This window comes from Narcine bancroftii, chromosome 13 (assembly GCF_036971445.1).
Source record: "Narcine bancroftii isolate sNarBan1 chromosome 13, sNarBan1.hap1, whole genome shotgun sequence".
Taxonomy (NCBI): Eukaryota; Metazoa; Chordata; class Chondrichthyes; order Torpediniformes; family Narcinidae; genus Narcine; species Narcine bancroftii.
The window spans coordinates 89534348-89675621 of NC_091481.1; positions in this window are offsets into that span (position 1 = coordinate 89534348).

A 141274-nucleotide genomic window follows, 5' to 3' on the forward strand; every position below is an offset into this window, starting at 1 on the left:
CTGCATCTAGTTTCCCACATCTCATTTGCCCCCTCTGATAACCCGCCTCTGATTCCATGCCTCTGATTCCCCGCCTCTGATTCCCCGCCTCTGATTCCCTGCCTCTGATTCCCCGCGTCTGATTCCCTGCCTCAGATTCCCTTCCTCAGATTCCCTGCCTCAGATTCCCTGCCTCTGATTCCCCGCCTCTGATTCCCCGCCTCTTATTCCCCGCCTCTGATTCCCCGCCTCTGATTCCCCGCGTCTGATTCCCTCCCTCAGATTCCCCGGCTCTGATTCCCTGCATTAGATTCCCTGCCTCAGATTCCCTGCCTCTGATTCCCCGCCTCTGATTCCCTGCCTCTGATTCCCCGCCTCTGATTCCTGCCTCAGATTCCCTGCCTCAGATTCCCTGCCTCAGATTCTCTGCCTCTGATTCCCTGCCTTTGATTCCCCACCTCTTATTCCCCGCCTCTGATTCCCAGCCTCTGATTCCCCGCCTCTGATTCCCTGCCTCTGTTTCCCCGCCTCTGATTCCCCGCCTCTGATTCCCCGCCTCAGATTGCCGGCCTCAGATTCCCTGCATCAGATTCCCCGCCTGAGATTCCCCACCTCAGATTCCCCGCCCCAGATTCCCCGCCTCAAATTCCCCGCATCAGATTCCCCGCCTCAGATTCCCCGCCTCAGATTCCCCGCCTCAGATTCCCCGCCTCAGATATCCCGCCTCAGATTCCCCGCCTCCGATTCCCCGCCTCAGATTCCCCGCCTCAGATTCCCCGCCTCAGATTCCCCGCCTCAGATTACCCGCCTCAGATTCCCTGCCTCAGATTCCCCGCCTCAGATTCCCTGCCTCTGATTGCCTGCCTCTGATTCCCTGCCTCTGATTCCCTGCCTCTGATTCCCCGCCTCTTATTCCCCACCTCTGATTCCCCGCCTCTGATTCCCCGCCTCTGATTCCCTGCCTCTGTTTCCCCACCTCTGATTCCCCGCCTCTGATTCCCCGCCTCAGATTCCCCGGCTCTGATTCCCTGCCTCAGATTCCCTGCCTAAGATTCCCTGCCTCAGATTCCCTGCCTAAGATTCCCCGCCTCAGATTTCCCGCCTCAGATTCCCCGCCTCAGATTCCCCGCCTCAGATTCCCCGCCTCAGATTCCAAGCCTCAGATTCCCCGCCTCAGATTCCCCGCCTCAGATTCCCCGCCTCAGATTCCCCGCCTCAGATTCCCCGCCTCTGATACCCCGCCTCTGATTCCCTGCCTCTGATTCCCCGCCTCTGATTCCCTGACTCAGATTCCCTGCCTCAGATTCCCCGCCTCAGAATCCCTGCCTCAGATTCCCCGCCTCAGATTCCCTGCCTCAGATTCCCTGCCTCTGATTCCCCGACTCTGATTCCCCGCCTCTTATTCCCCGCCTCTGATTCCCCGCCTCTGATTCCCCGCCTCTGATTCCCTGCCTCTGATTCCCCGCCTCTGATTCCCTGCCTCAGATTCCCTGCCTCAGATTCCCTGCCTCAGATTCCCTGCCTCTGATTCCCCGACTCTGATACCCCGCCTCTTATTCCCCACCTCTGATTCCCCGCCTCTGATTCCCCGCCTCTGATTCCCTGCCTCTGTTTCCCCACCTCTGATTCCCCGCATCTGATTCCCCGCCTCAGATTCCCCGGCTCTGATTCCCTGCCTCAGATTCCCTGCCTAAGATTCCCCGCCTCAGATACCCTGCCTCAGATTCCCCGCCTCAGATTTCCCGCCTCAGATTCCCCTCCTCAGATTCCCCGCCTCAGATTCCCCACCTCAGATTCCCCGCCTCAGATTCCCCGCCTCAGATTCCCCGCCTCAGATTCCCCGCCTCAGATTCCCCGCCTCAGATTCCCCGCCTGATTCCCCGCCTCAGATTCCCCGTCTCAGATTCCCTGCCTCTGATTCCCTGCCTCTGATTCCCTGCCTCTGATTCCCTGCCTCTGATTCCCTGCCTCTGATTCCCTGCCTCTGATTCCCTGCCTCTGATTCCCTGCCTCTGATTCCGCGCCTCTGATTCCACGCCTCTCTTTCCATATCTCTGATTCCCCGCCTCTAATTCCCTGCCTCTGATACCCTGCCTCTCTTTGCCTGCCTCTATTTCGGTGCCTCTTTCTCTGCATCTAGTTTCCCACATCTCATTTGCCCCCTCTGATAACCCACCTCTGATTCCATGCCTCTGATTCCCCGCCTCTGATTCCCCGCCTCTGATTCCCTGCCTCTGATTCCCCGCGTCTGATTCCTTGCCTCAGATTCCCTTCCTCAGATTCCCTGCCTCAGATTCCCTGCCTCTGATTCCCCGCCTCTGATTCCCCGCCTCTTATTCCCCGCCTCTGATTCCCCGCATCTGATTCCCCGCGTCTGATTCCCTCCCTCAGATTCCCCGGCTCTGATTCCCTGCATTAGATTCCCTGCCTCAGATTCCCTGCCTCTGATTCCCCGCCTCTGATTCCCTGCCTCTGATTCCCCGCCTCTGATTCCTGCCTCAGATTCCCTGCCTCAGATTTCCTGCCACAGATTCTCTGCCTCTGATTCCCTGCCTTTGATTCCCCACCTCTTATTCCCCGCCTCTGATTCCCAGCCTCTGATTCCCCGCCTCTGATTCCCTGCCTCTGTTTCCCCGCCTCTGATTCCCCGCCTCTGATTCCCCACCTCAGATTCCCCGCCTCAGATTCCCTGCATCAGATTTCCCGCCTGAGATTCCCCACCTCAGATTCCCCGCCCCAGATTCCCCGCCTCAAATTCCCCGCATCAGATTCCCCGCCTCTGATTCCCTGCCTCTGATTCCCCACCTCTGATTCCCTGCCTCAGATTCCCTGCCTCAGATTCCCTGCCTCAGATTCCCTGCTTCTGATTCCCCGACTCTGATACCCCGCCTCTTATTCCCCACCTCTGATTCCCCGCCTCTGATTCCCCGCCTCTGATTCCCTGCCTCTGTTTCCCCACCTCTGATTCCCCGCCTCTGATTCCCCGCCTCAGATTCCCCGGCTCTGATTCCCTGCCTCAGATTCCCTGCCTAAGATTCCCCGCCTCAGATACCCTGCCTCAGATTCCCCGCCTCAGATTTCCCGCCTCAGATTCCCCTCCTCAGATTCCCCGCCTCAGATTCCCCGCCTCAGATTCCCCGCCTCAGATTCCCCGCCTCAGTTTCCCCGCCTCAGATTCCCCGCCTCAGATTCCCCGCCTCAGATTCCCCGCCTGATTCCCCGCCTCAGATTCCCCGTCTCAGATTCCCCGCCTCTGATTCCCTGCCTCTGATTCCCTGCCTCTGATTCCCTGCCTCTGATTCCCTGCCTCTGATTCCCTGCCTCTGATTCCGCGCCTCTGATTCCACGCCTCTCTTTCCGTATCTCTGATTCCCCGCCTCTAATTCCCTGCCTCTGATACCCTGCCTCTCTTTGCCTGCCTCTATTTCGGTGCCTCTTTCTCTGCATCTAGTTTCCCACATCTCATTTGCCCCCTCTGATAACCCGCCTCTGATTCCATGCCTCTGATTCCCCGCCTCTGATTCCCCGCCTCTGATTCCCTGCCTCTGATTCCCCGCGTCTGATTCCCTGCCTCAGATTCCCTGCCTCTGATTCCCTGCCTCAGATTCCCTGCCTCTGATTGCCTGCCTCTGATTCCCTGCCTCTGATTCCCTGCCTCTGATTCCCTGCCTCTGATTCTCTGCCTCTGATTCCCTGCCTCTTATTCCCCGCCTCTGATTCCCCGCCTCTGATTCCCCGGCTCTGATTCCCTGCCTCAGATTCCCCGGCTCTGATTCCCTGCATCAGATTCCCTGCCTCAGATTCCCTGCCTCTGATTCCCCGCCTCTGATTCCCTGCCTCTGATTCCCCGCCTCTGATTCCCCGCCTCTGATTCACTGCCTCAGATTCCCTGCCTCAGATTCCCTGCCTCTGATTCCCCGCCTTTGATTCCCCGCCTCTTATTCCCCGCCTCTGATTCCCCGCCTCTCTTTCCGTGTCTCTGATTCCCCGCCTCAGATTCCCTGCCTCAGATACCCTGCCTCTCTTTGCCTGCCTCTATTTCCGTGCCTCTTTCTCTGCATCTAGTTGCCCACATCTGATTTGCCCCCTCTGATTACCCGCCTCTGATTCCCCGCCTCTGATTCCCCGCCTCTTATTCCCCGCCTCTTATTTCCTGCCTCAGATTCCCTGCCTCAGATTCCTTTCCGCAGATTCCCTGCCTCTGTTTCCCCGCCTCTGATTCCCCACGTCTGATTCCCCACCTCAGATTCCCCTGCTCTGATTCCCTGCCTGAGATTCCATGCCTCAGATTCCCCGCCTCAGATTCCCCGCCTCAGATTCCCTGCTTCTGATTACCCGCCTCCCTTTCCGCGCAACTTTCCCGGCCTCCGTTTCCCCACATCTCTTTCCCCGCCTCAGATTCCACGCCTCTGATTCCCCGCCTCTGATTCCCCACCTTTCATTCCCCGCCTCTCTTTCCCTGCCTCTATTTCCGCGCCTCTTCCTCTGCCTCTCTTTCCCCACATCTCTTTTCCTCCCTCTGATTCCCCACCTCTGATTCCCCTCCTCTGATTCCCTGCCTCTGATTTCCTGCCTCTGATTCCCCGCCTCTGATTCCCCACCTCTGATTCCCCTCCTCTGATTCCCTGCCTCTGATTCCCTGCCTCTGATTCCCTGCCTCTGATTCCCTGCCTCTGATTCCGAGCCTCTGATTCACCGCCTCTGTTTCTCTGCCTCTTATTTCCCGGCTCAGATTCGCCGGCTCTGATTCCGCGCCTCTGATTCCACGCTTCTCTTTCCGTGTCTCTGATAGCCCGCCTCTGATTCCCCGCCTCTGATTCCCCGCCTCTGATTCCCCGCCTCAGATTCCCCGGCTCTGATTCCCTGCATCAGATTCCCTGCCTCAGATTCCCTGCCTCTGATTCCCTGCATCAGATTCCCTGCCTCTGATTCCCCGCCTCTGATTCCCAGCTTCTGATTCCCCGCCTCTGATTCCCCGCCTCTCAGATACCCTGCCAATGATTCCCTGCCTCTGATTCCCTGCCTCTGATTCCCTGCCTCTGATTCCGCGCCTCTGATTCCACGCCTCTCTTTCCGTGTCTCTGATTCCGCGCCGCTGATTCCCTGCCTCTGATACCCTGCCTCTCTTTGCCTGCCTATATTTCCGTGCCTCTTTCTCTCAATCTCGTTTACCACATCTCATTTCCCCCCTCTGATAACCCGCCTCTGATTCCCCGCCTCTGATTCCCCACCTCAGATTCCCCGGCTCTGATTCCCTGCCTCAGATTGCCCGCCTCTGATTCCTCGCCTCTGATTCCCCGCCTCTGATTCCCCGCCTCTGATTCCCCTCCTCTGATTCCCTGCCTCTGATTCCCTGCCTCTGAATCCCTGCCTCTGATTCCCTGCCTCTGATTCCGCGCCTCTGATTCCACGCTTCTCTTTCCGTGTCTCTTATTCCACGCCTCTGATTCCCTGCCTCTGATACCCTGCCTCTCATTCCCTGACTCTATTTCCGTGCATCTTTCTCTGCATCTCGTTTCCCACATCTCATTTCCCCCCTCTGATAACCCGCCTCAGATTCCCCGCCTCAGATTCCCCGCCTCAGATTCCCTGCCTCAGATTCCCTGCCTCAGATTCCCTTCATCTTATTCCCTTCATCTCATTCCCTGCCTCTGATTCCCCGCCTCTGATTCCCCGCCTCTGATTCCACACCAATGTTTCACCGCCTCTGTTTGTCTGCCTCTTATTTCCCGGCTCAGATTCGCCGGCTCTGATTCCGCGCCTCTGATTCCACGCTTCTCTTTCCGTGTCTCTGATCGCCCACCTCTGATTCCCCGGCTCTGATTCCCTGCATCAGATTCCCTGCCTCAGATTCCCTGCCTCTGATTCCCCGCCTCTGATTCCCCGCCTCTGATTCCCCACCTCTGATTCCCTGCCTCAGATTCCCTTCATCTGATCCCCTTCATTTGATTCCCTGCGTCTGATTCCCCGCCTCAGATTCCCCGCCTCTGATTCCCCGCCTCTGATTCCCCGCATCTGATTCCCCTCCTCTGATTCCCCGCCTGTGATTTCCGCCTCAGATTCCCTGCCTCTGATTCCCTGCCTCTGATTCCCTGCATCTGATTCCCTGCCTCTGAATCCCCGCCTCCGATTCCGCACCCACGTTTCTCCGCCTCTGTTGCTCTGCCTCTTATTTGCTGGCTCAGATTCGCAGGCTCTGATTCCACACCTCTGATTCCACGCCTCTCTTTCCGTGTCTCTGATTCCCCGACTCTAATTCCCTGCCTCTGATACCCTGCCTCTCTTCCGCTGCCTCTATTTCCGTGCCTCTTTCTCTGCATCTCGTTTCCCACATCTCATTTCCCCCTCTGATAACCCGCCTCAGATTCCCCGCATCAGATTCCCCGCCTCAGATTCCCTGCCTCAGTTTCCCTGCCTCAGATTCCCTTCATCTTATTCCCGTCATCTGATTCCCTGCCTCTGATTCCCCACCTCTGATTCACCGCCTCTAATTCCCTGCCTCTGATTCCCCGCTTCTGATTCCCCGCCTCAGATTCGCCGCCTCTGATTCCCCGCCTCTGATTCGCCGCCTCTGATTCCCCGCCTCTGATTCGCCGCCTCTGATTCCCCGCCTCTGATTCGCCGCCTCTGATTCCCCGCCTCTGATTCCCCACCTCTGATTCCCCACCTCTGATGACCCGCCTCTGATTCCCCGCCTCTGATTCCCCGCCTCTGATTCGCCGCCTCTGATTCCCCGCCTCTGATTCCCCACCTCTGATTCCCCGCCTCTGATGACCCGCCTCTGATTCCCCGCCTCTGATTCCCCGCCTCAGATTCCCCGGCTCTGATTCCCTGCCTCAGATTCCCTGCGACAGATTCCCTGCCTCAGATTCCCAACCTCTGATTCCCCGCCTCTTATTCCCCGCCTCTTATTCCCTGCCTCAGATTCCCCGGCTCTGATTCCCTGCCTCAGATTCCCTGCCTAAAATTCCCTGCCTCTGATTCCCCGCATCTGATTCCCCGCCTCTGATTCCCTGCCTCTGATTCCTCGCATCTGATTCCCTGCCTCTGATTCCCCGCCTCTGATTCCACTCCTCTGATTCCCCGCCTCTGATTCCCCGCCTCAGATTCCCTGCCTCTGATTACCCGCCTCCGTTTCCGCACAACTATCCCGGCCTCCGTTTCCCCACATCTCTTTCCCCGCCTCAGATTCCACGCCTCTGATTCCCCGCCTCTGATTCCCCACCTTTCATAGCCCGCCTCTCTTTCCCTGCCTCTATTTCCGCGCCTCTTCCTCTGCCTCTCTTTCCCCACATCTCTTTTCCTCCCTCTGATTCCACGCCTCTGATTCCCCTCCTCTTATTCCCTGCCTCTGATTCCCTTCCTCTGATTCCCCGCCTCTGATTCCCCGCCTCTGATTCCCCTCCTCTGATTCCCTGCCTCTGATTCCCTGCCTCTGATTCCCCGCCTCTGATTCCCTGCCTCTGATTCCCTGCCTCTGATTCCCTGCCTCTGATTCCACGCCTCTGATTCCACGCCTCTCTTTCCGTGTCTCTGATTCCCCGCCTCTGATTCCCTGCCTCTGATTCCCTGCCTCTGATTCCCTGCCTCTGATTCCCTGCCTCTGATTCCCTGCCACTGATACCCCGCCTCCGATTCCACACCAATGTTTCACCCCCTCTGTTTCTCTGCCTCTTATTTCCCGGCTCAGATTCGCCGGCTCTGATTCCGCGCCTCTGATTCCATGCTTCTCTTTCCGTGTCTCTGATAGCCCGCCTCTGATTCCCCGCCTCTGATTCCCCGCCTCAGATTCCCCGGCTCTGATTCCCTGCATCAGTTTCCCTGCCTCAGATTCCCTGCCTCTGATTCCCTGCATCAGATTCCCTGCCTCTGATTCCCCGCCTCTGATTCCCCACCTCTGATTCCCTGCATCTGATTCCCCGCCTCAGATTCCCCGCCTCTGATACCCCGCCTCTGATTCCCCACCTCTGATTCCCTGCATCTGATTCCCCGCCTCTGATTCCCCGCCTCAGATTCCCCGGCTCTGATTCCCTGCATCAGATTCCCTGCCTCAGATTCCCTGCCTCTGATTCCCTGCATCAGATTCCCTGCCTCTGATTCCCCGCCTCTGATTCCCCGCTTCTGATTCCCCGCCTCTGATTCCCCGCCTCTCAGATTCCCTGCCAATGATTCCCTGCCTCTGATTCCCTGCCTCTGATTCCCTGCCTCTGATTCCGCGCCTCTGATTCCACGCCTCTCTTTCCGTGTCTCTGATTCCGCGCCTCTGATTCCCTGCCTCTGATACCCTGCCTCTCTTTGCCTGCCTCTATTTCCGTGCCTTTTTCTCTGCATCTCGTTTACCACATCTCATTTCCCACCTCTGATAACCCGCCTCTGATTCCCCGCCTCTGATTCCCCGCCTCAGATTCCCCGGCTCTGATTCCCTGCCTCAGATTCCCCACCTCTGATTCCCCGCCTCTGATTCCCCGCCTCTGATTCCCCACCTCTGATTCACCAACTCTGATTCCCCGCCTCTGATTCCCCGCCTCTGATTCCCCGCCTCAGATTCCCCGGCTCTGATTCCCTGCCTCAGATTCCCTGCCTCTGATTCCCCGCCTCTTATTCCCCGCCTCTTATTCCCTGCCTCAGATTCCCCGGCTCTGATTCCCTGCCTCAGATTCCCTGCCTCAAATTCCCTGCCTCTGATTCCCCGCATCTGATTCCCCGCCTCTGATTCCCTGCCTCTGATTCCTCGCATCTGATTCCCCGCCTCTGATTCCCCGCCTCTGATTCCACGCCTCTGATTCCCCGCCTCTGATTCCCCGCATCAGATTCCCCATCTCTTATTCCCTGCCTCAGATTCCCTGCCTCAGATTCCCTGCCTCCCATTCCCCGCCTCGGATTCCACGCCTCTGATTCCCCACCTCTGATTACACGCCTCCCTTTCCGCGCAACTTTCCCGGCCTCCGTTTCCCCACATCTCTTTCCCCGCCTCAGATTCCACGCCTCTGATTCCCCGCCTCTGATTCCCCACCTTTCATTCCCCGCCTCTCTTTCCCTGCCTCTATTTCCGCGCTTCTTTCTCTGCCTCTCTTTCCCCACATCTCTTTTCCTCCCTCTGATTCCCCGCCTCTGATTCCACTCCTCTGATTCCCTGCCTCTGATTCCCTGCCTCTGATTCCCCGCCTCTGATTCTCCGCCTCTGATTCCCCTCCTCTGATTCCCTGCCTCTCATTCCCTGCCTCTGATTCCCTGCCTCTGATTCCCCGCCTCTGATTCCCTGCCTCTGATTCCGCGCCTCTGATTCCACGCCTCTCTTTCCGTGTCTCTGATTCCCCGCCTCTGATTCGGTGCCTCTGATACCCTGCCTCTCATTCCCTGCCTCTATTTCCGTGCATCTTTCTCTCCATCTTGTTTCACACATCTCATTTCCCCCCTCTGATAAACCGCCTCTGATTCCATGCCTGTGATTCCCTGCCTCAGATTCCCCGCCTCAGATTCCCCGACTCAGATTCCCCCTCTGAGATTCCCCGCCTCAGATTCCCTGCCTCAGATTCCCTGCCTCAGATTCCCTGCCTCAGATTCCCTGCATCTGATTCCCCGCCTCTGCTTCCCCACCTCTGATTCCCGCCTCAGATTCCCTGCCTCTGATTCCCTGCCTCTGATTCCCTGCATCTGATTCCCTGCCTCTGAATCCCCGCCTCCGATTCTGCACCAACGTTTCTCCGCCTCTGTTGCTCTGCCTCTTATTTGCTGGCTCAGATTCGCAGGCTCTGATTCCGCACCTCTGATTCCACGCCTCTCTTTCCGTGTCTCTGCCCTGCCTCAGATTCCCTGCCTCAGATTCCCTGCCTCAGATTCCCCGCATCTGATTCCCCGCCTCTGATTCCCCACCTCTGATTCCCTGCCTCCGACTCCCCGCCTCTGATTCCCCGCCTCTGATTCCCCGCCTCTGATTCCCGCCTCTGAATCCCAGCCTCTGAATCCCCACCTCTGATACCCCGCCTCTGTTTCCCCGCCTCGGATTCCCCGCCTCTGATTCCCCGCCTCTGATTTCCCACCTTTCATTCCCCGCCTCTCTTTCCCTGCCTCTATTTCCGCGCCTCTTTCTCTGCCTCTCTTTCCCCACATCTCTTTTCCTCCCTCTGATTCCCCGCCTCTGATTCCCCTCCTCTGATTCCCTGCCTCTGATTCCCTGCCTCTGATTCCCCGCCTCTGATTCCCCGCCTCTGATTCCCCTCCTCTGATTCCCTGCCTCTGATTCCCTGCCTCTGATTCCCTGCCTCTGATTCCCCGCCTCCGATTCCCTGCCTCTGATTCCCTGCCTCTGATTCCCTGCCTCTGATTCCGGGCCTCTGATTCCACGCCTCTCTTTCCGTGTCTCTGATTCCCCGCCTCTGATTCCCTGCCTCTGATACCCTGCCTCTCATTCCCTGCCTCTATTTCCGTGCATCCTTCTCTGCATCTTGTTTCCCACATCTCATTTCCCCCCTCTGATAACCCGCCTCTGATTCCATGCCTGTGATTCCCTGCCTCAGATTCCCCGCTTCAGATTCCCCGACTCAGATTCCCCGCCTCAGATTCCCCGCCTCAGATTCCCTGCCTCAGATTCCCTGCCTCAGATTCCCTGCCTCAGATTCCCTGCCTCATATTCCCTTCATCTGATTCCCTTCATTTGATTCCCTGCGTCTGATTCCCCGCCTCTGATTCCCCGCCTCTGATTCCCCGCCTCTGATTCCCCACCTCTGATTCCCTGCCTCAGATTCCCTGGCTCAGATTCCCTGCTTCAGATTCCCTGCCTCAGATTCCCTGCCACTGATTCCCCGCATCTGATTCCCCGCCTCTGATTCCCCGCTTCTGATTCCCGCCTCTGATTCCCTGCCTCTGATTCCCCGCCTCTGAATCCCCGCCTCTGATTCCTCGCCTCTGATTCCCTGCCTCAGATTCCCCGCTCTGATTCCCTGCCTCAGATTCCCTGCCTCAGATTCCCTGCCTCCGATTCCCCGCCTCTGATACCCAGCCTCTAAATCCACACCTCTGAATCCCCGCCTCTGATTCCCCGCCTCTGTTTCCCCGCCTCTGATTCCCCGCCAATGATTCCCCGCCTCTGATTCCCCGCCTCTGATTCCCCACCTCTGATTGCCTGCCACTGATTGCCCGCCTCTGATTCCCCGCCTCTGATTCCCCGCCTCTAATTCCCCACCTCTGTCTCTATGCCTCCCTTTCGCCTCCGCTTTTTCCCCTACACTCTTTCCGCGCCTATCTTTCCCTCCCTCAATTTCAACAACTCTGTTTGATCTGTTCTGTCTACCTCATTTTCAACACACAAGTTCCAACCACTATGTTTCACCCATCACTTTCCCCGCCTCTATTTCTCCGCCTATGTTTACCCGCCTCTGTTTACCCACCTGTTTCACCGCCTCTGATTCCCCGCCTCTGATTCCCCACCTCTGTCTCGACGCCTCTCTTTCGCCTCCACTCTTTCCCCTCCACTCTTTCCGTGCCTGTCTTTCCCTCCCTCAATTTAAACAACACTGTTTGATCTGTTTTGTGTACCTCATTTTAAACACACAAGTTCCAACCACTATGTTTTGCCCGCCTCTTTCCCCGCCTCTATTTATCCACCTATGTTTACCTGCCTCTGTTTACCCGCCTGTTTCCCCGCCTCTGATTGCCCACCTTTCATTCCCCGCCTTTCTTTCCCTGCCTCTATTTCCGCGCCTCTTTCACTGCCTCTCTTTCCCCACATCTCTTTTCCTCCCGCTGATTCCCCGCCTCTGATTCCCCGCCTCTGATTCCCTGCCTCTGATTCCCCGCCTCTGATTCCCTGCCTCAGATTCCCCGCCTCAGATTCCCTGCCTCAGATTCCCTGCCTCTGATTCCCCGCCTCTGATTCCCCGCCTCTTATTCCCCGCCTCTGATTCCCCGCCTCTGATTCCCCGCCTCTGATTCCCTGCCTCAGATTCCCCGCCTCTGATTCCCCGCCTCTTATTCCCCGCCTCTGATTCCCCGCCTCTGATTCCCTGCCTCAGATTCCCTGCCTCTGATTCCCCGCCTCTGATTCCCTGCCTCTGATTTCCCGCCTCTGATTCCCTGCCTCAGATTCCCTGCCTCAGATGCCCTGCCTCAGATTCCCTGCCTCTGATTCCCCGCCTCTGATTCCCCGCCGCTGATTCCCTGCCTCAGATTCCCTGCCTCTGATTCCCCGCCTCTTATTCCCCACCTCTTATTCCCCGCCTCAGATTCCCCGGCTCTGATTCCCTGCCTCAGATTCCCTGCCTCAAATTCCCTGCCTCTGATTCCCCGCATCTGATTCCCCGCCTCTGATTCCCCGCCTCTGATTCCTCACATCTGATTCCCCGCCTCAGATTCCCCGCCTCAGATTCCACGCCTCTGGTTCCCCGCCTCTGATTCCCCGCCTCAGATTCCCCAGCTCTGATTCCCTGCCTCAGATTCCCTGCCTCAGATTCCCTGCCTCCGATTCCCCGCCTCTGATTCCCCGCCTCTGATTCCCCGCCTCTGATTCCCCGCCTCTGAATCCCAGCTTCTGAATCCCCGCCTCTGATTCCCCGCCTCTTATTCCCTGCCTCAGATTCCCCGGCTCTGATTCCCTGCCTCAGATTCCCTGCCTCAAATTCCCTGCCTCTGATTCCCCGCATCTGATTCCCCGCCTCTGATTCCCTGCCTCTGATTCCTCGCATCTGATTCCCCGCCTCTGATTCCCCGCCTCTGATTCCACGCCTCTGATTCCCCGCCTCTGATTCCCCGCATCAGATTCCCCATCTCTGATTCCCTGCCTCAGATTCCCTGCCTCAGATTCCCTGCCTCCCATTCCCCGCCTCGGATTCCCCGCCTCTGATTCCCCACCTCTGATTACACGCCTCCCTTTCCGCTCAACTTTCCCGGCCTCCGTTTCCCCACATCTCTTTCCCCGCCTCAGATTCCACGCCTCTGATTCCCCGCCTCTGATTCCCCACCTTTCATTCCCCGCCTCTCTTTCCCTGCCTATATTTCTGCGCTTCTTTCTCTGCCTCTCTTTCCCCACATCTCTTTTCCTCCCTCTGATTCCCCGCCTCTGATTCCACTCCTCTGATTCCCTGCCTCTGATTCCCCGCCTCTGATTCCCTGCCTCTCATTCCCTGCCTCTGATTCCCTGCCTCTGATTCCCCGCCTCTGATTCCCTGCCTCTGATTCCCTGCCTCTGATTCCCTGCCTCTGATTCCGCGCCTCTGATTCGGTGCCTCTGATACCCTGCCTCTCATTCCCTGCCTCTATTTCCGTGCATCTTTCTCTGCATCTTGTTTCACACATCTCATTTCCCCCCTCTGATAAACCGCCTCTGATTCCATGCCTGTGATTCCCTGCCTCAGATTCCCCGCCTCAGATTCCCCCTCTCAGATTCCCCGCCTCAGATTCCCTGCCTCAGATTCCCTGCCTCAGATTCCCTGCCTCAGATTCCCCGCATCTGATTCCCCGCCTCTGCTTCCCCACCTCTGATTCCCGCCTCAGATTCCCTGCCTCTGATTCCCTGCCTCTGATTCCCTGCATCTGATTCCCTGCCTCTGAATCCCCGCCTCCGATTCCGCACCAACGTTTCTCCGCCTCTGTTGCTCTGCCTCTTATTTGCTGGCTCAGATTCGCAGGCTCTGATTCCGCACCTCTGATTCCACGCCTCTCTTTCCGTGTCTCTGCCCTGCCTCAGAATCCCTGCCTCAGATTCCCTGCCTCAGATTCCCCGCATCTGATTCCCCGCCTCTGATTCCCCACCTCTGATTCCCTGCCTCCGATTCCCCGCCTCTGATTCCCCGCCTCTGATTCCCCGCCTCTGATTCCCGCCTCTGAATCCCAGCCTCTGAATCCCCACCTCTGATACCCCGCCTCTGTTTCCCCGCCTCGGATTCCCCGCCTCTGATTCCCCGCCTCTGATTTCCCACCTTTCATTCCCCGCCTCTCTTTCCCTGCCTCTATTTCTGCGCCTCTTTCTCTGCCTCTCTTTCCCCACATCTCTTTTCCTCCCTCTGATTCCCCGCCTCTGATTCCCCTCCTCTGATTCCCTGCCTCTGATTCCCTGCCTCTGATTCCCCGCCTCTGATTCCCCGCCTCTGATTCCCCTCCTCTGATTCCCTGCCTCTGATTCCCTGCCTCTGATTCCCTGCCTCTGATTCCCCGCCTCCGATTCCCTGCCTCTGATTCCCTGCCTCTGATTCCCTGCCTCTGATTCTGGGCCTCTGATTCCACGCCTCTCTTTCCGTGTCTCTGATTCCCCGCCTCTGATTCCCTGCATCTGATACCCTGCCTCTCATTCCCTGCCTCTATTTCCGTGCATCCTTCTCTGCATCTTGTTTCCCACATCTCATTTCCCCCCTCTGATAACCCGCCTCTGATTCCATGCCTGTGATTCCCTGCCTCAGATTCCCCGCTTCAGATTCCCCGACTCAGATTCCCCGCCTCAGATTCCCCGCCTCAGATTCCCTGCCTCAGATTCCCTGCCTCAGATTCCCTGCCTCAGATTCCCTGCCTCATATTCCCTTCATCTGATTCCCTTCATTTGATTCCCTGCGTCTGATTCCCCGCGTCTGATTCCCCGCCTCTGATTCCCCGCCTCTGATTCCCCACCTCTGATTCCCTGCCTCAGATTCCCTGGCTCAGATTCCCTGCTTCAGATTCCCTGCCTCAGATTCCCTGCCACTGATTCCCCGCATCTGATTCCCCGCCTCTGATTCCCCGCTTCTGATTCCCGCCTCTGATTCCCTGCCTCTGATTCCCCGCCTCTGAATCCCCGCCTCTGATTCCTCGCCTCTGATTCCCTGCCTCAGATTCCCCGCTCTGATTCCCTGCCTCAGATTCCCCGCCTCTGATTCCCAGCCTCTAAATCCACACCTCTGAATCCCCGCCTCTGATTCCCCGCCTCTGTTTTCCCGCCTCTGATTCCCCGCCTCTGATTCCCCGCCTCTGATTCCACACCTCTGATTCCCCGCCTCTGATTCCAGGCCTCTTATTCCCCGCCTCTGATTCCCCACCTCTGATTGCCTGCCACTGATTGCCCGCCTCTGATTCCCCGCCTCTGATTCCCCGCCTCTAATTCCCCACCTCTGTCTCTATGCCTCTCTTTCGCCTCCGCTTTTTCCCCTACACTCTTTCCGCGCCTATCTTTCCCTCCCTCAATTTCAACAACTCTGTTTGATCTGTTCTGTCTACCTCATTTTCAACACACAAGTTCCAACCACTATGTTTCACCCATCACTTTCCCCGCCTCTATTTCTCCGCCTATGTTTACCTGCCTCTGTTTACCCGCCTGTTTCCCCGCCTCTGATTGCCCACCTTTCATTCCCCGCCTTTCTTTCCCTGCCTCTATTTCCGCGCCTCTTTCACTGCCTCTCTTTCCCCACATCTCTTTTCCTCCCGCTGATTCCCCGCCTCTGATTCCCTGCCTCTGATTCCCTGCCTCTGATTCCCCGCCTCTGATTCCCTGCCTCAGATTCCCTGCCTCAGATTCCCTGCCTCAGATTCCCTGCCTCTGATTCCCCGCCTCTGATTCCCCGCCTCTTATTCCCCGCCTCTGATTCCCCGCCTCTGATTACCCGCCTCTGATTCCCTGCCTCAGATTCCCCGGCTCTGATACCCTTCATCAGCTTCCCTGCCTCAGATTCCCTGCCTCTGATTCCCCGCCTCTGATTCCCTGCCTCTGATTCCCCGCCTCTGATTCCCTGCCTCAGATTCCCTGCCTCAGATTCCCTGCCTCAGATTCCCTGCCTCTGATTCCCCGCCGCTGATTCCCTGCCTCAGATTCCCTGCCTCTGATTCCCCGCCTCTTATTCCCCACCTCTTATTCCCCGCCTCAGATTCCCCGGCTCTGATTCCCTGCCTCAGATTCCCTGCCTCAAATTCCCTGCCTCTGATTCCCCGCATCTGATTCCCCGCCTCTGATTCCCCGCCTCTGATTCCTCGCATCTGATTCCCCGCCTCAGATTCCCCGCCTCAGATTCCACGCCTCTGATTCCCCGCCTCTGATTCCCCGCCTCAGATTCCCCAGCTCTGATTCCCTGCCTCAGATTCCCTGCCTCAGATTCCCTGCCTCCGATTCCCCGCCTCTGATTCCCCGCCTCTGATTCCCCGCCTCTTATTCCCTGCCTCAGATTCCCCGGCTCTGATTCCCTGCCTCAGATTCCCTGCCTCAAATTCCCTGCCTCTGATTCCCCGCATCTGATTCCCCGCCTCTGATTCCCTGCCTCTGATTCCTCGCATCTGATTCCCCGCCTCTGATTCCCCGCCTCTGATTCCACGCCTCTGATTCCCCGCCTCTGATTCCCCGCATCAGATTCCCCATCTCTGATTCCCCGCCTCTGATTCCCCACCTATGATTACACGCCTCCCTTTCCGCGCAACTTTCCCGGCCTCCGTTTCCCCACATCTCTTTCCCCGCCTCAGATTCCACGCCTCTGATTCCCCGCCTCTGATTCCCCACCTTTCATTCCCCGCCTCTCTTTCCCTGCCTCTATTTCTGCGCTTCTTTCTCTGCCTCTCTTTCCCCACATCTCTTTTCCTCCCTCTGATTCCCCGCCTCTGATTCCACTCCTCTGATTCCCTGCCTCTGATTCCCTGCCTCTGATTCCCCGCCTCTGATTCTCCGCCTCTGATTCCCCTCCTCTGATTCCCTGCCTCTCATTCCCTGCCTCTGATTCCCTGCCTCTGATTCCCCGCCTCTGATTCCCTGCCTCTGATTCCCTGCCTCTGATTCCCTGCCTCTGATTCCGCGCCTCTGATTCGGTGCCTCTGATACCCTGCCTCTCATTCCCTGCCTCTATTTCCGTGCATCTTTCTCTGCATCTTGTTTCACACATCTCATTTCCCCCCTCTGATAAACCGCCTCTGATTCCATGCCTGTGATTCCCTGCCTCAGATTCCCCGCCTCAGATTCCCCCTCTCAGATTCCCCGCCTCAGATTCCCTGCCTCAGATTCCCTGCCTCAGATTCCCTGCCTCAGATTCCCCGCATCTGATTCCCCGCCTCTGCTTCCCCACCTCTGATTCCCGCCTCAGATTCCCTGCCTCTGATTCCCTGCCTCTGATTCCCTGCATCTGATTCCCTGCCTCTGAATCCCCGCCTCCGATTCCGCACCAACGTTTCTCCGCCTCTGTTGCTCTGCCTCTTATTTGCTGGCTCAGATTCGCAGGCTCTGATTCCGCACCTCTGATTCCACGCCTCTCTTTCCGTGTCTCTGCCCTGCCTCAGATTCCCTGCCTCAGATTCCCTGCCTCAGATTCCCTGCATCTGATTCCCCGCCTCTGATTCCCCACCTCTGATTCCCTGCCTCCGATTCCCCGCCTCTGATTCCCCGCCTCTGATTCCCCGCCTCTGATTCCCCGCCTCTGATTCCCGCCTCTGAATCCCAGCCTCTGAATCCCCACCTCTGATACCCCGCCTCGGTTTCCCCGCCTCGGATTCCCCGCCTCTGATTCCCCGCCTCTGATTTCCCACCTTTCATTCCCCGCCTCTCTTTCCCTGCCTCTATTTCCGCGCCTCTTTCTCTGCCTCTCTTTCCCCACATCTCTTTTCCTCCCTCTGATTCCCCGCCTCTGATTCCCCTCCTCTGATTCCCTGCCTCTGATTCCCTGCCTCTGATTCCCCGCCTCTGATTCCCCGCCTCTGATTCCCCTCCTCTGATTCCCTGCCTCTGATTCCCTGCCTCTGATTCCCTGCCTCTGATTCCCTGCCTCCGATTCCCTGCCTCTGATTCCCTGCCTCTGATTCCCTGCCTCTGATTCCGGGCCTCTGATTCCACGCCTCTCTTTCCGTGTCTCTGATTCCCCGCCTCTGATTCCCTGCCTCTGATACCCTGCCTCTCATTCCCTGCCTCTATTTCCGTGCATCCTTCTCTGCATCTTGTTTCCCACATCTCATTTCCCCCCTCTGATAACCCGCCTCTGATTCCATGCCTGTGATTCCCTGCCTCAGATTCCCCGCTTCAGATTCCCCGACTCAGATTCCCCGCCTCAGATTCCCCGCCTCAGATTCCCTGCCTCAGATTCCCTGCCTCAGATTCCCTGCCTCAGATTCCCTGCCTCATATTCCCTTCATCTGATTCCCTTCATTTGATTCCCTGCGTCTGATTCCCCGCCTCTGATTCCCCGCCTCTGATTCCCCGCCTCTGATTCCCCACCTCTGATTCCCTGCCTCAGATTCCCTGGCTCAGATTCCCTGCTTCAGATTCCCTGCCTCAGATTCCCTGCCACTGATTCCCCGCATCTGATTCCCCGCCTCTGATTCCCCGCTTCTGATTCCCGCCTCTGATTCCCTGCCTCTGATTCCCCGCCTCTGAATCCCCGCCTCTGATTCCTCGCCTCTGATTCCCTGCCTCAGATTCCCCGCTCTGATTCCCTGCCTCAGATTCCCTGCCTCAGATTCCCTGCCTCCGATTCCCCGCCTCTGATTCCCAGCCTCTAAATCCACACCTCTGAATCCCCGCCTCTGATTCCCCGCCTCTGTTTCCCCGCCTCTGATTCCCCGCCTCTGATTCCCCGCCTCTGATTCCACACCTCTGATTCCCCGCCTCTGATTCCAGGCCTCTTATTCCCCGCCTCTGATTCCCCACCTCTGATTGCCTGCCACTGATTGCCCGCCTCTGATTCCCCGCCTCTGATTCCCCGCCTCTAATTCCCCACCTCTGTCTCTATGCCTCTCTTTCGCCTCCGCTTTTTCCCCTACACTCTTTCCGCGCCTATCTTTCCCTCCCTCAATTTCAACAACTCTGTTTGATCTGTTCTGTCTACCTCATTTTCAACACACAAGTTCCAACCACTATGTTTCACCCATCACTTTCCCCGCCTCTATTTCTCCGCCTATGTTTACCTGCCTCTGTTTACCCGCCTGTTTCCCCGCCTCTGATTGCCCACCTTTCATTCCCCGCCTTTCTTTCCCTGCCTCTATTTCCGCGCCTCTTTCACTGCCTCTCTTTCCCCACATCTCTTTTCCTCCCGCTGATTCCCCGCCTCTGATTCCCTGCCTCTGATTCCCTGCCTCTGATTCCCCGCCTCTGATTCCCTGCCTCAGATTCCCTGCCTCAGATTCCCTGCCTCAGATTCCCTGCCTCTGATTCCCCGCCTCTGATTCCCCGCCTCTTATTCCCCGCCTCTGATTCCCCGCCTCTGATTCCCCGCCTCTGATTCCCTGCCTCAGATTCCCCAGCTCTGATACCCTTCATCAGCTTCCCTGCCTCAGATTCCCTGCCTCTGATTCCCCGCCTCTGATTCCCTGCCTCTGATTCCCCGCCTCTGATTCCCTGCCTCAGATTCCCTGCCTCAGATTCCCTGCCTCAGATTCCCTGCCTCAGATTCCCCGCCTCTGATTCCCCGCCGCTGATTCCCTGCCTCAGATTCCCTGCCTCTGATTCCCCGCCTCTTATTCCCCACCTCTTATTCCCCGCCTCAGATTCCCCGGCTCTGATTCCCTGCCTCAGATTCCCTGCCTCAAATTCCCTGCCTCTGATTCCCCGCATCTGATTCCCCGCCTCTGATTCCCCGCCTCTGATTCCTCGCATCTGATTCCCCGCCTCAGATTCCCCGCCTCAGATTCAACGCCTCTGATTCCCCGCCTCTGATTCCCCGCCTCAGATTCCCCAGCTCTGATTCCCTGCCTCAGATTCCCTGCCTCCGATTCCCCGCCTCTGATTCCCCGCCTCTGATACCCCGCCTCTGATTCCCCGCCTCTGAATCCCAGCTTCTGAATCCCCGCCTCTGATTCCCCGCCTCTTATTCCCTGCCTCAGATTCCCCGGCTCTGATTCCCTGCCTCAGATTCCCTGCCTCAAATTCCCTGCCTCTGATTCCCCGCATCTGATTCCCCGCCTCTGATTCCCTGCCTCTGATTCCTCGCATCTGATTCCCCGCCTCTGATTCCCCGCATCAGATTCCCCATCTCTGATTCCCTGCCTCAGATTCCCTGCCTCAGATTCCCTGCCTCCCATTCCCCGCCTCGGATTCCCCGCCTCTGATTCCCCACCTCTGATTACACGCCTCCCTTTCCGCGCAACTTTCCCGGCCTCCGTTTCCCCACATCTCTTTCCCCGCCTCAGATTCCACGCCTCTGATTCCCCGCCTCTGATTCCCCACCTTTCATTCCCCGCCTCTCTTTCCCTGCCTCTATTTCCGCGCTTCTTTCTCTGCCTCTCTTTCCCCACATCTCTTTTCCTCCCTCTGATTCCCCGCCTCTGATTCCCCGCCTCTGATTCCCCGCCTCTGATTCTCCGCCTCTGATTCCCCTCCTCTGATTCCCTGCCTCTCATTCCCTGCCTCTGATTCCCTGCCTCTGATTCCCCGCCTCTGATTCCCTGCCTCTGATTCCCTGCCTCTGATTCCCTGCCTCTGATTCCGCGCCTCTGATTCCACGCCTCTCTTTCCGTGTCTCTGATTCCCCGCCTCTGATTCGGTGCCTCTGATACCCTGCCTCTCATTCCCTGCCTCTATTTCCGTGCATCTTTCTCTGCATCTTGTTTCACACATCTCATTTCCCCACTCTGATAAACCGCCTCTGATTCCATGCCTGTGATTCCCTGCCTCAGATTCCCCGCCTCAGATTCCCTTTCTCAGATTCCCCGCCTCAGATTCCCTGCCTCAGATTCCCTGCCTCAGATTCCCTGCCTCAGATTCCCCGCATCTGATTCCCCGCCTCTGCTTCCCCACCTCTGATTCCCGCCTCAGATTCCCTGCCTCTGATTCCCTGCCTCTGATTCCCTGCATCTGATTCCCTGCCTCTGAATCCCCGCCTCCGATTCCGCACCCACGTTTCTCCGCCTCTGTTGCTCTGCCTCTTATTTGCTGGCTCAGATTCGCAGGCTCTGATTCCGCACCTCTGATTCCACGCCTCTCTTTCCGTGTCTCTGCCCTGCCTCAGATTCCCTGCCTCAGATTCCCTGCCTCAGATTCCCCGCATCTGATTCCCCGCCTCTGATTCCCCACCTCTGATTCCTTGCCTCCGATTCCCCGCCTCTGATTCCCCGCCTCTGATTCCCCGCCTCTGATTCCCGCCTCTGAATCCCAGCCTCTGAATCCCCGCCTCTGATTCCCCGCCTCTGTTTCCCCGCCTCGGATTCCCCGCCTCTGATTCCCCGCCTCTGATTTCCCACCTTTCATTCCCCGCCTCTCTTTCCCTGCCTCTATTTCCGCGCCTCTTTCTCTGCCTCTCTTTCCCCACATCTCTTTTCCTCCCTCTGATTCCCCGCCTCTGATTCCCCTCCTCTGATTCCCTGCCTCTGATTCCCTGCCTCTGATTCCCCGCCTCTGATTCCCCGCCTCTGATTCCCCTCCTCTGATTCCCTGCCTCTGATTCCCTGCCTCTGATTCCCTGCCTCTGATTCCCCGCCTCCGATTCCCTGCCTCTGAATCCCTGCCTCTGATTCCCTGCCTCTGATTCCGGGCCTCTGATTCCATGCCTCTCTTTCCGTGTCTCTGATTCCCCGCCTCTGATTCCCTGCCTCTGATACCCTGCCTCTCATTCCCTGCCTCTATTTCCGTTGATCCTTCTCTGCATCTTGTTTCCCACATCTCATTTCCCCCCTCTGATAACCCGCCTCTGATTCCATGCCTGTGATTCCCTGCCTCAGATTCCCCGCTTCAGATTCCCCGACTCAGATTCCCCGCCTCAGATTCCCCGCCTCAGATTCCCTGCCTCAGATTCCCTGCCTCAGATTCCCTGCCTCAGATTCCCTGCCTCATATTCCCTTCATCTGATTCCCTTCATTTGATTCCCTGCGTCTGATTCCCCGCCTCTGATTCCCCGCCTCTGATTCCCCGCCTCTGATTCCCCACCTCTGATTCCCTGCCTCAGATTCCCTGGCTCAGATTCCCTGCTTCAGATTCCCTGCCTCAGATTCCCTGCCACTGATTCCCCGCATCTGATTCCCCGCCTCTGATTCCTCGCATCTGATTCCCTGCCTCTGATTCCGGGCCTCTGATTCCACGCCTCTCTTTCCGTGTCTCTGATTCCCCGCCTCTGATTCCCTGCCTCTGATACCCTGCCTCTCATTCCCTGCCTCTATTTCCGTGCATCCTTCTCTGCATCTTGTTTCCCACATCTCATTTCCCCCCTCTGATAACCCGCCTCTGATTCCATGCCTGTGATTCCCTGCCTCAGATTCCCCGCTTCAGATTCCCCGACTCAGATTCCCCGCCTCAGATTCCCCGCCTCAGATTCCCCGCCTCTGATTCCCCACCTCTGATTCCCTGCCTCAGATTCCCTGGCTCAGATTCCCTGCTTCAGATTCCCTGCCTCAGATTCCCTGCCACTGATTCCCCGCATCTGATTCCCCGCCTCTGATTCCCCGCTTCTGATTCCCGCCTCTGATTCCCTGCCTCTGATTCCCCGCCTCTGAATCCCCGCCTCTGATTCCTCGCCTCTGATTCCCTGCCTCAGATTCCCCGCTCTGATTCCCTGCCTCAGATTCCCTGCCTCAGATTCCCTGCCTCCGATTCCCCGCCTCTGATTCCCAGCCTCTAAATCCACACCTCTGAATCCCCGCCTCTGATTCCCCGCCTCTGTTTCCCCGCCTCTGATTCCCCGCCTCTGATTCCCCGCCTCTGATTCCACACCTCTGATTCCCCGCCTCTGATTCCAGGCCTCTTATTCCCCGCCTCTGATTCCCCACCTCTGATTGCCTGCCACTGATTGCCCGCCTCTGATTCCCCGCCTCTGATTCCCCGCCTCTAATTCCCCACCTCTGTCTCTATGCCTCTCTTTCGCCTCCGCTTTTTCCCCTACACTCTTTCCGCGCCTATCTTTCCCTCCCTCAATTTCAACAACTCTGTTTGATCTGTTCTGTCTACCTCATTTTCAACACACAAGTTCCAACCACTATGTTTCACCCATCACTTTCCCCGCCTCTATTTCTCCGCCTATGTTTACCTGCCTCTGTTTACCCGCCTGTTTCCCCGCCTCTGATTGCCCACCTTTCATTCCCCGCCTTTCTTTCCCTGCCTCTATTTCCGCGCCTCTTTCACTGCCTCTCTTTCCCCACATCTCTTTTCCTCCCGCTGATTCCCCGCCTCTGATTCCCTGCCTCTGATTCCCTGCCTCTGATTCCCCGCCTCTGATTCCCTGCCTCAGATTCCCTGCCTCAGATTCCCTGCCTCAGATTCCCTGCCTCTGATTCCCCGCCTCTGATTCCCCGCCTCTTATTCCCCGCCTCTGATTCCCCGCCTCTGATTCCCCGCCTCTGATTCCCTGCCTCAGATTCCCCAGCTCTGATACCCTTCATCAGCTTCCCTGCCTCAGATTCCCTGCCTCTGATTCCCCGCCTCTGATTCCCTGCCTCTGATTCCCCGCCTCTGATTCCCTGCCTCAGATTCCCTGCCTCAGATTCCCTGCCTCAGATTCCCTGCCTCTGATTCCCCGCCTCTGATTCCCCGCCGCTGATTCCCTGCCTCAGATTCCCTGCCTCTGATTCCCCGCCTCTTATTCCCCACCTCTTATTCCCCGCCTCAGATTCCCCGGCTCTGATTCCCTGCCTCAGATTCCCTGCCTCAAATTCCCTGCCTCTGATTCCCCGCATCTGATTCCCCGCCTCTGATTCCCCGCCTCTGATTCCTCGCATCTGATTCCCCGCCTCAGATTCCCCGCCTCAGATTCCACGCCTCTGATTCCCCGCCTCTGATTCCCCGCCTCAGATTCCCCAGCTCTGATTCCCTGCCTCAGATTCCCTGCCTCCGATTCCCCGCCTCTGATTCCCCGCCTCTGATTCCCCGCCTCTGATTCCCCGCCTCTGAATCCCAGCTTCTGAATCCCCGCCTCTGATTCCCCGCCTCTTATTCCCTGCCTCAGATTCCCCGGCTCTGATTCCCTGCCTCAGATTCCCTGCCTCAAATTCCCTGCCTCTGATTCCCCGCATCTGATTCCCCGCCTCTGATTCCCTGCCTCTGATTCCTCGCATCTGATTCCCCGCCTCTGATTCCCCGCATCAGATTCCCCATCTCTGATTCCCTGCCTCTGAATCCCCGCCTCCGATTCCGCACCCACGTTTCTCCGCCTCTGTTGCTCTGCCTCTTATTTGCTGGCTCAGATTCGCAGGCTCTGATTCCGCACCTCTGATTCCACGCCTCTCTTTCCGTGTCTCTGCCCTGCCTCAGATTCCCTGCCTCAGATTCCCTGCCTCAGATTCCCCGCATCTGATTCCCCGCCTCTGATTCCCCACCTCTGATTCCCTGCCTCCGATTCCCCGCCTCTGATTCCCCGCCTCTGATTCCCCGCCTCTGATTCCCGCCTCTGAATCCCAGCCTCTGAATCCCCGCCTCTGATTCCCCGCCTCTGTTTCCCCGCCTCGGATTCCCCGCCTCTGATTCCCCGCCTCTGATTTCCCACCTTTCATTCCCCGCCTCTCTTTCCCTGCCTCTATTTCCGCGCCTCTTTCTCTGCCTCTCTTTCCCCACATCTCTTTTCCTCCCTCTGATTCCCCGCCTCTGATTCCCCTCCTCTGATTCCCTGCCTCTGATTCCCTGCCTCTGATTCCCCGCCTCTGATTCCCCGCCTCTGATTCCCCTCCTCTGATTCCCTGCCTCTGATTCCCTGCCTCTGATTCCCTGCCTCTGATTCCCCGCCTCCGATTCCCTGCCTCTGATTCCCTGCCTCTGATTCCCTGCCTCTGATTCCGGGCCTCTGATTCCATGCCTCTCTTTCCGTGTCTCTGATTCCCCGCCTCTGATTCCCTGCCTCTGATACCCTGCCTCTCATTCCCTGCCTCTATTTCCGTGCATCCTTCTCTGCATCTTGTTTCCCACATCTCATTTCCCCCCTCTGATAACCCGCCTCTGATTCCATGCCTGTGATTCCCTGCCTCAGATTCCCCGCTTCAGATTCCCCGACTCAGATTCCCCGCCTCAGATTCCCCGCCTCAGATTCCCTGCCTCAGATTCCCTGCCTCAGATTCCCTGCCTCAGATTCCCTGCCTCATATTCCCTTCATCTGATTCCCTTCATTTGATTCCCTGCGTCTGATTCCCCGCCTCTGATTCCCCGACTCTGATTCCCCGCCTCTGATTCCCCACCTCTGATTCCCTGCCTCAGATTCCCTGGCTCAGATTCCCTGCTTCAGATTCCCTGCCTCAGATTCCCTGCCACTGATTCCCCGCATCTGATTCCCCGCCTCTGATTCCCCGCTTCTGATTCCCGCCTCTGATTCCCTGCCTCTGATTCCCCGCCTCTGAATCCCCGCCTCTGATTCCTCACCTCTGATTCCCTGCCTCAGATTCCCCGCTCTGATTCCCTGCCTCAGATTCCCTGCCTCAGATTCCCTGCCTCCGATTCCCCGCCTCTGATTCCCCGCCTATGATTCCCCTCCTCTGATTCCCAGCCTCTAAATCCACACCTCTGAATCCCCGCCTCTGATTCCCCGCCTCTGTTTCCCCGCCTCTGATTCCCCGCCTCTGATTCCACGCCTCTGATTCCCCGCCTCTGATTCCCCACCTCTGATTGCCTGCCACTGATTGCCCGCCTCTGATTCCCCGCCTCTGATTCCCCGCCTCTGATTCCCCACCTCTGTCTGTATGCCTCTCTTTCGCCTCCGCTTTTTCCCCTACACTCTTTCCGCGCCTATCTTTCCCTCCCTCAATTTCAACAACTCTGTTTGATCTGTTCTGTCTACCTCATTTTCAACACACAAGTTCCAACCACTATGTTTCACCCATCACTTTCCCCGCCTCTATTTCTCCGCCTATGTTTACCCGCCTCTGTTTACCCACCTGTTTCACCGCCTCTGATTCCCCGCCTCTGATTCACCACCTCTGTCTCGACGCCTCTCTTTCGCCTCCTCTCTTTCCCCTCAACTCTTTCCGTGCCTGTCTTTCCCTCCCTCAATTTAAACAACACTGTTTGATCTGTTTTGTGTACCTCATTTTAAACACACAAGTTCCAACCACTATGTTTTGCCCGCCTCTTTCCCCGCCTCTATTTATCCACCTATGTTTACCTGCCTCTGTTTACCCGCCTGTTTCCCCGCCTCTGATTCCCCACCTTTCATTCCCCGCCTTTCTTTCCCTGCCTCTATTTCCGCGCCTCTTTCACTGCCTCTCTTTCCCCACATCTCTTTTCCTCCCGCTGATTCCCCGCCTCTGATTCCCCGCCTCTGATTCCCTGCCTCTGATTCCCCGCCTCTGATTCCCTGCCTCAGATTCCCTGCCTCAGATTCCCTGCCTCAGATTCCCTGCCTCTGATTCCCCGCCTCTGATTCCCCGCCTCTTATTCCACGCCTCTGATTCCCCGCCTCTGATTCCCCGCCTCTGATTCCCTGCCTCAGATTCCCCGGCTCTGATACCCTTCATCAGCTTCCCTGCCTCAGATTCCCTGCCTCTGATTCCCTGCCTCAGATTCCCTGCCTCTGATTCCCCGCCTCTGATTCCCTGCCTCTGATTCCCCGCCTCTGATTCCTTGCCTCAGATTCCCTGCCTCAGATTCCCTGCCTCAGATTCCCTGCCTCTGATTCCCCGCCTCTGATTCCCCGCCGCTGATTCCCTGCCTCAGATTCCCTGCCTCTGATTCCCCGCCTCTTATTCCCCACCTCTTAATCCCCGCCTCAGATTCCCCGGCTCTGATTCCCTGCCTCAGATTCCCTGCCTCAAATTCCCTGCCTCTGATTCCCCGCATCTCATTCCCCGCCTCTGATTCCCCGCCTCTGATTCCTCGCATCTGATTCCCCGCCTCAGATTCCCCGCCTCAGATTCCACACCTCTGATTCCCCGCCTCTGATTCCCCGCCTCAGATTCCCCAGCTCTGATTCCCTGCCTCAGATTCCCTGCCTCAGATTCCCTGCCTCCGATTCCCCGCCTCTGATTCCCCGCCTCTGATTCCCCGCCTCTGATTCCCCGCCTCTGAATCCCAGCTTCTGAATCCCCGCCTCTGATTCCCCGCCTCTGTTTCCCCGCCTCGGATTCCCCGCCTCTGATTCCCCGCCTCTGATTCCCTGCCTCTGATTACCCGCCTCCGTTTCCGCGCAACTTTCCCGGCCTCCTTTTCCCCACATATCTTTCCCCGCCTCAGACTCCACGCCTCAGATTCCCCGCCTCAGATTCCCCGCCTCAGATTCCCCGCCTCAGATTCCCTGCCTCTGATTGCCTGCCTCTGATTCCCTGCCTCTGATTCCCTGCCTCTGATTCCCCGCCTCTTATTCCCCACCTCTGATTCCCCGCCTCTGATTCCCCGCCTCTGATTCCCTGCCTCTGTTTCCCCACCTCTGATTCCCCGCCTCTGATTCCCCGCCTCAGATTCCCCGGATCTGATTCCCTGCCTCAGATTCCCTGCCTAAGATTCCCTGCCTCAGATTCCCTGCCTAAGATTCCCCGCCTCAGATTTCCTGCCTCAGATTCCCCGCCTCAGATTCCCCGCCTCAGATTCCCCGCTTCAGATTCCCCGCCTCAGATTCCCCGCTTCAGATTCCCCGCCTCAGATTCCCCGCCTCAGATTCCCCGCCTCAGATTCCCCGCCTCAGATTCCCTGCCTCTGATTCCCTGCCTCTGATTCCCTGCCTCTGATTCCCTGCCTCTGATTCCCTGCCTCTGATTCCCTGCCTCTGATTCCGCGCCTCTGATTCCACGCCTCTCTTTCCTTGTCTCTGATACCCCGCCTCTGATTCCCTGCCTCTGATTCCCCGCCTCTGATTCCCTGACTCAGATTCCCTGCCTCAGATTCCCCGCCTCAGATTCCCTGCCTCAGATTCCCCGCCTCAGATTCCCTGCCTCTGATTCCCCGACTCAGATTCCCCGCCTCTTATTCCCTGCCTCAGATTCCCTGCCTCAGATTCCCTGCCTCTGATTCCCCGACTCTGATTCCCCGCCTCTTATTCCCCACCTCTGATTCCCCGCCTCTGATTCCCCGCCTCTGATTCCCTGCCTCTGTTTCCCCACCTCTGATTCCCCGCCTCTGATTCCCCGCCTCAGATTCCCCGGCTCTGATTCCCTGCCTCAGATTCCCTGCCTAAGATTCCCCGCCTCAGATTCCCTGCCTCAGATTCCCCGCCTCAGATTTCCCGCCTCAGATTCCCTGCCTTTGATTCCCCACCTCTTATTCCCCACCTCTGATTCCCAGCCTCTGATTCCCCGCCTCTGATTCCCTGCCTCTGTTTCCCCGCCTCTGATTCCCCGCCTCTGATTGCCTGCCTCTGATTCCCTGCCTCTTATTCCCTGCCTCTGGTTCCCCGCCTCTGATTCCCCGCCTCAGATTCCCTGCCTCAGATTCCCTGCCTCAGATTCCCTGCCTCTGATTCCCTGCCTCAGATTCCCTGCCTCAGATTCCCTGCCTCAGATTCCCTGCCTCTGATTGCCAGCCTCTGTTTCCCTGCCTCTGATTCCCTGCCTCTGATTCCCTGCCTCTGATTCCCTGCCTCTGATTCCCTGCCTCTGATTCGCTGCCTCTGATTCCGCGCCTCTGATTCCACGCCTCTCTTTCCGTATCTCTGATTCCCCGCCTCTAATTCCCTGCCTCTGATACGCTGCCTCTCTTTGCCTGCCTCTATTTCGGTGCCTCTTTCTCTGCATCTAGTTTCCCACATCTCATTTGCCCCCTCTGATAACCCACCTCTGATTCCATGCCTCTGATTCCCCGCCTCTGATTCCCCGCCTCTGATTCCCTGCCTCTGATTCCCCGCCTCTGATTCCCTGCCTCAGATTCCCTGCCTCAGATTCCCCGCCTCAGATTCCCTGCCTCAGATACCCCGCCTCAGATTCCCTGCCTCTGATTCCCCGACTCTGATTCCCCGCCTCTTATTCCCCGCCTCTGATTCCCCGCCTCTGATTCCCTGCCTCTGATACCCTGCCTCTCTTTGCCTGCCTCTATTTCGGTGCCTCTTTCTCTGCATCTAGTTTCCCACATCTAATTTGCCCCCTCTGATAACCCGCCTCTGATTCCATGCCTCTGATTCCCCGCCTCTGATACCCTGCCTCTGATTCCCTGCCTCTGATTCCCCGCCTCTGATTCCCTGACTCAGATTCCCTGCCTCAGATTCCCCGCCTCAGAATCCCTGCCTCAGATTCCCCGCCTCAGATTCCCTGCCTCTGATTCCCCGACTCTGATTCCCCGCCTCTTATTCCCCGCCTCTGAATCCCCGCCTCTGATTCCCCGCCTCTGATTCCCTGCCTCTGATTCCCCACCTCTGATTCCCTGCCTCAGATTCCCTGCCTCAGATTCCCTGCCTCAGATTCCCTGCCTCTGATTCCCCGACTCTGATACCCCGCCTCTTATTCCCCACCTCAGATTCCCCGCCTCTGATTCCCCGCCTCTGATTCCCTGCCTCTGTTTCCCCACCTCTGATTCCCCGCCTCTGATTCCCCGCCTAAGATTCCCCGCCTCAGATTCCCTGCCTCAGATTCCCCGCCTCAGATTTCCCGCCTCAGATTCCCCTCCTCAGATTCCCCGCCTCAGATTCCCCGCCTCAGATTCCCCGCCTCAGTTTCCCCGCCTCAGATTCCCCGTCTCAGATTCCCCGCCTCAGATTCCCTGCCTGATTCCCCGCCTCAGATTCCCCGTCTCAGATTCCCTGCCTCTGATTCCCTGCCTCTGATTCCCTGCTTCTGATTCCCTGCCTCTGATTCCCTGCCTCTGATTCCCTGCCTCTGATTCCCTGCCTCTGATTCCGCGCCTCTGATTCCACGCCTCTCTTTCCGTATCTCTGATTCCCCGCCTCTAATTCCCTGCCTCTGATACCCTGCCTCTCTTTGCCTGCCTCTATTTCGGTGCCTCTTTCTCTGCATCTAGTTTCCCACATCTCATTTGCCCCCTCTGATAACCCGCCTCTGATTCCATGCCTCTGATTCCCCGCCTCTGATTCCCCGCCTCTGATTCCCTGCCTCTGATTCCCCGCGTCTGATTCCCTGCCTCAGATTCCCTTCCTCAGATTCCCTGCCTCAGATTCCCTGCCTCTGATTCCCCGCCTCTGATTCCCCGCCTCTTATTCCCCGCCTCTGATTCCCCGCCTCTGATTCCCCGCGTCTGATTCCCTCCCTCAGATTCCCCGGCTCTGATTCCCTGCATTAGATTCCCTGCCTCAGATTCCCTGCCTCTGATTCCCCGCCTCTGATTCCCTGCCTCTGATTCCCCGCCTCTGATTCCTGCCTCAGATTCCCTGCCTCAGATTCCCTGCCTCAGATTCTCTGCCTCTGATTCCCTGCCTTTGATTCCCCACCTCTTATTCCCCGCCTCTGATTCCCAGCCTCTGATTCCCCGCCTCTGATTCCCTGCCTCTGTTTCCCCGCCTCTGATTCCCCGCCTCTGATTCCCCGCCTCAGATTCCCGGCCTCAGATTCCCTGCATCAGATTCCCCGCCTGAGATTCCCCACCTCAGATTCCCCGCCCCAGATTCCCCGCCTCAAATTCCCCGCATCAGATTCCCCGCCTCAGATTCCCCGCCTCAGATTCCCCGCCTCAGATTCCCCGCCTCAGATATCCCGCCTCAGATTCCCCGCCTCCGATTCCCCGCCTCAGATTCCCCGCCTCAGATTCCCCGCCTCAGATTCCCCGCCTCAGATTACCCGCCTCAGATTCCCTGCCTCAGATTCCCCGCCTCAGATTCCCTGCCTCTGATTGCCTGCCTCTGATTCCCTGCCTCTGATTCCCTGCCTCTGATTCCCCGCCTCTTATTCCCCACCTCTGATTCCCCGCCTCTGATTCCCCGCCTCTGATTCCCTGCCTCTGTTTCCCCACCTCTGATTCCCCGCCTCTGATTCCCCGCCTCAGATTCCCCGGCTCTGATTCCCTGCCTCAGATTCCCTGCCTAAGATTCCCTGCCTCAGATTCCCTGCCTAAGATTCCCCGCCTCAGATTTCCCGCCTCAGATTCCCCGCCTCAGATTCCCCGCCTCAGATTCCCCGCCTCAGATTCCAAGCCTCAGATTCCCCGCCTCAGATTCCCCGCCTCAGATTCCCCGCCTCAGATTCCCCGCCTCAGATTCCCCGCCTCTGATACCCCGCCTCTGATTCCCTGCCTCTGATTCCCCGCCTCTGATTCCCTGACTCAGATTCCCTGCCTCAGATTCCCCGCCTCAGAATCCCTGCCTCAGATTCCCCGCCTCAGATTCCCTGCCTCAGATTCCCTGCCTCTGATTCCCCGACTCTGATTCCCCGCCTCTTATTCCCCGCCTCTGATTCCCCGCCTCTGATTCCCCGCCTCTGATTCCCTGCCTCTGATTCCCCGCCTCTGATTCCCTGCCTCAGATTCCCTGCCTCAGATTCCCTGCCTCAGATTCCCTGCCTCTGATTCCCCGACTCTGATACCCCGCCTCTTATTCCCCACCTCTGATTCCCCGCCTCTGATTCCCCGCCTCTGATTCCCTGCCTCTGTTTCCCCACCTCTGATTCCCCGCATCTGATTCCCCGCCTCAGATTCCCCGGCTCTGATTCCCTGCCTCAGATTCCCTGCCTAAGATTCCCCGCCTCAGATACCCTGCCTCAGATTCCCCGCCTCAGATTTCCCGCCTCAGATTCCCCTCCTCAGATTCCCCGCCTCAGATTCCCCACCTCAGATTCCCCGCCTCAGATTCCCCGCCTCAGATTCCCCGCCTCAGATTCCCCGCCTCAGATTCCCCGCCTCAGATTCCCCGCCTGATTCCCCGCCTCAGATTCCCCGTCTCAGATTCCCTGCCTCTGATTCCCTGCCTCTGATTCCCTGCCTCTGATTCCCTGCCTCTGATTCCCTGCCTCTGATTCCCTGCCTCTGATTCCCTGCCTCTGATTCCGCGCCTCTGATTCCACGCCTCTCTTTCCATATCTCTGATTCCCCGCCTCTAATTCCCTGCCTCTGATACCCTGCCTCTCTTTGCCTGCCTCTATTTCGGTGCCTCTTTCTCTGCATCTAGTTTCCCACATCTCATTTGCCCCCTCTGATAACCCACCTCTGATTCCATGCCTCTGATTCCCCGCCTCTGATTCCCCGCCTCTGATTCCCTGCCTCTGATTCCCCGCGTCTGATTCCTTGCCTCAGATTCCCTTCCTCAGATTCCCTGCCTCAGATTCCCTGCCTCTGATTCCCCGCCTCTGATTCCCCGCCTCTTATTCCCCGCCTCTGATTCCCCGCATCTGATTCCCCGCGTCTGATTCCCTCCCTCAGATTCCCCGGCTCTGATTCCCTGCATTAGATTCCCTGCCTCAGATTCCCTGCCTCTGATTCCCCGCCTCTGATTCCCTGCCTCTGATTCCCCGCCTCTGATTCCTGCCTCAGATTCCCTGCCTCAGATTTCCTGCCACAGATTCTCTGCCTCTGATTCCCTGCCTTTGATTCCCCACCTCTTATTCCCCGCCTCTGATTCCCAGCCTCTGATTCCCCGCCTCTGATTCCCTGCCTCTGTTTCCCCGCCTCTGATTCCCCGCCTCTGATTCCCCACCTCAGATTCCCCGCCTCAGATTCCCTGCATCAGATTTCCCGCCTGAGATTCCCCACCTCAGATTCCCCGCCCCAGATTCCCCGCCTCAAATTCCCCGCATCAGATTCCCCGCCTCTGATTCCCTGCCTCTGATTCCCCACCTCTGATTCCCTGCCTCAGATTCCCTGCCTCAGATTCCCTGCCTCAGATTCCCTGCCTCTGATTCCCCGACTCTGATACCCCGCCTCTTATTCCCCACCTCTGATTCCCCGCCTCTGATTCCCCGCCTCTGATTCCCTGCCTCTGTTTCCCCACCTCTGATTCCCCGCCTCTGATTCCCCGCCTCAGATTCCCCGGCTCTGATTCCCTGCCTCAGATTCCCTGCCTAAGATTCCCCGCCTCAGATACCCTGCCTCAGATTCCCCGCCTCAGATTTCCCGCCTCAGATTCCCCTCCTCAGATTCCCCGCCTCAGATTCCCCGCCTCAGATTCCCCGCCTCAGATTCCCCGCCTCAGATTCCCCGCCTCAGATTCCCCGCCTCAGATTCCCCGCCTCAGATTCCCCGCCTGATTCCCCGCCTCAGATTCCCCGTCTCAGATTCCCCGCCTCTGATTCCCTGCCTCTGATTCCCTGCCTCTGATTCCCTGCCTCTGATTCCCTGCCTCTGATTCCCTGCCTCTGATTCCGCGCCTCTGATTCCACGCCTCTCTTTCCGTATCTCTGATTCCCCGCCTCTAATTCCCTGCCTCTGATACCCTGCCTCTCTTTGCCTGCCTCTATTTCGGTGCCTCTTTCTCTGCATCTAGTTTCCCACATCTCATTTGCCCCCTCTGATAACCCGCCTCTGATTCCATGCCTCTGATTCCCCGCCTCTGATTCCCCGCCTCTGATTCCCTGCCTCTGATTCCCCGCGTCTGATTCCCTGCCTCAGATTCCCTTCCTCAGATTCCCTTCCTCAGATTCCCTGCCTCTGATTCCCCGCCTCTGATTCCCCGCCTCTTATTCCCCGCCTCTGATTCCCCGCATCTGATTCCCCGCGTCTGATTCCCTCCCTCAGATTCCCCGGCTCTGATTCCCTGCATTAGATTCCCTGCCTCAGATTCCCTGCCTCTGATTCCCCGCCTCTGATTCCCTGCCTCTGATTCCCCGCCTCTGAATCCTGCCTCAGATTCCCTGCCTCAGATTTCCTGCCACAGATTCTCTGCCTCTGATTCCCTGCCTTTGATTCCCCACCTCTTATTCCCCGCCTCTGATTCCCAGCCTCTGATTCCCCGCCTCTGATTCCCTGCCTCTGTTTCCCCGCCTCTGATTCCCCGCCTCTGATTCCCCGCCTCAGATTCCCCGCCTCAGATTCCCTGCATCAGATTCCCCGCCTGAGATTCCCCACCTCAGATTCCCCGCCCCAGATTCCCCGCCTCAAATTCCCCGCATCAGATTCCCCGCATCAGATTCCCCGCCTCAGATTCCCCGCCTCAGATTCCCCACCTCAGATTTCCCGCCTCAGATTCCCCGCCTCCGATTCCCCGCCTCAGATTCCCCGCCTCAGATTCCCCGCCTCAGATTCCCCGCCTCTGAATCTTTCCCTCCCTCAATTTCAACAACACTCTTTGATCTGTTTTGTGTACCTCATTTTAAACACACAAGTTCCAACCACTATGTTTTGCCCGCCTCTTTCCCCACTTCTATTTATCCACCTATGTTTACCTGCCACTGTTTACCCGCCTGTTTCCCCGCCTCTGATTCCCCACCTTTCATTCCCCGCCTCTCTTTCCCTGCCTCTATTTCAGCGCCTCTTTCTCTGCCTCTCTATCCCCACATCTCTTTTCCTCCCGCTGATTCCCCGCCTCTGATTCCCTGCCTCAGATTCCCTGCCTCTGATTCCCCGCCTCTGATTCCCCGCCTCTTATTCCCCACCTCTGATTCCCCGCCTCTGATTCCCCGCCTCTGATTCCCTGCCTCTGTTTCCCCGCCTCCGATTCCCCGCCTCTGATTCCCCGCCTCAGATTCCCTGGCTCTGATTCCCTGCCTCAGATTCCCTGCCTCAGATTCCCCGCCTCAGATTCCCTGCATTAGATTCCCTGCCTCAGATTCCCTGCCTCTGATTCCCCGCCTCTGATTCCCTGCCTCTGATTCCCCGCCTCTGATTCCTGCCTCAGATTCCCTGCCTCAGATTCCCTGCCACAGATTCTCTGCCTCTGATTCCCTGCCTTTGATTCCCCACCTCTTATTCCCCGCCTCTGAATCCCAGCCTCTGATTCCCTGCCTCTGATTCCCTGCCTCTGTTTCCCCGCCTCTGATTCCCCGCCTCTGATTCCCCGCCTCAGATTCCCCGCCTCAGATTCCCTGCATCAGATTCCCCGCCTGAGATTCCCCACCTCAGATTCCCCGCCCCAGATTCCCCGCCTCAACTTCCCCGCATCAGATTCCCCGCCTCAGATTCCCCGCCTCAGATTCCCCGCCTCAGATTCCCCGCCTCAGATTTCCCGCCTCAGATTCCCCGCCTCCGATTCCCCGCCTCAGATTCCCCGCCTCAGATTCCCCGCCTCAGATTCCCCGCCTCAGATTCCCCGCCTCAGATTCCCCGCCTCAGATTCCCCGCCTCAGATTCCCTGCCTCTGATTCCCTGCCTCAGATTCCCTGCCTTAGATTCTCTGCCTCTGATTCCCTGCCTTTGATTCCCCACCTCTTATTCCCCGCCTCTGATTCCCAGCCTCTGATTCCCCGCCTCTGATTCCCTGCCTGTGTTTCCCCGCCTCTGATTCCCCGCCTCTGATTCCCCGCCTCAGATTCCCCGCCTCAGATTCCCTGCATCAGATTCCCCGCCTGAGATTCCCCACCTCAGATTCCCCGCCTCAGATTCCCCGCCTCAAATTCCCCGCATCAGATTCCCCGCCTCAGATTCCCCGCATCAGATTCCCCGCCTCAGATTCCCCGCCTCAGATTTCCCGCCTCAGATTCCCCACCTCCGATTCCCCGCCTCAGATTCCCCGCCTCAGATTCCCCGCCTCAGATTCCCCGCCTCAGATTCCCCGCCTCAGATTCCCCGCCTCAGATTCCCCGCCTCAGATTCCCTGCCTCTGATTGCCTGTCTCTGATTCCCTGCCTCTGTTTCCCCGCCTCTGATTCCCCGCCTCTGATTCCCCGCCTCAGATTCCCCGCCTCAGATTCCCTGCCTCAGATTCCCCGCCTGAGATTCCCCGCCTCAGATTCCCCGCCTGAGATTCCCCGCCTCAGATTCCCCGCCTCAGATTCCCCGCCTCAGATTCCCCGCCTCAGATTCCCTGCCTCTGATTGCCTGCCTCTGATTCCCTGCCTCTGATTCCCTGCCTCTGATTCCCCGCCTCTGATTCCCCGCCTCAGATTCCCTGCCTCAGATTCCCTGCCTCAGATTCCCTGCCTCTGATTCCCTGCCTCAGATTCCCTGCCTCAGATTCCCTGCCTCAGATTCCCTTCCTCTGATTGCCTGCCTCTGTTTCCCTGCCTCTGATTCCCTGCCTCTGATTCCCTGCCACTGATTCCCTGCCTCTGATTCCCTGCCTCTGATTCCCTGCCTCTGATTCCGCGCCTCTGATTCCACGCTTCTCTTTCCTTGTCTCTGATTCCCCGCCTCTGAGTCCCTGCCACTGATACCCTGCCTCTCTTTGCCTGCCTCTATTTCCGTGCCTCTTTCACTGCATCTAGTTTCCCACATCTCATTTGCCCCCTCTGATAACCCGCCTCTGATTCCATGCCTCTGATTCACTGCCTCAGATTCCCTGCATCAGATTCCCCGACTCAGATTTACCGCCTCAGATTCCCAGCCTCAGATTCCCTGCCTCAGATTCCCTGCCTCAGATTCCCTGCCTCAGATTCCATTCATCTGATGCCCTTCATCAATTCCCTGCCTCTGATTCCCTGCCTCTGATTCCCCACCTCTGATTCCCCGCCTCAGATTCCCTGGCTCTGATTCTCTGGCTCAGATTCCCTGCCTTAGATTCCCTGCCTCTGATTCCCCGCATCTGATTCCAGGCCTCTTATTCCCCACCTCTGATTCCCCGCCTCTGATTGCCTGCCACTGATTGCCCGCCTCTGATTCCCCGCCACTGATTCCCCGCCTCTGATTCCCCACCTCTGTCTGTATGCCTCTCTTTCGCCTCCGCTTTTTCCCCTCCACTCTTTCCGCGCCTCTCTTTCCCTCCCTCAATTTCAACAACTCTGTTTGATCTGTTCTGTGTACCTCATTTTCAACACACAAGTTCCAACCACTATGTTTCACCCATCTATTTCCCCGCCTCTATTTATCCGCCTATGTTTACCCGCCTCTGTTTACCCACCTGTTTCACCACCTCTGTTTCCCCGCCTCTGATTCCCCACCTCTGTCTCTATGCCTCTCTTTCGCCTCCACTCTTTCCCCTCCACTCTTTCCGTGCCTGTCTTTCCCTCCCTCAATTTCAACAACACTCTTTGATCTGTTTTGTGTACCTCATTTTAAACACACAAGTTCCAACCACTATGTTTTGCCCGCCTCTTTCCCCACTTCTATTTATCCACCTATGTTTACCTGCCACTGTTTACCCGCCTGTTTCCCCGCCTCTGATTCCCCACCTTTCATTCCCCACCTCTCTTTCCCTGCCTCTATTTCAGCGCCTCTTTCTCTGCCTCTCTATCCCCACATCTCTTTTCCTCCCGCTGATTCCCCGCCTCTGATTTCCTGCCTCAGATTCCCTGCCTCTGATTCCCCGCCTCTGATTCCCCGCCTCTTATTCCACACCTCTGATTCCCCGCCTCTGATTCACGGCTCTGATTCCCTGCCTCTGTTTCCCCGCCTCCGATTCCCCGCCTCTGATTCCCCGCCTCAGATTCCCCGGCTCTGATTCCCTGCCTCAGATTCCCTGCCTCAGATTCCCCGCCTCAGATTCCCTGCCTCAGATTCCCCGCCTCAGATTCCCTGCCTCTGATTCCACGACTCTGATTCCCCGCCTCTTATTCCCCACCTCCGAATCCCCGCCCCTGATTCCCCGCCTCTGATTCCCTGCCTCTGATTCCCCACCTCTGATTCCCTGCCTCAGATTCCCTGCCTCAGATTCCCTGCCTCAGATTCCCTGCCTCTGATTCCCCGACTCTGATTCCCCGCCTCTTATTTCCCACCTCTGATTCCCCGTCTCTGATTCCCCGCCTCTGATTCCCTGCCTCTGTTTCCCCACCTCTGATTCCCCGCCTCCGATTCCCCGCCTCAGATTCCCCGCCTCAGATTCCCCGCCTCAGATTCCCTGCCTAAGATTCCCCGCCTCAGATTCCCTGCCTAAGATTCCCCGCCTCAGATTTCCCGCCTCAGATTCCCCTCCTCAGATTCCCCGCCTCAGATTCCCCGCCTCAGATTCCCCGCCTCAGATTCCCCGCCTCAGATTCCCCGCCTCTGATTCCCCGCGTCTGATTCCCTCCCTCAGATTCCCCGGCTCTGATTCCCTCCCTCAGATTCCCTGCCTCAGATTCCCTGCCTCTGATTCCCCACCTCTCATTCCCTGCCTCTGATTCCCCGCCTCTGATTCCTGCCTCAGATTCCCTGCCTCAGATTCCCTGCCTCAGATTCTCTGCCTCTGATTCCCTGCCTTTGATTCCCCACCTCTTATTCCCCGCCTCTGATTCCCAGCCTCTGATTCCCCGCCTCTGATTCCCTGCCTCTGTTTCCCCGCCTCTGATTCCCTGCCTCTGATTCCCCGCCTCAGATTCCCCGCCTCAGATTCCCTGCATCAGATTCCCCGCCTGAGATTCCCCACCTCAGATTCCCCGCCTCAGATTCCCCGCCTCAAATTCCCCGCCTCAGATTCCCCGCCTCAGATTCCCCGCATCAGATTCCCGGCCTCAGATTCCCCGCCTCAGATTTCCCGCCTCAGATTCCCCGCCTCCGATTCCCCGCCTCAGATTCCCCGCCTCAGATTCCCCGCCTCAGATTCCCCGCCTCAGATTCCCCGCCTCAGATTCCCCGCCTCAGATTCCCCGCCTCAGATTCCCTGCCTCTGATTGCCTGCCTCTGATTCCCTGCCTCTGTTTCCCCGCCTCTGATTCCCCGCCTCTGATTTTCCGCCTCAGATTCCCCGCCTCAGATTCCCTGCCTTAGATTCCCCGCCTGAGATTCCCCACCTCAGATTCCCCGCCTGAGATTCCCCGCCTCAGATTCCCCGCCTCAGATTCCCCGCCTCAGATTCCCCGCCTCAGATTCCCTGCCTCTGATTGCCTGCCTCTGATTCCCTGCCTCTGATTCCCTGCCTCTGATTCCCTGCCTCTGATTCCCTGCCTCTGATTCCCTGCCTCTGATTCCCTGCCTCTGATTCCCTGCCTCTGATTCCGCGCCTCTGATTCCACGCCTCTCTTTCCGTATCTCTGATTCCCCGCCTCTAATTCCCTGCCTCTGATACCCTGCCTCTCTTTGCCTGCCTCTATTTCGGTGCCTCTTTCTCTGCATCTAGTTTCCCACATCTCATTTGCCCCCTCTGATAACCCGCCTCTGATTCCATGCCTCTGATTCCCCGCCTCTGATTCCCCGCCTCTGATTCCCTGCCTCTGATTCCCCGCCTCTGATTCCCTGCCTCAGATTCCCTGCCTCAGATTCCCCGCCTCAGATTCCCTGCCTCAGATTCCCCGCATCAGATTCCCTGCCTCTGATTCTCCGACTCTGATTCCCCGCCTCATATTCCCCGCCTCTGATTCCCCGCCTCTGATTCACTTCCTCTGATACCCTGCCTCTCTTTGCCTGCCTCTATTTCGGTGCCTCTTTCTCTGCATCTAGTTTCCCACATCTAATTTGCCCCCTCTGATAACCCGCCTCTGATTCCATGCCTCTGATTCCCCGCCTCTGATACCCCGCCTCTGATTCCCTGCCTCTGATTCCCCGCCTCTGATTCCCTGACTCAGATTCCCTGCCTCAGATACCCCGCCTCAGATTCCCTGCCTCAGATTCCCCGCCTCAGATTCCCTGCCTCTGATTCCCCGACTCTGATTCCCCGCCTCTTATTCCCCGCCTCTGATTCCCCGCCTCTGATTTCCTGCCTCAGATTCCCTGCCTCAGATTCCCTGCCTCAGATTCCATGCCTCTGATTCCCCGACTCTGATTCCCCGCCTCTTATTCCCCACCTCTGATTCCCCGCCTCTGATTCCCCGCCTCTGATTCCCTGCCTCTGTTTCCCCACCTCTGATTCCCCGCCTCTGATTCCCCGCCTCAGATTCCCCGCCTCTGATTCCCCGCCTCTGATTCCCCGCGTCTGATTCCCTCCCTCAGATTCCCCGGCTCTGATTCCCTGCATTAGATTCCCTGCCTCAGATTCCCTGCCTCTGATTCCCCACCTCTGATTCCCTGCCTCTGATTCCCCGCCTCTGATTCCTGCCTCAGATTCCCTGCCTCAGATTCCCTGCCTTAGATTCTCTGCCTCTGATTCCCTGCCTTTGATTCCCCACCTCTTATTCCCCGCCTCTGATTCCCAGCCTCTGAATCCCCGCCTCTGATTCCCTGCCTCTGTTTCCCCGCCTCTGATTCCCCGCCTCTGATTCCCCGCCTCAGATTCCCCGCCTCAGATTCCCTGCATCAGATTCCCCGCCTGAGATTCCCCACCTCAGATTCCCCGCCACAGATTCCCCGCCTCAAATTCCCCGCATCAGATTCCCCGCCTCAGATTCCCCGCATCAGATTCCCCGCCTCAGATTCCCCGCCTCAGATTTCCCGCCTCAGATTCCCCGCCTCCGATTCCCCGCCTCAGATTCCCCGCCTCAGATTCCCCGCCTCAGATTCCCCGCCTCAGATTCCCCGCCTCAGATTCCCCGCCTCAGATTCCCCGCCTCAGATTCCCTGCCTCTGATTGCCTGCCTCTGATTCCCTGCCTCTGTTTCCCCGCCTCTGATTCCCCGCCTCTGATTCCCCGCCTCAGATTCCCCGCCTCAGATTCCCTGCCTCAGATTCCCCGCCTGAGATTCCCCGCCTGAGATTCCCCGCCTGAGATTCCCCGCCTCAGATTCCCCGCCTCAGATTCCCCGCCTCAGATTCCCTGCCTCTGATTGCCTGCCTCTGATTCCCTGCCTCTGATTCCCTGCCTCTGATTCCCCGCCTCTGATTCCCCGCCTCAGATTCCCTGCCTCAGATTCCCTGCCTCAGATTCCCTGCCTCTGATTCCCTGCCTCAGATTCCCTGCCTCAGATTCCCTGCCTCAGATTCCCTTCCTCTGATTGCCTGCCTCTGTTTCCCTGCCTCTGATTCCCTGCCTCTGATTCCCTGCCTCTGATTCCCTGCCTCTGATTCCCTGCCTCTGATTCCCTGCCTCTGATTCCGCGCCTCTGATTCCACGCCTCTCTTTCCTTGTCTCTGATTCCCCGCCTCTGAGTCCCTGCCACTGATACCCTGCCTCTCTTTGCCTGCCTCTATTTCCGTGCCTCTTTCACTGCATCTAGTTTCCCACATCTCATTTGCCCCCTCTGATAACCCGCCTCTGATTCCATGCCTCTGATTCACTGCCTCAGATTCCCTGCATCAGATTCCCCGACTCAGATTTACCGCCTCAGATTCCCCGCCTCAGATTCCCTGCCTCAGATTCCCTGCCTCAGATTCCCTGCCTCAGATTCCCTGCCTCAGATTCCCTTCATCTGATGCCCTTCATCAATTCCCTGTCTCTGATTCCCTGCCTCTGATTCCCCACCTCTGATTCCCCGCCTCAGATTCCCTGGCTCTGATTCTCTGGCTCAGATTCCCTGCCTTAGATTCCCTGCCTCTGATTCCCCGCATCTGATTCCAGGCCTCTTATTCCCCACCTCTGATTCCCCGCCTTTGATTGCCTGCCACTGATTGCCCGCCTCTGATTCCCCGCCTCTGATTCCCCGCCTCTGATTCCCCACCTCTGTCTGTATGCCTCTCTTTCGCCTCCGCTTTTTCCCCTCCACTCTTTCCGCGCCTCTCTTTCCCTCCCTCAATTTCAACAACTCTGTTTGATCTGTTCTGTGTACCTCATTTTCAACACACAAGTTCCAACCACTATGTTTCACCCATCTATTTCCCCGCCTCTATTTATCCGCCTATGTTTACCCGCCTCTGTTTACCCACCTGTTTCACCGCCTCTGATTCCCCGCCTCTGATTCCCCACCTCTGTCTCTACGCCTCTCTTTCGCCTCCACTCTTTCCCCTCCACTCTTTCAGTGCCTGTCTTTCCCTCCCTCAATTTCAACAACACCTTTTGATCTGTTTTGTGTACCTCATTTTAAACACACAAGTTCCAACCACTATGTTTTGCCCGCCTCTTTCCCCGCCTCTATTTATCCACCTATGTTTACCTGCCACTGTTTACCCGCCTGTTTCCCCGCCTCTGATTCCCCACCTTTCATTCCCCGCCTCTCTTTCCCTGCCTCTATTTCCGTGCATCTTTCTCTGCCTCTCTTTCCCCACATCTCTTTACCTCCCGCTGATTCCCCGCCTCTGATACCCCGCCTCTGATTCCCCGCCTCTGATTCCCTGCCTCAGATTCCCTGCCTCAGATTCCCTGCCTCAGATTCCCTGCCTCTGATTCCCTGCCTCTGATTCCCCGCCTCTTATTCCCCGCCTCTGATTCCACGCCTCTGATTCCCTGCATTTGATTCCCTTCCTCTGTTTCCCCGCCTCTGATTCCCCGCCTCTGATTCCCCGCCTCAGATTCCCCAGCTCTGATTCCCTGCCTCAGATTCCCTGCCTCAGATTCCCCGCCTCAGACTCCCTGCCTCAGATTCCCCACCTCAGATTCGATGCCTCTGATTCCCCGACTCTGATTCCCCGCCTCTTATTCCCCACTTCTGATTCCCCGCCTCTGATTCCCCGCCTCAGATTCCTTGCCTCTGTTTCCCCACCTCTGATTCCCCGCCTCTGATTACCCGCCTCAGATTCCCCGGCTCTGATTCCCTACCTCAGATTCCCTGCCTCAGATACCCCGCCTCAGATTCCTTGCCTCAGATTCCCCGCCTCAGATTTCCCGCCTCAGATTCCCCGCCTCAGATTCCCCGCCGCAGATTCCCCGCCTCAGATGCCCCGCCTCAGATTCCCCGCCTCAGATTCCCCGCCTCAGATTCCCCGCCTCAGATTCCCCGCCTCAGATTCCCCGCCTCAGATTCCCCGCCTCAGATTCCCCGCCTCAGATTCCCCGCCTCTGATTCCCCGCCTCTGATTCCCTGCCTCTGATTCCCTGCCTCTGATTCCCTGCCTCTGATTCCCTGCCTCTGATTCCCTGCCTCTGATTCCGCGCCTCTGATTCCACGCCTCTCTTTCCGTATCTCTGATTCCCCGCCTCTAATTCCCTGCCTCTGATACCCTGCCTCTATTTGCCTGCCTCTATTTCCGTGCCTCTTTCTCTGCATCTAGTTTCCCACATGTCATTTGCCCCCTCTGATAACCTGCCTCTGATTCCATGCCTCTGATTCCCCGCCTCTGATTCCCCGCCTCTGATTCGCTGCCTCTGATTCCCCGCCTCTGATTCCCTGCCTCAGATTCCCTGCCTCAGATTCCCTGCCTCAGATACCCTGCCTCTAATTCCCCGCCTCTTATTCCCCGTCTCTGATTCCCCGCCTCTGATTCCCCGCGTCTGATTCCCTCCCTCAGATTCCCCGGCTCTGATTCCCTGCATTAGATTCCCTGCCTCAGATTCCCTGCCTCTGATTCCCCGCCTCTGATTCCCTGCCTCTGATTCCCCACCTCTGATTCCTGCCTCAGATTCCCTGCCTCAGATTCCCTGCCTCAGATTCCCTGCCTCTGATTCACTGCCTTTGATTCCCCGCCTCTTATTCCCCGCCTCAGATTCCCCGCCTCAGATTCCCCGCCTCAGATTCCCCGCCTCAGATTCCCCGTCTCAGATTCCCCGCCTCAGATACCCCGCCTCAGATTCCCCGCCTCAGATTCCCTGCCTCAGATTCCCCGCATCCGATTCCCTGCCTCAGATTCCCTGTCTCAGATTCCCTGCCTCAGATTCCCTTCATCTGATTCCCTTCATCTGATTCCCTGCCTCTGATTCCCCGCCTCTGATTCCCTGCCTCTGATTCCCTGCCTCTGATTCCCTGCCTCTGATTCCCTGCCTCTGATTCCCTGCCTCTGATTCCGCGCCTCTGATTCCACGCCTCTCTTTCCGTATCTCTGATTCCCCGCCTCTAATTCCCTGCCTCTGATACCCTGCCTCTATTTGCCTGCCTCTATTTCCGTGCCTCTTTCTCTGCATCTAGTTTCCCACATGTCATTTGCCCCCTCTGATAACCTGCCTCTGATTCCATGCCTCTGATTCCCCGCCTCTGATTCCCCGCCTCTGATTCCCCGCCTCTGATTCCTGCCTCAGATTCCCTGCCTCAGATTCCCTGCCTCAGATTCTCTGCCTCTGATTCCCTGCCTTTGATTCCCCACCTCTTATTCCCCGCCTCTGAATCCCAGCCTCTGATTCCCCGCCTCTGATTCCCTGCCTCTGTTTCCCCGCCTCTGATTCCCCGCCTCTGATTCCCCGCCTCAGATTCCCCGCCTCAGATTCCCTGCATCAGATTCCCCGCCTGAGATTCCCCACCTCAGATTCCCCGCCCCAGATTCCCCGCCTCAACTTCCTCGCATCAGATTCCCCGCCTCAGATTCCCCGCCTCAGATTCCCCGCCTCAGATTCCCCGCCTCAGATTTCCCGCCTCAGATTCCCCGCCTCCGATTCCCCGCCTCAGATTCCCCGCCTCAGATTCCCCGCCTCAGATTCCCCGCCTCAGATTCCCCACCTCAGATTCCCCGCCTCAGATTCCCCGCCTCAGATTCCCTGCCTCTGATTCCCTGCCTCAGATTCCCTGCCTTAGATTCTCTGCCTCTGATTCCCTGCCTTTGATTCCCCACCTCTTATTCCCCGCCTCTGATTCCCAGCCTCTGATTCCCCGCCTCTGATTCCCTGCCTCTGTTTCCCCGCCTCTGATTCCCCGCCTCTGATTCCCCGCCTCAGATTCCCCGCCTCAGATTCCCTGCATCAGATTCCCCGCCTGAGATTGCCCACCTCAGATTCCCCGCCTCAGATTCCCCGCCTCAAATTCCCCGCATCAGATTCCCCGCCTCAGATTCCCCGCATCAGATTCCCCGCCTCAGATTCCCCGCCTCAGATTTCCCGCCTCAGATTCCCCGCCTCCGATTCCCCACCTCAGATTCCCCGCCTCAGATTCTGCGCCTCTGATTCCACGCCTCTCTTTCCGTATCTCTGATTCCCCGCCTCTGATTCCCTGCCTCTGATTCCCTGCCTCTCTTTGCCTGCCTCTATTTCGGTGCCTCTTTCTCTGCATCTAGTTTCCCACATCTCATTTGCCCCCTCTGATAACCCGCCTCTGATTCCATGCCTCTGATTCCCCGCTTCTGAATCTCCGCCTCTGATTCCCCGCCTCTGATTCCACGCCTCTGATTCCCTGCCTCAGATTCCCTGCCTCAGATTCCCTGCCTCAGATTCCCTGCATCTGATTCCCCGCCCTGATTCCCCGCCTCTTATTCCCCGCCTCTGATTCCCCACCTCTGATTCCCTGCCTCTGATTCCCTGCCTCTGTTTCCCCGCCTCTGATTCCCCGCCTCTGATTCCCCGCCTCAGATTCCCCGGCTCTGATTCCCTGCCTGAGATTCCCTGCCTCAGATTCCCTGCCTATGATTCCATGCCTCTGAGTCCCCGTGTCAGATTCCCCGGCTCTGATTCCTTGCCTGAGATTCCCTGCCTCAGATTCCCCGCCTCAGATTCCCTGCCTCAGATTCCCCACCTCAGATTCCCTGCCTCAGGTTCCCTGCCTCTCTTTGCCTGCCTCTATTTCCGTGCCTCTTTCTCTGCATCTAGTTTCCCACATCTCATTTGCCCCCTCTGATAACCCGCCTCTGATTCCATGCCTCTGATTCCCCGCCTCTGATTCCCCACCTCTGATTCCCCGCCTCTGATTCCCTGCCTCAGATTCCCTGCCTCAGATTCCTTGCCTCAGATTCCCTGCCTCTGTTTCCCCGCCTCTGATTCCCCACGTCTGATTCCCCGCCTCAGATTCACCGGCTCTGATTCCCTGCCTGAGATTCCATGCCTCAGATTCCCCGCCTCAGATTCCCTGCCTCAGATTCCCCGCCTCAGATTCCCCGCCTCAGATTCCCCGCCTCAGATTCCCCGCCTCAGATTCCCCGCCTCAGATTCCCCGCCTCAGATTCCCCGCCTCCGATTCCCCGCCTCAGATTCCCTGCCTCAGTTTCCCTGCCTCAGATTCCCTGCCTCAGATTCCCTTCATCTGATTCCCTTCATCTGATTCCCTGCCTCTGATTCCGTGCCTCTGATTCCCCACCTCTGATTCCCCGCCTCAGATTCCCTGGCTCTGATTCTCTGGCTCAGATTCCCTGGCTCTGATTCCCTGCCTCTGATTCCCTGCATCTGATTCCAGGCCTCTTATTCCCCACCTCTGATTCCCCGCCTCTGATTGCCTGCCACTGATTGCCCACCTCTGATTCCCCACCTCTGATTCCCCGCCTCTGATTCCCCACCTCTGTCTGTATGCCTCTCTTTCGCCTCCGCTTTTTCCCCTCCACTCTTTCCGCGCCTCTCTTTCCCTCCCTCAATTTCAACAACTCTGTTTGATCTGTTCTGTGTACCTCATTTTCAACACACAAATTCCAACCACTATGTTTCACCCATCTCTTTCCACGCCTCTATTTATCCGCCTATGTTTACCCGCCTCTGTTTACCCACCTGTTTCACCGCCTCAGATTCCCCGCCTCAGATTCCCCGCCTCAGATTCCCCGCCTCAGATTCCCCGCCTCAGATTCCCCCCCTCAGATTCCCCGCCTCAGATTCCCCGCCTCAGATTCCCCGCCTCAGATTCTCCGCCTCTGATTCCCCGCCTCTGAATCCCCGCCTCTTATTCCCCGCCTCTGATTCCCCGCCTCTGATTCCCCGCATCTGATTCCCTGCCTCAGATTCCCCGGGCCTGATTCCCTGCATTAGATTCCCTGCCTCAGATTCCCTGCCTCTGATTCCCCGCCTCTGATTCCCTGCCTCTGATTTCCCGCCTCTGATTCCTGCCTCAGATTCCCTGCCTCAGATTCCCTGCCTCAGATTCCCTGCCTCTGATTCCCTGCCTCTGATTCCCTGCCTCTGATTCCCTGCCTCTGATTCCATGCCTCTGATTCCCTGCCTCTGATTCCGCGCCTCTGATTCCACGCCTCTCTTTCCGTATCTCTGATTCCCCGCCTCTGATTCCCTGCCTCTGATACCCTGCCTCTCTTTGCCTGCCTCTATTTCGGTGCCTCTTTCTCTGCATCTAGTTTCCCACATCTCATTTGCCCCCTCTGATAACCCGCCTCTGATTCCATGCCTCTGACTCCCCGCCTCTGATTCCCCGCCTCTGATTCCCCGCCTCTGATTCCCCGCCTCTGATTCCCTGCCTCAGATTCCCTGCCTCAGATTCCCTGCCTCAGATTCCCTGCATCTGATTCCCCGCCTCTGATTCCCCGCCTCTTATTCCCCGCCTCTGATTCCCCGCCTCTGATTCCCTGCCTCTGATCCCCTGCCTCTGCTTCCCCGCCTCTGATTCCCCTCCTCTGATTCCCCGCCTCAGATTCCCCGGCTCTGATTCCCTGCCTGAGATTCCCTGCCTCAGATTCCCTGCCTATGATTCCCTGCCTCTGAGTCCCCGCGTCAGATTCCCCGGCTCTGATTCCCTGCCTGAGATTCCCTGCCTCAGATTCCCCGCCTCAGATTCCCTGCCTCAGATTCCCCGCCTCATATTCCCTGCCTCAGATACCCTGCCTCCCTTTGACTGCCTCTATTTCCGTGCCTCTTTCTCTGCATCTAGTTTCCCACATCTCTTTTCCTCCCGCCTGTTTCCCCGCCTCTGATTGCCCACCTTTCATTCCCCGCCTCTCTTTCCCTGCCTTTATTTCCGCACCTCTTTCTCTGCCTCTCTTTCCCCACATCTCTTTTCCTCCCGCTGATTCCCCGCCTCTGATTCCCCGCCTCTGATTCCCTTCCTCTGATTCCCCGCCTCTGATTCCCTGCCTCAGATTCCCTGCCTCAGATTCCCTGCCTCTGATTCCCCGACTCTGATTCCCCGCCTCTTATTCCCCGCCTCTGATTCCCCGCCTCTGATTCCCCGCCTCTGATTCCCTGCCTCTGTTTCCCCACCTCTGATTCCCCGCCTCTGATTCCCCGCCTCAGATTCCCCGGCTCTGATTCCCCGCCTCAGATTCCCTGCCAAAGATTCACCGCCTCAGATTCCCCGCCTCAGATTCCCCGCCTCAGATTCCCCGCCTCAGATTCCCCACCTCAGATTCCCTGCCTCAGATTCCCCGCCTCAGTTTCCCCGCCTCAGATTCCCCGCCTCAGATTCCCCGCCTCAGATTCCCCGCCTCAGATTCCCCGCCTCAGATTCCCCGCCTCTGATTCCCCGCCTCTGATTCCCTGCCTCTGATTCCCTGCCTCTGATTCCCTGCCTCTGATTCCCTGCCTCTGATTCCCTGCCTCTGATTCCCTGCCTCAGATTCCGCGCCTCTGATTCCACGCCTCTCTTTCCGTATCTTTGATTCCCCACCTCTAATTCCCTGCCTCTGATACCCTGCCTCTCTTTGCCTTCCTCAATTTCGGTGCCTCTTTGTCTGCATCTAGTTTCCCACATCTCATTTTCCCCCTCTGATAACCCGCCTCTGATTCCATGCCTCTGATTCCCTGCCTCTGATTCCCCGCCTCTGATTCCCTGCCTCAGATTCCCTGCCTCAGATTCCCTGCCTCAGATTCCCTGACTCTGATTCCCCGCCTCTGAATCCCCGCCTCTTATTCCCCGCCTCTGATTCCCCGCCTCTGATTCCCCGCATCTGATTCCCTGCCTCAGATTCCCCGGGTCTGATTCCCTGCATTAGATTCCCTGCCTCAGATTCCCTGCCTCTGATTCCCCGCCTCTGATTCCCTGCCTCTGATTCCCCGCCTCTGATTCCTGCCTCAGATTCCCTGCCTCAGATTCCCTGCCTCAGATTCCCTGCCTCTGATTCCCTGCCTTTGATTCCACGCCTCTTATTCCCCGCCTCTGATTCCCAGCCTCTGATTCCCCGCCTCTGATTCCCTGCCTCTGATTCCCCGCCTCTGATTCCTGCCTCAGATTCCCTGCCTCAGATTCCCTGCCTCAGATTCCCTGCCTCTGATTCCCTGCCTTTGATTCCACGCCTCTTATTCCCCGCCTCTGATTCCCAGCCTCTGATTCCCCGGCTCTGATTCCCTGCCTGAGATTCCCTGCCTCAGAATCCCCACCTCAGATTCCCTGCCTCAGATTCCCCACCTCAGATTCCCCGCCTCAGATTCCCCGCCTCAGATGCCCCACCTCAGATTCCCCGCCTCAGATTCCCTTCCTCTGATTGCCTGCCTCTGATTCCCTGCCTCTGATTCCCTGCCTCTAAATCCCTGCCTCTGATTCACTGCCTCTGATTCTGCGCCTCTGATTCCCCGCCTCTCTTTCCGTGTCTCTGATTCCCCGCCTCAGATTCCCTGCCTCACATACCCTGCCTCTCTTTGCCTGCCTCTATTTCCGTGCCTCTTTCTCTGCATCTAGTTTCCCACATCTCATTTGCCCCCTCTGATAACCCACCTCTGATTCCCCGCTTCTGATTCCCCGCCTCTGATTCCCTGCCTCAGAATCCCTGCCTCAGATTCCTTGCCTCACATTCCCTGCCTCTGATTCCCCGCCTCTGATTCCCCGCCTCTTATTCCCCGCCTCTGATACCCCGCCTCTGATTCCCCGCCTCTGATTCCCTGCCTCTGTATCCCCGCCTCTGATTCCCCGCGTCTGATTCCCCGCCTCAGATTCCCCGGCTCTGATTCCCAGCCTGAGATTCCATGCCTCAGATTCCCTGCCTCAGATTCCCTGCCTCAGATTCACCGCCTCAGATTCCCCGCCTCAGATTCCCCGCCTCAGATTCCCCAGCTCAGATTCCCCGCCTCACATTCCCCACCTCAGATTCCCCGCCTCAGATGCCCTGCCTCAGATTCCCTGTCTCAGATTCCCTGCCTCAGATTCCCTTCATCTGATTCCCTTCATCTGATTCCCTGCCTCTGATTCCCTGCCTCTGATTCCCTGCCTCTGATTCCCCGCCTCTGATTCCCTGCCTCAGATTGCCTGCCTCAGATTCCCTGCCTCAGATTCCCTGCCTCTGATTCCCCGCCTCTAAATCCCTGCCTCTGATTGCCTGCCTCAGATTCCCTGCCTCTGATTCCCTGCCTCTGATTCCCTGCCTCTGATTCCCTGCCTCTGATTCCCTGCCTCTGATTCCGCGCCTCTGATTCCACGCCTCTCTTTCCGTATCTCTGATTCCCCGCCTCTGATTCTCTGCCTCTTGTACCCTGCCTCTCTTTGCCTGCCTCTATTTTGGTGCCTCTTTCTCTGCATCTAGTTTCCCACATCTCATTTGCCCCTCTGATAAACCGCCTCTGATTCCATGCCTCTAAATCCCCGCCTCAGATTCCCCGGCTCTGATTTCCTGCCTGAGATTCCCTGCCTCAGATTCCCTGCCTATGATTCCCTGCCTCTGAGTCCCCACGTCAGATTCCACGGCTCTGATTCCCTGCCTGAGATTCCCTGCCTCAGAATCCCCGCCTCAGATTCCCTGCCTCAGATTCCCCGCCTCAGATTCCCCGCCTCAGATTCCCCGCCTCAGATTCCCCACCTCAGATTCCCCGCCTCAGATTCCCTGCCTCTGATTGCCTGCCTCTGATTCCCTGCCTCTGATTCCCTGCCTCTAAATCCCTGCCTCTGATTCACTGCCTCTGATTCCGCGCCTCTGATTCCCCGCCTCTCTTTCCGTGTCTCTGATTCCCCGCCTCAGATTCCCTGCCTCACATACCCTGCCTCTCTTTGCCTGCCTCTATTTCCGTGCCTCTTTCTCTGCATCTAGTTTCCCACATCTCATTTGCCCCCTCTGATAACCCGCCTCTGATTCCATGCCTCTGATTCCCCGCTTCTGATTCCCCGCCTCTGATTCCCCGCCTCTGATTCGCTGCCTCAGAATTCCTGCCTCAGATTCCTTGCCTCAGATTCCCTGCCTCTGATTCCCCGCCTCTGATTCCCCGCCTCTTATTCCCCGCCTCTGATACCCCGCCTCTGATTCCCCGCCTCTGATTCCCTGCCTCTGTATCCCCGCCTCTGATTCCCTGCGTCTGATTCCCCGCCTCAGATTCCCTGCCTCACATACCCTGCCTCTCTTTGCCTGCCTCTATTTCCGTGCCTCTTTCTCTGCATCTAGTTTCCCACATCTCATTTGCCCCCTCTGATAACCCACCTCTGATTCCATGCCTCTGATTCCCCGCTTCTGATTCCCCGCCTCTGATTCCCCGCCTCTGATTCGCTGCCTCAGAATCCCTGCCTCAGATTCCTTGCCTCAGATTCCCTGCCTCTGATTCCCCGCCTCTGATTCCCCGCCTCTTATTCCCCGCCTCTGATACCCCGCCTCTGATTCCCCGCCTCTGATTCCCTGCCTCTGTATCCCCGCCTCTGATTCCCCGCGTCTGATACCCCGCCTCAGATTCCCCGGCTCTGATTCCCAGCCTGAGATTCCATGCCTCAGATTCCCTGCCTCAGATTCCCTGCCTCAGATTCACCGCCTCAGATTCCCCGCCTCAGATTCCCCGCCTCAGATTCCCCAGCTCAGATTCCCCGCCTCACATTCCCCACCTCAGATTCCCCGCCTCAGATTCCCTGCCTCAGATTCCCTGTCTCAGATTCCCTGCCTCAGATTCCCTTCATCTGATTCCCTTCATCTGATTCCCTGCCTCTGATTCCCTGCCTCTGATTCCCTGCCTCTGATTCCCCGCCTCTGATTCCCCGCCTCAGATTGCCTGCCTCAGATTCCCTGCCTCAGATTCCCTGCCTCTGATTCCCCGCCTCTAAATCCCTGCCTCTGATTGCCTGCCTCTGATTCCGCGCCTCTGATTCCCCACCTCTCTTTCCGTGTCTCTTATTCCCCGCCTCAGATTCCTTGCCTCACATACCCTGCCTCTCTTTGCCTGCCTCTATTTCCGTGCCTCTTTCTCTGCATCTAGTTTCCCACATCTCATTTGCCCCCTCTGATAACCCGCCTCTGATTCCATGCCTCTGATTGCCCGCCTCTGATTCCCCGCCTTTGCTTCCCCGCCTCTGATTCCCTGCCTCAGAATCCCTGCCTCAGATTCCTTGCCTCAGATTCCCTGCCTCTGATTCCGGGCCTCTGATTCCCCGCCTCCTATTCCCCGCCTCTGATTCCCCGCCTCTGATTCCCCGCCTCTGATTCCCTGCCTCTGTTTCCCAGCCTCTGATTCCCCACGTCTGATTCCCCGCCTCACATTCCCCGGCTCTGATTCCCTGCCTGAGATTCCATGCCTGAGATTTCCCGCCTCAGATTCCCTGCCTCAGATTCACCGCCTCAGATTCCCCGCCTCAGATTCCCCGCCTTTGATTCCCCGCCTCTTATTCCCCGCCTCTGATTCCCCGCCTCTGATTCCCCGCCTCTGATTCCCCGCCTCTGTTTCCCCGCCTCTGATTCCCCGCCTCTGATTCCCCGCCTCAGATTCCCCGGCTCTGATTCCCTGCCTGAGATTCCCTGCCTCAGATACCCCGCCTCAGATTCCCCGCCTCAGATTCCCCACCTCAGATTCCCCGCCTCAGATACCCCGCCTCAGATTCCCCGCCTCAGATTCCCCGTCTCAGATTCCCCGCCTCAGATTCCCCGCCTCAGATTCCCCGCCTCAGATTCCCCGCCTCAGATTCCCCGCATCAGATTCCCCGCCTCAGATTCCCCGCCTCAGATTCCCCGCCTCAGATTCCCCGCCTCAGATTCCCTGCCTCAGATTCCCTGCCTCTGATTCCCTGCCTCTGATTCCCTGCCTCTGATTCCCTGCCTCTAAATCCCTGCCTCTGATTCCCTGCCTCTGATTCCCTGCCTCTGATTCCCTGCCTCTGATTCCCTGCCTCTGATTCCCTGCCTCTGATTCCCTGCATCTGATTCCCTGCCTCTGATTCCCTGCCTCTAAATCCCTGCCTCTGATTCCCTGCCTCTGAATCCCTGCCTCTGATTCCGCGCCTCTGATTCCCCGCCTCTCTTTCCGTGTCTCTGATTCCCCGCCTCAGATTCCCTGCCTCACATACCCTGCCTCTCTTTGCCAGCCTCTATTTCCGTGCCTATTTGTCTGCATCTAGTTCCCACATCTCATTTGCCCCCTCTGATAACCCACCTCTGATTCCATGCCTCTGATTCCCCGCCTCTGATTCCCTGCCTCAGATTCCCTGCCTCAGATTCCTTTCCTCAGATTCCCTGCCTCTGTTTCCCCGCCTCTGATTCCCCACGTCTGAGTCCCCGCCTCAGATTCCCCGGCTCTGATTCCCTGCCTGAGATTCCCCGCCTCAGATTCCCCGCCTCAGATTCCCCGCCTCAGATTCCCTGCCTCAGATTCCCCGCCTCAGATTCCCCGCCTCAGTTTCTCCGCCTCAGATTCCCCGCCTCAGATTCCCTGCCTCAGATTCACTGCCTCAGATTCCCTGCCTCAGCTTCCCTTCATCTGATTCCCTTCATCTGATTCCCTGCCTCTGATTCCCTGCCTCTGATTCCCTGCCTCTGATTCCCCGCCTCTGATTCCCCGCCTCAGATTCCCTGCCTCAGATTCCCTGCCTCAGATTCCCTGCCTCTGATTCCCTGCCTCAGATTCCCTGCTTCAGATTCCCTGCCTCAGATTCCCTGCCTCTGATTCCCCGCCTCTGATTCCACGCCTCTGATTCCCCGCCTCTGATTCCAGGCCTCTTATTCCCCACCTCTGATTCCCCACCTCTGATTGCCTGCCACTGCTTGCCCGCCTCTGATTCCCCGCCTCTGATTCCCCGCCTCTGATTCCCCACCTCTGTCTGTATGCCTCTCTTGCGCCTCAGCTTTTTCCCCTACACTCTTTCCGCGCCTCTCTTTCCCTCCCTCAATTTCAACAACTCTGTTTGATCTGTTCTGTGTACCACATTTTCAACACACAAGTTCCAACCACTATGTTTCACCCATCACTTTCCCCGCCTCTATTTTTCTGCCTATGTTTACCCGCCTCTGTTTACACACCTGTTTCACCGCCTCTGATTCCCCGCCTCTGATTCCCCACCTCTGTCTCGACGCCTCTCTTTCGCCTCCACTCTTTCCACTCCACTCTTTCCGTGCCTGTCTTTCCCTCCCTCAATTTCAACAACACTGTTTGATCTGTTTTGTGTACCTGATTTTAAACACACAAGTTCCAACCACTATGTTTTGCCCGCCTCTTTCCCCGCCTCTATTTATCCACATATGTTTACCTGCCTCTGTTCCCCCGCCTGTTTCCCCACCTCTGCTTCCCCACCTTTCTTTCCCCGCCTCTCTTTCCCTGCCTCTATTTCCGCCTCTCTTTCTCTGCCTCTCTTTCCCCACAACGCTTTTCCTCCTGCTGATTCCCCGCCTCTGATTCCCCGCCTCTGATTCCCTGCCTCTGATTCCCTGCCTCTGATTCCCTGCCTCAGATTCCCTGCCTCAGATTCCCTGCCTCAGATTCCCTGCCTCTGATTCCCCGCCTCTGATTCCCCGCCTCTTATTCCCCGCCTCTGATTCCCCGCCTCTGATTCCCCGTGTCTGATTCCCTGCCTCAGATTCCCCGGCTCTGATTCCCTGCATCAGATTCCCTGCCTCAGATTCCCTGCCTCTGATTCCCCGCCTCTGATTCCCTGCCTCTGATTCCCCGCCTCTGATTCCTGCCTCAGATTCCCTGCCTCAGATTCCCTGCCTCAGATTCCCTGCCTCAGATTCCCTGCCTCTTATTCCCTGCCTCAGATTCCCTGCCTCAGATTCCCTGCCTCAGATTCCCTGCCTCAGATTCCCTGCCTCAGATTCCCTGCCTCAGATTCCCTGCCTCAGATTCCCTGCCTCTGATTCCCTGCCTCAGATTCCCTGCCTCAGATTCCCTGCCTCAGATTCCCTGCCTCTGATGCCTGCCTCTGATTCCCTGCCTCTGATTCCCTGCCTCTGATTCCCTGCCTCTGATTCCCTGCCTCTGATTCCCTGCCTCTGATTCCCTGCCTCTGATTCCGCAACTCTGATTCCACGCCTCTCTTTCCTTGTCTCTAATTCCCCGCCTCAGATTCCCTGCCTCTGATACACTGCCTCACTTTGCCTGCCTCTATTTCCGTGCCTCTTTCTCTGCATCTAGTTTCCCACATCTCATTTGCCCCCTCTGATAACCCGCCTCTGATTCCATGCCTCTGATTGCCCGCCTCTGATTCCCCGCCTCAGATTGCCTGCCTCAGATTCCCTGCCTCAGATTCCCTGCCTCTGATTCCCCGCCTCTAAATCCCTGCCTCTGATTGCCTGCCTCTGATTCCGCGCCTCTGATTCCCCACCTCTCTTTCCGTGTCTCTTATTCCCCGCCTCAGATTCCTTGCCTCACATACCCTGCCTCTCTTTGCCTGCCTCTATTTCCGTGCCTCTTTCTCTGCATCTAGTTTCCCACATCTCATTTGCCCCCTCTGATAACCCGCCTCTGATTCCATGCCTCTGATTGCCCGCCTCTGATTCCCCGCCTTTGCTTCCCCGCCTCTGATTCCCTGCCTCAGAATCCCTGCCTCAGATTCCTTGCCTCAGATTCCCTGCCTCTGATTCCGGGCCTCTGATTCCCCGCCTCCTATTCCCCGCCTCTGATTCCCCGCCTCTGATTCCCCGCCTCTGATTCCCTGCCTCTGTTTCCCAGCCTCTGATTCCCCACGTCTGATTCCCCGCCTCACATTCCCCGGCTCTGATTCCCTGCCTGAGATTCCATGCCTCAGATTTCCCGCCTCAGATTCCCTGCCTCAGATTCACCGCCTCAGATTCCCCGCCTCAGATTCCCCGCCTCAGATTCCCCGCCTTTGATTCCCCGCCTCTTATTCCCCGCCTCTGATTCCCCGCCTCTGATTCCCCGCCTCTGATTCCCCGCCTCTGTTTCCCCGCCTCTGATTCCCCGCCTCTGATTCCCCGCCTCAGATTCCCCGGCTCTGATTCCCTGCCTGAGATTCCCTGCCTCAGATACCCCGCCTCAGATTCCCCGCCTCAGATTCCCCACCTCAGATTCCCCGCCTCAGATACCCCGCCTCAGATTCCCCGCCTCAGATTCCCCGTCTCAGATTCCCCGCCTCAGATTCCCCGCCTCAGATTCCCCGCCTCAGATTCCCCGCCTCAGATTCCCCGCATCAGATTCCCCGCCTCAGATTCCCCGCCTCAGATTCCCCGCCTCAGATTCCCCGCCTCAGATTCCCTGCCTCAGATTCCCTGCCTCTGATTCCCTGCCTCTGATTCCCTGCCTCTGATTCCCTGCCTCTAAATCCCTGCCTCTGATTCCCTGCCTCTGATTCCCTGCCTCTGATTCCCTGCCTCTGATTCCCTGCCTCTGATTCCCTGCCTCTGATTCCCTGCATCTGATTCCCTGCCTCTGATTCCCTGCCTCTAAATCCCTGCCTCTGATTCCCTGCCTCTGAATCCCTGCCTCTGATTCCGCGCCTCTGATTCCCCGCCTCTCTTTCCGTGTCTCTGATTCCCCGCCTCAGATTCCCTGCCTCACATACCCTGCCTCTCTTTGCCAGCCTCTATTTCCGTGCCTATTTGTCTGCATCTAGTTCCCACATCTCATTTGCCCCCTCTGATAACCCACCTCTGATTCCATGCCTCTGATTCCCCGCCTCTGATTCCCTGCCTCAGATTCCCTGCCTCAGATTCCTTTCCTCAGATTCCCTGCCTCTGTTTCCCCGCCTCTGATTCCCCACGTCTGAGTCCCCGCCTCAGATTCCCCGGCTCTGATTCCCTGCCTGAGATTCCCCGCCTCAGATTCCCCGCCTCAGATTCCCCGCCTCAGATTCCCTGCCTCAGATTCCCCGCCTCAGATTCCCCGCCTCAGTTTCTCCGCCTCAGATTCCCCGCCTCAGATTCCCTGCCTCAGATTCACTGCCTCAGATTCCCTGCCTCAGCTTCCCTTCATCTGATTCCCTTCATCTGATTCCCTGCCTCTGATTCCCTGCCTCTGATTCCCTGCCTCTGATTCCCCGCCTCTGATTCCCCGCCTCAGATTCCCTGCCTCAGATTCCCTGCCTCAGATTCCCTGCCTCTGATTCCCTGCCTCAGATTCCCTGCTTCAGATTCCCTGCCTCAGATTCCCTGCCTCTGATTCCCCGCCTCTGATTCCACGCCTCTGATTCCCCGCCTCTGATTCCAGGCCTCTTATTCCCCACCTCTGATTCCCCACCTCTGATTGCCTGCCACTGCTTGCCCGCCTCTGATTCCCCGCCTCTGATTCCCCGCCTCTGATTCCCCACCTCTGTCTGTATGCCTCTCTTGCGCCTCAGCTTTTTCCCCTACACTCTTTCCGCGCCTCTCTTTCCCTCCCTCAATTTCAACAACTCTGTTTGATCTGTTCTGTGTACCACATTTTCAACACACAAGTTCCAACCACTATGTTTCACCCATCACTTTCCCCGCCTCTATTTTTCTGCCTATGTTTACCCGCCTCTGTTTACACACCTGTTTCACCGCCTCTGATTCCCCGCCTCTGATTCCCCACCTCTGTCTCGACGCCTCTCTTTCGCCTCCACTCTTTCCACTCCACTCTTTCCGTGCCTGTCTTTCCCTCCCTCAATTTCAACAACACTGTTTGATCTGTTTTGTGTACCTGATTTTAAACACACAAGTTCCAACCACTATGTTTTGCCCGCCTCTTTCCCCGCCTCTATTTATCCACATATGTTTACCTGCCTCTGTTCCCCCGCCTGTTTCCCCACCTCTGCTTCCCCACCTTTCTTTCCCCGCCTCTCTTTCCCTGCCTCTATTTCCGCCCCTCTTTCTCTGCCTCTCTTTCCCCACAACGCTTTTCCTCCTGCTGATTCCCCGCCTCTGATTCCCCGCCTCTGATTCCCTGCCTCTGATTCCCTGCCTCTGATTCCCTGCCTCAGATTCCCTGCCTCAGATTCCCTGCCTCAGATTCCCTGCCTCTGATTCCCCGCCTCTGATTCCCCGCCTCTTATTCCCCGCCTCTGATTCCCCGCCTCTGATTCCCCGTGTCTGATTCCCTGCCTCAGATTCCCCGGCTCTGATTCCCTGCATCAGATTCCCTGCCTCAGATTCCCTGCCTCTGATTCCCCGCCTCTGATTCCCTGCCTCTGATTCCCCGCCTCTGATTCCTGCCTCAGATTCCCTGCCTCAGATTCCCTGCCTCAGATTCCCTGCCTCAGATTCCCTGCCTCTTATTCCCTGCCTCAGATTCCCTGCCTCAGATTCCCTGCCTCAGATTCCCTGCCTCAGATTCCCTGCCTCAGATTCCCTGCCTCAGATTCCCTGCCTCAGATTCCCTGCCTCTGATTCCCTGCCTCAGATTCCCTGCCTCAGATTCCCTGCCTCAGATTCCCTGCCTCTGATGCCTGCCTCTGATTCCCTGCCTCTGATTCCCTGCCTCTGATTCCCTGCCTCTGATTCCCTGCCTCTGATTCCCTGCCTCTGATTCCCTGCCTCTGATTCCGCAACTCTGATTCCACGCCTCTCTTTCCTTGTCTCTAATTCCCCGCCTCAGATTCCCTGCCTCTGATACACTGCCTCACTTTGCCTGCCTCTATTTCCGTGCCTCTTTCTCTGCATCTAGTTTCCCACATCTCATTTGCCCCCTCTGATAACCCGCCTCTGATTCCATGCCTCTGATTCACTGCCTCAGATTCCATGCCTCAGATTCCCCGACTCAGATTTACCGCCTCAGATTCCCCGCCTCAGATTCCCTGCCTCAGATTCCATGCCTCAGATTCCCTGCCTCAGATTCCCTGCCTCAGATTCCCTGCCTCCGATTCCCCGCCTCTGATTCCCCGCCTCTGATTCCCCGCCTCTGATTCCCAGCCTCTGAATCCCCGCCTCTGAATCCCCGCCTCTGATTCCCCGCCTCTGTTTCCCCGCCTCTGATTACCCGCCTCTGTTTCCCCTCCTCTGATTCCACGCCTCTGATTCCCCGCCTCTGATTCCAGGCCTCTTATTCCCCGCCTCTGATTCCCCACCTCTGATTGCCTGCCACTGATTGCCCGCCTCTGATTCCCCGCCTCTGATTCCCCGCCTCTGTTTCCCCGCCTCTGATTACCCGCCTCTGTTTCCCCTCCTCTGATTCCACACCTCTTATTCCCTGCCTCAGATTCCCTGCCTCAGATTCCCTGCCTCAGATTCCCTGCCTCTGATTCCCGTCTCTGATTCCCCGCCTCTTATTCCCCGCCTCTGATTCCCCGCCTCTGATTCCCCGTGTCTGATTCCCTGCCTCAGATTCCCCGGCTCTGATTCCCTGCATCAGATTCCCTGCCTCAGATTCCCTGCTTCTGATTCCCCGCCTCTGATTCCCTGCCTCTGATTCCCCACCTCTGATTCCTGCCTCAGATTCCCTGCCTCAGATTCCCTGCCTCAGATTCCCTGCCTCAGATTCCCTGCCTCTGATTCCCTGCCTCAGATTCCCTGCCTCAGATTCCCTGCCTCAGATTCCCTGCCTCAGATTCCCTGCCTCAGATTCCCTGCCTCAGATTCCCTGCCTCAGATTCCCTGCCTCAGATTCCCTGCCTCAGATTCCCTGCCTCAGATTCCCTGCCTCTGATTGCCTGCCTCTGATTCCCTGCCTCTGATTCCCTGCCTCTGATTCCCTGCCTCTGGTTCCCTGCCTCTGATTCCCTGCCTCTGATTCCCTGCCTCTGATTCCGCAACTCTGATTCCACGCCTCTCTTTCCTTGTCTCTAATTCCCCACCTCTGATTCCCTGCCTCTGATACCCTGCCTCACTTTGCCTGCCTCTATTTCCGTGCCTCTTTCTCTGCATCTAGTTTCCCACATCTCATTTGCCCCCTCTGATAACCCGCCTCTGATTCAATGCCTCTGATTCACTGCCTCAGATTCCGTGCCTCAGATTCCCCGACTCAGATTTACCGCCTCAGATTCCCCGCCTCAGATTCCCTGCCTCAGATTCCATGCCTCAGATTCCCTGCCTCAGAATCCCTGCCTCAGATTCCTTGCCTCTGATTCCCCGCCTCTGATTCCCCGCCTCTGATTCCCCGCCTCTGATTCCCAGCCTCTGAATCCCCGCCTCTGAATCCCCGCCTCTGATTCCCCGCCTCTGTTTCCCCGCCTCTGATTCCCCGCCTCTGATTCCCCTCCTCTGATTCCACGCCTCTGATTCCCCGCCTCTGATTCCAGGCCTCTTATTCCCCGCCTCTGATTCCCCACCTCTGATTGCCTGCCACTGATTGCCCGCCTCTGATTCCCCGCCTCTGATTCCCCGCCTCTGATTCCCCACCTCTGTCTGTATGCCTCTCTTTAGCCTCCACTTATTCCCCTACACTCTTTCCGCGCCTCTCTTTCCCTCCCTCAATTTCAACAACTCTGTTTGATCTGTTCTGTGTACCTCATTTTCAACACACAAGTTCCAACCACTATGTTTCACCCATCACTTTCCCCGCCTCTATTTTTCCGCCTATGTTTACCCGCCTCTGTTTACACACCTGTTTCACCGCCTCTAATTCCCCGCCTCTGATTCCCCACCTCTGTCTCGACGCCTCTCTTTCGCCTCCACTCTTTCCACTCCACTCTTTCCTTGCCTGCCTTTCCCTCCCTCAATTTCAACAACACTGTTTGATCTGTTTTGTGTAACTGATTTTAAACACACAAGTTCCAACCACTATGTTTTGCCCGCCTCTTTCCCCGCCTCTATTTATCCACCTATGTTTACCTGCCTCTGTTTACCCGCCTGTTTCCCCACCTCTGATTCCCCACCTTTCATTCCCCGCCTCTCTTTCCCTGCCTCTATTTCCGCGCCTCTTTCTCTGCCTCTCTTTCCCCACAACGCTTTTCCTCCCGCTGATTCCCCGCCTCTGATTCCCGCTTCTGATTCCCTGCCTCTGATTCCCCGCCTCTGATTCCCTGCCTCCGATTCCCTGCCTCAGATTCCCTGCCTCAGATTCCCTGCCTCTGATTCCCCGCCTCTGATTCCCCGCCTCTTATTCCCCGTGTCTGATTCCCTGCCTCAGATTCCCCGGCTCTGATTCCCTGCATCAGATTCCCTGCCTCAGATTCCCTGCCTCTGATTCCCCGCCTCTGATTCCCTGCCTCTGATTCCCCGCCTCTGATTCCTACCTCAGATTCCCTGCCTCAGATTCCCTGCCTCAGATTCCCTGCCTCAGATTCCCTGCCTCAGATTCACTGCTTCTGATTCCCCGCCTTTGATTCCCCGCCTCTGATTCCCTGCCTCTGAATCCCAGCCTCTGATTCCCCGCCTCAGATTCCCCACCTCAGATTCCCCGCCTCAGATTCCCCGCCTCAGATTCCCTGCCTCAGATTCCCCGCCTGAGATTCCCCGCCTCAGATTCCCCGCCTCAGATTCCCCGCCTCAGATACCCCGCCTCAGATTCCACGCCTCAGATTCCCCGCATCAGATTCCCCGCATCAGATTCCCCGCCTCAGATTCCCCGCCTCAGATTCCCCGCCACAGATTCCCCGCCTCAGATTCCCTGCCTCAGATTCCCCGCCTCAGATTCCCTGCCTCTGATTCCCTGCCTCAGATTCCCTGCCTCAGATTCCCTGCCTCAGATTCCCTGCCTCAGATTCCCTGCCTCAGATTCCCTGCCTCAGATTCCCTGCCTCAGATTCCCTGCCTCTGATTCCCTGCCTCAGATTCCCTGCCTCAGATTCCCTGCCTCAGATTCCCTGCCTCTGATTGCCTGCCTCTGATTCCCTGCCTCTGATTCCCTGCCTCTGATTCCCTGCCTCTGGTTCCCTGCCTCTGATTCCCTGCCTCTGATTCCCTGCCTCTGATTCCGCAACTCTGATTCCACGCCTCTCTTTCCTTGTCTCTAATTCCCCGCCTCTGATTCCCTGCCTCTGATACCCTGCCTCACTTTGCCTGCCTCTATTTCCGTGCCTCTTTCTCTGCATCTAGTTTCCCACATCTCATTTGCCCCCTCTGATAACCCGCCTCTGATTCAATGCCTCTGATTCACTGCCTCAGATTCCGTGCCTCAGATTCCCCGACTCAGATTTACCGCCTCAGATTCCCCGCCTCAGATTCCCTGCCTCAGATTCCATGCCTCAGATTCCCTGCCTCAGAATCCCTGCCTCAGATTCCTTGCCTCTGATTCCCCGCCTCTGATTCCCCGCCTCTGATTCCCCGCCTCTGATTCCCAGCCTCTGAATCCCCGCCTCTGAATCCCCGCCTCTGATTCCCCGCCTCTGTTTCCCCGCCTCTGATTCCCCGCCTCTGATTCCCCTCCTCTGATTCCACGCCTCTGATTCCCCGCCTCTGATTCCAGGCCTCTTATTCCCCGCCTCTGATTCCCCACCTCTGATTGCCTGCCACTGATTGCCCGCCTCTGATTCCCCGCCTCTGATTCCCCGCCTCTGATTCCCCACCTCTGTCTGTATGCCTCTCTTTCGCCTCCACTTATTCCCCTACACTCTTTCCGCGCCTCTCTTTCCCTCCCTCAATTTCAACAACTCTGTTTGATCTGTTCTGTGTACCTCATTTTCAACACACAAGTTCCAACCACTATGTTTCACCCATCACTTTCCCCGCCTCTATTTTTCCGCCTATGTTTACCCGCCTCTGTTTACACACCTGTTTCACCGCCTCTAATTCCCCGCCTCTGATTCCCCACCTCTGTCTCGACGCCTCTCTTTCGCCTCCACTCTTTCCACTCCACTCTTTCCTTGCCTGCCTTTCCCTCCCTCAATTTCAACAACACTGTTTGATCTGTTTTGTGTAACTGATTTTAAACACACAAGTTCCAACCACTATGTTTTGCCCGCCTCTTTCCCCGCCTCTATTTATCCACCTATGTTTACCTGCCTCTGTTTACCCGCCTGTTTCCCCACCTCTGATTCCCCACCTTTCATTCCCCGCCTCTCTTTCCCTGCCTCTATTTCCGCGCCTCTTTCTCTGCCTCTCTTTCCCCACAACGCTTTTCCTCCCGCTGATTCCCCGCCTCTGATTCCCGCTTCTGATTCCCTGCCTCTGATTCCCCGCCTCTGATTCCCTGCCTCCGATTCCCTGCCTCAGATTCCCTGCCTCAGATTCCCTGCCTCTGATTCCCCGCCTCTGATTCCCCGCCTCTTATTCCCCGTGTCTGATTCCCTGCCTCAGATTCCCCGGCTCTGATTCCCTGCATCAGATTCCCTGCCTCAGATTCCCTGCCTCTGATTCCCCGCCTCTGATTCCCTGCCTCTGATTCCCCGCCTCTGATTCCTACCTCAGATTCCCTGCCTCAGATTCCCTGCCTCAGATTCCCTGCCTCAGATTCCCTGCCTCAGATTCACTGCTTCTGATTCCCCGCCTTTGATTCCCCGCCTCTGATTCCCTGCCTCTGAATCCCAGCCTCTGATTCCCCGCCTCAGATTCCCCGCCTCAGATTCCCCGCCTCAGATTCCCCGCCTCAGATTCCCTGCCTCAGATTCCCCGCCTGAGATTCCCCGCCTGAGATTCCCCGCCTCAGATTCCCCGCCTCAGATACCCCGCCTCAGATTCCACGCCTCAGATTCCCCGCATCAGATTCCCCGCCTCAGATTCCCCGCCTCAGATTCCCCGCCTCAGATTCCCCGCCACAGATTCCCCGCCTCAGATTCCCTGCCTCAGATTCCCCGCCTCACATTCCCCGCCTCATATTCCCCGCCTCAGATTCCCCGCCTCAGATTCCCTGCCTCTGATTGCCTGCCTCTGATTGCCTGCCTCTGATTCCCTGCCTCTGATTCCCTGCCTCTGATTCTCTGCCTCTGATACCCTGCCTCTCTTTGCCTACCTCTATTTTGGTGCCTCTTTCTCTGCATCTAGTTTCCCACATCTCATTTGCCCACTCTGATAACCTGCCTCTGATTCCATGCCTCTGATTCCCCACCTCTGATTCCCTGCCTCTGATTCCCCGCCTCTGATACCCCGCCTCTGATTCCCTGCCTCTTATTCCCCGCCTCTGATTCCCCGCCTCTTATTCCCCGCCTCTGATTACCCACCTCTGATTCCCCGCCTCAGATTCCCCGGCTCTGATTACCCACCTCAGATTCCCTGCCTCTGATTCCGCGCCTCTGATTCCCCGCCTCTCTTTCCGTGTCTCTGATTCCCCGCCTCAGATTCCCTGCCTCACATACCCTGCCTCTCTTTGCCTGCCTCTATTTCCGTGCCTCTTTCTCTGCATCTAGTTTCCCACATCTCATTTGCCCCCTCTGATAACCCACCTCTGATTCCCCGCCTCTGATTCCCCACCTCTGATTCCCTGCCTCAGAATCCCTGCCTCAGATTCCTTGCCTCAGATTCCCTGCCTCTGATTCCCCGCCTCTGATTCCCCGCCTCTTAATCCCCGCCTCTGATACCCCGCGTCTGATTCCCCGCCTCAGATTCCTACCTCAGATTCCTTGCCTCAGATTCCCTGCCTCAGATTCCCTGCCTCAGATTCCCTGCCTCAGATTCACCGCCTCAGATTGCCTGCCACTGATTGCCCGCCTCTGATTCCCCGCCTCTGATTCCCCGCCTCTGATTCCCCACCTCTGATTCCCCACCTTTCATTCCCCGCCTCTCTTTCCCTGCCTCTATTTCCGCGCCTCTTTCTCTGCCTCTCTTTCCCCACAACGCTTTTCCTCCCGCTGATTCCCCGCCTCTGATTCCCAGCCTCTGATTCCCTGCCTCTGATTCCCCGCCTCTGATTCCCTGCCTCCGATTCCCTGCCTCAGATTCCCTGCCTCAGATTCCCTGCCTCTGATTCCCCGCCTCTGATTCCCCGCCTCTTATTCCCCGCCTCTGATTCCCCGACTATGATTCCCCGTGTCTGATTCCCTGCCTCAGATTCCCCGGCTCTGATTCCCTGCATCAGATTCCCTGCCTCAGATTCCCTGCCTCTGATTCCCCGCCTCTGATTCCCTGCCTCTGATTCCACGCCTCTGATTCCTGCCTCAGATTCCCTGCCTCAGATTCCCTGCCTCAGATTCACTGCTTCTGATTCCCCGCCTTTGATTCCCCGCCTCTTATACCCCGCCTCTGAATCCCAGCCTCTGATTCCCCGCCTCTGATTACCTGCCTCTGTTTCCCCGCCTCTGATTCCCAGCCTCTGATTCCCCGCCTCAGATTCCCCGCCTCAGATTCCCTGCCTCAGATTCCCCGCCTGAGATTCCCCGCCTCAGATTCCCCGCCTCAGATTCCCCGCCTCAGATTCCCCGCCTCAGATTCCACGCCTCAGATTCCCCGCATCAGATTCCCCGCCTCAGATTCCCCGCCTCAGATTCCCCGCCTCACATTCCCCGCCTCAGATTCCCCGCCTCAGATTCCCCGCCTCAGATTCCCTGCCTCTGATTCCCCGCCTCTAAATCCCTGCCTCTGATTGCCTGCCTCAGATTCCCTGCCTCTGATTCCCTGCCTCTGATTCCCTGCCTCTGTTTCCCAGCCTCTGATTCCCCGCCTCTGATTCCCCGCCTCAGATTCCCCGGCTCTGATTCCCTGCCTGAGATTCCATGCCTCAGATTCCCTGCCTATGATTCCCTGCCTCTGAGTCCCCACGTCAGATTCCCCGGCTCTGATTCCCTGCCTGAGATTCCCTGCCTCAGAATCCCCACCTCAGATTCCCTGCCTCAGATTCCCCACCTCAGATTCCCCGCCTCAGATTCCCCGCCTCAGATTCCCCACCTCAGATTCCCCGCCTCAGATTCCCTTCCTCTGATTGCCTGCCTCTGATTCACTGCCTCTGATTCTGCGCCTCTGATTCCCCGCCTCTCTTTCCGTGTCTCTGATTTCCCGCCTCAGATTCCCTGCCTCACATACCCTGCCTCTCTTTGCCTGCCTCTATTTCTGTGCCTCTTTCTCTGCATCTAGTTTCCCACATCTCATTTGCCCCCTCTGATAACCCACCTCTGATTCCCCGCCTCTGATTCCCGGCCTCTGATTCCCTGCCTCAGAATCCCTGCCTCAGATTCCTTGCCTCACATTCCCTGCCTCTGATTCCCCGCCTCTGATTCCCCGCCTCTTATTCCCCGCCTCTGATACCCCGCCTCTGATTCCCCGCCTCTGATTCCCTGCCTCTGTATCCCCGCCTCTGATTCCCCGCGTCTGATTCCCCGCCTCAGATTCCCCGGCTCTGATTCCCAGCCTGAGATTCCATGCCTCAGATTCCCTGCCTCAGATTCCCTGCCTCAGATTCACCGCCTCAGATTCCCCGCCTCAGATTCCCCGCCTCAGATTCCCCAGCTCAGATTCCCCACCTCAGATTCCCCGCCTCAGATTCCCTGCCTCAGATTCCCTGACTCAGATTCCCTGCCTCAGATTCCCTTCATCTGATTCCCTTCATCTGATTCCCTGCCTCTGATTCCCTGCCTCTGATTCCCTGCCTCCGATTCCCCGCCTCTGATTCCCTGCCTCAGATTGCCTGCCTCAGATTCCCTGCCTCAGATTCCCTGCCTCTGATTCCCCGCCTCTAAATCCCTGCCGCTGATTGCCTGCCTCAGATTCCCTGCCTCAGATTCCCTGCCTCTGATTCCCCGCCTCTAAATCCCTGCCTCTGATTGCCTGCCTCAGATTCCCTGCCTCTGATTCCCTGCCTCTGATTCCCCGCCTCTGATTCTCTGCCTCTTGTACCCTGCCTCTCTTTGCCTGCCTCTATTTTGGTGCCTCTTTCTCTGCATCTAGTTTCCCACATCTCATTTGCCCCTCTGATAAACCGCCTCTGATTCCATGCCTCTAAATCCCCGCCTCAGATTCCCCGGCTCTGATTCCCTGCCTGAGATTCCCTGCCTCAGATTCCCTGCCTATGATTCCCTGCCTCTGAGTCCCCACGTCAGATTCCCCGGCTCTGATTCCCTGCCTGAGATTCCCTGCCTCAGAATCCCCGCCTCAGATTCCCTGCCTCAGATTCCCCGCCTCAGATTCCCCACCTCAGATTCCCCGCCTCAGATTCCCCACCTCAGATTCCCCGCCTCAGATTCCCTGCCTCTGATTGCCTGCCTCTGATTCCCTGCCTCTGATTCCCTGCCTCTAAATCCCTGCCTCTGATTCACTGCCTCTGATTCCGCGCCTCTGATTCCCCGCCTCTCTTTCCGTGTCTCTGATTCCCCGCCTCAGATTCCCTGCCTCACATACCCTGCCTCTCTTTGCCTGCCTCTATTTCCGTGCCTCTTTCTCTGCATCTAGTTTCCCACATCTCATTTGCCCCCTCTGATAACCCGCCTCTGATTCCATGCCTCTGATTCCCCGCTTCTGATTCCCCGCCTCTGATTCCCCGCCTCTGATTCGCTGCCTCAGAATCCCTGCCTCAGATTCCTTGCCTCAGATTCCCTGCCTCTGATTCCCCGCCTCTGATTCCCCGCCTCTTATTCCCCGCCTCTGATACCCCGCCTCTGATTCCCCGCCTCTGATTCCCTGCCTCTGTATCCCCGCCTCTGATTCCCCGCGTCTGATTCCCCGCCTCAGATTCCCCGGCTCTGATTCCCAGCCTGAGATTCCATGCCTCAGATTCCCTGCCTCAGATTCCCTGCCTCAGATTCACCGCCTCAGATTCCCCGCCTCAGATTCCCCGCCTCAGATTCCCCAGCTCAGATTCCCCGCCTCACATTCCCCACCTCAGATTCCCCGCCTCAGATTCCCTGCCTCAGATTCCCTGTCTCAGATTCCCTGCCTCAGATTCCCTTCATCTGATTCCCTTCATCTGATTCCCTGCCTCTGATTCCCTGCCTCTGATTCCCTGCCTCTGATTCCCCGCCTCTGATTCCCCGCCTCAGATTGCCTGCCTCAGATTCCCTGCCTCAGATTCCCTGCCTCTGATTCCCCGCCTCTAAATCCCTGCCTCTGATTGCCTGCCTCTGATTCCGCGCCTCTGATTCCCCGCCTCTCTTTCCGTGTCTCTGATTCCCCGCCTCAGATTCCCTGCCTCACATACCCTGCCTCTCTTTGCCTGCCTCTATTTCCGTGCCTCTTTCTCTGCATCTAGTTTCCCACATCTCATTTGCCCCCTCTGATAACCCGCCTCTGATTCCATGCCTCTGATTGCCTGCCTCTGATTCCCCGCCTTTGCTTCACCGCCTCTGATTCCTTGCCTCAGAATCCCTGCCTCAGATTCCTTGCCTCAGATTCCCTGCCTCTGATTCCCCGCCTCTGATTCCCCGCCTCCTACTCCCCGCCTCTGATTCCCTGCCTCTGATTCCCCGCCTCTGATTCGCTGCCTCTGTTTCCCAGCCTCTGATTCCCCACGTCTGATTCCCCGCCTCACATTCCCCGGCTCTGATTCCCTGCCTGAGATTCCATGCCTCAGATTTCCCGCCTCAGATTCCCTGCCTCAGATTCACCGCCTCAGATTCCCCGCCTCAGATTCCCCGCCTCAGATTCCCCGCCTCAAATTACCCGCCTCACATTCCCCGCCTCAGATTCCCCGCCTCAGATTCCCTGCCTCAGATTCCCTGTCTCAGATTCCCTGCCTCAGATTCCCTTCATCTGATTCCCTTCATCTGATTCCCTGCCTCTGATTCCCTGCGTCTGATTCCCCGCCTCTGATTCCCTGCCTCTGATTCCCCGCCTCAGATTCCCTGCCTCAGATTCCCTGCCTCAGATTCCCTGCCTCTGATTCCCTGCCTCAGATTCCCTGCCTCAGATTCCCTGCCTAATATTCCCTGCCTCTGATTCCCTGCCTCTGATTCCCTGCCTCTGATTCCCTGCCTCTGATTCCCTGCCTCTGATTCTGCTCCTCTGATTCCACGCCTTTCTTTCCTTGTCTCTGATTCCCCGCCTCTGAGTCCCTGCCTCTGATACCCTGCCTCTCTTTGCCTGCCTCTATTTCCGTGCATCTTTCACTGCATCTAGTTTCCCACATCTCATTTGCCCCCTCTGATAACCCGCCTCTGATTCCATGCCTCTGATTCACTGCCTCAGATTCCCTACCTCAGATTCCCCGACTCAGATTTACCGCCTCATATTCCCCGCCTCAGATTCCCTGCCTCAGATTCCCTGCCTCAGATTCCCTGCCTCAGATTCTCTGCCTCAGATTCCCTTCATCTGATGCCCTTCATCAATTCCCTGCCTCTGATTCCCTGCCTCTGATTCCCCACCTCTGATTCCCCGCCTTAGATTCCCTGGCTCTGATTCTCTGCATCTGATTCCAGGCCTCTTATTCCCCACCTCTGATTCCCCGCCTCTGATTGCCTGCCACTGATTGCCCGCCTCTGATTCCTCGCCTCTGATTCCCCGCCTCTGATTCCCCACCTCTGTCTGTATGCCTCCCTTTCGCCTCTGCTTTTTCCCCTCCACTCTTTCCGCGCCTCTCTTTGCCTCCCTCAATTTCAACAACTCTGTTTGATCTGTTCAGTGTACCTCATTTTCAACACACAAGTTCCAACCACTATGTTTCACCCATCTCTTTCCCCGCCTCTATTTATCCGCCTATGTTTACCCGCCTCTGTTTACCCAACTATTTCACCGCCTCTGATTCCCCGCCTCTGATTCCCCAACTCTGTCTCTACGCCTCTCTTTCGCCTCCACTCTTTCCCCTCCACTCATTCCGTGCCTGTCTTTCCCTCCCTCAATTTCAACAACACTGTTTGATCTGTTTTGTGTACCTCATTTTAAACACACAAGTTCCAACCAATATGTTTTGCCCGCCTCTTTCCCCGCCTCTATTTATCCACCTATGTTTACCTGCCACTGTTTACCCGCCTGTTTCCCCGCCTCTGATTCCCCACCTTTCATTCCCCACCTCTCTTTACCTGCCTCTATTTCCACACTTCTTTCTCTGCCTCTCTTTCCCCACATCTCTTTTCCTCCCGCTGATTCCCCGCCTCTGATTCCCCGCCTCTGATTCCCTGCCTCTGACTCCCCGCCTCTGATTCCCTGCCTCAGATTCCCTGCCTCAGATTCCCTGCCTCAGATTCCCCCCTCAGATTCCCTGCCTCAGATTCCCTGCCTCTGATTCCCCGACTCCGATACCCCGCCTCTTATTCCCCGCCTCTGATTCCCCGCCTCTGATTCCCCGGCTCTGGTTCCCTGTCTCAGATTCCCTGCCTGAGATTCCCCGCCTCAGATTCCCTGCCTCAGATTCCCCGCCTCAGATTTCCCGCCTCAGATTCCCCGCCTCAGATTCCCCGCCTCAGATTCCCCGCCTCAGATTCCCCGCCTCAGATTTCCCGCCTCAGATTCCCCGCCTCAGATTCCCCACCTCAGATTCCCCGCCTCAGATTCCCCGCCTCTGATTCGCCACCTCTGATTCCCTGCCTCTGATTCCCTGCCTCTGATTCCCTGCCTCTGATTCCCTGCCTCTGATTCCCTGCCTCTGATTCCCTGCCTCTGATTCCGCGCATCTGATTCCACGCCTCTCTTTTCGTATCTCTGATTCCCCGCCTCTAATTCCCTGCCTCTGATACCCTGCCTCTCTTTGCGTTCCTCAATTTCTGTGCCTCTTTCTCTGCATCTAGTTTCCCACATCTCGTTTGCCCCCTCTGATAACCCGCCTCTGATGCCATGCCTCTGATTCCCTGCCTCTGATTCCCCGCCTCTGATTCCCTGCCTCAGATTCCCTGCCTCAGATTCCCTGCCTCAGATTCCCTGCCTCTGATTCCCCGCCTCTGATTCCCCGCCTCTTATTCCCCGCCTCTGATTCCCCGCCTCTGATTCCCCGCATCTGATTCCCTGCCTCAGATTCCCCGGGTCTGATTCCCTGTATTTGATTCCCTGCCTCAGATTCCCTGCCTCTGATTCCCCGCCTCAGATTCCCTGCCTCAGATTCCCTGCCTCTGATTCCCCGACTCCGATACCCCGCCTCTTATTCCCCGCCTCTGATTCCCCGCCTCTGATTCCCCGGCTCTGGTTCCCTGTCTCAGATTCCCTGCCTGAGATTCCCCGCCTCAGATTCCCTGCCTCAGATTCCCCGCCTCAGATTTCCCGCCTCAGATTCCCCGCCTCAGATTCCCCGCCTCAGATTCCCCGCCTCAGATTCCCCGCCTCAGATTTCCCGCCTCAGATTCCCCGCCTCAGATTCCCCACCTCAGATTCCCCGCCTCAGATTCCCCGCCTCTGATTCGCCACCTCTGATTCCCTGCCTCTGATTCCCTGCCTCTGATTCCCTGCCTCTGATTCCCTGCCTCTGATTCCCTGCCTCTGATTCCCTGCCTCTGATTCCGCGCATCTGATTCCACGCCTCTCTTTTCGTATCTATGATTCCCCGCCTCTAATTCCCTGCCTCTGATACCCTGCCTCTCTTTGCCTTCCTCAATTTCTGTGCCTCTTTCTCTGCATCTAGTTTCCCACATCTCGTTTGCCCCCTCTGATAACCCGCCTCTGATGCCATGCCTCTGATTCCCTGCCTCTGATTCCCCGCCTCTGATTCCCTGCCTCAGATTCCCTGCCTCAGATTCCCTGCCTCAGATTCCCTGCCTCTGATTCCCCGCCTCTGATTCCCCGCCTCTTATTCCCCGCCTCTGATTCCCCGCCTCTGATTCCCCGCATCTGATTCCCTGCCTCAGATTCCCCGGGTCTGATTCCCTGTATTTGATTCCCTGCCTCAGATTCCCTGCCTCTGATTCCCCGCCTCTGATTCCCTGCCTCTGATTCCCCGCCTCTGATTTCTGCTTCAGATTCCCTGCCACAGATTCCCTGCATCAGATTCCCTGCCTCTGATTCCCTGCCTTTGATTCCCCGCCTCTTATTCCCCGCCTCTGATTCCCAGCCTCTGATTCCCCGCCTCTGATTCCCTGCCTCTGTTTCCCCGCATCTGATTCCCCGCCTCTGATTCCCGGCCTCAGATTCCCTGCCTCAGTTTCCCTGCATCAGGTTCCCCGCCTGAGATTCCCCGCCTCAGATTCCCCGCCTCAGATACCCCGCCTCAGATTCCCCGCCTCAGATTCCCCGCCTCAGATTCCCCGCCTCAGATTCCCCGCCTCAGATTCCCCGCCTCAGATTCCCCGCCTCAGATTCCCCGCCTCAGATTCCCCGCCTCAGATTCCCCGCCTCAGATTCCCCGCCTCAGATTCCCCGCCTCAGATTCCCCGCCTCAGATTCCCCGCCTCAGATTCCCCGCCTCAGATTCCCCGCCTCAGATTCCCCGCCTCAGATTCCCCGCCTCAGATTCTCCGCCTCAGATTCCCTGCCTCAGATTCCCTGCCTCAGATTCCCTGCCTCAGATTCTCTGCCTCAGATTCCCTTCATCTTATGCCCTTCATCAATTCCCTGCCTCTGATTCCCTGCCTCTGATTCCCCACCTCTGATTCCCCGCCTTAGATTCCCTGGCTCTGATTCTCTGGCTCAGATTCCCTGCCTTAGATTCCCTGCCTCTGATTCCCTGCATCTGATTCCAGGCCTCTTATTCCCCACCTCTGATTCCCCGCCTCTGATTGCCTGCCACTGATTGCCCGCCTCTGATTCCTCGTCTCTGATTCCCCGCCTCTGATTCCCCACCTCTGTCTGTATGCCTCCCTTTCGCCTCCGCTTTTTCCCCTCCACTCTTTCCGCGCCTCTCTTTGCCTCCCTCAATTTCAACAACTCTGTTTGATCTGTTCAGTGTACCTCATTTTCAACACACAAGTTCCAACCACTATGTTTCACCCATCTCTTTCCCCGCCTCTATTTATCCGCCTATGTTTACCCGCCTCTGTTTACCCACCTGTTTCACCGCCTCTGATTCCCCGCCTCTGATTCCCCAACTCTGTCTCTACGCCTCTCTTTCGCCTCCACTGTTTCCCCTCCACTCATTCCGTGCCTGTCTTTCCCTCCCTCAATTTCAACAACACTGTTTGATCTGTTTTGTGTACCTCATTTTAAACACACAAGTTCCAACCAATATGTTTTGCCCGCCTCTTTCCCCGCCTCTATTTATCCACCTATGTTTACCTGCCACTGTTTAACCGCCTGTTTCCCCGCCTCTGATTCCCCACCTTTCATTCCCCGCCTCTCTTTACCTGCCTCTATTTCCGCACTTCTTTCTCTGCCTCTCTTTCCCCACATCTCTTTTCCTCCCGCTGATTCCCCGCCTCTGATTCCCCGCCTCTGATTCCCTGCCTCTGACTCCCCGCCTCTGATTCCCTGCCTCAGATTCCCTGCCTCAGATTCCCTGCCTCAGATTCCCCCCTCAGATTCCCTGCCTCAGATTCCCTGCCTCTGATTCCCCGACTCCGATACCCCGCCTCTTATTCCCCGCCTCTGATTCCCCGCCTCTGATTCCCCGGCTCTGATTCCCTGTCTCAGATTCCCTGCCTGAGATTCCCCGCCTCAGATTCCCTGCCTCAGATTCCCCGCCTCAGATTTCCCGCCTCAGATTCCCCGCCTCAGATTCCCCGCCTCAGATTCCCCGCATCAGATTCCCCGCCTCAGATTCCCCGCCTCAGATTCCCCGCCTCAGATTCCCCGCCTCAGATTCCCCACCTCAGATTCCCCGCCTCAGATTCCCAGCCTCAGATTCCCCACCTCAGATTCCCCGCCTCAGATTCCCCGCCTCTGATTCGCCACCTCTGATTCCCTGCCTCTGATTCCCTGCCTCTGATTCCCTGCCTCTGATTCCCTGCCTCTGATTCCCTGCCTCTGATTCCCTGCCTCTGATTCCGCGCATCTGATTCCACGCCTCTCTTTTTGTATCTCTGATTCCCCGCCTCTAATTCCCTGCCTCTGATACCCTGCCTCTCTTTGCCTTCCTCAATTTCTGTGCCTCTTTCTCTGCATCTAGTTTCCCACATCTCGTTTGCCCCCTCTGATAACCCGCCTCTGATTCCATGCCTCTGATTCCCTGCCTCTGATTCCCCGCCTCTGATTCCCTGCCTCAGATTCCCTGCCTCTGATTCCCCGCCTCTGATTCCCCGCCTCTTATTCCCCGCCTCTGATTCCCCGCCTCTGATTCCCCGCATCTGATTCCCTGCCTCAGATTCCCCGGGTCTGATTCCCTGTATCTGATTCCCTGCCTCAGATTCCCTGCCTCTGATTCCCCGCCTCTGATTCCCTGCCTCTGATTCCCCGCCTCTGATTTCTGCTTCAGATTCCCTGCCACAGATTCCCTGCATCAGATTCCCTGCCTCTGATTCCCTGCCTTTGATTCCCCGCCTCTTATTCCCCGCCTCTGATTCCCAGCCTCTGATTCCCCGCCTCTGATTCCCTGCCTCTGTTTCCCCGCCTCTGATTCCCCGCCTCTGATTCCCGGCCTCAGATTCCCTGCCTCAGTTTCCCTGCAACAGGTTCCCCGCCTGAGATTCCCCGCCTCAGATTCCCTGCCTCAGATTCCCCGCCTCAGATTCCCCGCCTCAGATTCCCCGCCTCAGATTCCCCGCCTCAGATTCCCCGCCTCAGATTCCCCGCCTCAGATTCCCCGCCTCAGATTCCCCGCCTCAGATTCCCCACCTCAGATTCCCCGCCTCAGATTCCCTGCCTCTGATTGCCTGCCTCTGATTCCCTGCCTCTGATTCCCTGCCTCTGATTCCATGCCTCTGATTCCCTGCCTCTGATTCCCTGCCTCTGATTCCCTGCCTCTGATTCTGCGCCTCTGATTCCACGCCTCTCTTTCCGTATCTCTGATTCCCCGCCTCTGATTCCCTGCCTCTGATACCCTGCCTCTCTTTGCCTGCCTCTATTTCGGTGCCTCTTTCTCTGCATCTAGTTTCCCACATCTCATTTGCCCCCTCTGATAACCCGCCTCTGATTCCATGCCTCTGATTCCCCGCCTCTGAATCTCCGCCTCTGATTCCCCGCCTCTGATTCCCCGCCTCTGATTCCCTGCCTCAGATTCCCTGCCTCAGATTCCCTGCCTCAGATTCCCTGCATCTGATTCCCCGCCCTGATTCCCCGCCTCTTATTCCCCGCCTCTGATTCCCCACCTCTGATTCCCTGCCTCTGATTCCCTGCCTCTGTTTCCCCGCCTCTGATTCCCCGCCTCTGATTCCCCGCCTCAGATTCCCCGGCTCTGATTCCCTGCCTGAGATTCCCTGCCTCAGATTCCCTGCCTATGATTCCATGCCTCTGAGTCCCCATGTCAGATTCCCCGGCTCTGATTCCTTGCCTGAGATTCCCTGCCTCAGATTCCCCGCCTCAGATTCCCTGCCTCAGATTCCCCACCTCAGATTCCCTGCCTCAGGTTCCCTGCCTCTCTTTGCCTGCCTCTATTTCCGTGCCTCTTTCTCTGCATCTAGTTTCCCACATCTCATTTGCCCCCTCTGATAACCCGCCTCTGATTCCATGCCTCTGATTCCCCGCCTCTGATTCCCCACCTCTGATTCCCCGCCTCTGATTCCCTGCCTCAGATTCCCTGCCTCAGATTCCTTGCCTCAGATTCCCTGCCTCTGTTTCCCCGCCTCTGATTCCCCACGTCTGATTCCCCGCCTCAGATTCACCGGCTCTGATTCCCTGCCTGTGATTCCATGCCTCAGATTCCCCGCCTCAGATTCCCTGCCTCAGATTCCCCGCCTCAGATTCCCCGCCTCAGATTCCCCGCCTCAGATTCCCCGCCTCAGATTCCCCGCCTCAGATTCCCCGCCTCAGATTCCCCGCCTCAGATTCCCCGCCTCAGATTCCCTGCCTCAGTTTCCCTGCCTCAGATTCCCTGCCTCAGATTCCCTTCATCTGATTCCCTTCATCTGATTCCCTGCCTCTGATTCCCTGCCTCTAATTCCCCACCTCTGATTCCCCGCCTCAGATTCCCTGGCTCTGATTCTCTGGCTCAGATTCCCTGGCTCAGATTCCCTGCCTCTGATTCCCTGCATCTGATTCCAGGCCTCTTATTCCCCACCTCTGATTCCCCGCCTCTGATTGCCTGCCACTGATTGCCCACCTCTGATTCCCCACCTCTGATTCCCCGCCTCTGATTCCCCACCTCTGTCTGTATGCCTCTCTTTCGCCTCCGCTTTTTCCCCTCCACTCTTTCCGCGCCTCTCTTTCCCTCCCTCAATTTCAACAACTCTGTTTGATCTGTTCTGTGTACCTCATTTTCAACACACAAATTCCAACCACTATGTTTCTCCCATCTCTTTCCACGCCTCTATTTATCCGCCTATGTTTACCCGCCTCTGTTTACCCACCTGTTTCACCGCCTCTGATTCCCCGCCTCTGATTCCCCACCTTTCATTCCCCGCCTCTCTTTCCCTGCCTCTATTTCCGCACCTCTTTCTCTGCCTCTCTTTCCCCACATCACTTTTCCTCCAGCTGATTCCCCGCCTCTGATTCCCCGCCTCTGATTCCCTGCCTCTGATTCCCCGCCTCTGATTCTCTGCCTCAGATTCCCTGCCTCAGATTCCCTGCCTCAGATTAGCTGCCTCTGATTCCCTGACTCTGATTCCCCGCCTCTTATTCCCTGCCTCTGATTCCCCGCCTCTGATTCCCCGCCTCTGATTCCCTGCCTCTGTTTCCCCACCTCTGATTCCCCTCCTCTGATTCCCTGCCTCAGATTCCCTGCCTCTGATTCCCTGCCTCTGATTCCGCGCATCTGATTCCACGCCTCTCTTTCCGTATCTCTGATTCCCCGCCTCTAATTCCCTGCCTCTGATACCCTGCCTCTCTTTGCCTTCCACAATTTCGGTGCCTCTTTCTCTGCATCTAGTTTCCCACATCTCATTTGCCCCCTCTGATAACCCGACTCTGATTCCATGCCTCTGATTCCCTGCCTCTGATTCCCCGCCTCTGATTCCCTGCCTCAGATTCCCTGCCTCAGATTCCCTGCCTCAGATTCCCTGCCTCTGATTCCCCGCCTCTGAATCCCCGCCTCTTATTCCCTGCCTCTGATTCCCCGCCTCTGATTCCCCGCATCTGATTCCCTGCCTCAGATTCGCCGGGCCTGATTCCCTGCATTAGATTCCCTGCCTCAGATTCCCTGCCTCTGATTCCCCGCCTCTGATTCACTGCCTCTGATTTCCCGCCTCTGATTCCTGCCTCAGATTCCCTGCCTCAGATTCCCTGCCTCAGATTCCCTGCCACTGATTCCCTGCCTTTGATTCCCCGCCTCTTATTCCCCGCCTCTGATTCCCAGCCTCTGATTCCCCGCCTCTGATTCCCTGCCTCTGTTTCCCCGCCTCTGATTCCATGCCTCTGATTCCCCGCCTCACATTCCCCGCCTCAGATTCCCTGCCTCAGATTCCCCGCCTGAGATTGCCCGCCTGAGATTCCCCGCCTCAGATTCCCCGCCTCAGATTCCCCGCCTCAGATTCCCCGCATCAGATTCCCCGCCTCAGATTCCCCGCCTCAGATTCCCCGCCTCAGATTCCCCGCCTCAGATTCCCCGCCTCAGATTCCCCGCCTCAGATTCCCCGCCTCAGATTCTCCGCCTCTGATTCCCCGCCTCTGAATCCCCGCCTCTTATTCCCCGCCTCTGATTCCCCGCCTCTGATTCCCCGCATCTGATTCCCTGCCTCAGATTCCCCGGGCCTGATTCCCTGCATTAGATTCCCTGCCTCAGATTCCCTGCCTCTGATTCCCCGCCTCTGATTCCCTGGCTCTGATATCCCGCCTCTGATTCCTGCCTCAGATTCCCTGCCTCAGATTCCCTGCCTCAGATTCCCTGCCTCTGATTCCCTGCCTCTGATTCCCTGCCTCTGATTCCCTGCCTCTGATTCCATGCCTCTGATTCCCTGCCTCTGATTCCGCGCCTCTGATTCCACGCCTCTCTTTCCGTATCTCTGATTCCCTGCCTCTGATTCCCTGCCTCTGATACCCTGCCTCTCTTTGCCTGCCTCTATTTCGGTGCCTCTTTCTCTACATCTAGTTTCCCACATCTCATTTGCCCCCTCTGATAACCCGCCTCTGATTCCATGCCTCTGACTCCCCGCCTCTGATTCCCCGCCTCTGATTCCCCGCCTCTGATTTCCCGCCTCTGATTCCCTGCCTCAGATTCCCTGCCTCAGATTCCCTGCCTCAGATTCCCTGCATCTGATTCCCCGCCTCTGATTCCCCGCCTCTTATTCCACGCCTCTGATTCCCCACCTCTGATTCCCTGCCTCTGATTCCCTGCCTCTGCTTCCCCGCCTCTGATTCCCCTCCTCTGATTCCCCGCCTCAGATTCCCCGGCTCTGATTCCCTGCCTGAGATTCCCTGCCTCAGATTCCCTGTCTATGATTCCCTGCCTCTGAGTCCCCGCGTCAGATTCCCCGGCTCTGATTCCCTGCCTGAGATTCCCTGCCTCAGATTCCCCGCCTCAGATTCCCTGCCTCAGATTCCCCGCCTCATATTCCCTGCCTCAGATACCCTGCCTCCCTTTGACTGCCTCTATTTCCGTGCCTCTTTCTCTGCATCTAGTTTCCCACATCTCTTTTCCTCCCGCCTGTTTCCCCGCCTCTGATTGCCCACCTTTCATTCCCCGCCTCTCTTTCCCTGCCTTTATTTCCGCACCTCTTTCTCTGCCTCTCTTTCCCCACATCTCTTTTCCTCCCGCTGATTCCCCGCCTCTGATTCCCCGCCTCTGATTCCCTTCCTCTGATTCCCCGCCTCTGATTCCCTGCCTCAGATTCCCTGCCTCAGATTCCCTGCCTCTGATTCCCCGACTCTGATTCCCCGCCTCTTATTCCCCGCCTCTGATTCCCCGCCTCTGATTCCCCGCCTCTGATTCCCTGCCTCTGTTTCCCCACCTCTGATTCCCCGCCTCTGATTCCCCGCCTCAGATTCCCCGGCTCTGATTCCCCGCCTCAGATTCCCTGCCTCAGATTCACCGCCTCAGATTCCCCGCCTCAGATTCCCCGCCTCAGATTCCCCTCCTCAGATTCCCCACCTCAGATTCCCTGCCTCAGATTCCCCGCCTCAGTTTCCCCGCCTCAGATTCCCCGCCTCAGATTCCCCGCCTCAGATTCCCCGCCTCAGATTCCCCGCCTCGGATTCCCCGCCTCTGATTCCCCGCCTCTGATTCCCCGCCTCTGATTCCCTGCCTCTGATTCCCTGCCTCTGATTCCCTGCCTCTGATTCCCTGCCTCTGATTCCCTGCCTCTGATTCCGCGCCTCTGATTCCACGCCTCTCTTTCCGTATCTTTGATTCTCCACCTCTAATTCCCTGCCTCTGATACCCTGCCTCTCTTTGCCTTCCTCAATTTCGGTGCCTCTTTGTCTGCATCTAGTTTCCCACATCTCATTTGCCCCCTCTGATAACCCGCCTCTGATTCCATGCCTCTGATTCCCTGCCTCTGATTCCCCGCCTCTGATTCCCTGCCTCAGATTCCCTGCCTCAGATTCCCTGCCTCAGATTCCCTGACTCTGATTCCCCGCCTCTGAATCCCCGCCTCTTATTCCCCGCCTCTGATTCCCCGCCTCTGATTCCCCGCATCTGATTCCCTGCCTCAGATTCCCCGGGTCTGATTCCCTGCATTAGATTCCCTGCCTCAGATTCCCTGCCTCTGATTCCCCGCCTCTGATTCCCTGCCTCTGATTCCCCGCCTCTGATTGCCTGCCACTGATTGCCCACCTCTGATTCCCCACCTCTGATTCCCCGCCTCTGATTCCCCACCTCTGTCTGTATGCCTCTCTTTCGCCTCCGCTTTTTCCCCTCCACTCTTTCCGCGCCTCTCTTTCCCTCCCTCAATTTCAACAACTCTGTTTGATCTGTTCTGTGTACCTCATTTTCAACACACAAATTCCAACCACTATGTTTCTCCCATCTCTTTCCACGCCTCTATTTATCCGCCTATGTTTACCCGCCTCTGTTTACCCACCTGTTTCACCGCCTCTGATTCCCCGCCTCTGATTCCCCACCTTTCATTCCCCGCCTCTCTTTCCCTGCCTCTATTTCCGCACCTCTTTCTCTGCCTCTCTTTCCCCACATCACTTTTCCTCCAGCTGATTCCCCGCCTCTGATTCCCCGCCTCTGATTCCCTGCCTCTGATTCCCCGCCTCTGATTCTCTGCCTCAGATTCCCTGCCTCAGATTCCCTGCCTCAGATTAGCTGCCTCTGATTCCCTGACTCTGATTCCCCGCCTCTTATTCCCTGCCTCTGATTCCCCGCCTCTGATTCCCCGCCTCTGATTCCCTGCCTCTGTTTCCCCACCTCTGATTCCCCTCCTCTGATTCCCTGCCTCAGATTCCCTGCCTCTGATTCCCTGCCTCTGATTCCGCGCATCTGATTCCACGCCTCTCTTTCCGTATCTCTGATTCCCCGCCTCTAATTCCCTGCCTCTGATACCCTGCCTCTCTTTGCCTTCCTCAATTTCGGTGCCTCTTTCTCTGCATCTAGTTTCCCACATCTCATTTGCCCCCTCTGATAACCCGACTCTGATTCCATGCCTCTGATTCCCTGCCTCTGATTCCCCGCCTCTGATTCCCTGCCTCAGATTCCCTGCCTCAGATTCCCTGCCTCAGATTCCCTGCCTCTGATTCCCCGCCTCTGAATCCCCGCCTCTTATTCCCCGCCTCTGATTCCCCGCCTCTGATTCCCCGCATCTGATTCCCTGCCTCAGATTCGCCGGGCCTGATTCCCTGCATTAGATTCCCTGCCTCAGATTCCCTGCCTCTGATTCCCCGCCTCTGATTCACTGCCTCTGATTTCCCGCCTCTGATTCCTGCCTCAGATTCCCTGCCTCAGATTCCCTGCCTCAGATTCCCTGCCACTGATTCCCTGCCTTTGATTCCCCGCCTCTTATTCCCCGCCTCTGATTCCCAGCCTCTGATTCCCCGCCTCTGATTCCCTGCCTCTGTTTCCCCGCCTCTGATTCCATGCCTCTGATTCCCCGCCTCACATTCCCCGCCTCAGATTCCCTGCCTCAGATTCCCCGCCTGAGATTGCCCGCCTGAGATTCCCCGCCTGAGATTCCCCGCCTCAGATTCCCCGCCTCAGATTCCCCGCATCAGATTCCCCGCCTCAGATTCCCCGCCTCAGATTCCCCGCCTCAGATTCCCCGCCTCAGATTCCCCGCCTCAGATTCCCCGCCTCAGATTCTCCGCCTCTGATTCCCCGCCTCTGAATCCCCGCCTCTTATTCCCCGCCTCTGATTCCCCGCCTCTGATTCCCCGCATCTGATTCCCTGCCTCAGATTCCCCGGGCCTGATTCCCTGCATTAGATTCCCTGCCTCAGATTCCCTGCCTCTGATTCCCCGCCTCTGATTCCCTGCCTCTGATATCCCGCCTCTGATTCCTGCCTCAGATTCCCTGCCTCAGATTCCCTGCCTCAGATTCCCTGCCTCTGATTCCCTGCCTCTGATTCCCTGCCTCTGATTCCCTGCCTCTGATTCCATGCCTCTGATTCCCTGCCTCTGATTCCGCGCCTCTGATTCCACGCCTCTCTTTCCGTATCTCTGATTCCCTGCCTCTGATTCCCTGCCTCTGATACCCTGCCTCTCTTTGCCTGCCTCTATTTCGGTGCCTCTTTCTCTGCATCTAGTTTCCCACATCTCATTTGCCCCCTCTGATAACCCGCCTCTGATTCCATGCCTCTGACTCCCCGCCTCTGATTCCCCGCCTCTGATTCCCCGCCTCTGATTCCCCGCCTCTGATTCCCTGCCTCAGATTCCCTGCCTCAGACTCCCTGCCTCAGATTCCCTGCATCTGATTCCCCGCCTCTGATTCCCCGCCTCTTATTCCACGCCTCTGATTCCCCGCCTCTGATTCCCTGCCTCTGATTCCCTGCCTCTGCTTCCCCGCCTCTGATTCCCCTCCTCTGATTCCCCGCCTCAGATTCCCCGGCTCTGATTCCCTGCCTGAGATTCCCTGCCTCAGATTCCCTGTCTATGATTCCCTGCCTCTGAGTCCCCGCGTCAGATTCCCCGGCTCTGATTCCCTGCCTGAGATTCCCTGCCTCAGATTCCCCGCCTCAGATTCCCTGCCTCAGATTCCCCGCCTCATATTCCCTGCCTCAGATACCCTGCCTCCCTTTGACTGCCTCTATTTCCGTGCCTCTTTCTCTGCATCTAGTTTCCCACATCTCTTTTCCTCCCGCCTGTTTCCCCGCCTCTGATTGCCCACCTTTCATTCCCCGCCTCTCTTTCCCTGCCTTTATTTCCGCACCTCATTCTCTGCCTCTCTTTCCCCACATCTCTTTTCCTCCCGCTGATTCCCCGCCTCTGATTCCCCGCCTCTGATTCCCTTCCTCTGATTCCCCGCCTCTGATTCCCTGCCTCAGATTCCCTGCCTCAGATTCCCTGCCTCTGATTCCCTGACTCTGATTCCCCGCCTCTTATTCCCCGCCTCTGATTCCCCGCCTCTGATTCCCCGCCTCTGATTCCCTGCCTCTGTTTCCCCACCTCTGATTCCCCGCCTCTGATTCCCCGCCTCAGATTCCCCGGCTCTGATTCCCCGCCTCAGATTCCCTGCCTCAGATTCACCGCCTCAGATTCCCCGCCTCAGATTCCCCGCCTCAGATTCCCCTCCTCAGATTCCCCACCTCAGATTCCCTGCCTCAGATTCCCCGCCTCAGTTTCCCCGCCTCAGATTCCCCGCCTCAGATTCCCCGCCTCAGATTCCCCGCCTCAGATTCCCCGCCTCAGATTCCCCGCCTCTGATTCCCCGCCTCTGATTCCCCGCCTCTGATTCCCTGCCTCTGATTCCCTGCCTCTGATTCCCTGCCTCTGATTCCCTGCCTCTGATTCCATGCCTCTGATTCCGCGCCTCTGATTCCACGCCTCTCTTTCCGTATCTTTGATTCTCCACCTCTAATTCCCTGCCTCTGATACCCTGCCTCTCTTTGCCTTCCTCAATTTCGGTGCCTCTTTGTCTGCATCTAGTTTCCCACATCTCATTTGCCCCCTCTGATAACCCGCCTCTGATTCCATGCCTCTGATTCCCTGCCTCTGATTCCCCGCCTCTGATTCCCTGCCTCAGATTCCCTGCCTCAGATTCCCTGCCTCAGATTCCCTGACTCTGATTCCCCGCCTCTGAATCCCCGCCTCTTATTCCCCGCCTCTGATTCCCCGCCTCTGATTCCCCGCATCTGATTCCCTGCCTCAGATTCCCCGGGTCTGATTCCCTGCATTAGATTCCCTGCCTCAGATTCCCTGCCTCTGATTCCCCGCCTCTGATTCCCTGCCTCTGATTCCCCGCCTCTGATTCCTGCCTCAGATTCCCTGCCTCAGATTCCCTGCCTCAGATTCCCTGCCTCTGATTCCCTGCCTTTGATTCCACGCCTCTTATTCCCCGCCTCTGATTCCCAGCCTCTGATTCCCCGCCTCTGATTCCCTGCCTCTGTTTCCCCGCCTCTGATTCCCCGCCTCTGATTCCCCGCCTCAGATTCCCCGCCACAGATTCCCCGCCTCAGATTCCCCGCCTCAGATTCCCCGCCTCAGATTCCCCGCCTCAGATTCCCCGCCTCAGATTCCCCGCCTCAGATTCCCCGCCTCAGATTCCCCGCCTCAGATTCTCTGCCTCTGATTGCCTGCCTCTGATTCCCTGCCTCTGATTCCCTGCCTCTGATTCCCTGCCTCTGATTCCCTGCCTCTGATTCCCTGCCTCTGATTCCCTGCCTCTGATTCCGCACCTCTGATTCCACGCCTCTCTTTCCGTATCTCTGATTCCCCGCCTCTGATTCCCTGCCTCTGATACCCTGCCTCTCTTTGCCTGCCTCTATTTCGGTGCCTCTTTCTCTGCATCTAGTTTCCCACATCTCATTTGCCCCCTCTGATAACCCGCCTCTGATTCCATGCCTCTGATTCCCCGCCTCTGATTCCCCACCTCTGATTCCCCGCCTCTGATTCCCTGCCTCAGATTCCCTGCCTCAGATTCCTTGCCTCAGATTCCCTGCCTCTGTTTCCCCGCCTCTGATTCCCCACGTCTGATTCCCCGCCTCAGATTCCCCGGCTCTGATTCCCTGCCTGAGATTCCATGCCTCAGATTCCCCGCCTCAGATTCCCTGCCTCAGATTCCCCGCCTCAGATTCCCCGCCTCAGATTCCCCGCCTCAGATTCCCCGCCTCAGATTCCCCGCCTCAGATTCCCCGCCTCAGATTCCCCGCCTCAGATTCCCCGCCTCAGATTCCCCGCCTCAGTTTCCCTGCCTCAGATTCCCTGCCTCAGATTCCCTTCATCTGATTCCCTTCATCTGATTCCCTGCCTCTGATTCCCTGCCTCTGATTCCCCACCTCTGATTCCCCGCCACAGATTCCCTGGCTCTGATTCTCTGGCTCAGATTCCCTGCCTTAGATTCCCTGCCTCTGATTCCCTGCATCTGATTCCAGGCCTCTTATTCCCCACCTCTGATTCCCCGCCTCTGATTGCCTGCCACTGATTGCCCGCCTCTGATTCCCCACCTCTGATTCCCCGCCTCTGATTCCCCACCTCTGTCTGTATGCCTCTCTTTGGCCTCCGCTTTTTCCCCTCCACTCTTTCCGCGCATCTCTTTCCCTCCCTCAATTTCAACAACTCTGTTTGATCTGTTCTGTGTACCTCATTTTCAACACACAAGTTCCAACCACTATGTTTCACCCATCTCTTTCCCCACCTCTATTTACCCGCCTATGTTTACCCGCCTCTGTTTACCCACCTGTTTCACCGCCTCTGATTCCCCGCCTCTGATTCCCCACCTCTGTCTCTACGCCTCTCCTTCGCCTCCACTCTTTCCCCTCCACTCATTCCGTGCCTGTCTTTCCCTCCCTCAATTTCAACAACACTGTTTGATCTGTTTTGTGTACCTCATTTTAAACACACAAGTTCCAACCACTATGTTTTGCCCGCCTCTTTCCCCGCCTCTATTTATCCACCTATGTTTACCTGCCACTGTTTACCCGCCTGTTTCCCCGCCTCTGATTCCCCACCTTTCATTCCCCGCCTCTCTTTCCCTGCCCCTATTTCCGCACCTCTTTCTCTGCCTCTCTTTCCCCACATCTCTTTTCCTCCAGCTGATTCCCCGCCTCTGATTCCCCGCCTCTGATTCCCTGCCTCTGATTCCCCGCCTCTGATTCTCTGCCTCAGATTCCCTGCCTCAGATTCCCTGCCTCAGATTCCCTGCCTCTGATTCCCCGACTCTGATTCCCTGCCTCTTATTCCCCGCCTCTGATTCCCCGCCTCTGATTCCCCGCCTCTGATTCCCTGCCTCTGTTTCCCCACCTCTGATTCCCCGCCTCTGATTCCCCGCCTCAGATTCCCTGCCTCTGATTCCCTGCCTCTGATTCCGCGCCTCTGATTCCACGCCTCTCTTTCCGTATCTCTGATTCCCCACCTCTAATTCCCTGCCTCTGATACCCTGCCTCTCTTTGCCTTCCTCAATTTCGGTGCCTCTTTCTCTGCATCTAGTTTCCCACATCTCATTTGCCCCCTCTGATAACCCGCCTCTGATTCCATGCCTCTGATTCCCTGCCTCTGATTCCCCGCCTCTGAATCCCCGCCTCTTATTCCCCGCCTCTGATTCCCCGCCTCTGATTCCCCGCATCTGATTCCCTGCCTCAGATTCCCCGGGTCTGATTCCCTGCATTAGATTCCCTGCCTCAGATTCCCTGCCTCTGATTCCCCGCCTCTGATTCCCTGCCTCTGATTCCCCACCTCTGATTCCTGCCTCAGATTCCCTGCCTCAGATTCCCTGCCTCAGATTCCCCGCCTCTTATTCCCCGCCTCTGATTCCCCACCTCTGATTCCTGCCTCAGATTCCCTGCCTCAGATTCCCTGCCTTTGATTCCCCGCCTCTTATTCCCCGCCTCTGATTCCCAGCCTCTGATTCCCCGCCTCTGATTCCCTGCCTCTGTTTCCCCGCCTCTGATTCCCCGCCTCTGATCCCCACCTCAGATTCCCCGCCTCAGATTCCCCGCCTCAGATTCCCCGCCTCAGATTCCCCGCCTCAGATTCCCCGCCTCAGATTCCCCGCCTCAGTTTCCCTGCCTCAGATTCCCTGCCTCAGATTCCCTTCATCTGATTCCCTGCCTCAGATTCCTTGCCTCAGATTCCCTGCCTCTGTTTCCCCGCCTCTGATTCCCTGCCTCAGATTCCCTGCCTCAGATTCCTTGCCTCAGATTCCCTGCCTCTGTTTCCCCGCCTCTGATTCCCCACGTCTGATTCCCCGCCTCAGATTCCCCGGCTCTGATTCCCTGCCTGAGATTCCATTCCTCAGATTCCCCACCTCAGATTCCCTGCCTCAGATTCCCCGCCTCAGATTCTCCGCCTCAGATTCCCCGCCTCAGATTCCCCGCCTCAGATTCCCAGCCTCAGATTCCCCGCCTCAGATTCCCCGCCTCAGATTCCCCGCCTCAGATTCCCCGCCTCAGTTTCCCTGCCTCAGATTCCCTGCCTCAGATTCCCTTCATCTGATTCCCTTCATCTGATTCCCTGCCTCTGATTCCCTGCCTCTGATTCCCCACCTCTGATTCCCCGCCACAGATTCCCTGGCTCTGATTCTCTGGCTCAGATTCCCTGCCTTAGATTCCCTGCCTCTGATTCCCTGCATCTGATTCCAGGCCTCTTATTCCCCACCTCTGATTCCCCGCCTCTGATCCCCGCCTCAGATTCCCCGCCTCAGATTCCCCGCCTCAGATTCCCCGCCTCAGATTCCCCGCCTCAGATTCCCCGCCTCAGATTCCCCGCCTCAGATTCCCCGCCTCAGATTCCCCGCCTCAGATTCTCCGCCTCAGATTACCCGCCTCAGATTCCCCGCCTCAGATACCCCGCCTCAGATTCCCCGCCTCAGATTCCCTGCCTCAGATTCCCCGCCTCAGATTCCCTGCCTCTGATTCCCTGCCTCTGATTCCCGGCCTCTGATTCCCTGCCTCTGATTCCCTGCCTCTGATTCCCTGCCTCTGATTCCGCGCCTCTGATTCCACGCCTCTCTTTCCGTATCTCTGATTCCCCGCCTCTGATTCCCTGCCTCTGATACCCTGCCTCTGATTCCCTGCCTCTGATTCCCTGCCTCTGATTCCGCGCCTCTGATTCCACTCCTCTCTTTCCGTATCTCTGATTCCCCGCCTCTGATTCCCTGCCTCTGATACCCTGCCTCTCTTTGCCTGCCTCTATTTCGGTGCCTCTTTCTCTGCATCTAGTTTCCCACATCTCATTTGCCCCCTCTGACTCCCCGCCTCTGATTCCCCGCCTCTGATTCCCCGCCTCTGATTCCCCACCTCTGATTCCCTGCCTCAGATTCCCTGCCTCAGATTCCCTGCCTCAGATTCCCTGCATCTGATTCCCCGCCTCTGATTCCCCACCTCTTATTCCCCGCCTCTGATTCCCCGCCTCTGATTCCCTGCCTCTGATTCCCTGCCTCTGTTTCCCCGCCTCTGATTCCCCGCCTCTGATTCCCCGCCTCAGATTCCCCGCCTCTGATTCCCTGCCTGAGATTCCCTGCCTCAGATTCCCTGCCTATGATTCCCTGCCTCTGAGTCCCCGCGTCAGATTCCCCGGCTCTGATTCCCTGCCTGAGATTCCCTGCCTCAGATTCCCTGCCTCAGATTCCCCGCCTCATATTCCCTGCCTCAGATACCCTGCCTCCCTTTGACTGCCTCTATTTCCGTGCCTCTTTCTCTGCATCTAGTTTCCCACATCTCTTTACCTCCCGCCTGTTTCCCCGCCTCTGATTGCCCACCTTTCATTCCCCGCCTCTCTTTCCCTGCCTTTATTTCCGCACCTCTTTCTCTGCCTCTCTTTCCCCACATCTCTTTTCCTCCCGCTGATTCCCCGCCTCTGATTCCCCGCCTCTGTTTCCCTGCCTCTGATTCCCCGTCTCTGATTCCCTGCCTCAGATTCCCTGCCTCAGATTCCCTGCCTCAGATTCCCTGCCTCTGATTCCCCGACTCTGATTCCCCGCCTCTTATTCCCCGCCTCTGTTTCCCCGCCTCTGATTCCCCGCCTCTGATTCCCTGCCTCCGATTCCCCGCCTCAGATTCCCTGCCTCCGATTCCCCACCTCAGATTCCCTGCCTCCGATTCCCCGCCTCAGATTCCCCGCCTCAGATTCCCCGCCTCAGATTGCCCGCCTCAGATTCCCCGCCTAAGTTTCCCCGCCTCAGATTCCCCGCCTCAGATTCCCCACATCAGATTCCCCGCCTCAGATTCCCCGCCTCAGATTCCCTGTCTCTGATTCCCTGCCTCTGATTCCGCGCCTCTGATTCCACGCCTCTCTTTCCATAGCTCTGATTCCCCGCCTCTAATTCCCTGCCTCTGATACCCTGCCTCTCTTTGCCTTCCTCAATTTCGGTGCCTCTTCTCTGCATCTAGTTTCCCACATCTCATTTGCCCCCTCTGATAACCCACCTCTGATTCCATGACTCTGATTCCCTTCCTCTGATACGCCGCCTCTGATTCCCCGCCTCTTATTCCCCGCCTCTGATTCCCAGCCTCTGATTCCCCGCCTCTGATTCCCTGCCTCTGTTTCCCCGCCTCTGATTCCCCGCCTCTGATCCCCGCCTCAGATTCCCCGCCTCAGATTCCCCGCCTCAGATTCCCCGCATCAGATTCCCCGCCTCAGATTCCCCGCCTCAGATTCCCCGCCTCAGATACCCCGCCTCAGATTCCCCGCCTCAGATTCCCTGCCTCAGATTCCCCGCCTCAGATTCCCTGCCTCTGATTCCCTGCCTCTGATTCCCGGCCTCTGATTCCCTGCCTCTGATTCCCTGCCTCTGATTCCCTGCCTCTGATTCCGCGCCTCTGATTCCACGCCTCCCTTTCCGTATCTCTGATTCCCCGCATCTGATTCCCTGCCTCTGATACCCTGCCTCTGATTCCCTGCCTCTGATTCCCTGCCTCTGATTCCGCGCCTCTGATTCCACACCTCTCTTTCCGTATCTCTGATTCCCCGCCTCTGATTCCCTGCCTCTGATACCCTGCCTCTCTTTGCCTGCCTCTATTTCGGTGCCTCTTTCTCTGCATCTAGTTTCCCACATCTCATTTGCCCCCTCTGACTCCCCGCCTCTGATTCCCCGCCTCTGATTCCCCGCCTCTGATTCCCCGCCTCTGATTCCCTGCCTCAGATTCCCTGCCTCAGATTCCCTGCCTCAGATTCCCTGCATCTGATTCCCCGCCTCTGATTCCCCACCTCTTATTCCCCGCCTCTGATTCCCCGCCTCTGATTCCCTGCCTCTGATTCCCTGCCTCTGTCTCCCCGCCTCTGATTCCCCGCCTCTGATTCCCCGCCTCAGATTCCCTGCCTCTGATTCCCTGCCTGAGATTCCCTGCCTCAGATTCCCTGCCTCAGATTCCCTGCCTCAGATTCCCCGCCTCATATTCCCTGCCTCAGATACCCTGCCTCCCTTTGACTGCCTCTATTTCCGTGCCTCTTTCTCTGCATCTAGTTTCCCACATCTCTTTTCCTCCCGCCTGTTTCCCCGCCTCTGATTGCCCACCGTTCATTCCCCGCCTCTCTTTCTCTGCCTTTATTTCCGCACCTCTTTCTCTGCCTCTCTTTCCCCACATCTCTTTTCCTCCCGCTGATTCCCCGCCTCTGATTCCCCGCCTCTGATTCCCTGCCTCTGATTCCCCGCCTCTGATTCCCTGCCTCAGATTCCCTGCCTCAGATTCCCTGCCTCAGATTCCCTGCCTCTGATTCCCCGACTCTGATTCCCCGCCTCTTATTCCCCGCCTCTGTTTCCCCGCCTCTGATTCCCCGCCTCTGATTCCCTGCCTCTGTTTCCCGACCTCTGATTCCCCGGCTCTGATTCCCTGCCTCCGATTCCCCGCCTCAGATTCCCTGCCTCCGATTCCCCGCCTCAGATTCCCTGCCTCCGATTCCCCGCCTCAGATTCCCCGCCTCAGATTCCCCGCCTCAGATTGCCCGCCTCAGATTCCCCGCCTAAGTTTCCCCACCTCAGATTCCCCGCCTCAGATTCCCCGCCTCAGATTTCCCGCCTCAGATTCCCCGCCTCAGATTCCCCGCCTCTGATTCCCCGCCTCTGATTCCCCGCCTCTGATTCCCTGCCTCTGATTCCCTGCCTCTGATTCCCTGCCTCTGATTCCCTGCCTCTGATTCCGCGCCTCTGATTCCCTGCCTCTGATACCCTGCCTCTCTTTGCCTTCCTCAATTTCGGTGCCTCTTCTCTGCATCTAGTTTCCCACATCTCATTTGCCCCCTCTGATAACCCGCCTCTGATTCCATGCCTCTGATTCCCTTCCTCTGATACGCCGCCTCTGATTCCCTGCCTCAGATTCCCTGCCTCAGATTCCCTGCCTCAGATTCCCTGCCTCTGATTCCTCGCCTCTGATTCCCCGCCTCTTATTCCCCGCCTCTGATTCCCCGCATCTGATTCCCCGCATCTGATTCCCTGCCTCAGATTCCCCGGGTCTGATTCCCTGCATTAGATTCCCTGCCTCAGATTCCCTGCCTCTGATTCCCCGCCTCTGATTCCCTGCCTCTGACTCCCCGCCTCTGATTCCTGCCTCAGATTCCCTGCCTCAGATTCCCTGCCTCAGATTCCCTGCCTCTGATTCCCTGCCTTTGATTCCACGCCTCTTATTCCCCGCCTCTGATTCCCAGCCTCTGAGTCCCCGCGTCAGATTCCCCGGGTCTGATTCCCTGCATTAGATTCCCTGCCTCAGATTCCCTGCCTCTGATTCCCCGCCTCTGATTCCCTGCCTGAGATTCCCTGCCTCTGATTCCCTGCCTCAGATTCCCCGCCTCATATTCCCTGCCTCAGATACCCTGCCTCCCTTTGACTGCCTCTATTTCCGTGCCTCTTTCTCTGCATCTAGTTTCCCACATCTCTTTTCCTCCCGCCTGTTTCCCCGCCTCTGATTGCCCACCTTTCATTCCCCGCCTCTCTTTCCCTGCCTTTATTTCCGCACCTCTTTCTCTGCCTCTCTTTCCCCACATCTCTTTTCCTCCCGCTGATTCCCCGCCTCTGATTCCCCGCCTCTGATTCCCTGCCTCTGATTCCCCGCCTCTGATTCCCTGCCTCAGATTCCCTGCCTCAGATTCCCTGCCTCAGATTCCCTGCCTCTGATTCCCCGACTCTGATTCCCCGCCTCTTATTCCCCGCCTCTGTTTCCCCGCCTCAGATTGCCCGCCTCAGATTCCCCGCCTAAGTTTCCCCGCCTCAGATTCCCCGCCTCAGATTCCCCGCCTCAGATTCCCCGCCTCAGATTCCCCGCCTCAGATTCCCCGCCTCTGATTCCCCGCCTCTGATTCCCTGCCTCTGATTCCCTGCCTCTGATTCCCTGCCTCTGATTCCCCGCCTCTGATTCCCCGCCTCTGATTCCCTGCCTCTGATTCCCTGCCTCTGATTCCCTGCCTCTGATTCCCTGCCTCTGATTCCGCGCCTCTGATTCCACGCCTCTCTTTCCATAGCTCTGATTCCCCGCCTCTAATTCCCTGCCTCTGATACCCTGCCTCTCTTTGCCTTCCTCAATTTCGGTGCCTCTTCTCTGCATCTAGTTTCCCACATCTCATTTGCCCCCTCTGATAACCCGCCTCTGATTCCATGCCTCTGATTCCCTTCCTCTGATACGCCGCCTCTGATTCCCTGCCTCAGATTCCCTGCCTCAGATTCCCTGCCTCAGATTCCCTGCCTCTGATTCCTCGCCTCTGATTCCCCGCCTCTTATTCCCCGCCTCTGATTCCCCGCATCTGATTCCCCGCATCTGATTCCCTGCCTCAGATTCCCCGGGTCTGATTCCCTGCATTAGATTCCCTGCCTCAGATTCCCTGCCTCTGATTCCCCGCCTCTGATTCCCTGCCTCTGATTCCCCGCCTCTGATTCCTGCCTCAGATTCCCTGCCTCAGATTCCCTGCCTCAGATTCCCTGCCTCTGATTCCCTGCCTTTGATTCCACGCCTCTTATTCCCCGCCTCTGATTCCCAGCCTCTGATTCCCCGCCTCTGATTCCCTGCCTCTGTTTCCCCGCCTCTGATTCCCCGCCTCTGATTCCCCGCCTCAGATTCCCCGCCTCAGATTCCCCGCCTCAGATTCCCCACCTCAGATTCCCCGCCTCAGATTCCCCGCCTCAGATTCCCCGCCTCAGATTCCCCGCCTCAGATTCCCCGCCTCAGATTCCCCGCCTCAGATTCTCTGCCTCTGATTGCCTGCCTCTGATTCCCTGCCTCTGATTCCCTGCCTCTGATTCTCTGCCTCTGATTCCCTGCCTCTGATTCCCTGCCTCTGATTCCCTGCCTCTGTTTCCCCGCCTCTGATTCCCCACGTCTGATTCCCCACCTCTGATTCCCCGCCTCTGATTCCCTGCCTCAGATTCCCTGCCTCAGATTCCTTGCCTCAGATTCCCTGCCTCTGTTTCCCCGCCTCTGATTCCCCACGTCTGATTCCCCGCCTCAGATTCACCGGCTCTGATTCCCTGCCTGTGATTCCATGCCTCAGATTCCCCGCCTCAGATTCCCTGCCTCAGATTCCCCGCCTCAGATTCCCCGCCTCAGATTCCCCGCCTCAGATTCCCCGCCTCAGATTCCCCGCCTCAGATTCCCCGCCTCAGATTCCCCGCCTCAGATTCCCCGCCTCAGATTCCCTGCCTCAGTTTCCCTGCCTCAGATTCCCTGCCTCAGATTCCCTTCATCTGATTCCATTCATCTGATTCCCTGCCTCTGATTCCCTGCCTCTGATTCCCCACCTCTGATTCCCCGCCTCAGATTCCCTGGCTCTGATTCTCTGGCTCAGATTCCCTGGCTCTGATTCCCTGCCTCTGATTCCCTGCATCTGATTCCAGGCCTCTTATTCCCCACCTCTGATTCCCCGCCTCTGATTGCCTGCCACTGATTGCCCACCTCTGATTCCCCACCTCTGATTCCCCGCCTCTGATTCCCCACCTCTGTCTGTATGCCTCTCTTTCGCCTCCGCTTTTTCCCCTCCACTCTTTCCGCGCCTCTCTTTCCCTCCCTCAATTTCAACAACTCTGTTTGATCTGTTCTGTGTACCTCATTTTCAACACACAAATTCCAACCACTATGTTTCTCCCATCTCTTTCCACGCCTCTATTTATCCGCCTATGTTTACCCGCCTCTGTTTACCCACCTGTTTCACCACCTCTGATTCCCCGCCTCTGATTCCCCACCTTTCATTCCCCGCCTCTCTTTCCCTGCCTCTATTTCCGCACCTCTTTCTCTGCCTCTCTTTCCCCACATCACTTTTCCTCCAGCTGATTCCCCGCCTCTGATTCCCCGCCTCTGATTCCCTGCCTCTGATTCCCCGCCTCTGATTCTCTGCCTCAGATTCCCTGCCTCAGATTCCCTGCCTCAGATTAGCTGCCTCTGATTCCCTGACTCTGATTCCCCGCCTCTTATTCCCTGCCTCTGATTCCCCGCCTCTGATTCCCCGCCTCTGATTCCCTGCCTCTGTTTCCCCACCTCTGATTCCCCTCCTCTGATTCCCTGCCTCAGATTCCCTGCCTCTGATTCCCTGCCTCTGATTCCGCGCATCTGATTCCACGCCTCTCTTTCCGTATCTCTGATTCCCCGCCTCTAATTCCCTGCCTCTGATACCCTGCCTCTCTTTGCCTTCCTCAATTTCGGTGCCTCTTTCTCTGCATCTAGTTTCCCACATCTCATTTGCCCCCTCTGATAACCCGACTCTGATTCCATGCCTCTGATTCCCTGCCTCTGATTCCCCGCCTCTGATTCCCTGCCTCAGATTCCCTGCCTCAGATTCCCTGCCTCAGATTCCCTGCCTCTGATTCCCCGCCTCTGAATCCCCGCCTCTTATTCCCCGCCTCTGATTCCCCGCCTCTGATTCCCCGCATCTGATTCCCTGCCTCAGATTCCCCGGGCCTGATTCCCTGCATTAGATTCCCTGCCTCAGATTCCCTGCCTCTGATTCCCCGCCTCTGATTCACTGCCTCTGATTTCCCGCCTCTGATTCCTGCCTCAGATTCCCTGCCTCAGATTCCCTGCCTCAGATTCCCTGCCTCTGATTCCCTGCCTTTGATTCCCCGCCTCTTATTCCCCGCCTCTGATTCCCAGCCTCTGATTCCCCGCCTCTGATTCCCTGCCTCTGTTTCCCCGCCTCTGATTCCATGCCTCTGATTCCCCGCCTCACATTCCCCGCCTCAGATTCCCTGCCTCAGATTCCCCGCCTGAGATTGCCCGCCTGAGATTCCCCGCCTCAGATTCCCCGCCTCAGATTCCCCGCCTCAGATTCCCCGCCTCAGATTCCCCGCCTCAGATTCCCCGCCTCAGATTCCCCGCCTCAGATTCCCCGCCTCAGATTCCCCGCCTCAGATTCTCCGCCTCTGATTCCCCGCCTCTGAATCCCCGCCTCTTATTCCCCGCCTCTGATTCCCCGCCTCTGATTCCCCGCATCTGATTCCCTGCCTCAGATTCCCCGGGCCTGATTCCCTGCATTAGATTCCCTGCCTCAGATTCCCTGCCTCTGATTCCCCGCCTCTGATTCCCTGCCTCTGATATCCCGCCTCTGATTCCTGCCTCAGATTCCCTGCCTCAGATTCCCTGCCTCAGATTCCCTGCCTCTGATTCCCTGCCTCTGATTCCCTGCCTCTGATTCCCTGCCTCTGATTCCATGCCTCTGATTCCCTGCCTCTGATTCCGCGCCTCTGATTCCACGCCTCTCTTTCCGTATCTCTGATTCCCTGCCTCTGATTCCCTGCCTCTGATACCCTGCCTCTCTTTGCCTGCCTCTATTTCGGTGCCTCTTTCTCTGCATCTAGTTTCCCACATCTCATTTGCCCCTTCTGATAACCCGCCTCTGATTCCATGCCTCTGACTCCCCGCCTCTGATTCCCCGCCTCTGATTCCCCGCCTCTGATTCCCCGCCTCTGATTCCCTGCCTCAGATTCCCTGCCTCAGATTCCCTGCCTCAGATTCCCTGCATCTGATTCCCCGCCTCTGATTCCCCGCCTCTTATTCCACGCCTCTGATTCCCCGCCTCTGATTCCCTGCCTCTGATTCCCTGCCTCTGCTTCCCCGCCTCTGATTCCCCTCCTCTGATTCCCCGCCTCAGATTCCCCGGCTCTGATTCCCTGCCTGAGATTCCCTGCCTCAGATTCCCTGTCTATGATTCCCTGCCTCTGAGTCCCCGCGTCAGATTCCCCGGCTCTGATTCCCTGCCTGAGATTCCCTGCCTCAGATTCCCCGCCTCAGATTCCCTGCCTCAGATTCCCCGCCTCATATTCCCTGCCTCAGATACCCTGCCTCCCTTTGACTGCCTCTATTTCCGTGCCTCTTTCTCTGCATCTAGTTTCCCACATCTCTTTTCCTCCCGCCTGTTTCCCCGCCTCTGATTGCCCACCTTTCATTCCCCGCCTCTCTTTCCCTGCCTTTATTTCCGCACCTCTTTCTCTGCCTCTCTTTCCCCACATCTCTTTTCCTCCCGCTGATTCCCCGCCTCTGATTCCCCGCCTCTGATTCCCTTCCTCTGATTCCCCGCCTCTGATTCCCTGCCTCAGATTCCCTGCCTCAGATTCCCTGCCTCTGATTCCCCGACTCTGATTCCCCGCCTCTTATTCCCCGCCTCTGATTCCCCGCCTCTGATTCCCCGCCTCTGATTCCCTGCCTCTGTTTCCCCACCTCTGATTCCCCGCCTCTGATTCCCCGCCTCAGATTCCCCGGCTCTGAATCCCCGCCTCAGATTCCCTGCCTCAGATTCACCGCCTCAGATTCCCCGCCTCAGATTCCCCGCCTCAGATTCCCCTCCTCAGATTCCCCACCTCAGATTCCCTGCCTCAGATTCCCCGGCTCTGATTCCCCGCCTCTGATTCCCCGCCTCTGATTCCCTGCCTCTGTTTCCCCACCTCTGATTCCCCGCCTCTGATTCCCCGCCTCAGATTCCCCGGCTCTGATTCCCCGCCTCAGATTCCCTGCCTCAGATTCACCGCCTCAGATTCCCCGCCTCAGATTCCCCGCCTCAGATTCCCCTCCTCAGATTCCCCACCTCAGATTCCCCGCCTCAGATTCCCCGGCTCTGATTCCCCGCCTCAGATTCCCTGCCTCAGATTCACCGCCTCAGATTCCCCGCCTCAGATTCCCCGCCTCAGATTCCCCTCCTCAGATTCCCCACCTCAGATTCCCTGCCTCAGATTCCCCGCCTCAGTTTCCCCGCCTCAGATTCCCCGCCTCAGATTCCCCGCCTCGGATTCCCCGCCTCAGATTCCCCGCCTCAGATTCCCCGCCTCTGATTCCCCGCCTCTGATTCCCCGCCTCTGATTCCCTGCCTCTGATTCCCTGCCTCTGATTCCCTGCCTCTGATTCCCTGCCTCTGATTCCCTGCCTCTGATTCCGCGCCTCTGATTCCACGCCTCTCTTTCCGTATCTTTGATTCTCCACCTCTAATTCCCTGCCTCTGATACCCTGCCTCTCTTTGCCTTCCTCAATTTCGGTGCCTCTTTGTCTGCATCTAGTTTCCCACATCTCATTTGCCCCCTCTGATAACCCGCCTCTGATTCCATGCCTCTGATTCCCTGCCTCTGATTCCCCGCCTCTGATTCCCTGCCTCAGATTCCCTGCCTCAGATTCCCTGCCTCAGATTCCCTGACTCTGATTCCCCGCCTCTGAATCCCCGCCTCTTATTCCCCGCCTCTGATTCCCCGCCTCTGATTCCCCGCATCTGATTCCCTGCCTCAGATTCCCCGGGTCTGATTCCCTGCATTAGATTCCCTGCCTCAGATTCCCTGCCTCTGATTCCCCGCCTCTGATTCCCTGCCTCTGATTCCCCGCCTCTGATTCCTGCCTCAGATTCCCTGCCTCAGATTCCCTGCCTCAGATTCCCTGCCTCTGATTCCCTGCCTTTGATTCCACGCCTCTTATTCCCCGCCTCTGATTCCCAGCCTCTGATTCCCCGCCTCTGATTCCCTGCCTCTGTTTCCCCGCCTCTGATTCCCCGCCTCTGATTCCCCGCCTCAGATTCCCCGCCACAGATTCCCCGCCTCAGATTCCCCGCCTCAGATTCCCCGCCTCAGATTCCCCGCCTCAGATTCCCCGCCTCAGATTCCCCGCCTCAGATTCCCCGCCTCAGATTCCCCGCCTCAGATTCTCTGCCTCTGATTGCCTGCCTCTGATTCCCAGCCTCTGATTCCCTGCCTCTGATTCCCTGCCTCTGATTCCCTGCCTCTGATTCCCTGCCTCTGATTCCGCACCTCTGATTCCACGCCTCTCTTTCCGTATCTCTGATTCCCCGCCTCTGATTCCCTGCCTCTGATACCCTGCCTCTCTTTGCCTGCCTCTATTTCGGTGCCTCTTTCTCTGCATCTAGTTTCCCACATCTCATTTGCCCCCTCTGATAACCCGCCTCTGATTCCATGCCTCTGATTCCCCGCCTCTGATTCCCCACCTCTGATTCCCCGCCTCTGATTCCCTGCCTCAGATTCCCTGCCTCAGATTCCTTGCCTCAGATTCCCTGCCTCTGTTTCCCCGCCTCTGATTCCCCACGTCTGATTCCCCGCCTCAGATTCCCCGGCTCTGATTCCCTGCCTGAGATTCCATGCCTCAGATTCCCCGCCTCAGATTCCCTGCCTCAGATTCCCCGCCTCAGATTCCCCGCCTCAGATTCCCCGCCTCTGATTCCCCACCTCTGTCTGTATGCCTCTCTTTCGCCTCCGCTTTTTCCCCTCCACTCTTTCCGCGCCTCTCTTTCCCTCCCTCAATTTCAACAACTCTGTTTGATCTGTTCTGTGTACCTCATTTTCAACACACAAATTCCAACCACTATGTTTCTCCCATCTCTTTCCACGCCTCTATTTATCCGCCTATGTTTACCCGCCTCTGTTTACCCACCTGTTTCACCGCCTCTGATTCCCCGCCTCTGATTCCCCACCTTTCATTCCCCGCCTCTCTTTCCCTGCCTCTATTTCCGCACCTCTTTCTCTGCCTCTCTTTCCCCACATCACTTTTCCTCCAGCTGATTCCCCGCCTCTGATTCCCCGCCTCTGATTCCCTGCCTCTGATTCCCCGCCTCTGATTCTCTGCCTCAGATTCCCTGCCTCAGATTCCCTGCCTCAGATTAGCTGCCTCTGATTCCCTGACTCTGATTCCCCGCCTCTTATTCCCTGCCTCTGATTCCCCGCCTCTGATTCCCCGCCTCTGATTCCCTGCCTCTGTTTCCCCACCTCTGATTCCCCTCCTCTGATTCCCTGCCTCAGATTCCCTGCCTCTGATTCCCTGCCTCTGATTCCGCGCATCTGATTCCACGCCTCTCTTTCCGTATCTCTGATTCCCCGCCTCTAATTCCCTGCCTCTGATACCCTGCCTCTCTTTGCCTTCCTCAATTTCGGTGCCTCTTTCTCTGCATCTAGTTTCCCACATCTCATTTGCCCCCTCTGATAACCCGACTCTGATTCCATGCCTCTGATTCCCTGCCTCTGATTCCCCGCCTCTGATTCCCTGCCTCAGATTCCCTGCCTCAGATTCCCTGCCTCAGATTCCCTGCCTCTGATTCCCCGCCTCTGAATCCCCGCCTCTTATTCCCCGCCTCTGATTCCCCGCCTCTGATTCCCCGCATCTGATTCCCTGCCTCAGATTCCCCGGGCCTGATTCCCTGCATTAGATTCCCTGCCTCAGATTCCCTGCCTCTGATTCCCCGCCTCTGATTCACTGCCTCTGATTTCCCGCCTCTGATTCCTGCCTCAGATTCCCTGCCTCAGATTCCCTGCCTCAGATTCCCTGCCTCTGATTCCCTGCCTTTGATTCCCCGCCTCTTATTCCCCGCCTCTGATTCCCAGCCTCTGATTCCCCGCCTCTGATTCCCTGCCTCTGTTTCCCCGCCTCTGATTCCATGCCTCTGATTCCCCGCCTCACATTCCCCGCCTCAGATTCCCTGCCTCAGATTCCCCGCCTGAGATTGCCCGCCTGAGATTCCCCGCCTCAGATTCCCCGCCTCAGATTCCCCGCCTCAGATTCCCCGCCTCAGATTCCCCGCCTCAGATTCCCCGCCTCAGATTCCCCGCCTCAGATTCCCCGCCTCAGATTCCCCGCCTCAGATTCCCCGCCTCAGATTCTCCGCCTCTGATTCCCCGCCTCTGAATCCCCGCCTCTTATTCCCCGCCTCTGATTCCCCGCCTCTGATTCCCCGCATCTGATTCCCTGCCTCAGATTCCCCGGGCCTGATTCCCTGCATTAGATTCCCTGCCTCAGATTCCCTGCCTCTGATTCCCCGCCTCTGATTCCCTGCCTCTGATATCCCGCCTCTGATTCCTGCCTCAGATTCCCTGCCTCAGATTCCCTGCCTCAGATTCCCTGCCTCTGATTCCCTGCCTCTGATTCCCTGCCTCTGATTCCCTGCCTCTGATTCCATGCCTCTGATTCCCTGCCTCTGATTCCGCGCCTCTGATTCCACGCCTCTCTTTCCGTATCTCTGATTCCCTGCCTCTGATTCCCTGCCTCTGATACCCTGCCTCTCTTTGCCTGCCTCTATTTCGGTGCCTCTTTCTCTGCATCTAGTTTCCCACATCTCATTTGCCCCCTCTGATAACCCGCCTCTGATTCCATGCCTCTGACTCCCCGCCTCTGATTCCCCGCCTCTGATTCCCCGCCTCTGATTCCCCGCCTCTGATTCCCTGCCTCAGATTCCCTGCCTCAGATTCCCTGCCTCAGATTCCCTGCATCTGATTCCCCGCCTCTGATTCCCCGCCTCTTATTCCACGCCTCTGATTCCCCGCCTCTGATTCCCTGCCTCTGATTCCCTGCCTCTGCTTCCCCGCCTCTGATTCCCCTCCTCTGATTCCCCGCCTCAGATTCCCCGGCTCTGATTCCCTGCCTGAGATTCCCTGCCTCAGATTCCCTGTCTATGATTCCCTGCCTCTGAGTCCCCGCGTCAGATTCCCCGGCTCTGATTCCCTGCCTGAGATTCCCTGCCTCAGATTCCCCGCCTCAGATTCCCTGCCTCAGATTCCCCGCCTCATATTCCCTGCCTCAGATACCCTGCCTCCCTTTGACTGCCTCTATTTCCGTGCCTCTTTCTCTGCATCTAGTTTCCCACATCTCTTTTCCTCCCGCCTGTTTCCCCGCCTCTGATTGCCCACCTTTCATTCCCCGCCTCTCTTTCCCTGCCTTTATTTCCGCACCTCTTTCTCTGCCTCTCTTTCCCCACATCTCTTTTCCTCCCGCTGATTCCCCGCCTCTGATTCCCCGCCTCTGATTCCCTTCCTCTGATTCCCCGCCTCTGATTCCCTGCCTCAGATTCCCTGCCTCAGATTCCCTGCCTCTGATTCCCCGACTCTGATTCCCCGCCTCTTATTCCCCGCCTCTGATTCCCCGCCTCTGATTCCCCGCCTCTGATTCCCTGCCTCTGTTTCCCCACCTCTGATTCCCCGCCTCTGATTCCCCGCCTCAGATTCCCCGGCTCTGATTCCCCGCCTCAGATTCCCTGCCTCAGATTCACCGCCTCAGATTCCCCGCCTCAGATTCCCCGCCTCAGATTCCCCTCCTCAGATTCCCCACCTCAGATTCCCTGCCTCAGATTCCCCGCCTCAGTTTCCCCGCCTCAGATTCCCCGCCTCAGATTCCCCGCCTCGGATTCCCCGCCTCAGATTCCCCGCCTCAGATTCCCCGCCTCTGATTCCCCGCCTCTGATTCCCCGCCTCTGATTCCCTGCCTCTGATTCCCTGCCTCTGATTCCCTGCCTCTGATTCCCTGCCTCTGATTCCCTGCCTCTGATTCCGCGCCTCTGATTCCACGCCTCTCTTTCCGTATCTTTGATTCTCCACCTCTAATTCCCTGCCTCTGATACACTGCCTCTCTTTGCCTTCCTCAATTTCGGTGCCTCTTTGTCTGCATCTAGTTTCCCACATCTCATTTGCCCCCTCTGATAACCCGCCTCTGATTCCATGCCTCTGATTCCCTGCCTCTGATTCCCCGCCTCTGATTCCCTGCCTCAGATTCCCTGCCTCAGATTCCCTGCCTCAGATTCCCTGACTCTGATTCCCCGCCTCTGAATCCCCGCCTCTTATTCCCCGCCTCTTATTCCCCGCCTCTGATTCCCCGCATCTGATTCCCTGCCTCAGATTCCCCGGGTCTGATTCCCTGCATTAGATTCCCTGCCTCAGATTCCCTGCCTCTGATTCCCCGCCTCTGATTCCCTGCCTCTGATTCCCCGCCTCTGATTCCTGCCTCAGATTCCCTGCCTCAGATTCCCTGCCTCAGATTCCCTGCCTCTGATTCCCTGCCTTTGATTCCACGCCTCTTATTCCCCGCCTCTGATTCCCAGCCTCTGATTCCCCGCCTCTGATTCCCTGCCTCTGTTTCCCCGCCTCTGATTCCCCGCCTCTGATTCCCCGCCTCAGATTCCCCACCACAGATTCCCCGCCTCAGATTCCCCGCCTCAGATTCCCCGCCTCAGATTCCCCGCCTCAGATTCCCCGCCTCAGATTCCCCGCCTCAGATTCCCCGCCTCAGATTCCCCGCCTCAGATTCTCTGCCTCTGATTGCCTGCCTCTGATTCCCTGCCTCTGATTCCCTGCCTCTGATTCCCTGCCTCTGATTCCCTGCCTCTGATTCCCTGCCTCTGATTCCCTGCCTCTGATTCCGCACCTCTGATTCCACGCCTCTCTTTCCGTATCTCTGATTCCCCGCCTCTGATTCCCTGCCTCTGATACCCTGCCTCTCTTTGCCTGCCTCTATTTCGGTGCCTCTTTCTCTGCATCTAGTTTCCCACATCTCATTTGCCCCCTCTGATAACCCGCCTCTGATTCCATGCCTCTGATTCCCCGCCTCTGATTCCCCACCTCTGATTCCCCGCCTCTGATTCCCTGCCTCAGATTCCCTGCCTCAGATTCCTTGCCTCAGATTCCCTGCCTCTGTTTCCCCGCCTCTGATTCCCCACGTCTGATTCCCCGCCTCAGATTCCCCGGCTCTGATTCCCTGCCTGAGATTCCATGCCTCAGATTCCCCGCCTCAGATTCCCCGCCTCTGATTCCCTGCCTCTGTTTCCCCGCCTCTGATTCCCCGCCTCTGATTCCCCGCCTCAGATTCCCCGCCTCTGATTCCCCGCCTCAGATTCCCCGCCACAGATTCCCCGCCTCAGATTCCCCGCCTCAGATTCCCCGCCTCTGATTCCCAGCCTCTGATTCCCCGCCTCTGATTCCCTGCCTCTGTTTCCCCGCCTCTGATTCCCCACCTCTGATTCCCCGCCTCAGATTCCCCGCCACAGATTCCCCGCCTCAGATTCCCCGCCTCAGATTCCCCGCCTCAGATTCCCCGCCTCAGATTCCCCGCCTCAGATTCCCCGCCTCAGATTCCCCGCCTCAGATTCCCCGCCTCAGATTCTCTGCCTCTGATTGCCTGCCTCTGATTCCCTGCCTCTGATTCCCTGTCTCTGATTCCCTGCCTCTGATTCCCTGCCTCTGATTCCCTGCCTCTGATTCCCTGCCTCTGATTCCGCACCTCTGATTCCACGCCTCTCTTTCCGTATCTCTGATTCCCCGCCTCTGATTCCCTGCCTCTGATACCCTGCCTCTCTTTGCCTGCCTCTATTTCGGTGCCTCTTTCTCTGCATCTAGTTTCCCACATCTCATTTGCCCCCTCTGATAACCCGCCTCTGATTCCATGCCTCTGATTCCCCGCCTCTGATTCCCCACCTCTGATTCCCCGCCTCTGATTCCCTGCCTCAGATTCCCTGCCTCAGATTCCTTGCCTCAGATTCCCTGCCTCTGTTTCCCCGCCTCTGATTCCCCACGTCTGATACCCCGCCTCAGTTTCCCCGGCTCTGATTCCCTGCCTGAGATTCCATGCCTCAGATTCCCCGCCTCAGATTCCCTGCCTCAGATTCCCCGCCTCAGATTCCCCGCCTCAGATTCCCCGCCTCAGATTCCCCGCCTCAGATTCCCCGCCTCAGATTCCCCGCCTCAGATTCCCCGCCTCAGATTCCCCGCCTCAGATTCCCCGCCTCAGTTTCCCTGCCTCAGATTCCCTGCCTCAGATTCCCTTCATCTGATTCCCTTCATCTGATTCCCTGCCTCTGATTCCCTGCCTCTGATTCCCCACCTCTGATTCCCCGCCACAGATTCCCTGGCTCTGATTCTCTGGCTCAGATTCCCTGCCTTAGATTCCCTGCCTCTGATTCCCTGCATCTGATTCCAGGCCTCTTATTCCCCACCTCTGATTCCCCGCCTCTGATTGCCTGCCACTGATTGCCCGCCTCTGATTCCCCACCTCTGATTCCCCGCCTCTGATTCCCCACCTCTGTCTGTATGCCTCTCTTTGGCCTCCGCTTTTTCCCCTCCACTCTTTCCGCGCATCTCTTTCCCTCCCTCAATTTCAACAACTCTGTTTGATCTGTTCTGTGTACCTCATTTTCAACACACAAGTTCCAACCACTATGTTTCACCCATCTCTTTCCCCGCCTCTATTTACCCGCCTATGTTTACCCGCCTCTGTTTACCCACCTGTTTCACCGCCTCTGATTCCCCGCCTCTGATTCCCCACCTCTGTCTCTACGCCTCTCCTTCGCCTCCACTCTTTCCCCTCCACTCATTCCGTGCCTGTCTTTCCCTCCCTCAATTTCAACAACACTGTTTGATCTGTTTTGTGTACCTCATTTTAAACACACAAGTTCCAACCACTATGTTTTGCCCGCCTCTTTCCCCGCCTCTATTTATCCACCTATGTTTACCTGCCACTGTTTACCCGCCTGTTTCCCCGCCTCTGATTCCCCACCTTTCATTCCCCGCCTCTCTTTCCCTGCCCCTATTTCCGCACCTCTTTCTCTGCCTCTCTTTCCCCACATCTCTTTTCCTCCAGCTGATTCCCCGCCTCTGATTCCCCGCCTCTGATTCCCTGCCTCTGATTCCCCGCCTCTGATTCTCTGCCTCAGATTCCCTGCCTCAGATTCCCTGCCTCAGATTCCCTGCCTCTGATTCCCCGACTCTGATTCCCTGCCTCTTATTCCCCGCCTCTGATTCCCCGCCTCTGATTCCCCGCCTCTGATTCCCTGCCTCTGTTTCCCCACCTCTGATTCCCCGCCTCTGATTCCCCGCCTCAGATTCCCTGCCTCTGATTCCCTGCCTCTGATTCCGCGCCTCTGATTCCACGCCTCTCTTTCCGTATCTCTGATTCCCCACCTCTAATTCCCTGCCTCTGATACCCTGCCTCTCTTTGCCTTCCTCAATTTCGATGCCTCTTTCTCTGCATCTAGTTTCCCACATCTCATTTGCCCCCTCTGATAACCCGCCTCTGATTCCATGCCTCTGATTCCCTGCCTCTGATTCCCCGCCTCTGATTCCCTGCCTCAGATTCCCTGCCTCAGATTCCCTGCCTCAGATTCCCTGACTCTGATTCCCCGCCTCTGAATCCCCGCCTCTTATTCCCCGCCTCTGATTCCCCGCCTCTGATTCCCCGCCTCTGATTCCCTGCCTCTGATTCCCCACCTCTGATTCCTGCCTCAGATTCCCTGCCTCAGATTCCCTGCCTCAGATTCCCTGCCTCTGATTCCCTGCCTTTGATTCCCCGCCTCTTATTCCCCGCCTCTGATTCCCAGCCTCTGATTCCCCGCCTCTGATTCCCTGCCTCTGTTTCCCCGCCTCTGATTCCCCGCCTCTGATCCCCACCTCAGATTCCCCGCCTCAGATTCCCCGCCTCAGATTCCCCGCCTCAGATTCCCCGCCTCAGATTCCCCGCCTCAGATTCCCCGCCTCAGAATCCCCGCCTCAGATTCCCCGCCTCAGATTCTCCGCCTCAGATTACCCGCCTCAGATTCCCCGCCTCAGATACCCCGCCTCAGATTCCCCGCCTCAGATTCCCTGCCTCAGATTCCCCGCCTCAGATTCCCTGCCTCTGATTCCCTGCCTCTGATTCCCGGCCTCTGATTCCCTGCCTCTGATTCCCTGCCTCTGATTCCCTGCCTCTGATTCCGCGCCTCTGATTCCACGCCTCTCTTTCCATATCTCTGATTCCCCGCCTCTGATTCCCTGCCTCTGATACCCTGCCTCTGATTCCCTGCCTCTGATTCCCTGCCTCTGATTCCGCGCCTCTGATTCCACGCCTCTCTTTCCGTATCTTTGATTCCCCACCTCTAATTCCCTGCCTCTGATACCCTGCCTCTCTTTGCCTGCCTCTATTTCGGTGCCTCTTTCTCTGCATCTAGTTTCCCACATCTCATTTGCCCCCTCTGACTCCCCGCCTCTGATTCCCCGCCTCTGATTCCCCGCCTCTGATTCCCCGCCTCTGATTCCCTGCCTCAGATTCCCTGCCTCAGATTCCCTGCCTCAGATTCCCTGCATCTGATTCCCCGCCTCTGATTCCCCACCTCTTATTCCCCGCCTCTGATCCCCCGCCTCTGATTCCCTGCCTCTGATTCCCTGCCTCTGTTTCCCCGCCTCTGATTCCCCGCCTCTGATTCCCCGCCTCAGATTCCCCGCCTCTGATTCCCTGCCTGAGATTCCCTGCCTCAGATTCCCTGCCTATGATTCCCTGCCTCTGAGTCCCCGCATCAGATTCCCCGGCTCTGATTCCGTGCCTGAGATTCCCTGCCTCAGATTCCCCGCCTCAGATTCCCTGCCTCAGATTCCCCGCCTCATATTCCCTGCCTCAGATACCCTGCCTCCCTTTGACTGCCTCTATTTCCGTGCCTCTTTCTCTGCATCTAGTTTCCCACATCTCTTTTCCTCCCGCCTGTTTCCCCGCCTCTGATTGCCCACCTTTCATTCCCCGCCTCTCTTTCCCTGCCTTTATTTCCGCACCTCTTTCTCTGCCTCTCTTTCCCCACATCTCTTTTCCTCCCGCTGATTCCCCGCCTCTGATTCCCCGCCTCTGATTCCCTGCCTCTGATTCCCCGCCTCTGATTCCCTGCCTCAGATTCCCTGCCTCAGATTCCCTGCCTCAGATTCCCTGCCTCTGATTCCCCGACTCTGATTCCCCGCCTCTTATTCCCCGCCTCTGTTTCCCCGCCTCTGATTCCCCGCCTCTGATTCCCTGCCTCTGTTTCCCGACCTCTGATTCCCCGCCTCTGATTCCCCGCCTCAGATTCCCCGGCTCTGATTCCCTGCCTCCGATTCCCCGCCTCAGATTCCCTGCCTCCGATTCCCCGCCTCAGATTCCCTGCCTCCGATTCCCCGCCTCAGATTCCCCGCCTCAGATTCCCCGCCTCAGATTCCCCGCCTCAGATTCCCCGCCTAAGTTTCCCCGCCTCAGATTCCCCGCCTCAGATTCCCCGCCTCAGATTCCCCGCCTCAGATTCCCCGCCTCAGATTCCCCGCCTCTGATTCCCCGCCTCTGATTCCACGCCTCTCTTTCCGTATCTCTGATTCCCCGCCTCTGATTCCCTGCCTCTGATACCCTGCCTCTCTTTGCCTGCCTCTATTTCGGTGCCTCTTTCTCTGCATCTAGTTTCCCACATCTCATTTGCCCCCTCTGTTAACCCGCCTCTGACTCCATGCCTCTGATTCCCCGCCTCTGATTCCCCACCTCTGATTCCCCGCCTCTGATTCCCTGCCTCAGATTCCCTGCCTCAGATTCCTTGCCTCAGATTCCCTGCCTCTGTTTCCCCGCCTCTGATTCCCCACGTCTGATTCCCCGCCTCAGATTCCCCGGCTCTGATTCCCTGCCTGAGATTCCATTCCTCAGATTCCCCACCTCAGATTCCCTGCCTCAGATTCCCCGCCTCAGATTCTCCGCCTCAGATTCCCCGCCTCAGATTCCCCGCCTCAGATTCCCAGCCTCAGATTCCCCGCCTCAGATTCCCCGCCTCAGATTCCCCGCCTCAGATTCCCCGCCTCAGTTTCCCTGCCTCAGATTCCCTGCCTCAGATTCCCTTCATCTGATTCCCTTCATCTGATTCCCTGCCTCTGATTCCCTGCCTCTGATTCCCCACCTCTGATTCCCCGCCACAGATTCCCTGGCTCTGATTCTCTGGCTCAGATTCCCTGCCTTAGATTCCCTGCCTCTGATTCCCTGCATCTGATTCCAGGCCTCTTATTCCCCACCTCTGATTCCCCGCCTCTGATTGCCTGCCACTGATTGCCCGCCTCTGATTCCCCACCTCTGATTCCCCGCCTCTGATTCCCCACCTCTGTCTGTATGCCTCTCTTTGGCCTCCGCTTTTTCCCCTCAACTCTTTCCGCGCATCTCTTTCCCTCCCTCAATTTCAACAACTCTGTTTGATCTGTTCTGTGTACCTCATTTTCAACACACAAGTTCCAACCACTATGTTTCACCCATCTCTTTCCCCGCCTCTATTTACCCGCCTATGTTTACCCGCCTCTGTTTACCCACCTGTTTCACCGCCTCTGATTCCCCGCCTCTGATTCCCCACCTCTGTCTCTACGCCTCTCTTTCGCCTCCACTCTTTCCCCTCCACTCATTCCGTGCCTGTCTTTCCCTCCCTCAATTTCAACAACACTGTTTGATCTGTTTTGTGTACCTCATTTTAAACACACAAGTTCCAACCACTATGTTTTGCCCGCCTCTTTCCCCGCCTCTATTTATCCACCTATGTTTACCTGCCACTGTTTACCCGCCTGTTTCCCCGCCTCTGATTCCCCACCTTTCATTCCCCGCCTCTCTTTCCCTGCCTCTATTTCCGCACCTCTTTCTCTGCCTCTCTTTCCCCACATCTCTTTTCCTCCAGCTGATTCCCCGCCTCTGATTCCCCGCCTCTGATTCCCTGCCTCTGATTCCCCGCCTCTGATTCTCTGCCTCAGATTCCCTGCCTCAGATTCCCTGCCTCAGATTCCCTGCCTCTGATTCCCCGACTCTGATTCCCCGCCTCTTATTCCCCGCCTCTGATTCCCCGCCTCTGATTCCCCGCCTCTGATTCCCTGCCTCTGTTTCCCCACCTCTGATTCCCCGCCTCTGATTCCCCACCTCAGATTCCCTGCCTCTGATTCCCTGCCTCTGATTCCGCGCCTCTGATTCCACGCCTCTCTTTCCGTATCTCTGATTCCCCAACTCTAATTCCCTGCCTCTGATACCCTGCCTCTCTTTGCCTTCCTCAATTTCGGTGCCTCTTTCTCTGCATCTAGTTTCCCACATCTCATTTGCCCCCTCTGATAACCCGCCTCTGATTCCATGCCTCTGATTCCCTGCCTCTGATTCCCCGCCTCTGATTCCCTGCCTCAGATTCCCTGCCTCAGATTCCCTGCCTCAGATTCCCTGACTCTGATTCCCCGCCTCTGAATCCCCGCCTCTTATTCCCCGCCTCTGATTCCCCGCCTCTGATTCCCCGCATCTGATTCCCTGCCTCAGATTCCCCGGGTCTGATTCCCTGCATTAGATTCCCTGCCTCAGATTCCCTGCCTCTGATTCCCCGCCTCTGATTCCCTGCCTCTGATTCCCCACCTCTGATTCCTGCCTCAGATTCCCTGCCTCAGATTCCCTGCCTCAGATTCCCTGCCTCTGATTCCCTGCCTTTGATTCCCCGCCTCTTATTCCCCGCCTCTGATTCCCAGCCTCTGATTCCCCGCCTCTGATTCCCTGCCTCTGTTTCCCCGCCTCTGATTCCCCGCCTCTGATCCCCGCCTCAGATTCCCCGCCTCAGATTCCCCGCCTCAGATTCCCCGCCTCAGATTCCCCGCCTCAGATTCCCCGCCTCAGATTCCCCGCCTCAGATTCCCCGCCTCAGATTCTCCGCCTCAGATTACCCGCCTCAGATTCCCCGCCTCAGATACCCCGCCTCAGATTCCCCGCCTCAGAATCCCTGCCTCAGATTCCCCGCCTCAGATTCCCTGCCTCTGATTCCCTGCCTCTGATTCCCGGCCTCTGATTCCCTGCCTCTGATTCCCTTCCTCTGATTCCCTGCCTCTGATTCCGCGCCTCTGATTCCACGCCTCTCTTTCCGTATCTCTGATTCCCCGCCTCTGATTCCCTGCCTCTGATACCCTGCCTCTGATTCCCTGCCTCTGATTCCCTGCCTCTGATTCCGCGCCTCTGATTCCACACCTCTCTTTCCGTATCTCTGATTCCCCGCCTCTGATTCCCTGCCTCTGATACCCTGCCTCTCTTTGCCTGCCTCTATTTCGGTGCCTCTTTCTCTGCATCTAGTTTCCCACATCTCATTTGCCCCCTCTGACTCCCCGCCTCTGATTCCCCGCCTCTGATTCCCCGCCTCTGATTCCCCACCTCTGATTCCCTGCCTCAGATTCCCTGCCTCTGATTCCCTGCCTCAGATTCCCTGCATCTGATTCCCCGCCTCTGATTCCCCACCTCTTATTCCCCGCCTCTGATTCCCCGCCTCTGATTCCCTGCCTCTGATTCCCTGCCTCTGTTTCCCCGCCTCTGATTCCCCGCCTCTGATTCCCCGCCTCAGATTCCCCGCCTCTGATTCCGTGCCTGAGATTCCCTGCCTCAGATTCCCTGCCTATGATTCCCTGCCTCTGAGTCCCCGCGTCAGATTCCCCGGCTCTGATTCCCAGCCTGAGATTCCCTGCCTCAGATTCCCTGCCTCAGATTCCCCGCCTCATATTCCCTGCCTCAGATACCCTGCCTACCTTTGACTGCCTCTATTTCCGTGCCTCTTTCTCTGCATCTAGTTTCCCACATCTCTTTTCCTCCCGCCTGTTTCCCCGCCTCTGATTGCCCACCTTTCATTCCCCGCCTCTCTTTCCCTGCCTTTATTTCCGCACCTCTTTCTCTGCCTCTCTTTCCCCACATCTCTTTTCCTCCCGCTGATTCCCCGCCTCTGATTCCCCGCCTCTGTTTCCCTGCCTCTGATTCCCCACCTCTGATTCCCCGCCACAGATTCCCTGGCTCTGATTCTCTGGCTCAGATTCCCTGCCTTAGATTCCCTGCCTCTGATTCCCTGCATCTGATTCCAGGCCTCTTATTCCCCACCTCTGATTCCCCGCCTCTGATTGCCTGCCACTGATTGCCCGCCTCTGATTCCTCGTCTCTGATTCCCCGCCTCTGATTCCCCACCTCTGTCTGTATGCCTCCCTTTCGCCTCCGCTTTTTCCCCTCCACTCTTTCCGCGCCTCTCTTTGCCTCCCTCAATTTCAACAACTCTGTTTGATCTGTTCAGTGTACCTCATTTTCAACACACAAGTTCCAACCACTATGTTTCACCCATCTCTTTCCCCGCCTCTATTTATCCGCCTATGTTTACCCGCCTCTGTTTACCCACCTGTTTCACCGCCTCTGATTCCCCGCCTCTGATTCCCCAACTCTGTCTCTACGCCTCTCTTTCGCCTCCACTGTTTCCCCTCCACTCATTCCGTGCCTGTCTTTCCCTCCCTCAATTTCAACAACACTGTTTGATCTGTTTTGTGTACCTCATTTTAAACACACAAGTTCCAACCAATATGTTTTGCCCGCCTCTTTCCCCGCCTCTATTTATCCACCTATGTTTACCTGCCACTGTTTAACCGCCTGTTTCCCCGCCTCTGATTCCCCACCTTTCATTCCCCGCCTCTCTTTACCTGCCTCTATTTCCGCACTTCTTTCTCTGCCTCTCTTTCCCCACATCTCTTTTCCTCCCGCTGATTCCCCGCCTCTGATTCCCCGCCTCTGATTCCCTGCCTCTGACTCCCCGCCTCTGATTCCCTGCCTCAGATTCCCTGCCTCAGATTCCCTGCCTCAGATTCCCCCCTCAGATTCCCTGCCTCAGATTCCCTGCCTCTGATTCCCCGACTCCGATACCCCGCCTCTTATTCCCCGCCTCTGATTCCCCGCCTCTGATTCCCCGGCTCTGATTCCCTGTCTCAGATTCCCTGCCTGAGATTCCCCGCCTCAGATTCCCTGCCTCAGATTCCCCGCCTCAGATTTCCCGCCTCAGATTCCCCGCCTCAGATTCCCCGCCTCAGATTCCCCGCATCAGATTCCCCGCCTCAGATTCCCCGCCTCAGATTCCCCGCCTCAGATTCCCCGCCTCAGATTCCCCACCTCAGATTCCCCGCCTCAGATTCCCAGCCTCAGATTCCCCACCTCAGATTCCCCGCCTCAGATTCCCCGCCTCTGATTCGCCACCTCTGATTCCCTGCCTCTGATTCCCTGCCTCTGATTCCCTGCCTCTGATTCCCTGCCTCTGATTCCCTGCCTCTGATTCCCTGCCTCTGATTCCGCGCATCTGATTCCACGCCTCTCTTTTTGTATCTCTGATTCCCCGCCTCTAATTCCCTGCCTCTGATACCCTGCCTCTCTTTGCCTTCCTCAATTTCTGTGCCTCTTTCTCTGCATCTAGTTTCCCACATCTCGTTTGCCCCCTCTGATAACCCGCCTCTGATTCCATGCCTCTGATTCCCTGCCTCTGATTCCCCGCCTCTGATTCCCTGCCTCAGATTCCCTGCCTCTGATTCCCCGCCTCTGATTCCCCGCCTCTTATTCCCCGCCTCTGATTCCCCGCCTCTGATTCCCCGCATCTGATTCCCTGCCTCAGATTCCCCGGGTCTGATTCCCTGTATCTGATTCCCTGCCTCAGATTCCCTGCCTCTGATTCCCCGCCTCTGATTCCCTGCCTCTGATTCCCCGCCTCTGATTTCTGCTTCAGATTCCCTGCCACAGATTCCCTGCATCAGATTCCCTGCCTCTGATTCCCTGCCTTTGATTCCCCGCCTCTTATTCCCCGCCTCTGATTCCCAGCCTCTGATTCCCCGCCTCTGATTCCCTGCCTCTGTTTCCCCGCCTCTGATTCCCCGCCTCTGATTCCCGGCCTCAGATTCCCTGCCTCAGTTTCCCTGCAACAGGTTCCCCGCCTGAGATTCCCCGCCTCAGATTCCCTGCCTCAGATTCCCCGCCTCAGATTCCCCGCCTCAGATTCCCCGCCTCAGATTCCCCGCCTCAGATTCCCCGCCTCAGATTCCCCGCCTCAGATTCCCCGCCTCAGATTCCCCGCCTCAGATTCCCCACCTCAGATTCCCCGCCTCAGATTCCCTGCCTCTGATTGCCTGCCTCTGATTCCCTGCCTCTGATTCCCTGCCTCTGATTCCATGCCTCTGATTCCCTGCCTCTGATTCCCTGCCTCTGATTCCCTGCCTCTGATTCTGCGCCTCTGATTCCACGCCTCTCTTTCCGTATCTCTGATTCCCCGCCTCTGATTCCCTGCCTCTGATACCCTGCCTCTCTTTGCCTGCCTCTATTTCGGTGCCTCTTTCTCTGCATCTAGTTTCCCACATCTCATTTGCCCCCTCTGATAACCCGCCTCTGATTCCATGCCTCTGATTCCCCGCCTCTGAATCTCCGCCTCTGATTCCCCGCCTCTGATTCCCCGCCTCTGATTCCCTGCCTCAGATTCCCTGCCTCAGATTCCCTGCCTCAGATTCCCTGCATCTGATTCCCCGCCCTGATTCCCCGCCTCTTATTCCCCGCCTCTGATTCCCCACCTCTGATTCCCTGCCTCTGATTCCCTGCCTCTGTTTCCCCGCCTCTGATTCCCCGCCTCTGATTCCCCGCCTCAGATTCCCCGGCTCTGATTCCCTGCCTGAGATTCCCTGCCTCAGATTCCCTGCCTATGATTCCATGCCTCTGAGTCCCCATGTCAGATTCCCCGGCTCTGATTCCTTGCCTGAGATTCCCTGCCTCAGATTCCCCGCCTCAGATTCCCTGCCTCAGATTCCCCACCTCAGATTCCCTGCCTCAGGTTCCCTGCCTCTCTTTGCCTGCCTCTATTTCCGTGCCTCTTTCTCTGCATCTAGTTTCCCACATCTCATTTGCCCCCTCTGATAACCCGCCTCTGATTCCATGCCTCTGATTCCCCGCCTCTGATTCCCCACCTCTGATTCCCCGCCTCTGATTCCCTGCCTCAGATTCCCTGCCTCAGATTCCTTGCCTCAGATTCCCTGCCTCTGTTTCCCCGCCTCTGATTCCCCACGTCTGATTCCCCGCCTCAGATTCACCGGCTCTGATTCCCTGCCTGTGATTCCATGCCTCAGATTCCCCGCCTCAGATTCCCTGCCTCAGATTCCCCGCCTCAGATTCCCCGCCTCAGATTCCCCGCCTCAGATTCCCCGCCTCAGATTCCCCGCCTCAGATTCCCCGCCTCAGATTCCCCGCCTCAGATTCCCCGCCTCAGATTCCCTGCCTCAGTTTCCCTGCCTCAGATTCCCTGCCTCAGATTCCCTTCATCTGATTCCCTTCATCTGATTCCCTGCCTCTGATTCCCTGCCTCTAATTCCCCACCTCTGATTCCCCGCCTCAGATTCCCTGGCTCTGATTCTCTGGCTCAGATTCCCTGGCTCTGATTCCCTGCCTCTGATTCCCTGCATCTGATTCCAGGCCTCTTATTCCCCACCTCTGATTCCCCGCCTCTGATTGCCTGCCACTGATTGCCCACCTCTGATTCCCCACCTCTGATTCCCCGCCTCTGATTCCCCACCTCTGTCTGTATGCCTCTCTTTCGCCTCCGCTTTTTCCCCTCCACTCTTTCCGCGCCTCTCTTTCCCTCCCTCAATTTCAACAACTCTGTTTGATCTGTTCTGTGTACCTCATTTTCAACACACAAATTCCAACCACTATGTTTCTCCCATCTCTTTCCACGCCTCTATTTATCCGCCTATGTTTACCCGCCTCTGTTTACCCACCTGTTTCACCGCCTCTGATTCCCCGCCTCTGATTCCCCACCTTTCATTCCCCGCCTCTCTTTCCCTGCCTCTATTTCCGCACCTCTTTCTCTGCCTCTCTTTCCCCACATCACTTTTCCTCCAGCTGATTCCCCGCCTCTGATTCCCCGCCTCTGATTCCCTGCCTCTGATTCCCCGCCTCTGATTCTCTGCCTCAGATTCCCTGCCTCAGATTCCCTGCCTCAGATTAGCTGCCTCTGATTCCCTGACTCTGATTCCCCGCCTCTTATTCCCTGCCTCTGATTCCCCGCCTCTGATTCCCCGCCTCTGATTCCCTGCCTCTGTTTCCCCACCTCTGATTCCCCTCCTCTGATTCCCTGCCTCAGATTCCCTGCCTCTGATTCCCTGCCTCTGATTCCGCGCATCTGATTCCACGCCTCTCTTTCCGTATCTCTGATTCCCCGCCTCTAATTCCCTGCCTCTGATACCCTGCCTCTCTTTGCCTTCCACAATTTCGGTGCCTCTTTCTCTGCATCTAGTTTCCCACATCTCATTTGCCCCCTCTGATAACCCGACTCTGATTCCATGCCTCTGATTCCCTGCCTCTGATTCCCCGCCTCTGATTCCCTGCCTCAGATTCCCTGCCTCAGATTCCCTGCCTCAGATTCCCTGCCTCTGATTCCCCGCCTCTGAATCCCCGCCTCTTATTCCCTGCCTCTGATTCCCCGCCTCTGATTCCCCGCATCTGATTCCCTGCCTCAGATTCGCCGGGCCTGATTCCCTGCATTAGATTCCCTGCCTCAGATTCCCTGCCTCTGATTCCCCGCCTCTGATTCACTGCCTCTGATTTCCCGCCTCTGATTCCTGCCTCAGATTCCCTGCCTCAGATTCCCTGCCTCAGATTCCCTGCCACTGATTCCCTGCCTTTGATTCCCCGCCTCTTATTCCCCGCCTCTGATTCCCAGCCTCTGATTCCCCGCCTCTGATTCCCTGCCTCTGTTTCCCCGCCTCTGATTCCATGCCTCTGATTCCCCGCCTCACATTCCCCGCCTCAGATTCCCTGCCTCAGATTCCCCGCCTGAGATTGCCCGCCTGAGATTCCCCGCCTCAGATTCCCCGCCTCAGATTCCCCGCCTCAGATTCCCCGCATCAGATTCCCCGCCTCAGATTCCCCGCCTCAGATTCCCCGCCTCAGATTCCCCGCCTCAGATTCCCCGCCTCAGATTCCCCGCCTCAGATTCCCCGCCTCAGATTCTCCGCCTCTGATTCCCCGCCTCTGAATCCCCGCCTCTTATTCCCCGCCTCTGATTCCCCGCCTCTGATTCCCCGCATCTGATTCCCTGCCTCAGATTCCCCGGGCCTGATTCCCTGCATTAGATTCCCTGCCTCAGATTCCCTGCCTCTGATTCCCCGCCTCTGATTCCCTGGCTCTGATATCCCGCCTCTGATTCCTGCCTCAGATTCCCTGCCTCAGATTCCCTGCCTCAGATTCCCTGCCTCTGATTCCCTGCCTCTGATTCCCTGCCTCTGATTCCCTGCCTCTGATTCCATGCCTCTGATTCCCTGCCTCTGATTCCGCGCCTCTGATTCCACGCCTCTCTTTCCGTATCTCTGATTCCCTGCCTCTGATTCCCTGCCTCTGATACCCTGCCTCTCTTTGCCTGCCTCTATTTCGGTGCCTCTTTCTCTACATCTAGTTTCCCACATCTCATTTGCCCCCTCTGATAACCCGCCTCTGATTCCATGCCTCTGACTCCCCGCCTCTGATTCCCCGCCTCTGATTCCCCGCCTCTGATTTCCCGCCTCTGATTCCCTGCCTCAGATTCCCTGCCTCAGATTCCCTGCCTCAGATTCCCTGCATCTGATTCCCCGCCTCTGATTCCCCGCCTCTTATTCCACGCCTCTGATTCCCCACCTCTGATTCCCTGCCTCTGATTCCCTGCCTCTGCTTCCCCGCCTCTGATTCCCCTCCTCTGATTCCCCGCCTCAGATTCCCCGGCTCTGATTCCCTGCCTGAGATTCCCTGCCTCAGATTCCCTGTCTATGATTCCCTGCCTCTGAGTCCCCGCGTCAGATTCCCCGGCTCTGATTCCCTGCCTGAGATTCCCTGCCTCAGATTCCCCGCCTCAGATTCCCTGCCTCAGATTCCCCGCCTCATATTCCCTGCCTCAGATACCCTGCCTCCCTTTGACTGCCTCTATTTCCGTGCCTCTTTCTCTGCATCTAGTTTCCCACATCTCTTTTCCTCCCGCCTGTTTCCCCGCCTCTGATTGCCCACCTTTCATTCCCCGCCTCTCTTTCCCTGCCTTTATTTCCGCACCTCTTTCTCTGCCTCTCTTTCCCCACATCTCTTTTCCTCCCGCTGATTCCCCGCCTCTGATTCCCCGCCTCTGATTCCCTTCCTCTGATTCCCCGCCTCTGATTCCCTGCCTCAGATTCCCTGCCTCAGATTCCCTGCCTCTGATTCCCCGACTCTGATTCCCCGCCTCTTATTCCCCGCCTCTGATTCCCCGCCTCTGATTCCCCGCCTCTGATTCCCTGCCTCTGTTTCCCCACCTCTGATTCCCCGCCTCTGATTCCCCGCCTCAGATTCCCCGGCTCTGATTCCCCGCCTCAGATTCCCTGCCTCAGATTCACCGCCTCAGATTCCCCGCCTCAGATTCCCCGCCTCAGATTCCCCTCCTCAGATTCCCCACCTCAGATTCCCTGCCTCAGATTCCCCGCCTCAGTTTCCCCGCCTCAGATTCCCCGCCTCAGATTCCCCGCCTCAGATTCCCCGCCTCAGATTCCCCGCCTCGGATTCCCCGCCTCTGATTCCCCGCCTCTGATTCCCCGCCTCTGATTCCCTGCCTCTGATTCCCTGCCTCTGATTCCCTGCCTCTGATTCCCTGCCTCTGATTCCCTGCCTCTGATTCCGCGCCTCTGATTCCACGCCTCTCTTTCCGTATCTTTGATTCTCCACCTCTAATTCCCTGCCTCTGATACCCTGCCTCTCTTTGCCTTCCTCAATTTCGGTGCCTCTTTGTCTGCATCTAGTTTCCCACATCTCATTTGCCCCCTCTGATAACCCGCCTCTGATTCCATGCCTCTGATTCCCTGCCTCTGATTCCCCGCCTCTGATTCCCTGCCTCAGATTCCCTGCCTCAGATTCCCTGCCTCAGATTCCCTGACTCTGATTCCCCGCCTCTGAATCCCCGCCTCTTATTCCCCGCCTCTGATTCCCCGCCTCTGATTCCCCGCATCTGATTCCCTGCCTCAGATTCCCCGGGTCTGATTCCCTGCATTAGATTCCCTGCCTCAGATTCCCTGCCTCTGATTCCCCGCCTCTGATTCCCTGCCTCTGATTCCCCGCCTCTGATTGCCTGCCACTGATTGCCCACCTCTGATTCCCCACCTCTGATTCCCCGCCTCTGATTCCCCACCTCTGTCTGTATGCCTCTCTTTCGCCTCCGCTTTTTCCCCTCCACTCTTTCCGCGCCTCTCTTTCCCTCCCTCAATTTCAACAACTCTGTTTGATCTGTTCTGTGTACCTCATTTTCAACACACAAATTCCAACCACTATGTTTCTCCCATCTCTTTCCACGCCTCTATTTATCCGCCTATGTTTACCCGCCTCTGTTTACCCACCTGTTTCACCGCCTCTGATTCCCCGCCTCTGATTCCCCACCTTTCATTCCCCGCCTCTCTTTCCCTGCCTCTATTTCCGCACCTCTTTCTCTGCCTCTCTTTCCCCACATCACTTTTCCTCCAGCTGATTCCCCGCCTCTGATTCCCCGCCTCTGATTCCCTGCCTCTGATTCCCCGCCTCTGATTCTCTGCCTCAGATTCCCTGCCTCAGATTCCCTGCCTCAGATTAGCTGCCTCTGATTCCCTGACTCTGATTCCCCGCCTCTTATTCCCTGCCTCTGATTCCCCGCCTCTGATTCCCCGCCTCTGATTCCCTGCCTCTGTTTCCCCACCTCTGATTCCCCTCCTCTGATTCCCTGCCTCAGATTCCCTGCCTCTGATTCCCTGCCTCTGATTCCGCGCATCTGATTCCACGCCTCTCTTTCCGTATCTCTGATTCCCCGCCTCTAATTCCCTGCCTCTGATACCCTGCCTCTCTTTGCCTTCCTCAATTTCGGTGCCTCTTTCTCTGCATCTAGTTTCCCACATCTCATTTGCCCCCTCTGATAACCCGACTCTGATTCCATGCCTCTGATTCCCTGCCTCTGATTCCCCGCCTCTGATTCCCTGCCTCAGATTCCCTGCCTCAGATTCCCTGCCTCAGATTCCCTGCCTCTGATTCCCCGCCTCTGAATCCCCGCCTCTTATTCCCCGCCTCTGATTCCCCGCCTCTGATTCCCCGCATCTGATTCCCTGCCTCAGATTCGCCGGGCCTGATTCCCTGCATTAGATTCCCTGCCTCAGATTCCCTGCCTCTGATTCCCCGCCTCTGATTCACTGCCTCTGATTTCCCGCCTCTGATTCCTGCCTCAGATTCCCTGCCTCAGATTCCCTGCCTCAGATTCCCTGCCACTGATTCCCTGCCTTTGATTCCCCGCCTCTTATTCCCCGCCTCTGATTCCCAGCCTCTGATTCCCCGCCTCTGATTCCCTGCCTCTGTTTCCCCGCCTCTGATTCCATGCCTCTGATTCCCCGCCTCACATTCCCCGCCTCAGATTCCCTGCCTCAGATTCCCCGCCTGAGATTGCCCGCCTGAGATTCCCCGCCTGAGATTCCCCGCCTCAGATTCCCCGCCTCAGATTCCCCGCATCAGATTCCCCGCCTCAGATTCCCCGCCTCAGATTCCCCGCCTCAGATTCCCCGCCTCAGATTCCCCGCCTCAGATTCCCCGCCTCAGATTCTCCGCCTCTGATTCCCCGCCTCTGAATCCCCGCCTCTTATTCCCCGCCTCTGATTCCCCGCCTCTGATTCCCCGCATCTGATTCCCTGCCTCAGATTCCCCGGGCCTGATTCCCTGCATTAGATTCCCTGCCTCAGATTCCCTGCCTCTGATTCCCCGCCTCTGATTCCCTGCCTCTGATATCCCGCCTCTGATTCCTGCCTCAGATTCCCTGCCTCAGATTCCCTGCCTCAGATTCCCTGCCTCTGATTCCCTGCCTCTGATTCCCTGCCTCTGATTCCCTGCCTCTGATTCCATGCCTCTGATTCCCTGCCTCTGATTCCGCGCCTCTGATTCCACGCCTCTCTTTCCGTATCTCTGATTCCCTGCCTCTGATTCCCTGCCTCTGATACCCTGCCTCTCTTTGCCTGCCTCTATTTCGGTGCCTCTTTCTCTGCATCTAGTTTCCCACATCTCATTTGCCCCCTCTGATAACCCGCCTCTGATTCCATGCCTCTGACTCCCCGCCTCTGATTCCCCGCCTCTGATTCCCCGCCTCTGATTCCCCGCCTCTGATTCCCTGCCTCAGATTCCCTGCCTCAGACTCCCTGCCTCAGATTCCCTGCATCTGATTCCCCGCCTCTGATTCCCCGCCTCTTATTCCACGCCTCTGATTCCCCGCCTCTGATTCCCTGCCTCTGATTCCCTGCCTCTGCTTCCCCGCCTCTGATTCCCCTCCTCTGATTCCCCGCCTCAGATTCCCCGGCTCTGATTCCCTGCCTGAGATTCCCTGCCTCAGATTCCCTGTCTATGATTCCCTGCCTCTGAGTCCCCGCGTCAGATTCCCCGGCTCTGATTCCCTGCCTGAGATTCCCTGCCTCAGATTCCCCGCCTCAGATTCCCTGCCTCAGATTCCCCGCCTCATATTCCCTGCCTCAGATACCCTGCCTCCCTTTGACTGCCTCTATTTCCGTGCCTCTTTCTCTGCATCTAGTTTCCCACATCTCTTTTCCTCCCGCCTGTTTCCCCGCCTCTGATTGCCCACCTTTCATTCCCCGCCTCTCTTTCCCTGCCTTTATTTCCGCACCTCTTTCTCTGCCTCTCTTTCCCCACATCTCTTTTCCTCCCGCTGATTCCCCGCCTCTGATTCCCCGCCTCTGATTCCCTTCCTCTGATTCCCCGCCTCTGATTCCCTGCCTCAGATTCCCTGCCTCAGATTCCCTGCCTCTGATTCCCCGACTCTGATTCCCCGCCTCTTATTCCCCGCCTCTGATTCCCCGCCTCTGATTCCCCGCCTCTGATTCCCTGCCTCTGTTTCCCCACCTCTGATTCCCCGCCTCTGATTCCCCGCCTCAGATTCCCCGGCTCTGATTCCCCGCCTCAGATTCCCTGCCTCAGATTCACCGCCTCAGATTCCCCGCCTCAGATTCCCCGCCTCAGATTCCCCTCCTCAGATTCCCCACCTCAGATTCCCTGCCTCAGATTCCCCGCCTCAGTTTCCCCGCCTCAGATTCCCCGCCTCAGATTCCCCGCCTCAGATTCCCCGCCTCAGATTCCCCGCCTCAGATTCCCCGCCTCTGATTCCCCGCCTCTGATTCCCCGCCTCTGATTCCCTGCCTCTGATTCCCTGCCTCTGATTCCCTGCCTCTGATTCCCTGCCTCTGATTCCATGCCTCTGATTCCGCGCCTCTGATTCCACGCCTCTCTTTCCGTATCTTTGATTCTCCACCTCTAATTCCCTGCCTCTGATACCCTGCCTCTCTTTGCCTTCCTCAATTTCGGTGCCTCTTTGTCTGCATCTAGTTTCCCACATCTCATTTGCCCCCTCTGATAACCCGCCTCTGATTCCATGCCTCTGATTCCCTGCCTCTGATTCCCCGCCTCTGATTCCCTGCCTCAGATTCCCTGCCTCAGATTCCCTGCCTCAGATTCCCTGACTCTGATTCCCCGCCTCTGAATCCCCGCCTCTTATTCCCCGCCTCTGATTCCCCGCCTCTGATTCCCCGCATCTGATTCCCTGCCTCAGATTCCCCGGGTCTGATTCCCTGCATTAGATTCCCTGCCTCAGATTCCCTGCCTCTGATTCCCCGCCTCTGATTCCCTGCCTCTGATTCCCCGCCTCTGATTCCTGCCTCAGATTCCCTGCCTCAGATTCCCTGCCTCAGATTCCCTGCCTCTGATTCCCTGCCTTTGATTCCACGCCTCTTATTCCCCGCCTCTGATTCCCAGCCTCTGATTCCCCGCCTCTGATTCCCTGCCTCTGTTTCCCCGCCTCTGATTCCCCGCCTCTGATTCCCCGCCTCAGATTCCCCGCCACAGATTCCCCGCCTCAGATTCCCCGCCTCAGATTCCCCGCCTCAGATTCCCCGCCTCAGATTCCCCGCCTCAGATTCCCCGCCTCAGATTCCCCGCCTCAGATTCCCCGCCTCAGATTCTCTGCCTCTGATTGCCTGCCTCTGATTCCCTGCCTCTGATTCCCTGCCTCTGATTCCCTGCCTCTGATTCCCTGCCTCTGATTCCCTGCCTCTGATTCCCTGCCTCTGATTCCGCACCTCTGATTCCACGCCTCTCTTTCCGTATCTCTGATTCCCCGCCTCTGATTCCCTGCCTCTGATACCCTGCCTCTCTTTGCCTGCCTCTATTTCGGTGCCTCTTTCTCTGCATCTAGTTTCCCACATCTCATTTGCCCCCTCTGATAACCCGCCTCTGATTCCATGCCTCTGATTCCCCGCCTCTGATTCCCCACCTCTGATTCCCCGCCTCTGATTCCCTGCCTCAGATTCCCTGCCTCAGATTCCTTGCCTCAGATTCCCTGCCTCTGTTTCCCCGCCTCTGATTCCCCACGTCTGATTCCCCGCCTCAGATTCCCCGGCTCTGATTCCCTGCCTGAGATTCCATGCCTCAGATTCCCCGCCTCAGATTCCCTGCCTCAGATTCCCCGCCTCAGATTCCCCGCCTCAGATTCCCCGCCTCAGATTCCCCGCCTCAGATTCCCCGCCTCAGATTCCCCGCCTCAGATTCCCCGCCTCAGATTCCCCGCCTCAGATTCCCCGCCTCAGTTTCCCTGCCTCAGATTCCCTGCCTCAGATTCCCTTCATCTGATTCCCTTCATCTGATTCCCTGCCTCTGATTCCCTGCCTCTGATTCCCCACCTCTGATTCCCCGCCACAGATTCCCTGGCTCTGATTCTCTGGCTCAGATTCCCTGCCTTAGATTCCCTGCCTCTGATTCCCTGCATCTGATTCCAGGCCTCTTATTCCCCACCTCTGATTCCCCGCCTCTGATTGCCTGCCACTGATTGCCCGCCTCTGATTCCCCACCTCTGATTCCCCGCCTCTGATTCCCCACCTCTGTCTGTATGCCTCTCTTTGGCCTCCGCTTTTTCCCCTCCACTCTTTCCGCGCATCTCTTTCCCTCCCTCAATTTCAACAACTCTGTTTGATCTGTTCTGTGTACCTCATTTTCAACACACAAGTTCCAACCACTATGTTTCACCCATCTCTTTCCCCACCTCTATTTACCCGCCTATGTTTACCCGCCTCTGTTTACCCACCTGTTTCACCGCCTCTGATTCCCCGCCTCTGATTCCCCACCTCTGTCTCTACGCCTCTCCTTCGCCTCCACTCTTTCCCCTCCACTCATTCCGTGCCTGTCTTTCCCTCCCTCAATTTCAACAACACTGTTTGATCTGTTTTGTGTACCTCATTTTAAACACACAAGTTCCAACCACTATGTTTTGCCCGCCTCTTTCCCCGCCTCTATTTATCCACCTATGTTTACCTGCCACTGTTTACCCGCCTGTTTCCCCGCCTCTGATTCCCCACCTTTCATTCCCCGCCTCTCTTTCCCTGCCCCTATTTCCGCACCTCTTTCTCTGCCTCTCTTTCCCCACATCTCTTTTCCTCCAGCTGATTCCCCGCCTCTGATTCCCCGCCTCTGATTCCCTGCCTCTGATTCCCCGCCTCTGATTCTCTGCCTCAGATTCCCTGCCTCAGATTCCCTGCCTCAGATTCCCTGCCTCTGATTCCCCGACTCTGATTCCCTGCCTCTTATTCCCCGCCTCTGATTCCCCGCCTCTGATTCCCCGCCTCTGATTCCCTGCCTCTGTTTCCCCACCTCTGATTCCCCGCCTCTGATTCCCCGCCTCAGATTCCCTGCCTCTGATTCCCTGCCTCTGATTCCGCGCCTCTGATTCCACGCCTCTCTTTCCGTATCTCTGATTCCCCACCTCTAATTCCCTGCCTCTGATACCCTGCCTCTCTTTGCCTTCCTCAATTTCGGTGCCTCTTTCTCTGCATCTAGTTTCCCACATCTCATTTGCCCCCTCTGATAACCCGCCTCTGATTCCATGCCTCTGATTCCCTGCCTCTGATTCCCCGCCTCTGAATCCCCGCCTCTTATTCCCCGCCTCTGATTCCCCGCCTCTGATTCCCCGCATCTGATTCCCTGCCTCAGATTCCCCGGGTCTGATTCCCTGCATTAGATTCCCTGCCTCAGATTCCCTGCCTCTGATTCCCCGCCTCTGATTCCCTGCCTCTGATTCCCCACCTCTGATTCCTGCCTCAGATTCCCTGCCTCAGATTCCCTGCCTCAGATTCCCCGCCTCTTATTCCCCGCCTCTGATTCCCCACCTCTGATTCCTGCCTCAGATTCCCTGCCTCAGATTCCCTGCCTTTGATTCCCCGCCTCTTATTCCCCGCCTCTGATTCCCAGCCTCTGATTCCCCGCCTCTGATTCCCTGCCTCTGTTTCCCCGCCTCTGATTCCCCGCCTCTGATCCCCACCTCAGATTCCCCGCCTCAGATTCCCCGCCTCAGATTCCCCGCCTCAGATTCCCCGCCTCAGATTCCCCGCCTCAGATTCCCCGCCTCAGTTTCCCTGCCTCAGATTCCCTGCCTCAGATTCCCTTCATCTGATTCCCTGCCTCAGATTCCTTGCCTCAGATTCCCTGCCTCTGTTTCCCCGCCTCTGATTCCCTGCCTCAGATTCCCTGCCTCAGATTCCTTGCCTCAGATTCCCTGCCTCTGTTTCCCCGCCTCTGATTCCCCACGTCTGATTCCCCGCCTCAGATTCCCCGGCTCTGATTCCCTGCCTGAGATTCCATTCCTCAGATTCCCCACCTCAGATTCCCTGCCTCAGATTCCCCGCCTCAGATTCTCCGCCTCAGATTCCCCGCCTCAGATTCCCCGCCTCAGATTCCCAGCCTCAGATTCCCCGCCTCAGATTCCCCGCCTCAGATTCCCCGCCTCAGATTCCCCGCCTCAGTTTCCCTGCCTCAGATTCCCTGCCTCAGATTCCCTTCATCTGATTCCCTTCATCTGATTCCCTGCCTCTGATTCCCTGCCTCTGATTCCCCACCTCTGATTCCCCGCCACAGATTCCCTGGCTCTGATTCTCTGGCTCAGATTCCCTGCCTTAGATTCCCTGCCTCTGATTCCCTGCATCTGATTCCAGGCCTCTTATTCCCCACCTCTGATTCCCCGCCTCTGATCCCCGCCTCAGATTCCCCGCCTCAGATTCCCCGCCTCAGATTCCCCGCCTCAGATTCCCCGCCTCAGATTCCCCGCCTCAGATTCCCCGCCTCAGATTCCCCGCCTCAGATTCCCCGCCTCAGATTCTCCGCCTCAGATTACCCGCCTCAGATTCCCCGCCTCAGATACCCCGCCTCAGATTCCCCGCCTCAGATTCCCTGCCTCAGATTCCCCGCCTCAGATTCCCTGCCTCTGATTCCCTGCCTCTGATTCCCGGCCTCTGATTCCCTGCCTCTGATTCCCTGCCTCTGATTCCCTGCCTCTGATTCCGCGCCTCTGATTCCACGCCTCTCTTTCCGTATCTCTGATTCCCCGCCTCTGATTCCCTGCCTCTGATACCCTGCCTCTGATTCCCTGCCTCTGATTCCCTGCCTCTGATTCCGCGCCTCTGATTCCACTCCTCTCTTTCCGTATCTCTGATTCCCCGCCTCTGATTCCCTGCCTCTGATACCCTGCCTCTCTTTGCCTGCCTCTATTTCGGTGCCTCTTTCTCTGCATCTAGTTTCCCACATCTCATTTGCCCCCTCTGACTCCCCGCCTCTGATTCCCCGCCTCTGATTCCCCGCCTCTGATTCCCCACCTCTGATTCCCTGCCTCAGATTCCCTGCCTCAGATTCCCTGCCTCAGATTCCCTGCATCTGATTCCCCGCCTCTGATTCCCCACCTCTTATTCCCCGCCTCTGATTCCCCGCCTCTGATTCCCTGCCTCTGATTCCCTGCCTCTGTTTCCCCGCCTCTGATTCCCCGCCTCTGATTCCCCGCCTCAGATTCCCCGCCTCTGATTCCCTGCCTGAGATTCCCTGCCTCAGATTCCCTGCCTATGATTCCCTGCCTCTGAGTCCCCGCGTCAGATTCCCCGGCTCTGATTCCCTGCCTGAGATTCCCTGCCTCAGATTCCCTGCCTCAGATTCCCCGCCTCATATTCCCTGCCTCAGATACCCTGCCTCCCTTTGACTGCCTCTATTTCCGTGCCTCTTTCTCTGCATCTAGTTTCCCACATCTCTTTACCTCCCGCCTGTTTCCCCGCCTCTGATTGCCCACCTTTCATTCCCCGCCTCTCTTTCCCTGCCTTTATTTCCGCACCTCTTTCTCTGCCTCTCTTTCCCCACATCTCTTTTCCTCCCGCTGATTCCCCGCCTCTGATTCCCCGCCTCTGTTTCCCTGCCTCTGATTCCCCGTCTCTGATTCCCTGCCTCAGATTCCCTGCCTCAGATTCCCTGCCTCAGATTCCCTGCCTCTGATTCCCCGACTCTGATTCCCCGCCTCTTATTCCCCGCCTCTGTTTCCCCGCCTCTGATTCCCCGCCTCTGATTCCCTGCCTCCGATTCCCCGCCTCAGATTCCCTGCCTCCGATTCCCCGCCTCAGATTCCCTGCCTCCGATTCCCCGCCTCAGATTCCCCGCCTCAGATTCCCCGCCTCAGATTGCCCGCCTCAGATTCCCCGCCTAAGTTTCCCCGCCTCAGATTCCCCGCCTCAGATTCCCCACATCAGATTCCCCGCCTCAGATTCCCCGCCTCAGATTCCCTGTCTCTGATTCCCTGCCTCTGATTCCGCGCCTCTGATTCCACGCCTCTCTTTCCATAGCTCTGATTCCCCGCCTCTAATTCCCTGCCTCTGATACCCTGCCTCTCTTTGCCTTCCTCAATTTCGGTGCCTCTTCTCTGCATCTAGTTTCCCACATCTCATTTGCCCCCTCTGATAACCCACCTCTGATTCCATGACTCTGATTCCCTTCCTCTGATACGCCGCCTCTGATTCCCCGCCTCTTATTCCCCGCCTCTGATTCCCAGCCTCTGATTCCCCGCCTCTGATTCCCTGCCTCTGTTTCCCCGCCTCTGATTCCCCGCCTCTGATCCCCGCCTCAGATTCCCCGCCTCAGATTCCCCGCCTCAGATTCCCCGCATCAGATTCCCCGCCTCAGATTCCCCGCCTCAGATTCCCCGCCTCAGATACCCCGCCTCAGATTCCCCGCCTCAGATTCCCTGCCTCAGATTCCCCGCCTCAGATTCCCTGCCTCTGATTCCCTGCCTCTGATTCCCGGCCTCTGATTCCCTGCCTCTGATTCCCTGCCTCTGATTCCCTGCCTCTGATTCCGCGCCTCTGATTCCACACCTCTCTTTCCGTATCTCTGATTCCCCGCCTCTGATTCCCTGCCTCTGATACCCTGCCTCTCTTTGCCTGCCTCTATTTCGGTGCCTCTTTCTCTGCATCTAGTTTCCCACATCTCATTTGCCCCCTCTGACTCCCCGCCTCTGATTCCCCGCCTCTGATTCCCCGCCTCTGATTCCCCGCCTCTGATTCCCTGCCTCAGATTCCCTGCCTCAGATTCCCTGCCTCAGATTCCCTGCATCTGATTCCCCGCCTCTGATTCCCCACCTCTTATTCCCCGCCTCTGATTCCCCGCCTCTGATTCCCTGCCTCTGATTCCCTGCCTCTGTCTCCCCGCCTCTGATTCCCCGCCTCTGATTCCCCGCCTCAGATTCCCTGCCTCTGATTCCCTGCCTGAGATTCCCTGCCTCAGATTCCCTGCCTCAGATTCCCTGCCTCAGATTCCCCGCCTCATATTCCCTGCCTCAGATACCCTGCCTCCCTTTGACTGCCTCTATTTCCGTGCCTCTTTCTCTGCATCTAGTTTCCCACATCTCTTTTCCTCCCGCCTGTTTCCCCGCCTCTGATTGCCCACCGTTCATTCCCCGCCTCTCTTTCTCTGCCTTTATTTCCGCACCTCTTTCTCTGCCTCTCTTTCCCCACATCTCTTTTCCTCCCGCTGATTCCCCGCCTCTGATTCCCCGCCTCTGATTCCCTGCCTCTGATTCCCCGCCTCTGATTCCCTGCCTCAGATTCCCTGCCTCAGATTCCCTGCCTCAGATTCCCTGCCTCTGATTCACCGACTCTGATTCCCCGCCTCTTATTCCCCGCCTCTGTTTCCCCGCCTCTGATTCCCCGCCTCTGATTCCCTGCCTCTGTTTCCCGACCTCTGATTCCCCGGCTCTGATTCCCTGCCTCCGATTCCCCGCCTCAGATTCCCTGCCTCCGATTCCCCGCCTCAGATTCCCTGCCTCCGATTCCCCGCCTCAGATTCCCCGCCTCAGATTCCCCGCCTCAGATTGCCCGCCTCAGATTCCCCGCCTAAGTTTCCCCACCTCAGATTCCCCGCCTCAGATTCCCCGCCTCAGATTTCCCGCCTCAGATTCCCCGCCTCAGATTCCCCGCCTCTGATTCCCCGCCTCTGATTCCCCGCCTCTGATTCCCTGCCTCTGATTCCCTGCCTCTGATTCCCTGCCTCTGATTCCCTGCCTCTGATTCCGCGCCTCTGATTCCCTGCCTCTGATACCCTGCCTCTCTTTGCCTTCCTCAATTTCGGTGCCTCTTCTCTGCATCTAGTTTCCCACATCTCATTTGCCCCCTCTGATAACCCGCCTCTGATTCCATGCCTCTGATTCCCTTCCTCTGATACGCCGCCTCTGATTCCCTGCCTCAGATTCCCTGCCTCAGATTCCCTGCCTCAGATTCCCTGCCTCTGATTCCTCGCCTCTGATTCCCCGCCTCTTATTCCCCGCCTCTGATTCCCCGCATCTGATTCCCCGCATCTGATTCCCTGCCTCAGATTCCCCGGGTCTGATTCCCTGCATTAGATTCCCTGCCTCAGATTCCCTGCCTCTGATTCCCCGCCTCTGATTCCCTGCCTCTGACTCCCCGCCTCTGATTCCTGCCTCAGATTCCCTGCCTCAGATTCCCTGCCTCAGATTCCCTGCCTCTGATTCCCTGCCTTTGATTCCACGCCTCTTATTCCCCGCCTCTGATTCCCAGCCTCTGAGTCCCCGCGTCAGATTCCCCGGGTCTGATTCCCTGCATTAGATTCCCTGCCTCAGATTCCCTGCCTCTGATTCCCCGCCTCTGATTCCCTGCCTGAGATTCCCTGCCTCTGATTCCCTGCCTCAGATTCCCCGCCTCATATTCCCTGCCTCAGATACCCTGCCTCCCTTTGACTGCCTCTATTTCCGTGCCTCTTTCTCTGCATCTAGTTTCCCACATCTCTTTTCCTCCCGCCTGTTTCCCCGCCTCTGATTGCCCACCTTTCATTCCCCGCCTCTCTTTCCCTGCCTTTATTTCCGCACCTCTTTCTCTGCCTCTCTTTCCCCACATCTCTTTTCCTCCCGCTGATTCCCCGCCTCTGATTCCCCGCCTCTGATTCCCTGCCTCTGATTCCCCGCCTCTGATTCCCTGCCTCAGATTCCCTGCCTCAGATTCCCTGCCTCAGATTCCCTGCCTCTGATTCCCCGACTCTGATTCCCCGCCTCTTATTCCCCGCCTCTGTTTCCCCGCCTCAGATTGCCCGCCTCAGATTCCCCGCCTAAGTTTCCCCGCCTCAGATTCCCCGCCTCAGATTCCCCGCCTCAGATTCCCCGCCTCAGATTCCCCGCCTCAGATTCCCCGCCTCTGATTCCCCGCCTCTGATTCCCTGCCTCTGATTCCCTGCCTCTGATTCCCTGCCTCTGATTCCCCGCCTCTGATTCCCCGCCTCTGATTCCCTGCCTCTGATTCCCTGCCTCTGATTCCCTGCCTCTGATTCCCTGCCTCTGATTCCGCGCCTCTGATTCCACGCCTCTCTTTCCATAGCTCTGATTCCCCGCCTCTAATTCCCTGCCTCTGATACCCTGCCTCTCTTTGCCTTCCTCAATTTCGGTGCCTCTTCTCTGCATCTAGTTTCCCACATCTCATTTGCCCCCTCTGATAACCCGCCTCTGATTCCATGCCTCTGATTCCCTTCCTCTGATACGCCGCCTCTGATTCCCTGCCTCAGATTCCCTGCCTCAGATTCCCTGCCTCAGATTCCCTGCCTCTGATTCCTCGCCTCTGATTCCCCGCCTCTTATTCCCCGCCTCTGATTCCCCGCATCTGATTCCCCGCATCTGATTCCCTGCCTCAGATTCCCCGGGTCTGATTCCCTGCATTAGATTCCCTGCCTCAGATTCCCTGCCTCTGATTCCCCGCCTCTGATTCCCTGCCTCTGATTCCCCGCCTCTGATTCCCTGCCTCAGATTCCCTGCCTCAGATTCCCTGCCTCTGATTCCCTGCCTTTGATTCCACGCCTCTTATTCCCCGCCTCTGATTCCCAGCCTCTGATTCCCCGCCTCTGATTCCCTGCCTCTGTTTCCCCGCCTCTGATTCCCCGCCTCTGATTCCCCGCCTCAGATTCCCCGCCTCAGATTCCCCGCCTCAGATTCCCCACCTCAGATTCCCCGCCTCAGATTCCCCGCCTCAGATTCCCCGCCTCAGATTCCCCGCCTCAGATTCCCCGCCTCAGATTCCCCGCCTCAGATTCTCTGCCTCTGATTGCCTGCCTCTGATTCCCTGCCTCTGATTCCCTGCCTCTGATTCTCTGCCTCTGATTCCCTGCCTCTGATTCCCTGCCTCTGATTCCCTGCCTCTGTTTCCCCGCCTCTGATTCCCCACGTCTGATTCCCCACCTCTGATTCCCCGCCTCTGATTCCCTGCCTCAGATTCCCTGCCTCAGATTCCTTGCCTCAGATTCCCTGCCTCTGTTTCCCCGCCTCTGATTCCCCACGTCTGATTCCCCGCCTCAGATTCACCGGCTCTGATTCCCTGCCTGTGATTCCATGCCTCAGATTCCCCGCCTCAGATTCCCTGCCTCAGATTCCCCGCCTCAGATTCCCCGCCTCAGATTCCCCGCCTCAGATTCCCCGCCTCAGATTCCCCGCCTCAGATTCCCCGCCTCAGATTCCCCGCCTCAGATTCCCCGCCTCAGATTCCCTGCCTCAGTTTCCCTGCCTCAGATTCCCTGCCTCAGATTCCCTTCATCTGATTCCATTCATCTGATTCCCTGCCTCTGATTCCCTGCCTCTGATTCCCCACCTCTGATTCCCCGCCTCAGATTCCCTGGCTCTGATTCTCTGGCTCAGATTCCCTGGCTCTGATTCCCTGCCTCTGATTCCCTGCATCTGATTCCAGGCCTCTTATTCCCCACCTCTGATTCCCCGCCTCTGATTGCCTGCCACTGATTGCCCACCTCTGATTCCCCACCTCTGATTCCCCGCCTCTGATTCCCCACCTCTGTCTGTATGCCTCTCTTTCGCCTCCGCTTTTTCCCCTCCACTCTTTCCGCGCCTCTCTTTCCCTCCCTCAATTTCAACAACTCTGTTTGATCTGTTCTGTGTACCTCATTTTCAACACACAAATTCCAACCACTATGTTTCTCCCATCTCTTTCCACGCCTCTATTTATCCGCCTATGTTTACCCGCCTCTGTTTACCCACCTGTTTCATCACCTCTGATTCCCCGCCTCTGATTCCCCACCTTTCATTCCCCGCCTCTCTTTCCCTGCCTCTATTTCCGCACCTCTTTCTCTGCCTCTCTTTCCCCACATCACTTTTCCTCCAGCTGATTCCCCGCCTCTGATTCCCCGCCTCTGATTCCCTGCCTCTGATTCCCCGCCTCTGATTCTCTGCCTCAGATTCCCTGCCTCAGATTCCCTGCCTCAGATTAGCTGCCTCTGATTCCCTGACTCTGATTCCCCGCCTCTTATTCCCTGCCTCTGATTCCCCGCCTCTGATTCCCCGCCTCTGATTCCCTGCCTCTGTTTCCCCACCTCTGATTCCCCTCCTCTGATTCCCTGCCTCAGATTCCCTGCCTCTGATTCCCTGCCTCTGATTCCGCGCATCTGATTCCACGCCTCTCTTTCCGTATCTCTGATTCCCCGCCTCTAATTCCCTGCCTCTGATACCCTGCCTCTCTTTGCCTTCCTCAATTTCGGTGCCTCTTTCTCTGCATCTAGTTTCCCACATCTCATTTGCCCCCTCTGATAACCCGACTCTGATTCCATGCCTCTGATTCCCTGCCTCTGATTCCCCGCCTCTGATTCCCTGCCTCAGATTCCCTGCCTCAGATTCCCTGCCTCAGATTCCCTGCCTCTGATTCCCCGCCTCTGAATCCCCGCCTCTTATTCCCCGCCTCTGATTCCCCGCCTCTGATTCCCCGCATCTGATTCCCTGCCTCAGATTCCCCGGGCCTGATTCCCTGCATTAGATTCCCTGCCTCAGATTCCCTGCCTCTGATTCCCCGCCTCTGATTCACTGCCTCTGATTTCCCGCCTCTGATTCCTGCCTCAGATTCCCTGCCTCAGATTCCCTGCCTCAGATTCCCTGCCTCTGATTCCCTGCCTTTGATTCCCCGCCTCTTATTCCCCGCCTCTGATTCCCAGCCTCTGATTCCCCGCCTCTGATTCCCTGCCTCTGTTTCCCCGCCTCTGATTCCATGCCTCTGATTCCCCGCCTCACATTCCCCGCCTCAGATTCCCTGCCTCAGATTCCCCGCCTGAGATTGCCCGCCTGAGATTCCCCGCCTCAGATTCCCCGCCTCAGATTCCCCGCCTCAGATTCCCCGCCTCAGATTCCCCGCCTCAGATTCCCCGCCTCAGATTCCCCGCCTCAGATTCCCCGCCTCAGATTCCCCGCCTCAGATTCTCCGCCTCTGATTCCCCGCCTCTGAATCCCCGCCTCTTATTCCCCGCCTCTGATTCCCCGCCTCTGATTCCCCGCATCTGATTCCCTGCCTCAGATTCCCCGGGCCTGATTCCCTGCATTAGATTCCCTGCCTCAGATTCCCTGCCTCTGATTCCCCGCCTCTGATTCCCTGCCTCTGATATCCCGCCTCTGATTCCTGCCTCAGATTCCCTGCCTCAGATTCCCTGCCTCAGATTCCCTGCCTCTGATTCCCTGCCTCTGATTCCCTGCCTCTGATTCCCTGCCTCTGATTCCATGCCTCTGATTCCCTGCCTCTGATTCCGCGCCTCTGATTCCACGCCTCTCTTTCCGTATCTCTGATTCCCTGCCTCTGATTCCCTGCCTCTGATACCCTGCCTCTCTTTGCCTGCCTCTATTTCGGTGCCTCTTTCTCTGCATCTAGTTTCCCACATCTCATTTGCCCCTTCTGATAACCCGCCTCTGATTCCATGCCTCTGACTCCCCGCCTCTGATTCCCCGCCTCTGATTCCCCGCCTCTGATTCCCCGCCTCTGATTCCCTGCCTCAGATTCCCTGCCTCAGATTCCCTGCCTCAGATTCCCTGCATCTGATTCCCCGCCTCTGATTCCCCGCCTCTTATTCCACGCCTCTGATTCCCCGCCTCTGATTCCCTGCCTCTGATTCCCTGCCTCTGCTTCCCCGCCTCTGATTCCCCTCCTCTGATTCCCCGCCTCAGATTCCCCGGCTCTGATTCCCTGCCTGAGATTCCCTGCCTCAGATTCCCTGTCTATGATTCCCTGCCTCTGAGTCCCCGCGTCAGATTCCCCGGCTCTGATTCCCTGCCTGAGATTCCCTGCCTCAGATTCCCCGCCTCAGATTCCCTGCCTCAGATTCCCCGCCTCATATTCCCTGCCTCAGATACCCTGCCTCCCTTTGACTGCCTCTATTTCCGTGCCTCTTTCTCTGCATCTAGTTTCCCACATCTCTTTTCCTCCCGCCTGTTTCCCCGCCTCTGATTGCCCACCTTTCATTCCCCGCCTCTCTTTCCCTGCCTTTATTTCCGCACCTCTTTCTCTGCCTCTCTTTCCCCACATCTCTTTTCCTCCCGCTGATTCCCCGCCTCTGATTCCCCGCCTCTGATTCCCTTCCTCTGATTCCCCGCCTCTGATTCCCTGCCTCAGATTCCCTGCCTCAGATTCCCTGCCTCTGATTCCCCGACTCTGATTCCCCGCCTCTTATTCCCCGCCTCTGATTCCCCGCCTCTGATTCCCCGCCTCTGATTCCCTGCCTCTGTTTCCCCACCTCTGATTCCCCGCCTCTGATTCCCCGCCTCAGATTCCCCGGCTCTGAATCCCCGCCTCAGATTCCCTGCCTCAGATTCACCGCCTCAGATTCCCCGCCTCAGATTCCCCGCCTCAGATTCCCCTCCTCAGATTCCCCACCTCAGATTCCCTGCCTCAGATTCCCCGGCTCTGATTCCCCGCCTCTGATTCCCCGCCTCTGATTCCCTGCCTCTGTTTCCCCACCTCTGATTCCCCGCCTCTGATTCCCCGCCTCAGATTCCCCGGCTCTGATTCCCCGCCTCAGATTCCCTGCCTCAGATTCACCGCCTCAGATTCCCCGCCTCAGATTCCCCGCCTCAGATTCCCCTCCTCAGATTCCCCACCTCAGATTCCCCGCCTCAGATTCCCCGGCTCTGATTCCCCGCCTCAGATTCCCTGCCTCAGATTCACCGCCTGAGATTCCCCGCCTCAGATTCCCCGCCTCAGATTCCCCTCCTCAGATTCCCCACCTCAGATTCCCTGCCTCAGATTCCCCGCCTCAGTTTCCCCGCCTCAGATTCCCCGCCTCAGATTCCCCGCCTCGGATTCCCCGCCTCAGATTCCCCGCCTCAGATTCCCCGCCTCTGATTCCCCGCCTCTGATTCCCCGCCTCTGATTCCCTGCCTCTGATTCCCTGCCTCTGATTCCCTGCCTCTGATTCCCTGCCTCTGATTCCCTGCCTCTGATTCCGCGCCTCTGATTCCACGCCTCTCTTTCCGTATCTTTGATTCTCCACCTCTAATTCCCTGCCTCTGATACCCTGCCTCTCTTTGCCTTCCTCAATTTCGGTGCCTCTTTGTCTGCATCTAGTTTCCCACATCTCATTTGCCCCCTCTGATAACCCGCCTCTGATTCCATGCCTCTGATTCCCTGCCTCTGATTCCCCGCCTCTGATTCCCTGCCTCAGATTCCCTGCCTCAGATTCCCTGCCTCAGATTCCCTGACTCTGATTCCCCGCCTCTGAATCCCCGCCTCTTATTCCCCGCCTCTGATTCCCCGCCTCTGATTCCCCGCATCTGATTCCCTGCCTCAGATTCCCCGGGTCTGATTCCCTGCATTAGATTCCCTGCCTCAGATTCCCTGCCTCTGATTCCCCGCCTCTGATTCCCTGCCTCTGATTCCCCGCCTCTGATTCCTGCCTCAGATTCCCTGCCTCAGATTCCCTGCCTCAGATTCCCTGCCTCTGATTCCCTGCCTTTGATTCCACGCCTCTTATTCCCCGCCTCTGATTCCCAGCCTCTGATTCCCCGCCTCTGATTCCCTGCCTCTGTTTCCCCGCCTCTGATTCCCCGCCTCTGATTCCCCGCCTCAGATTCCCCGCCACAGATTCCCCGCCTCAGATTCCCCGCCTCAGATTCCCCGCCTCAGATTCCCCGCCTCAGATTCCCCGCCTCAGATTCCCCGCCTCAGATTCCCCGCCTCAGATTCCCCGCCTCAGATTCTCTGCCTCTGATTGCCTGCCTCTGATTCCCAGCCTCTGATTCCCTGCCTCTGATTCCCTGCCTCTGATTCCCTGCCTCTGATTCCCTGCCTCTGATTCCGCACCTCTGATTCCACGCCTCTCTTTCCGTATCTCTGATTCCCCGCCTCTGATTCCCTGCCTCTGATACCCTGCCTCTCTTTGCCTGCCTCTATTTCGGTGCCTCTTTCTCTGCATCTAGTTTCCCACATCTCATTTGCCCCCTCTGATAACCCGCCTCTGATTCCATGCCTCTGATTCCCCGCCTCTGATTCCCCACCTCTGATTCCCCGCCTCTGATTCCCTGCCTCAGATTCCCTGCCTCAGATTCCTTGCCTCAGATTCCCTGCCTCTGTTTCCCCGCCTCTGATTCCCCACGTCTGATTCCCCGCCTCAGATTCCCCGGCTCTGATTCCCTGCCTGAGATTCCATGCCTCAGATTCCCCGCCTCAGATTCCCTGCCTCAGATTCCCCGCCTCAGATTCCCCGCCTCAGATTCCCCGCCTCTGATTCCCCACCTCTGTCTGTATGCCTCTCTTTCGCCTCCGCTTTTTCCCCTCCACTCTTTCCGCGCCTCTCTTTCCCTCCCTCAATTTCAACAACTCTGTTTGATCTGTTCTGTGTACCTCATTTTCAACACACAAATTCCAACCACTATGTTTCTCCCATCTCTTTCCACGCCTCTATTTATCCGCCTATGTTTACCCGCCTCTGTTTACCCACCTGTTTCACCGCCTCTGATTCCCCGCCTCTGATTCCCCACCTTTCATTCCCCGCCTCTCTTTCCCTGCCTCTATTTCCGCACCTCTTTCTCTGCCTCTCTTTCCCCATATCACTTTTCCTCCAGCTGATTCCCCGCCTCTGATTCCCCGCCTCTGATTCCCTGCCTCTGATTCCCCGCCTCTGATTCTCTGCCTCAGATTCCCTGCCTCAGATTCCCTGCCTCAGATTAGCTGCCTCTGATTCCCTGACTCTGATTCCCCGCCTCTTATTCCCTGCCTCTGATTCCCCGCCTCTGATTCCCCGCCTCTGATTCCCTGCCTCTGTTTCCCCACCTCTGATTCCCCTCCTCTGATTCCCTGCCTCAGATTCCCTGCCTCTGATTCCCTGCCTCTGATTCCGCGCATCTGATTCCACGCCTCTCTTTCCGTATCTCTGATTCCCCGCCTCTAATTCCCTGCCTCTGATACCCTGCCTCTCTTTGCCTTCCTCAATTTCGGTGCCTCTTTCTCTGCATCTAGTTTCCCACATCTCATTTGCCCCCTCTGATAACCCGACTCTGATTCCATGCCTCTGATTCCCTGCCTCTGATTCCCCGCCTCTGATTCCCTGCCTCAGATTCCCTGCCTCAGATTCCCTGCCTCAGATTCCCTGCCTCTGATTCCCCGCCTCTGAATCCCCGCCTCTTATTCCCCGCCTCTGATTCCCCGCCTCTGATTCCCCGCATCTGATTCCCTGCCTCAGATTCCCCGGGCCTGATTCCCTGCATTAGATTCCCTGCCTCAGATTCCCTGCCTCTGATTCCCCGCCTCTGATTCACTGCCTCTGATTTCCCGCCTCTGATTCCTGCCTCAGATTCCCTGCCTCAGATTCCCTGCCTCAGATTCCCTGCCTCTGATTCCCTGCCTTTGATTCCCCGCCTCTTATTCCCCGCCTCTGATTCCCAGCCTCTGATTCCCCGCCTCTGATTCCCTGCCTCTGTTTCCCCGCCTCTGATTCCATGCCTCTGATTCCCCGCCTCACATTCCCCGCCTCAGATTCCCTGCCTCAGATTCCCCGCCTGAGATTGCCCGCCTGAGATTCCCCGCCTCAGATTCCCCGCCTCAGATTCCCCGCCTCAGATTCCCCGCCTCAGATTCCCCGCCTCAGATTCCCCGCCTCAGATTCCCCGCCTCAGATTCCCCGCCTCAGATTCCCCGCCTCAGATTCCCCGCCTCAGATTCTCCGCCTCTGATTCCCCGCCTCTGAATCCCCGCCTCTTATTCCCCGCCTCTGATTCCCCGCCTCTGATTCCCCGCATCTGATTCCCTGCCTCAGATTCCCCGGGCCTGATTCCCTGCATTAGATTCCCTGCCTCAGATTCCCTGCCTCTGATTCCCCGCCTCTGATTCCCTGCCTCTGATATCCCGCCTCTGATTCCTGCCTCAGATTCCCTGCCTCAGATTCCCTGCCTCAGATTCCCTGCCTCTGATTCCCTGCCTCTGATTCCCTGCCTCTGATTCCCTGCCTCTGATTCCATGCCTCTGATTCCCTGCCTCTGATTCCGCGCCTCTGATTCCACGCCTCTCTTTCCGTATCTCTGATTCCCTGCCTCTGATTCCCTGCCTCTGATACCCTGCCTCTCTTTGCCTGCCTCTATTTCGGTGCCTCTTTCTCTGCATCTAGTTTCCCACATCTCATTTGCCCCCTCTGATAACCCGCCTCTGATTCCATGCCTCTGACTCCCCGCCTCTGATTCCCCGCCTCTGATTCCCCGCCTCTGATTCCCCGCCTCTGATTCCCTGCCTCAGATTCCCTGCCTCAGATTCCCTGCCTCAGATTCCCTGCATCTGATTCCCCGCCTCTGATTCCCCGCCTCTTATTCCACGCCTCTGATTCCCCGCCTCTGATTCCCTGCCTCTGATTCCCTGCCTCTGCTTCCCCGCCTCTGATTCCCCTCCTCTGATTCCCCGCCTCAGATTCCCCGGCTCTGATTCCCTGCCTGAGATTCCCTGCCTCAGATTCCCTGTCTATGATTCCCTGCCTCTGAGTCCCCGCGTCAGATTCCCCGGCTCTGATTCCCTGCCTGAGATTCCCTGCCTCAGATTCCCCGCCTCAGATTCCCTGCCTCAGATTCCCCGCCTCATATTCCCTGCCTCAGATACCCTGCCTCCCTTTGACTGCCTCTATTTCCGTGCCTCTTTCTCTGCATCTAGTTTCCCACATCTCTTTTCCTCCCGCCTGTTTCCCCGCCTCTGATTGCCCACCTTTCATTCCCCGCCTCTCTTTCCCTGCCTTTATTTCCGCACCTCTTTCTCTGCCTCTCTTTCCCCACATCTCTTTTCCTCCCGCTGATTCCCCGCCTCTGATTCCCCGCCTCTGATTCCCTTCCTCTGATTCCCCGCCTCTGATTCCCTGCCTCAGATTCCCTGCCTCAGATTCCCTGCCTCTGATTCCCCGACTCTGATTCCCCGCCTCTTATTCCCCGCCTCTGATTCCCCGCCTCTGATTCCCCGCCTCTGATTCCCTGCCTCTGTTTCCCCACCTCTGATTCCCCGCCTCTGATTCCCCGCCTCAGATTCCCCGGCTCTGATTCCCCGCCTCAGATTCCCTGCCTCAGATTCACCGCCTCAGATTCCCCGCCTCAGATTCCCCGCCTCAGATTCCCCTCCTCAGATTCCCCACCTCAGATTCCCTGCCTCAGATTCCCCGCCTCAGTTTCCCCGCCTCAGATTCCCCGCCTCAGATTCCCCGCCTCGGATTCCCCGCCTCAGATTCCCCGCCTCAGATTCCCCGCCTCTGATTCCCCGCCTCTGATTCCCCGCCTCTGATTCCCTGCCTCTGATTCCCTGCCTCTGATTCCCTGCCTCTGATTCCCTGCCTCTGATTCCCTGCCTCTGATTCCGCGCCTCTGATTCCACGCCTCTCTTTCCGTATCTTTGATTCTCCACCTCTAATTCCCTGCCTCTGATACACTGCCTCTCTTTGCCTTCCTCAATTTCGGTGCCTCTTTGTCTGCATCTAGTTTCCCACATCTCATTTGCCCCCTCTGATAACCCGCCTCTGATTCCATGCCTCTGATTCCCTGCCTCTGATTCCCCGCCTCTGATTCCCTGCCTCAGATTCCCTGCCTCAGATTCCCTGCCTCAGATTCCCTGACTCTGATTCCCCGCCTCTGAATCCCCGCCTCTTATTCCCCGCCTCTTATTCCCCGCCTCTGATTCCCCGCATCTGATTCCCTGCCTCAGATTCCCCGGGTCTGATTCCCTGCATTAGATTCCCTGCCTCAGATTCCCTGCCTCTGATTCCCCGCCTCTGATTCCCTGCCTCTGATTCCCCGCCTCTGATTCCTGCCTCAGATTCCCTGCCTCAGATTCCCTGCCTCAGATTCCCTGCCTCTGATTCCCTGCCTTTGATTCCACGCCTCTTATTCCCCGCCTCTGATTCCCAGCCTCTGATTCCCCGCCTCTGATTCCCTGCCTCTGTTTCCCCGCCTCTGATTCCCCGCCTCTGATTCCCCGCCTCAGATTCCCCGCCACAGATTCCCCGCCTCAGATTCCCCGCCTCAGATTCCCCGCCTCAGATTCCCCGCCTCAGATTCCCCGCCTCAGATTCCCCGCCTCAGATTCCCCGCCTCAGATTCCCCGCCTCAGATTCTCTGCCTCTGATTGCCTGCCTCTGATTCCCTGCCTCTGATTCCCTGCCTCTGATTCCCTGCCTCTGATTCCCTGCCTCTGATTCCCTGCCTCTGATTCCCTGCCTCTGATTCCGCACCTCTGATTCCACGCCTCTCTTTCCGTATCTCTGATTCCCCGCCTCTGATTCCCTGCCTCTGATACCCTGCCTCTCTTTGCCTGCCTCTATTTCGGTGCCTCTTTCTCTGCATCTAGTTTCCCACATCTCATTTGCCCCCTCTGATAACCCGCCTCTGATTCCATGCCTCTGATTCCCCGCCTCTGATTCCCCACCTCTGATTCCCCGCCTCTGATTCCCTGCCTCAGATTCCCTGCCTCAGATTCCTTGCCTCAGATTCCCTGCCTCTGTTTCCCCGCCTCTGATTCCCCACGTCTGATTCCCCGCCTCAGATTCCCCGGCTCTGATTCCCTGCCTGAGATTCCATGCCTCAGATTCCCCGCCTCAGATTCCCCGCCTCTGATTCCCTGCCTCTGTTTCCCCGCCTCTGATTCCCCGCCTCTGATTCCCCGCCTCAGATTCCCCGCCTCTGATTCCCCGCCTCAGATTCCCCGCCACAGATTCCCCGCCTCAGATTCCCCGCCTCAGATTCCCCGCCTCTGATTCCCAGCCTCTGATTCCCCGCCTCTGATTCCCTGCCTCTGTTTCCCCGCCTCTGATTCCCCACCTCTGATTCCCCGCCTCAGATTCCCCGCCACAGATTCCCCGCCTCAGATTCCCCGCCTCAGATTCCCCGCCTCAGATTCCCCGCCTCAGATTCCCCGCCTCAGATTCCCCGCCTCAGATTCCCCGCCTCAGATTCCCCGCCTCAGATTCTCTGCCTCTGATTGCCTGCCTCTGATTCCCTGCCTCTGATTCCCTGTCTCTGATTCCCTGCCTCTGATTCCCTGCCTCTGATTCCCTGCCTCTGATTCCCTGCCTCTGATTCCGCACCTCTGATTCCACGCCTCTCTTTCCGTATCTCTGATTCCCCGCCTCTGATTCCCTGCCTCTGATACCCTGCCTCTCTTTGCCTGCCTCTATTTCGGTGCCTCTTTCTCTGCATCTAGTTTCCCACATCTCATTTGCCCCCTCTGATAACCCGCCTCTGATTCCATGCCTCTGATTCCCCGCCTCTGATTCCCCACCTCTGATTCCCCGCCTCTGATTCCCTGCCTCAGATTCCCTGCCTCAGATTCCTTGCCTCAGATTCCCTGCCTCTGTTTCCCCGCCTCTGATTCCCCACGTCTGATACCCCGCCTCAGATTCCCCGGCTCTGATTCCCTGCCTGAGATTCCATGCCTCAGATTCCCCGCCTCAGATTCCCTGCCTCAGATTCCCCGCCTCAGATTCCCCGCCTCAGATTCCCCGCCTCAGATTCCCCGCCTCAGATTCCCCGCCTCAGATTCCCCGCCTCAGATTCCCCGCCTCAGATTCCCCGCCTCAGATTCCCCGCCTCAGTTTCCCTGCCTCAGATTCCCTGCCTCAGATTCCCTTCATCTGATTCCCTTCATCTGATTCCCTGCCTCTGATTCCCTGCCTCTGATTCCCCACCTCTGATTCCCCGCCACAGATTCCCTGGCTCTGATTCTCTGGCTCAGATTCCCTGCCTTAGATTCCCTGCCTCTGATTCCCTGCATCTGATTCCAGGCCTCTTATTCCCCACCTCTGATTCCCCGCCTCTGATTGCCTGCCACTGATTGCCCGCCTCTGATTCCCCACCTCTGATTCCCCGCCTCTGATTCCCCACCTCTGTCTGTATGCCTCTCTTTGGCCTCCGCTTTTTCCCCTCCACTCTTTCCGCGCATCTCTTTCCCTCCCTCAATTTCAACAACTCTGTTTGATCTGTTCTGTGTACCTCATTTTCAACACACAAGTTCCAACCACTATGTTTCACCCATCTCTTTCCCCGCCTCTATTTACCCGCCTATGTTTACCCGCCTCTGTTTACCCACCTGTTTCACCGCCTCTGATTCCCCGCCTCTGATTCCCCACCTCTGTCTCTACGCCTCTCCTTCGCCTCCACTCTTTCCCCTCCACTCATTCCGTGCCTGTCTTTCCCTCCCTCAATTTCAACAACACTGTTTGATCTGTTTTGTGTACCTCATTTTAAACACACAAGTTCCAACCACTATGTTTTGCCCGCCTCTTTCCCCGCCTCTATTTATCCACCTATGTTTACCTGCCACTGTTTACCCGCCTGTTTCCCCGCCTCTGATTCCCCACCTTTCATTCCCCGCCTCTCTTTCCCTGCCCCTATTTCCGCACCTCTTTCTCTGCCTCTCTTTCCCCACATCTCTTTTCCTCCAGCTGATTCCCCGCCTCTGATTCCCCGCCTCTGATTCCCTGCCTCTGATTCCCCGCCTCTGATTCTCTGCCTCAGATTCCCTGCCTCAGATTCCCTGCCTCAGATTCCCTGCCTCTGATTCCCCGACTCTGATTCCCTGCCTCTTATTCCCCGCCTCTGATTCCCCGCCTCTGATTCCCCGCCTCTGATTCCCTGCCTCTGTTTCCCCACCTCTGATTCCCCGCCTCTGATTCCCCGCCTCAGATTCCCTGCCTCTGATTCCCTGCCTCTGATTCCGCGCCTCTGATTCCACGCCTCTCTTTCCGTATCTCTGATTCCCCACCTCTAATTCCCTGCCTCTGATACCCTGCCTCTCTTTGCCTTCCTCAATTTCGATGCCTCTTTCTCTGCATCTAGTTTCCCACATCTCATTTGCCCCCTCTGATAACCCGCCTCTGATTCCATGCCTCTGATTCCCTGCCTCTGATTCCCCGCCTCTGATTCCCTGCCTCAGATTCCCTGCCTCAGATTCCCTGCCTCAGATTCCCTGACTCTGATTCCCCGCCTCTGAATCCCCGCCTCTTATTCCCCGCCTCTGATTCCCCGCCTCTGATTCCCCGCATCTGATTCCCTGCCTCAGATTCCCCGGGTCTGATTCCCTGCATTAGATTCCCTGCCTCAGATTCCCTGCCTCTGATTCCCCGCCTCTGATTCCCTGCCTCTGATTCCCCACCTCTGATTCCTGCCTCAGATTCCCTGCCTCAGATTCCCTGCCTCAGATTCCCTGCCTCTGATTCCCTGCCTTTGATTCCCCGCCTCTTATTCCCCGCCTCTGATTCCCAGCCTCTGATTCCCCGCCTCTGATTCCCTGCCTCTGTTTCCCCGCCTCTGATTCCCCGCCTCTGATCCCCACCTCAGATTCCCCGCCTCAGATTCCCCGCCTCAGATTCCCCGCCTCAGATTCCCCGCCTCAGATTCCCCGCCTCAGATTCCCCGCCTCAGAATCCCCGCCTCAGATTCCCCGCCTCAGATTCTCCGCCTCAGATTACCCGCCTCAGATTCCCCGCCTCAGATACCCCGCCTCAGATTCCCCGCCTCAGATTCCCTGCCTCAGATTCCCCGCCTCAGATTCCCTGCCTCTGATTCCCTGCCTCTGATTCCCGGCCTCTGATTCCCTGCCTCTGATTCCCTGCCTCTGATTCCCTGCCTCTGATTCCGCGCCTCTGATTCCACGCCTCTCTTTCCATATCTCTGATTCCCCGCCTCTGATTCCCTGCCTCTGATACCCTGCCTCTGATTCCCTGCCTCTGATTCCCTGCCTCTGATTCCGCGCCTCTGATTCCACGCCTCTCTTTCCGTATCTTTGATTCCCCACCTCTAATTCCCTGCCTCTGATACCCTGCCTCTCTTTGCCTGCCTCTATTTCGGTGCCTCTTTCTCTGCATCTAGTTTCCCACATCTCATTTGCCCCCTCTGACTCCCCGCCTCTGATTCCCCGCCTCTGATTCCCCGCCTCTGATTCCCCGCCTCTGATTCCCTGCCTCAGATTCCCTGCCTCAGATTCCCTGCCTCAGATTCCCTGCATCTGATTCCCCGCCTCTGATTCCCCACCTCTTATTCCCCGCCTCTGATCCCCCGCCTCTGATTCCCTGCCTCTGA